Source organism: Balaenoptera physalus (genome assembly GCF_965194825.1).
Source record: "Balaenoptera physalus genome assembly, chromosome: 5".
Classification (NCBI taxonomy): Eukaryota; Metazoa; Chordata; class Mammalia; order Artiodactyla; family Balaenopteridae; genus Balaenoptera; species Balaenoptera physalus.
The window spans coordinates 47,844,400-47,988,578 of NC_138884.1; the positions used below are offsets into that span (position 1 = coordinate 47,844,400).

Below are 144,179 nucleotides of genomic sequence, written 5' to 3' on the forward strand. Positions count from 1 at the left end.
ACTGCGGCATAGAGATGACAGATGACTTGCTTAGGTTCCAAAACCTAGTTAGTGCCTGAGAGAGGATAAAACTCAGCTTCTATGTTTCCCACCCATACTTTTCCCACCAAGCTTGTGGTTCTGACTTTTTTCTGTATGAGGTCTCTGCTGTGTTAAAAAGTTTAAGAACCCTTATATGCGACTTCCCTGGTGGTCCACTGGTTAAGACTACATGCTTCCACTGCAGGGGGCATGGGTTTGATCCCTGGTCTGGTAACTAAGATCCTGCATCCCGCATGCCGCATGGTGCAGCCAAAAAAAAACCAAACAAACAAGCAAACAAAACCAAAAAAACCCTCAAACAACGACAACAACAAAAACCTTATATGATGGTAGCTATATACATATATTTTTCCAATTTTTAAATTGTGCTAAAGTACACATAACATAAAATTTAGCATCTTAACCTTTTTGAAGTGTACAGTTCCATGGTATTAAATACATTCATAATATTGTGCAGCCATCACCACCATCCATCTCCAGAACTTTTTTTTTCATCTTGTAAAACTGAAATTCTATACTCATTAAGCAATACTCCTCATTCCTCCATCCCCTCAGCTCCTTGTAATCACCATTCTACTTTTTGTCTCTATGAATATGACTATTCTAAGTACCTTGTATAAGTGGAATCTTATGATATTTGTCTTTTTGAGACTGGTTTATTTCACTTAGCATAATGTCTTCAAGTTTCATCCATGTTGCAGCATATGTCATAATTTTCTTCCTTTTTAGGACTGTATAATATTCCACTGTATGTATATACCACATTTTGCTTATTCATTCATCTGATGTTGGACACTTGGGTTGCTTCCAGTAGCTATATTTTTAGTATCTATTAATTGGGAAAATCCAAGATAGAGTAATAGAACTTTATAGCGACACTGTAGCCTCTTGGGGTGCACAGGATGAAAAATCATTGCATAAGAGATTTTTATATTAAAATACTTTTTAGTGAACTCTGACCTGGATGGCAGCACAATGCAATGATCTTATAAACAAGATGTTTGATTGGGAAGCTCCCTATCACACAGGAATTAGCAGTAGGTGGTGAGAAATGGAAAGGTTGGGGGTTTAGTGAAGGTCCCTTTCAAGAGGAGATGACTTGCTAACGAACATGTTTTCTAGAGGTTCAACTTTTTATGAAGAATGGCACCACATGCCAAATCTAACTGTAATATATCCCATCACCCATCCTGAAATGGTAGAACTGAAATGCTTATACCAGGCAGACAAGATTCTACATTATTACTCAAATGATAAACGCTTGTGACGTTGTGATTTTATTTTTGCCACTATTCTATTGCTGTCATTCCTGATAAGTATGTCTCTATACTTGTCAGGTTGAATTTGCTGTCAACTGTAATACATAAAACGCATACCTGCGTATGTACACATTTTTTTCATTTTCTAAAACGAACATCATAAAAAAGACAGAAACGTGACCTCAAAAGGCAGGACACAGACTCAAAATATTGTACAGCAGCTTCATCTTTTTATTAGATTTTCTGTGTTTTCTCCCCACTAGTTGCTGGATAAAATCCATACAAATGAAATACTGGCTCACTCAGTAAATAATAATGAAAAGGTAAATTCATTTTACAGAGAAGCCAGTACATGTAAGACATCATCTTGAATGACTGTGATTTTCTTGAACTGATCACCAGGCTATTATAGTCTCTCAAAAATAATATCTGGCTTTTAGGCTCTCGAATTGTGCCTGCGACCTCTCCTTAACCCTTTGGCTCTTAAGAAAAATTGATTTTTTTTAACCATGTGCAGAGTATGCTGCTAAAATTACACAGGTGTCATTTAGTTCACATCACATTGGTGTTCAAAGAGATGACAGTATACGTTGAGGGTCTTCTTTCTGCCATCATTTCTCCCTCAACTACACCCTCAATATTTCATCCTCAACTAAAATACCCAACTATTGTATCTTCAATAGTTATGATATAATACATATAATTATTTCTTTAAAAGAAGTAGAAAATAAGTATCTTTAGGGCTAAAATCATGTTTTCTTTTAAAGTTTATCTTGTAGCTAATTATGGGGCTACACCTATGTTAGGTTCCATTTTATGTTTTTTGGAAAAGCCCAGATGTGTTTGTATGATAATTTTGTTCTTTCCTCGGAGTGTTCCCTCCGGCTGGCGGGAGGAATGACATTTAAGTAGATGTACATATGTCAGAGAGGATGATAGGGTGACCAGCCATCCCGGTTTGCCTAAAACCAAGGGAGTTCCTAGGACATATAACCTTCAATGCCAAACCCAGGAAAGTCTGGCAAACCTGGATGAGTTGGTGAAGCTAGAGAACGGGTTTTCTCTGGACTTTGTTTCTGGATTAGAGAAAGGTAAAATTCAACTCAACAACAATTTTTTGAGCAATCCCTATGTAAAGGACTTCTAAGGACAGATGATTAGCAAAACAAATCTGCTCTCAATGAGCCTTCTACCTGGAGGAGCTGGAGTCATGTGTCCAGATAGCGGCAGTCACACCTGTGCAAACCAAGTGCCGAAGGAGCACGTACACAGGCTGCGAGCGTCCAAGGAGGGAATGGTCCCCTCGGAATAGAGGTGGTCTGTGCTCAGATAGTCCTCTTCTAATTAGAAATAAAGTACTTATAGCTCAGAAATGCCATGCAAATAACTCAGTGTTTACTGAGAAGATAAAAATGGGCCAGTAAAGTCCTTGAGTAAGAAAGAGTTTGTGCTCAATTCAAGATGAGACTTAGGCATTCTTAAAAGCTTTAGTGGGCTTTATTGAAAACTTTGAAGATGGAAATAAGTTGGGAACTTTTATGTATTTGTCTCTAATATCAGGTGAGTAGCATCCTGAGGAAACACACCTGTAACCTCTGAGAAGTGTGTCCGAATTGAAGTGGTCTTGAATTTGAGGGAAGGGCACTGTGAGCTTGGTCTGATAGGCATCCTACCTGCAGAGAAGCCAGGTTGGCGGGGTGAGGGTCTTCAGACAGGAGGAGTCAGAGGATGGGCAGGCCCTGGCACAGATTATAGTTACTATTAGAAGGAGGAGAAAGCACGGCTGAGTGCAGGATGTTTATCCTGGTTTTTGAAGGTGTGAAAAATGGCCGATGGCCAATGAGGAGAGCCTAAGGGCAGAGTCAGACAGTCCTTTATCGGAAGCCCTTTCCCCACGGCTTTCTAGTTGTGTAACCTGGGGCAATCAACTCAATCCCTGCAAACCTCCATCTTATTTGTGAACAGGGGCACAATTCCTTCAAGATAGTTTAGTCATTATGATTAAATAAGGTAATGTAAGAAATTTAGCTCAATTCCTGGTACATAGTTAGTTCCCAATAAATAGTAGCTATGAACATTGTCGTTGTTAATAGTAGGGCAGCCATCTCATTCACTTGCCATGAGGAAATAACACTTGGTACTTCTTTCTCTTATCATTGTATACAATCTTTTTTTCTTCCTGAACTAAAATCATCCTTTCATTGATATGCACTGTAATTCTGAGAACAGTTTTCTAGCTGAAAGCATAAAGTATCCATTTGATAAATTCCTTAGGATTAAAGTTTGACCTGTGTGACAAGCCAGCTGATCCGGGATTTCATCAGAACTAATAAGTTTCTTCCTGGGACTCCTCTGGGATATAGATTATTCTCTCCTCCAATGGCTGTCTGCTCTCCTCTGCTGACCACCGGGATGGGAAGTAGAAGGCAGACCCTGTAGATAGCTGTCAGCGCAGCACATACATGTGACCGACAGTGGGAACAGCCTCACCTGTGCAAACCCACACCACCCAGGGTGCTCTGCTCTGCTCTTAGTGCAGCGGTTCCACTGACTTTCCGTGCCAGGGAAAGTCATCTTAGGGTCAAAGATGAATCCTCCTCAAGTGTCTAGCAGATATGAGAGCAGGAAGCAGATACAACGAAGGCCAGGTTTGTGCTCAAGGAGAAGAGAGACACTTTGAAGTACCTACCTTGGCCAGCAAAGCAAATTTATGTCATATCCTCCTTATTGGGAAACTGGAAACTGTACACAGGCCAGATAGTAAATGTGCTGAATTCACCCTCACATGGTTGAATTCTGCCACTAAGATGATTCATTTGGTTTCAAAGGGAACTAGGAATTCAGTCTTTTTAAAATTACAGCTACAGGGACTTCCCTGGTGGTCCAGTGGTAAAGAATCCGCCTTCCAAGGCAGGGGACGCGGGTTTGATCCCTGGTTGGGGAACTAAGATCCCACATGCCGCGGGGCAACTAAGCCTGCGCGCCACAACTACTGAGCTCGCGTGCTTCAATGAGAGAGCCCAAAGAGAGAGCCCGCGCACTACAACTAGAGAGGAGCCTGCATGCCGCAACAAAGACCCGGCGCGGCCAAAAAAAAAAAAAAAAAAAATACAGCTACAGACTGGGTTGAATGAGACTATTCTCTGCTTAGAAGGTGAATATTTATGCTCACCTCCTACCAGTAAACACCATTAAGCAGTTGACGGTGAAGCCCATGGACTGGGCAAGCGACGTGAGCATCAGCTGTGTCGGCAGCTGGGTTTCAGCGGGGCTGACAGACGTCAATGTGTCTAAAGTGCTGGAGAGCCACGTGGGAGAGGACTCCGCCCTAGGAGAGGTAGGCGCCAGGCTTCATGAGCCCAGCCCCTCACCGAGCCCAGAGTAAGGTTTTGGGACGAATACTCTTTGAACATATTCTACCTCATGGAAGAGTAATGAAAAAAAAAAAAGCTATAAGGCAGAAGCTGATAGAGTCATGATGCTAAAATTCTTACACTAGGTTTGTAAGCAGACCGGAAGTGCTTCAACGATAGAGCGTACCTAAGAGGGACAGAACTCCTGGGATATAAGGCCATGCTGCTGATGGGGAAGTACAGAAGCTGGGGGGTGCCCACTGTGTCGAGTTGAGATGGGTGTCTGTGAAGAGAGCAGTTTTGACATGCAGCAAATGTGGAACTTAAATCTACAGAAGGGATGTTGCAGGTTGGATTCCTGGAAAGATGACTTTAAATCAGAGGTTAGCATGCGAGGAGTTTATTAGGGCAAGCTCTTGGGATCATCACCTGTTGGGGAGGGATTGGACAGAAGGAGGACTTGGGTGGTGATGTGGCTGACCCCACGGCGAGCTCCACGTCTGCAACAGACCTTTGGAGTTGACCCCAGTTGGGGCTTGGAGGCTGGATTTTCATGTCCCTGCCTCAACCTGTCATCGAATGCAGGTTGACCCTGGGAAGAGGGTAAGACTTTGGTTGAGGTGGTTGCATTCAGCCAGCTTGAGGGCAATTCCCAAGGGCTGAGAGCTGAGGGTTGTTGGAGGGCAGCATGCCCAGGAGTTGGGGGGAAAATTCCTTCAGTCCTGCAGTTGAGATTTAGGTAATATAACAGAGTCTATTTCAAAGGGACTTAATTTTTCAGGGGCCAATGGAATGTACTTCTGGTTTGGGGAGATAGAAGTCAGTGCGGACTATCAAAGCAAACTGTGGTAACCCTCAGATCTGGGAATCAGGGACTGACTGTGTCTTCAAACTAAGCTTTAAAGCAACTCAGATCGAAATGAATGAGCTCCAATCTGCTCCTGTGGCCTTCTCATTCTGAGAAGAGCATACCCTAAGGTTTTCTCATACTCTAGTCAATAGTAAGTACTCTGTGTACTTCTAATGTTGCGTGGTGCTACAGAAATCATAGCAGCAATGAAAACAACAATCACAGCTAACACAAATTGAGTGTTACTATGTGCCAGCGCTCTTCTAAGTGCGTTATTTACAATCTTCTATTTGATCCTTACGATAACCCCATAAGGTAGGCAGTTTTATTATGCTCACTTGAAGGATGAAGAAATCGAGGCTCAGAGAGTTTAAATAGCTTGCCCAAGGTTACGTAGCTGATAAGTAGCAGTGATGGGCTGCAAACTCAGGCAGGAAGAGCAACACTGAAAAGGTCAGAACCAAAGCAAGGTGGTCTTCAAAAGAGATGGTCCCTGATGCTTTGAGAGCTGGTCACACGCAGCTTCCTGAGCAGTGGCAGTGGCACGACTGGCCACTTTTGTTTCAAGAAGTGAGTGTGCTGTGTCTGACCTGTCCACAGCTGCATCTCCCACGTTAGCGCATGGAGGGTGTGGCCCCCTGGGAAGCACGGCCAATTTGTGGCGTTCAAAAGAGATTTATTCAGTGATGGATGGAATGAATGTACTGGAAGGATTATTGTTTTTAGAGTTAAACAGAGTTAAAACCCTGGACAATTTCCTTATTCTCTCTGTGCCTCAGTTTTTCATCAATAGAAAGGAAATGATGTCTCGGGCTGATACGAGGTTTGGAAGTAATCATTGATCTAGCATAGAGTCTTGCACAGCATACACACTCACCAAGTGGGAACAATTATTATTATTATTATTAATGATTTTGCTCCACATGCTGGAAGGTGCTGTTTGATTTAAAAACTACGAAGAAGAACTAAATGCCTCTCTTTTTCAGCTTTGGAAGGCTTGACTACATTATCTTTAGTGTTCTGTTTTAAAACGAAGTATGGAATCCTAGATTTTCATGTTTCTCAGGTGCAAAGTTTTTAAACAAATAATTCTTACTGAAGTAAAAATGGAGTTTCTCCGTTCCATCCGGCCCCACCCAGCCCCTTTCCGACGTTTTCAAGGCACGTCTTGTTTTTATTACCCTTGCATTAACAGATCCACTTCAAGGAGCTTACCATGACCCAGGAAATGGAGGCGGACTAAAAACGGAGGAGGAGAGAGGGCAAGGAGACATAAAAGGGATTTTATGTTCTTTTTTAAGAGTCATTAAAGTAGTATAAAAGAAAAAAATCCTTAAAATGCCACACAAAGTAGTGTTTAGATAAGACTCAGAGAACGTTTTCTATCGACAGGTGGAAAAAGCAAGGCTATGTGCTTTTGGCTGAGTTAATTCCTGGGTGGAGTTATGGTAAGGGGCTCTATCAGTCAGGGCTTGGTTGGATGTCAGAGAAACCTCTTCAGCTATTTTAAGCAGAAGGAAATTTCACACAGGGAGTAAGTGTGCTTACAAAATCATGGGAAGGATTGGAGGAGCAGGCACTAGCTGGTCCTTCGGGAGCTGCTATCAAAAGGACAATGCACACGGGCCCGGCAAAGGAACAAAGACTTCAGCACAATCGGGAAGTTGGTCCGCTGTTAGTTCTGGGGTCATGTTACCTTAGCTGTGAGTCTGGGGTCAGGGTGCCACCACCTCGACTGTCAGTTCAGAAACACATCACCTGGGCCAAAATCTAGGGGTCAGGAAGCTGGCTCCATCATTGTTGGCTCTGGAGCCCTGATCTTCTGATAAATCTGAACCAGCAAAATGAGTATCTCCCTCCCTACTTGACTCAGGTTGGAATCCAATTCTTGCCCAAATTAATCTTCAAACGAGTCAGGGAAATGGAGTTTTTGTCTTTTCAGCTTTGGCAGTGCAGGAAGGCATGGTAGACACAGGTTGGGATGAATGTTGAGCAAATCCATCCACGGTGGTTTACACGGTGGAAAATTGGGAAGGCTTCAGTTTTCTCTTCTCCTTTAAGCTTGTTTTTGCATGTGTATGCAAAGAATGGCACGCGAGCCTTTGGAAACTTAGAACACACACTGTTATCTTATCTTGATCCCATGACTGATTTCAGTGAACTCTAACACAAACCTGAATTATTTGGAGTTCGGCACTTTGCTAACACCAAATAGGTTTAGAGAGAAAAGACAATTTAAATATCATTGGAAAAAGCAGTCCCCGTCCTTTAAAACTATTTTAAAAAACCCATACCCATTAAAATCTCATTAAGAAATAATTAACAACTCCAATTTTCACTCACAGACAAGCATATTTAATAATGATGAATTTCATGGAGCTGTTTATTTTGTAATACACTTGGAAAACCATGGCTTCTCCAGTGGCTGTGACGAAATAAGTACCCAGATTGTTTTTCTCCAGACCCTTTAGCCATGCCTAGATGCTTGGATCATAATCAAGTCTCTTTTTAACGAGATCACCATAGAGCAGTAGTGCTTGGAGCCTAATTGATGAACACAATGGCTTGTAATCTCTATTTTGTTTTATTTATTTATTTACTTATTTATGGCTTGTAATCTCTATGAGGTCAGGAACCACATCTTTCAACCCCCTCACCATCTGCCTCCCACCTCTGTTGATGGTATTTCCCAGGACTATGGACATAGCAAGTGTGTAAGTATTTGTTGACCATTTCTTAACTGAAGGGTGGAAAGCAGGAACGAATAATTGCTAAAGAGATCACATCTTGGTTTCAAATAGTGGTGAACATTGGGAAACATAATAGAGATTTTCTGATTTGGCAAAGTAGTTTTGATTCCGGAATAGACACAATGATAAATGAAATTCACATGGTGATTATGCTTTGAGCTTTTCATTCCCTGGAAGATACAGCTGTGGACACGGACACAAGAGAAGGAACACGTTCTCCCAGTAGCATCCTTACTCTAGCCTTCTTTTCAGTACTTTGCATGCTTCTCACGCTTTCCTAGATTTCATAATTCACCCCAGAATGACTATGTCCTCAGCATTTTTCCCCACTCTGTACCCTAATCAATGCTGTCCCATTTGACCTTTGCAAAGAGCAGTGGGCAAAGCAAAATTTTCCTCTGTGGATAAATTGCAAATTATTTTCCCCAGAGAGACTGCAATGAATGACTCAGAATAGTGTTCCACAATAGACATTTTCAAGCTGCATTATCATTATAAAGTCAAATACTTTTCTTTTGTATGAAATTTCTGATAGGAGCAAAGACATGAGTTCTAAGCAATATGCTCTCATCATGGTGTTTAATTTGTGTGTCTGAAGGAATGTGATAAATTACCAGGTAAAAAGGTCAGAAATTATTTCATCATTAACCATCCCCAAATTATTTTTGAGTACTTGCTCTATGTATGCCAGGTACTGTTTTAGTTGCTAGAAATACAGCAAAGAACAAAATGAACAAAATTCCTGCCTACACAAAACTTACATTCTAGTAAGGTGACATGTTAAACACACATACGCACATATAATAAATATGATGTCAGGTAGTGGTCATTGGAATGAAGAAAAATAAAGCAGGTCAAGATGAATGTAATAAGGGCTATTGTTTAAGCAGAAAATGATGTGAAGGGAAAGAGTGTTCCAGGCAGGGGACAGTAAGTGCAAAGGCCCTGGTACCAAAATGAGCAGGAAGGAGGGTGGTCAGGGGTCAGATGATGGAAGGCTTTCTAGGCCATGATGAAGAGTTTGGATTTTATTTTGGGTGTGAAGGGATGCCGCTGGAAAACTAAGAGCAAAGGATCAATCAACATGATGGATTTATATTTTAAAAGATGCCTCTGCTACTGTATGGAGAATAGACCATAGGTGGGATAAGGATGGCAGCAGGCCAATAATCAGGGGCCACTGCAGTTATCTGGGTGGTGTGAACTAACGTATTGGCAGTGTGAGTGTTGAGAAGTTGTCACAGAACATTAATAAATAGAATTTGGGATTATATTGTTACTGAATTGGTCGAAAGGACCCCCCCACTTGGGCCCTAGCCTGGCCCAAGCTGCCTGCCTTGGTGCGGAAGGTTGTTTTTCGTTTGGATTCGCACAGCCAATAGCAAAACCAATGCTGAACAGCACAAGTTTTATTCAACGGCCAGAGAACAGAGAAGCGGTAACATAGTTTGCAAATCAAATTCTCAACGCTACTCGGGCTGAGACACCATATATACATATAGGAGGGTCGAGATAAAAGGGAGGGAATTGAGTAAAGAGACGGAGGAATTTTTTTTTTTTTTTTAAGTTTCAGCCCTTTTTTTTTTAAATTTTTCAATTTTTTAAATCAGTCATCAATTTTATACACATCAGTGTATACATGTCAATCCCAATCGCCCAATTCAGCACACCACCATCCCCACCCCACTGCGGTTTTCCCGAGAGGAAGGAATATTCATGTCTTATCTGAAACAGCTGTGTGGTTTGCTCAGAACTGAGGCAAACACTCCGCTTCAGTCCTTGTATGGCCTCTTCTGGTTATTGTCATGGTAATTGTCAGCAGTCATGGCGCTGGTGGGCGTGTCACTTAGCATGCTAATGTATTACAAAGAGCATATAATGAGGCTCAGGGTCTCCTGAAGGGCAGGTCGTCCGCCATCTTGGATTTGTCCGGTTCTAACCAGTTCTGGTGGGCTCTTGTTTTTCTCTTCAGGTGGTTTCCTGTAGGACAAGGGTAACACTTCTCGGCAGCTTACATTCCCTCAAGGAAGGAGGAGGGTTAGAGCTCGAGGCTAACAGCCATGGTAACAATATTAAGAATAGTAACAATGTAGTTTTCATTCCTACTGTGCTGTGGACATTATCGGAGGAAATGTGCTCAGATGGTAAGTAAAGAAATTTAGTTTAAGAGCAGAAAAAAAGAGTGTCAAGGACAAATTTTGGATCGGGTAAACGGAGCTATGTGGAATATCTTTCTTGGAGATATTTTAGAAAAGTGAAGTACTGAGGATTTAAAGGAAGAAAATATTTAAAATAAAGTGACCATGTCTATTTCAGTGTTGAAAAAAATCCCAGCAACAGCATGTTTTCTTAAGAAACTTTCTGCTTACTTGGGCTCCTTCCTTTCATCTCTATTTCAACTAATTAAACATTTTGTAAAATACATTGTCAGAACTTTGTCAAGGACGAGAGGGAGAGCAGGTTTACATACATGTCTAAAAGAGTTGGGAAGATTAAAAAAAATCTAATTGATTTATCAAAGCATTACAGAAGCTTCCGAAACAGAAAAAAATTTTAGAGAAAGCTGAACCTTCAAGGACAAATACCTGTAGAGAGGTTCGTAGAAGTAAGGTAAGAATTACTAAAGCAGGAAATGAAATGCAGCTTCCAAAATTGAAATAGAACATTCTTTTTTTTTTTTTTTTTAACTCCATCAGGAGCAAAAGACTAAAGCAGAGTGTTGTTCTTTAATTAGATAGGAAAGTAAGTGACTCAATGATGACATCAAAGGGCCACGGGGCATTCAATGTCTTTTTAAAAGACCTTTCCGCATGATCAAGTGAATGGGGCTCTGGAAATAGGTAATGCACACTTTAGGGGAATGAAAAGTGAAAAAGAAGACTTGGAGGAAGATCATTTAAATAAGTGAGATCTGTATCTAAATGTGCAGATCCTGGTGATTTGCATCCAAGGATACTAAAAGAATTGGCTGAAGTATTGTGGACCATAAATTGAGTATGAGTCAGCAATCTGTAATGCTATTATTTAAAAAAGGGAACACGACTGAGAGATGTATTAGCAGGAGTATGACATGAAAAGGGCAAGGATACACTTGGCATTGATCAACCATTATTTAGAATATAATTACCAATCTTGGTCACTGTATATTAAAAGATGAAAAGGTTCAAGGAAAGAAACACAAAATGATGAACGGAATAAGAAATAAGTGAGAAAAACCAATGGTGGGGGTAAATGGTTAAATTCTCCACTCTGACATCATTTTGGTTAAGAGTACCAGCTTCCAGGTCACACTGACTTGGAACACCCAGCCTTTGCATCTTAAGTGATGGATATCTCAGTAGCCATATCTCAGGTTAAAGGAAGTGGGTTGTTTTGTTTAGAAAAGAGACAGCTAATGTATAAGAAGGATTATCGTGAAAACCATTCTGGCTAATTGTTCTTATTTTCCAGAGGAGAGTATGAGAGAGTTGGGATATACTGGTATTACGAGAGCCAGACCAAAAAAAACCCTAAACTAACAGTATTATGTACCAGAATGGAGGGCTCCTTTTCCCACAAATCCTTAGCATAATAATCCATGGTCCTTAAGCATATGCAGTGGTCCCTGGGTAACTGAGGGGGATTTGTTCCAGGACCCCCCACCTTAGACACCAAAATCTGTGGATGCTCAAGTCCCTTGTATGAAATGGTGTATTTGCATACAACCTGTGCACATCCTTCTGTATACTTTGTCATCTCTAGATTACTTGTAATACTAGTACAATGTAAATGTCATGTAAATAGTTGCCGATGTATGGCATATTCAAGTTTCGTTTTTTGGACCTTTCTGGAATTTTTTGTTTTTTTTTCCAGAATATTTTTGGATCCACGGTTGGCTGAATCTGTGAATGTGGAACTTGGGATACAGAGGGCTGACTGCACTGCTTTCTTGTGTTGTCATAGCACCCTCTGTTCCTTGATTCAGTGGAAGAGCAATGATCTGACAAGAGTCATCGATAAACAGGTACCTATTTCAATGGGAATTCTGGTATGATGCCGAAATTGCTAAACTGGCAAGATTTGCTTCTTATTCCTCCCAATTACTCGTTAATTGTCCCTTTTTTCCATGGACACATCCTAGAACATCTCTTTCCCAGATGCCCAGGGCATTTAAATTGCCCCTCTCTGCCAGTTCAGTACCCTTCTCCTCACTCACATCAGTATTTTCCCTTGGACTGGTGTCTCTGTGATGGCCCTTCACGTCTTGGGCTTCTTCTTCCCCACATACTTGTCAAAACTTCCCTCTCCTTTGTCCCATTATCTAGAATCCTCTACTTGGCTTTCCAAACTGACAGTTTATTAACACTGATAACTCTTTCTAGAGGGGTTAATGGCGGTTCCTCAGTGTCCCTTAACGAGTGGCGTGTAGGACTAATGGTACAAGGGAGAACATTTTAAGTGGCATATGAATGTGACACTATATAACATTGAATCGCATAGAGTGAAAAGTATTCCCTTTTCAATTTCTTCTCAAATCTTTCTAATTAAGGCAAGGGGAAAGTTTCATTTTGGTGGTTTTAACAAACTTTTAACAAAGTTTATCTTTTAACAATTGCTAATCTCCCCTTTTGACAAAGCAAGTATGGTCTTCAGGCTAAAAGCCGTGGGAGGTAAATTATTTCTTAGACTTTTTTTTTTTTTTTGTATTGAGAGCGCCGAATCCTAACCACTAGACCACCAGGGAGCATCTTATTTTTGTATTGATTATAATATATACACTAGACAGGAGAGTAAGTAAAAACTGTACACCTTGATTAATTATATTACCTCCAATTTAAAATTATTTTTAAAATTATCATTGTATTTGTCTACACATTTCCATTTTATTTATGTTAGTGATACCAGTTTTCTAAGGCCGTGAAAACAAAGTTTTTTTCTTTTTAAAGCAACTTATTAAGTAAAAATTGATTTAGGGAAAAAAATCACGTTATTTCATAGATTCTGAAGATTCACATTTCCCCCCAATTTTTTTAACCTCTCTGAAATCATGATACATTACACAATTGGTGTCATCTTATGATGCCTGTGGACCAGGTCAGGCAGTGCACTCAGAGTGGTGTAAACCTTCAGGTGACACCTGTGGTCGAATCAAGAAAGATCAACATCAGAGCATTTTAGATTCAGTGAAATATGGTAAATAAATATGATTTGGAAAGAAAGGAGATTTGGTGAAGAAATACCGGAAATATAGGAAACAGTAGCTTAGTGACCTACTCTTTCCATCTGGTGCCTTTGTATTTTAATAGGAGCTCTCTAAGGTGCAAAGCGTTAGCCCTAAGAGTGATAACAATGGTAGAAATGTCAGCCCTGTGGCTGGGTTGTGGTGGGTGTCAAGGAAATCCTGGGGAGCAAGGTAGCCTTCTCTTACATCCCTTCCATACTCTGTTCTTATCAACGCTGTGTCTGTCCCTGAGGCTTGCCTGGTCCTTTGTGACATATATGTTATCCTCGCTTAGAAATTTTGGGGCATTGCATAATCAGGTTGCAAGCTTATGAATTATAAGGACATCAGCTTTCATATGCAGAATGCCGTTATACTAGAATATAGATCCATACCCTTGAATGTTGGGGTATCTGCTTAGACTTGCTCCCTGTACCCTGATGACTTGCTATGAATACTTATTTGTTAAAGGAACAAATGAAGGATGCTTACCCTTGGTCTCCCACTTACAGACTTCAGGTATAGCTGTACTGTGTGGCCTGAGTAGCTAGGGGCCAGCAGCAGCCCACCGTTGGCTTCCCCAGCCTCCTCTGAGGCTCTGGAGGCAATGGCTGGGAATTTGTATGGCACACCATTTGCATACTCTAACGAGATGGGCTGTAATTGGTCTTCATTGATTTTGTTTTCATTGAGCTAAAATAGAGTCAGAGCTTCTTAGGCTAGAAGAACTGATTGATTTGTGGTAGAATTCAGGACTATTCAGTTGAAGAAATAATTAATTATGTTCTTATTTAGTAATCATCAGGGCTCAGCCTGTTTCTTAGCAGGAGAATGTGCTCAACAGAATTGGACTTTGCTAAGGCAGGAATGCTTTAACATAGGTACTTCAGCTAGGCAAATGGATACCATACATAATACTTCTTATTTTTAAAGAAATCTCTGTGCAGATTGGAGACAACAGTGTGTATACATGTATACAGAGAATGAGACATGTATAATATTTTTCCATTCATCATCTTACTCCTCATGTGAGCATATTATCCATTTCTTTCCTCTCTCTCCATCTATCCACCATTCATCTGTACTTCTACCTATCCATGCATTTTGAATCCATCCACCTATCTTCCAGTGTTTTGTAAGTTCTTTGTGAGTTAATTAAATCTGAATGAATGATGTCTTCCACCTTTGTCTTTCATTTCTTGAGACCTGGCAGTTGGTCCAGATTGGCCACAACCCTAGGGAAACAGACAAGGGAATTTCAGTCTAATTTGGTTACCCTAGAGCTTGGGACAGTAAAGTGAGTAGAGGTGTTTGACAGGCCATCCTGTGTAGATAGAGTAGCTTGGAATTTTGAACTGATTATAACTAAAAGCTTTCTAAATGTTTAGTTCCATGTCAATCTCTCCTTTTTAAAATTTCTTTTGAAATTATTGTATATAATTTTTGGTTATCATCAGTCCTTATTAGGATGAGTTCTAGCCTCTAAATTGAGACCTTATATCCTTTGAGGAACAAGGTATAGATATAAACAGCCACATCCTCCTTTTGCTCAAGATTTATTGAGGTGCTCAGTGTGTAAGGTATTATGGTGAGTACTGTAAGGGATACAAACATGCATAAAACACTATAGCTGCTCTGAAGCATCTTACAAGTTAGTATAGCAATACTGGTCAGAAATTCTTTTGTAAGTCAGTTATTTGGAACCATATAGACAATATTATACATGTTTCATAGACTAGACCACAAAAATCTATTAAAGTGTTAGATTAAATCATGAAATTGCCAATGTTTCACCACTTTTTGCCCTACAAAAGAGGCCACTTCATATGGTTCAACCTAATATTACAAGTAAAGCAATATACCTTACTAAAGTGTAAAACCAAGAGTGACTCATGACCATGAATTGTAGTGATTACGTGCAGAAAATGTTTCCAGAAACCTATCTCCTCCAATAGAAGGCCTAGAAATGAAACAAGGGACCCCTACACGGATGTTTCCATTTTGGGGGACAATTGAAATAGGAGTTTGCCTTGCTGCTTGCCTTGGGCAAGAATCCTAACAAAACTGGTGAAATAGTGGGAATAAGAAGGGGAACAGAGGGCTTCCCTGGTGGCGCAGTGGTTGAGAATCTGCCTGCCAATGCAGGGGACACGGGTTCGAGCCCTGGTCTGGGAAGATCCCACATGCTGCGGAGCGACTAGGCCCGTGAGCCACAACTACTGAGCCTGCGCGTCTGGAGCCTGTGCTCCGCAACAAGAGAGGCCGCGATAGTAAGAGGCCCGCGCACCGTGATGAAGAGTGGCCCCCGCTTGCCACAACTAGAGAAAGCCCTCGCACAGAAACGAAGACCCAACACAGCCATTAATTAATTAATTAATTAATTAAGAAGGGGAACAGGGAAGAGGTGAGGAAAGTGGTTCAGTGAGGGAGGCGGGGATCTTCTGCAGGTCTAACTGGTGATGAAGCCCAATGCTTGGGTTGTCACTGCTACTGTCTCTTGTACCAGAACTGTGTTGAACTCGCTATGATTCACACCAGCAAAATAGTGCCCATGCCCTCCCTCTTAAGTCCCATAAAGCTAGTGACAGGGCCCTTGCTAATGCAGCTATGGAAAAACCAAATCCAATAACACCAATGATGACGTAGCTCACGTTAACAAAAATATGGATGTAACGTGATTGGCTGTCATCCTCTACCCACCCCTGTGTGAGAATAGAAGTGCGCTAAAGTCCTCATTCTCTCTTGGGGCAGGTAGGGATGAGGGGATGGTAAGGCCAGGCAGGGAAATCCAGGCAATGCTCTCTTGAGAATGTGGGGATTACAGGGATAACCCCTGCGTCTTCCGTATTCTTCCTAACCCAATTTCTCTGGATGGAGATGACAAAGATGAATACTAACTAATCAGGAAATTTCTGAAATTGCTGCTACTGTCTTGGAAGTATCATTGATATTAAAGCTGGAAAAACAATTGTCATTGTTGATGTTAAGCTTGAGGTGGGACAGCCAAATTTTAGTTGTGCAGCTAGAACCTCAGAACTTCCCAGCTATGTGGGCTTGCTCTACTCACTACATTCATCTTGTAATAACAGCAGCTTGCATGATTGAAAAATTTGGACCCACTTTTCACATTATGGGGAATTTTGCTGAACCTCTATGATGTGCTTATCTGCAGAAGAAAGCAAAAGCTGAGTTTCCACTTACTTCCACCATCCAGATATTGCACAAGTTCATTGGATGGATCAAACTAAAATTTCATCTAGAACTCTAGTTGTTTGTCAACTGTGCTTTTTCAGCTTTTCAGGCTTTGCAGTGTAGGAAGACACATTAGGAGGAGGGTGGAATGAATGTTGAGTGCCTATCCATCATATCTACTACAGAGCTATTTCAGTTTTCTAAGGATTTTTAATCCCAGCAACAAGAAGAAATAGACGGAGGGTACAAAACCTATCTATGACCATGACCCTCATCAGTTCGTTCACTTCTCATTTCCAGTAGGAAAAGGCAGCAAATATAGGAGCTGACAATGATTCTTCAGATATACGAAAAAAACCTGAAGATTTTTTTATGCCCCAGAGGAAAATCCAGACTCAGCAAATCTCCTCAGCACTCTGTCCCTCCAAGTAGGACAAGATGGTGACTCTGGGGAGTGGGGTGGGAACAGGACAGGGACTGCGCATGCAGCCTGTGAAGAGGAGGAGCCTTGGTGTTCAGGCTTTCCCTTTGTCTCTCCTTCCCCTTGCTGCATCAGGTAGTGTATATATATGTCCATGACACTCTTTCACTTCATCGCAGCTTACCCTTCCCCCTCCTCGTGTCCTCAAGTCTATTCTCTACGTCTGCGTCTTTATTCCTGTCCTGTCCCTAGGTTCTTCAGAACTATTTTTTTTTTTTTTTAGATTCCATATATATGTGTTAGCATATGGTATTTGTTTTTCTATTTCTGACTTACTTCACTCTGTATGACAGACTCTAGGTCCATCCACCTCACTACAAATAACTCAATTTCGTTTCTTTTTATGGTTGAGTAATATTCCTTGTATATATGTGCCACATCTTCTTTATCCATTCATCTGTTGATGGATACTTAGGTTGCTTCCATGTCCTGGCTATTGTAAATAGTGCTGCAGTGAACATTGTGGTACATGACTCTTTTTGAATTATGGCTTTCTCAGGGTATATGCCCAGTAGTGGGATTGCTGGGTCGTATGGTAGTTCTACTTTTAGTATTTTAAGTAACATCCATACTGTTCTCCACAGTGGCTGTATCAATTTACATTCTCACCAACAGTGCAAGAGGGTTGCACTTTCTCCACACCCTCTCCAGCATTTATTGTTTGTAGATTTTTTGATGATGGCCATTCTGCCTGCTGTGAGGTGATACCTCATTGTAGTTTTGATTTGCATTTCTCTAATGATTAGGGATGTTGAGCATCCTTTCATGTGTTTGTTGGCAATCTGTATATCTTCTTTGGAGAAATGTCTATTTAGGTCTTCTGCCCATTTTTGGATTGGGTTGTTTGTTTTTTTGATATTGAGCTGCATGAACTGCCTGTATATTTTGGAGATTAATCCTTTGCCCATTGCTTCATTTGCAAATATTTTATCCCATTCTGAGGCTTGTCTTTTCGTCTTGTTTATGGTTTCCTTTGCTGTGCAAAAGCTTTGAAGTTTCATTAGGTCCCATTTGTTTAGTTTTGTTTTTATTTCCATTTCTCTAGGAAGTGGGTCAAAAAGGATCTTGCTGTGATTTATGTCATAGAGTGTTCTGCCTATGTTTTCCTCTAAGAGTTTCATAGTGTCTGGCCTTACATTTAGGTCTTTAATCCATTTTGAGTTTATTTTTGTGTGTGATGTTAGGGAGTGTTCTAATTTCATTCTTTTACATGTAGCTGTCCAGTTTTCCCAGGACCACTTATTGAAGAGGCTATCTTTTCTCCATTGTATATTCTTGCCTCCTTTATCAAAAATAAGGTGACCATATGTGTGTGGGTTTATCTCTGGGCTTTCTATCCTGTTCCATTGATCTATATTTCTGTTTTTGTGCCAGTACCATACTGTCTTGATTACTGTAGCTTTGTAGAATAGTCTGCAGTCCAGGACCCTGATTCCTCCAATTCCATTTCTCTTTCTCAAGATTGCTTTGGCTATTCGGGGTCTTCTGTGTTTCCATACAAATTGTGAATTTTTTTGTTCTAGTTCTGTGAAAAATGTCATTGGTAGTTTGATAGGGATTGCATTGAATCTGTAGATTGCTTTGGGTAGTATAGTCATTTTCACAATGTTGATTATTCCAATCCAAGAACATGGTATATCTCCCCATCTGTTTGTATCATCTTTAATTTCTTTCATCAGTGTCTTATAGTTTTCTGCCTACAGGTCTTTTGTCTCCTTAGGTAGGTGTATTCCTAGGTGTTTTATTCTTTTTGTTGCAATGGTAAATGGGAGTGTTTCCTTAATTTCTCTTTCAGATTTTTCATCATTAGTGTATAGGAATGCAAGAGATTACTGTGCATTCATTTTGTATCCTGCTACTTTACCAAATTCATTGATTAGCTCTAGTAGTTTTCAGGTAGCATCTTTAGGATTCTCTATGTATAATATCATGTCATCTGCAAACAGGGACAGTTTTACTTCTTCTTTTCCAATTTGTATTCCTTTTATTTCTTTTTCTTCACTTATTGCTATGGCTAAAACTTCCAAAACTATGTTGAATAATAGTGGTGAGAGTGGACAACCTTGTCTTATTCCTGATCTTAGAGGAAATGGTTTCAGTTTTTCACCATTTAGAATGATGTTGGCTGTGCGTTTGTCATATATGGCCTTTATTATGTTGAAGTATGTTCTCTCTATGCTTACTTTCTGGAGGGTTTTTATCATAAATGGGTGTTGAATTTTGTCAAAAGCTTTTTCTGCATCTATTGAGATGATGATATGGTTTTTATCCTTCAATTTGTTAATATGGTGTATCACATTTATTGGTTTGCGTATATTGAAGAATCCTTGTATTCCAGGGATAAACCCCACTTGATCATGGTGTATGATCCTTTTAATGTGCTGTTGGATTCTGTTTGCTAGTATTTTATTGCGGATTTTTGCATCTATGTTCATCAGTGATATTGGCCTGTAGTTTTCTTTCTTTGTGACATCTTTGTGTGGTTTTGGTGTCAGGGTGATGGTGGCCTCGTAGAATGAGTTTGGGAGTGTTATTCCCTCTGCTATATTTTGGAAGAGTTTGAGAAGGATAGGTGTTAGCTCTTCTCTAAATGTTTGATAGAATTCGCCTGTAAAGCTATCTCGTCCTGGGCTTTTGTTTGTGGAATATTTTTAAACACAGTTTCAATTTCAGTGCTTGTGATTGGTCTGTTTATATTTTCTATTTCTTCCTGGTTCAGTCTCGGAAGGTTGTGCTTTTTTAAGAATGTGTCCATTTCTTCCAGGCTGTCTATTTTATTGGCATATAGTTGCTTGTAGTAAGGTCTCATGATCCTTTGTATTTCTGCAGTGTCAGTTGTTACCTCTCCTTTTTCATTTCTAATCTTATTGATTTGAGTCTTCTCCCTTTTTTTCTTGATGAGTCTGGCTAATGGTTTATCAATTTTGTTTATCTTCTCAAAGAACCAGCTTTTAGTTTTATTGATCTTTGCTATTGTTTCCTTTAGTTCTTTTTCATTTATTTCTGATCTGATCTTTATGGTTTCTTTCCTTCTGCTAACATTGGGTTTTTTTTGTTCTTCTTTCTCTAATTGCTTTAGATGTAAGGTTAGGTTGTTTATTTGAGCTGTTTCTTGTTTTTTGAGGTAGGATTGTATTGCTATAAAGTTCCCTCTTAGAACTGCTTTTGCTGCATCCCATAGGTTTTGGGTCATCTTGTTTTCATTGTCATTTGTTTCTAGGTATTTTTTGATTTCCTCTTTGATTTCTTCAGTGATATATTGGTATTTAGTAGTGTATTGTTTAGCCTCCATGTGTTTGTATTTTTCATATATTTTTTCTTGTAATTGATATCTAGTCTCATAGCGTTGTGGTCAGGAAAGATACTTGATATGATTTCAATTTTCTTAAATTTACCAAGGCTTGATCTGTGACCCAAGATATGATCTATCCTGGAGAATGTTCCATGAGCACTTGAGAAGAAAGTGTATTCTGTTTTTTTGAATGGAATGTCCTATAAATATCAATTAAGTCCATCTTGTTTAATGTGTCATTTAAAGCTTGTGTTTCCTTATTTATTTTCATTTTGGATGATCTGTCCATTGGTGAAAGTGGGGTGTTAAAGTCCCCTACTACTGTTGTGTTACTGTGCATTTCCCCTTTTATGGCTGTTAGCATTTGCCTTATGTATTGAGGTGCTCCTATGTTGGGTGCATAAATGTTTACAATTGTTATATCTTCTTCTTGGATTGATCCCTTGATCATTATGTAGTGTCCTTCTTTGTCCCTTGTAATGGTCTTTATTTTAAAGTCTATTTTGTCTGATATGAGAATTGCCACTCCAGCTTTCTTTTGATTTCCATTCGAATGGAATATTTTTTCCATCCCCTCACTTTCAGTCTGTATGTGTCCCTAAGTCTGAAGTGGGTCTTTTGTAGACAGCATATATATGGGTCTTTTTTTTGTATCCATTCAGCCTGCTCCACTCAACAACCAGCAAGCTACAGTGCTGGACACCCTATGCCAAACAACTAGCAAGACAGGAATACAAACCCACCCATTAGCAGAGAGGCTGCCTAAAATCATAATAAGGTCACAGACACCGCAGAACACACCACTGGATGCCGTCCTGCCCACAAGAAAGACAAGATCCAGCCTCATCCACCAGAAAACAGGCACCAGTCCCCTCCACCAGGAAGCCTACACAACCCACTGAACCAACCTCACCCACTGGGGGCAGACACCAAAAACAACTGGAACTATGAACCTGTAGCTCGTGAAAAGGAGACTCCAAGCACAGTAAGTTAAGTAAAATGAGAAGACTGAGAAACACAGAACAGATGAAGGAACAAGGTAAAAACCCACCAGACCAAACAAATGAAGAGGAAATGGGCAGTCTATCTGAAAAAGAATTCGGAGTAATGATAGTAAAGATGTTCCAAAATCTTGGAAATAGAATGGAGAAAATGCAAGAAACATTTAACAAGGACGTTTAAGAACTAAAGAGCAAACAAACAGTGATGAACAACACAATAAATGAAATTAAAAATTCTCTCGAAGGAATCAATAGCAGAATAACTGAGGTAGAAGAATGGATAAGTGACCTGGAAGATAAAATAGTGGAAATAACTACTGCAGAGCAGAATAAAGAAAAAAGAATGAAAAGAATTGAGGACAGTCTCAGAGGCCTCTGGGACAACATTAAATGAACCAACATTCGAATTATAGGGGTTCCAGAAGAAGATGAGAAAAAGAAAGGATCTGAGAAAATATTTGAAGGGATTATAGGTGAAAACTTCCCTAATATGGGAAAGGAAATGGTCAATCAAGTCCAGGAAGCACAGCGAGTCCCATACAGGATAATTCCAAGGAGAAACATGCCAAGACACATATTAATCAAACTATCAAAAATTAAATTCAAAGAAAAAATGTTAAAAGTAGCAAGGGAAAAGCAACAAATAACATACAAGGGAATCCCCATAAAGTTAACAGCTGATCTTTCAGCAGAAACTCTGCAAGCCAGAAGGGAGTGGCAGGACATATTAAAATGATGAAAGAGGTAAACCTACAACCAAGATTACTCTACCCAGCAAGGATCTCATTCAGATTCAATGGAGAAATTAAAACCTTTACAGGCAAGCAAAAGCTAATAGAAGTCAGCACCACTAAACCAGCTTTACAACAAATGCTAAAGGAACTTCTCTAGGCAGGAAACACAGGAGAAGAAAAGACCTACAATAACAAGCCCAAAATAATTAAGAAAATGGTAATAGGAACATACATATTGATACCTACCTTAAATGTAAATGGATTAAATGCTCCAACCAAAAGAAATAACTATTTTTTATACCAAATTCAAGTTCAATAGTTGCTTGAGATGTATCATAATAACAACCCACATCTGACAGTAAGCATACTTTTCAATAGCTTCTAGTTCCTTTACAACAATCTTTTAAGGCATGTGGGGCATGGGTTGCTGTCCCCATTCTACAGACAAGAAAACTCTGGCTCCTAAAGTTGAAGAGACTGCTTAAGGTTTCATCGAAGAAATTAATGTCAGAATTGTTCTCTTATCTCATGATCTATACATAACACCATATGTATCATTATTTAAGATAAGAATGCCAATTTCTGGGCCTGTTGTATTGCACTGACATCACTGTCACAGATAATTTTCTGAGGACATTTTTTGTCTTTTCCACTTAGAAGAGGGTACTTGAAATTTTTGATGGGGAGAAACACTTCAGTTAAAATTGAAAAAACTTCAGTTTCTGGAATTTCCCCTAGTATTCCAACGACTAATTCTTCTGCAGGAGATTTTATATATATATAATTATATCTCCTGAGATACACACACACACACACACACACACACACGGAAACACTGGAGCTGCAGCCTTAAGCCAAATCATGGGTTGTTGGCTTTGGGTGAACTTGGAGTGGCTTCTCTGTGCCCTGTCCTCTTATTGGTATGGTGGTACCAGGAGGGGAAATCATGCTTCTGCCAGAGGGAGTCTCCCTACTTTGTAATACACCCAATCGATCACCAAGATCTACTTCTATCCTGGGTTTCTACTGGCAATAAGGGAGAATACCTTAAGCCTTTTAAGTCTGAGTTGGGTCAGAGGGTAGAGGTTAAGGGCCCAGTACCCAATAAGACTGCATTCACTTCAGATAGCAACCACAAGTTTGGGGGTCCCTGGGCCACCTGAACTTTTGACCAACTGCCTATGAATTTGGGGGTTCTTATGACCCCTTCAGGTTTGAGAATTCACCAGAATGACTCAAAGAACTCAGGAAAGTGCTGTACTTATAATTAGTTTTATTATGAAGGATACATAGGGTGAGGTCGGGGAGGTTTCCAAACTGTCCTTGACACATAGAATCAGGACACATCACTCTCTGAGCATATCAATGTGTTCACCAACCAGGAAGCTAACACAAACATCAGTATCCAGAATTTTCATTGGAGTATTATTGATTGAATTATTGGCCATGTGGCTGAACTTAATCTCCAACCACCCTTTTCTTTGTGGATGTTGGGCTGATATCACCTAGCTCGAAGCCCCAAACTTCTTGTCCTATCGTTGGTTTTTCTGGCATGACCAGCCCCTATCCTGAGTCATTTCCTTAGCCTAAAGCCAGATACGATCCAAGGACCCATGATGAATAATAAAGACACTCCTATCACTCAAGGAATTACAGGTGTTTTGAAGCTCTCTCCCAGGAATCTGGGACAAAGACAAATTCTTCACTACAACAATACTTCATATAGGTCAAGAATCAATAAATGCTTGTTAAATGAACACATGGAGGAATGAATAAGGAAATGAATGAATTTGATGGCCTTTCTGAGAGATATGAACCAGGCCCTCTAAGGTGTTTTCTAGGGTAATGAACGTGGGAGCCGCTGAAATTGCTGCATCCTTGAAGTGTCCTGAGTCTACCAGTCCAAATCCACACGCCTATAGTGGTCATGCGTCTTGGATTCAGGGTCTTAGTTGGCCCTTCACCTGCGAGTGGTAGTGATGATGGTGATGGTGTGCCCAGGGTACAGCATACCTTGCATGTGCCACACCACACCACAAAATTTTCACTGATTCAACAAATATTTAATGAATGCCTCCCATATCCTAGGCACTGTTCTAGGTGCTAAGGATACAGTGGTGAGCAAAGTAGACAAAAATCCCTGCCATTTGGGAGCTTTCATTCTACCTGGGAGAGACAGACAACGAGCACATAACAATATGATAATCAAGTGGTGATAAATGCTTTGGAAAAAAAAAAGATTAATGCCCAGAACCTGTTGCTGTTCCTCTGCAGGCTGGGCAGGTGAGGGCTGGACAAGGATCCAACTATGGGGCAACGTTGGTAATTTGTTGTTGCTGCTGCATGCCCTCTGGCTTAGAAAAAAATATGTCCCTGAATGTTTAGCGAGGCGGCTTGGCCTTTTGATTATGCAGTGATTAAATGCCAGGCTATTGGGAATTAGTTTTATTCTAATTCAAGGTTAAATGTAGACAAGACCTCCCTTTTCTCCCTCTATCAAAATTTAACTATGGATCTTTTAAGGGTGTCAGCCCCTCTTTTGAAGCCTCCTCTGACCTCCCATCCCCCAATTGCATTTAATCCCTCCTTTTTCTTCTATCACGGCATTTAATTTATAGCTGTCTTGTATCACATTTCATTCTGCCTTATATGGAATTACATGCTTATTGGCTCTGTTTTTCCAATAAAATTTGTAATTTCTTTCGAGGCAAAGAGGTTCTTTTTACTCTCTTCTTCACAGTACTCATCTCCTCTCTCCATCCCAGAGAACTTTAGAATTCCTGGTACGTGGTTGCTGTTCAGTTAATTACTGATTGAAAGAAAGACACCTTACAGCGTGCTCACCTGACATGCAAACGTGTGCGTTTCTTATCTAATTTCTGTTAACATCTGGATGAATGGGGTTTTCACTAGTTTCCTTAGGACATTCCTTGTGACTGTTTCTTAGGAAAGTGTTCCAAACTTAAGACTTTGGAAGGGAATAGCAGTAGGCACTGAGAACAAAAATAACAGCCATAAAAAATATATTTTTTCTCATTGTAAGAGAATACATCCTCAGTGGAGAAAATATAAATGAGCATAAACAAGAAGATAAAAATCACTTTCATTCACTCAAAATATATCTGTTGAGCTCTTATGAGTCTCTAGGTACATGCAAAGCACTGGGAATATAAGAGTAAATAAGGGGGAGCCTTCAAGATGGCGGAGGAGTAAGACGTAGAGATCACCTTCCTCCCCACAAATGCATCAAAACTATATCTACATGCAGAACAGCTCCTACAGAACACCTACTGAACGCTGGCAGAAGACGTCAGACCTCCCAAAAGGCAAGAAACTCCCCACGTACCTGGGCAGGGCAAGAGAAAAAAGAAAAAACAGAGACAAAAGAATAGGGACGGGACCTGCAGCAGTGGGAGGGAGCTGTGAAGGAGGAAAGGTTTCCACACACTAGGAAGCCCCTTCGTGGGCGGAGACTGCAGGTGGCGGAGAGGGGGTGCTTTGCAGCCACGGAGGAGAGCGCAGCCACAGGGGTGAGGAGGGCAAAGCGGAGAAATTCCCGCACTGAGGATCGGTGCCAACCAGCACTCACCAGCTTGTCTGCTCACCCGCCAGGGCGGGCAGGGCTGGGAGCTGAGGCTCGGGCTTTGGTCGGATCCCAGGGAGAGGACTGGGGTTGGCGGCGTGAACACAGCCTGAAGGGGTTAGCGCACCACAACTGGCTGGGAGGGAGTCCGGGAAAAGTCTGGAGCTGCCGAAGAGGCAGGAGACTTTTTCTTGCCTCTTTGTTTCCTGGTGCGCAAGGAGAGGGGATTCAGAGCGCCGCCTAAACGAGCTCCAGAGACGGGCGCGAGCCGTGGCGATCAGCGCGGATCCCAGAGACGGGCATGAGACGCTAAGGCTGCTGCTTCCGCCACCAAGAAGCCTGTGTGCGAGCACAGGTCACTCTCCACACCGCCCCTCCTGGGAGCCTGTGCAGCCCGCCACTGCCAGGGTCCCGTGATCCAGGGACAACTTCCCCGGGAGAACACATGGCACACCTCAGGCTGTTACAATGACATGTTGGCTTCTGCCGCTGCAGGCTCGCCCTGCGTTCCAACTATGACTACCGTACCCCACCTCCCCCCGGCCTGAGTGAGCAAGAGTGCCCTAATCAGCTGCTGCTTTAATCCCCTCTTGTCTGAGAGAAGAACTGACGCCCTCAGGCGACCTACACGCAGAGGCAGGGCCAAATCCAAAGCTGAACCCCAGGAGCTGTGCAAACAAAGAAGAGAAAGGGAAATCTCTCCCAGCAGCCTCAGGAGCGGTGGATTAAATCTCCACAGTCAACTTGATGTACCCTGCATCTGTGGAATACCTGAATAGACAACGAATCATCCCAAATTGACGTGGTGGATTTTGGGAGCAACTGTAGACTTGGGGTTTGCTGTCTAATTTTTATGTTTATCTTAGCTTAGTTTTTAGCACTTGTTACATTGGTGGATTTGTTTATTGGTTTGGTTGCTCTCTGCTTTTTTTTTTAATTAAAACAATTTTCTTTAATAATTTTTTAAAAATTAAAAAAATTCTTATTACTATTATTTTTTCTTTCTTTTTTTCTACCTTGTCTTATGAGCCGTGTGGCTGACAGGGTCTTGGTGCTCTGCCTGGGTGTCAGGCCTGAGCCTCCAAGGTGGGAGAGCTGAGTCCAGTACATTGGACAACCAGAGGCCTCCCAGCCCCACATAATATCGATGAGTGAGAGCTCTCCCAGAGATCTACATCTCAACCCTAAGACCGAGCTGCACCCAATGGCCAGCAAGCTCCAGGGCCGGATGCCCCATGCCAAACAACTAGCAAGACAGGAACACAACACCACCCATTAGCAGAGAGGCTGCCTAAAATCATACTAAGTTCACAGACACCCCAAAACACACCACCCATTAGCAGAGAGGCTGCCTAAAATCATACTAAGTTCACAGACACCCCAAAACACACCACTGGACGTGGCTTTGCCCACCAGAAAGACAAGATCCAGCCCTACCCAACATAACACAGGCACCAGTCCCCTCCACCAGGAAGCCTACACAAGTCACTGAAACAACTTCACCCACTGAGGGCAGACAAAAGAAACAACAGGAATTACAAACCTGCAGCCTGCAAAAAGGAGGCCTCAAGCAGAGTAAGTTAAACAAAATGAGAAGACAGGGAAATATGCAGCAGATGAAAGAGCAAGGTATAAACCCAACAGACCAAACAAATGAAGAGGAATTGGCAGTCTACCTGAAAAAGAATTCGGAGTAATGATAGTAAAGATAATCCAAAATCTTGGAAATAGAATGGAGAAAATACAAGAAGCATTTAAAAAGGACCTAGAAGAAGAGCAAACAAACAATGATGAACAACACAATAAATGAAATTAAAAATTCTCTAGAAGACAGCAATAGCAGAATAACTGAGGCAGAAGAATGGATAAGTGACCTGGAAGATAAAATAGTGGAAAAAATTACCACAGAGCAGAATAAAGAAAAAAGAATGAAAAGAATTGAGGACAGTCTCAGAGACCTCTGAGACAACATTAAATGCATGAACATTCGAATTATAGGGCTTCCAGAAGAAGAAGAGAAAAAGAAAGGATCTGAGAAAATATTTGAAGAAAATATAGTTGAAAACTTCCCTAATATGGGAAAGGAAATAGTCAATTAAGTCCAGGAAGTGCAGAGATTCCCACACAGGATAAATCCAAGGAGAAACACATCAAGACACATATTAATCAAACTATCAAAAATTAAATTCAAAGAAAAAATGTTAAAAGCAGCAAGGGAAAGACAACAAATAACATACAAGGGAATCCCCATAAATTTAACAGCTGATCTTTCAGCAGAAACTCTGCAAGCCAGAAGGGAGTGGCAGGACATATTTAAAGCGATGAAAGGGAAAAACCTACAACCAAGATTACTCTACTCAGCAAGGATCTCATTCAGATTCGACGGAGAAATTAAAACCTTTACAGACAAGCAAAAGTTAAGAAAATTCAGCACCACCAAACCAGCTTTACAGCAAATGCTACAGGAACTTCTTTAGGCAGGAAACACAAGAGAAGGAAAAGACCTATGAAAACAAACCCAAAACAATTAAGAAAAAGTTAATAGGAACATACATATTGATAATTACCTTAAATGTAAATAGATTAAATGCTCCAACCAAAAGACATAGACTGGCTGAAGGGATACAAAAACAAAACCCATATACATGCTATCTACAAGAGACCCACTTCAGACTTAGGGACACATACAGACTGAAAGTGAGGGGATGGAAAAAGATATTCCATGCAAATGGAAATCAAAAGAAAACTCGAGTGGCAATTCTCATATCAGACAAAATAGACTTTAAAATAAAGACTATTACAAGAGAAAAAGGAGGACACTACATAATGATCAAGGGATAAATCCAAGAAGAAGATATAACAATTGTAAATATTTATGCACCCAACATAGGAGCACCTCAATACATAAGGCAAATGCTAACAGCCATAAAAGGGGAAATCCACAGTAACACAACAGTAGTAGGGGATTTTACCACCCCACTTTCATCAATGGACAGATCATCCAAAATGAAAGTAAATAAAGAAACACAAGCTTTGAAAGACACATTAGACAAGGTGGACTTAATTGATATTTATAGGACATTCTATCCAAAACACAACAGAATACACTTTCTTCTCAAGTGCTTGTGGAGCATTCTCCAGGATAGATCATATCTTGGGTCACAGATCAACCTTGGTAAATTTAAGAAAATTGAAATCATATCAAGTATCTTTCCCGACCACAACGCCATGAGACTAGGTATTAATTACAGAAAAAACATGTGAAAAATACAAATACATGGAGGCTAAACAGTAACACTACTAAATACCAAGAAATCACTGAAGAAATCAAAGAGGAAATCAAAAAATACCTAGAAACAAATGACAATGAAAACACGACCACCCAAAACCTATGGGGTGCAGCAAAAGCAGTTTAAAGAGGGAAGTTTATAGCAACACAATCCTACCTCAAGAAAGAAGAAACATCTCAAATAAACAACCTAGCCTTACACCTAAATCAATTAGAGAAAGAAGAACAAAAAAACCCCAACGTTAGCAGAAGGAAAGACATCATAAAGATCAGATCAGAAAAAAATGAAAAGGAACTGAAGGAAACAATAACAACGATTAATTAAAAAAAGCTGATTCTTTGAGAAGATAAACAAAATTGACAAACCATTAGCCAGACTCATCAAGAAAAAAAGGGAGAAGACTCAAATCAACAGAATTAGAAATGAAAACGCAGAAGTAACAACTGACACTGCAGAAATACAAAGGATCATGAGAGATTACTACAAGCAACTATATGCCAATAAAATGGACAACCTGGAAGAAATGGACACATTCTTAGAAAAGCACAACCTTCCAAGACTGAACCAGGAAGAAATAGAAAATATAAACAGACCAATCACAAGCACTGAAATCGAAACTGTGATTAAAAATTTTCCAACAAACAAAAGTCCAGGACCAGATGGCTTCACAGGTGAATTCTATCAAACATTTAGAGAAGAGCTAACACCTACCCTTCTCAACTCTTCCGAAATATAGCAGAGGGAATAACACTCCCAAACTCATTCTATGAGGCCACCATCACCCTGAAACCAAAACCAGACAAAGATGTCCCAAAAAAAGAAAACTACAGACCAATATCACTGATGAACACAGATGCAAAAATCCTCAACAAAATAGTAGCAAACAAAATCCAACAACACATTAAAAGGATCATACACCATGATCAAGTGGGGTTTATCCCTAGAATACAAGGATTCTTCAATATACACAAATCAATCAATGTGACACACCATATTAGCAAATTGACAGAGAAAAATCATATGATCATCTCAATAGATGAAGAAAAAACTTTTGACAAAGTTCAACACCTATTTATGATAAAAACTGTCCAGAAAGTAGGCATAGAGGGAACCTACCTCAACATAATAAAGGCCATATATGACCAACCCACAGCCAACATTGTTCTCAATGGTGAAAAACTGAAACCATTTCCTCTAATGTCAGGAACAAGACAAGGTTGCCCACTCTCACAACTACTATTCAATGTATTTTGGAAGTTTTAGCCACAGCAATCAGAGAAGAAAAAGAAATAAAAGGAATCCAAATTGCAAAACAAGTAAAACTGTCCCTGTTTGCAGATGACATGATACTATACATAGACAATCCTAAAGATGCTATCTGGAAACTACTAGAGCTAATCAATGAATTTGGTAAAGTAGCAGGATACAAAATGAATGCACAGAAATCTCTTGCATTCCTCTACACTAATGATGAAAAATCTGAAAGAGAAATTAAGGAAACACTCCCATTTACCATTGCAACAAAAAGAATAAAATACCTAGGAATACACCTACCTAAGGAGACAAAAGACCTGTAGGCAGAAAACTATAAGACACTGATGAAAGAAATTAAAGATGATACAAACAGATGGGGAGATATACCATGTTCTTGGATTGGAAGAATCAACATTGTGAAAATGACTATACTACCCAAAGCATTCTACAGATTCAATGCAATCCCTATCAAACTACCAATGACATTTTTCACAGAAGTAGAACAAAAAATCACACAATTTGTATGGAAACACAAAAGACCCCGAATTGCCAAAGCAATCTTGAGAATGAAAAACAGAGTTGGAGGAATCAGGCTCCCTGACTTCAGACTATTCTACAAAGCTATAATAATCAAGACAGTATGTTCCTGGCACAAAAACAGAAATATAGATCAATGGAACAGGATAGAAAGCCCAGAGATAAACCCACACAGATATGGTCACCTTATCCTTGAGAAAGGAGGCAAGAATGTACAATGGAGAAAAGACATCCCCTTCAGTAAGTGGTGCTGGGAAAACTGGACAGCTACATGTAAAAGAGTGAAATTAGAACTCTTCCTAACACCATACACAAAAATAAACTCAAAATAGATTAAAGACCTAAATGTAAGGCCAGACACTATAAAACATAGGCAGAACACTCCATAGCATAAATCACAGCAAGATCCTTTTTGACCCACCTCCTAGAGAAACAGAAATAAAAACAAAAATAAAGAAATGGGGCCTAATGAAACTTAAAAGCTTTTGCACAGCAAGGGAAACCATAAACAAGATGAAACGACAGCCCTCAGAATGGGAGAAAATATTTGCAAACGAAGCAATGGACAAAGGATTAATCTCCAAAATATATCAGCAGCTCATGCAGCTCAATATAAAAAAACCAAACAACCCAATCCACAAATGGGCAGAAGACCTAAACAGACATTTCTCCAAAGAAGATATACAGATTGCCAACAAACACATGAAAGGATGCTCAACATCCCTAATCATTAGAGAAATGCAAATCAAAACTACAGTGAGGTATCACCTCACACCAGTCAGGTCATCTGACTGGTGTGGCCATCATCAAAAAATCTACAAACAATAAATGATGGAGAAGGTGTGGGGATAAGGCAACCCTCTTGCACTGTTGGTGGGAATGTAAATTGATACAGCCACTATGGAGAACCAGTATGGAAGTACCTTTAAAAACTAAAAATAGAACTACCATATGATCCAGCAATCCCACTACTGGGCATATACCCTGAGAAAACCGTAATTCAAAAAGAGTCATGTACCACAATGTTCATTGCAGCTCTCTTTACAATAGCCAGGACATGGAAGCAACCTAAATGTCCATCAACAGATGAATGGATAAAGAAGATGTGGCACATACATACAATGGAATGTTACTCAGCCATAAAAAGAAACGAAATTGAGTTATTTGTAGTGAGGTGAATGGATCTAGAGTCTGTCATACAGAGTGAAGTAAGTCAGAAAGAGAAAAACAAATACCGTATGCTAACACATATATATGCAATCTAAAAAAAAAAAAGGAGAAAATGTTTCTGAAGAACCTAGGTGCAGGACAGGAATAAAGACGCAAATGTAGAGAATGGACTTGAGGACATGGGATAGGGGAAGGGTAAGCTGGGACGAAGTGAGAGAGTGGCATGGACATATATACACTACCAAATGTAAAATAGATAGCTAGTGGGAAGCAGCCACATAGCACACGGAGATCAGCTTGGTGCTTTGTGACCACCTAGAGGGGTGGGATGGGGAGGGTGGGAGGGAGACAAAAGAGGGAGGAGATATGGGGATATATGTATATGTATAGCTGATTCACTTTGTTATAAAGGAGAAACTAACAGCATTGTAAAGCAATTATACTCCAATAAAGATGTTAAAAAATAAAATCTCTTTCACAATGTATAATTGTATATTTTAAATAGCTTTTGTTTTTATTTTTTAAAGTGAATTTGACTAAAGCAGTCGTTCACATAGACACCATTCAGTAATGTGTTTACTTATGGTATGAGAAAAATAAATTTTTCTACGTCACCTCAGACTTCCTATAAGAAACCATATATTCCATCTTTATTATTCACAATGGCCCTATACCAGTATGACATTCCTTTCCTTAAAGTACACCATAATAGGTGATGCATTAGTATTGAACCAATTTTCCAGTCAAATGAGTAAGCTTAGAAGAGAGCTAATAGAAGTCTCAGTAATAATAACACAGACAATTCATAGTATAGAAGGGCATATTAGTCTGTAGCATTGTGGTTTTGATATATTTAACTACTAACCTTCAAATTAATTTGTGGTTCCTCTTATATTACCGTATTCTAAATCAGGCTAGATTCATTGATGCTAAAAATGTATTATGATTTAATACAAAACAATGTAATAGTCAACATTGTATTTTCAGTTGCATTCATATAGAGTGAGATTAAAACCATAATTAATATTCATGAAATAAACAAGCTCTCATATAGTTATAAATATATGGCATTAGGGTATTTCTGTAAAATGTATCTGCTTTCACTGAAAGTTCATAGTCATACTTGAGGACACGGGGAGGGGGAAGGGTAAGCTGGGACGAAGTAAGAGAGTGGCATGGACACATATACACTACCAAATGTAAAACAGATAGCTAGTGGGAAGCAGCTGCATAGCACAGGGAGATCAGCTTGGTGCTTTGTGACCACCTAGAGGGGTGGGATAAGGAGAGAGTGGGAAGGAGATGCAAGAGGGAGGGTATATGGGGATATATGTATACATATAGCTGATTCACTTTGTTATACAGCAGAAACTAACACAACATTGTAAAGCAATTATACTCCAATAAAGATGTTAAAAAAAGAAGAGATACAAACTACTATGTATAAAATAGCTAAGCAACAAGGATATGTTTTATAGCACAGGGAATTATAGCCATTATTGTGTAATAACTTTTAATGGAGTATAACCTGTAGAAATACTGAATCACTAAACTGTATACCTGAAACTAATATAATAAATGAAATATGCTTCAGTGGAAAAATTTAATAAAAAATAAATAACTGCATAGGAAAAAAACCCAGAGTTAATAAGACAGGCCAAGTCCTGCTTTCAGAATTTCATAGAAGAGAGAAATTAAATAGATGGTTATAATTTACACAGTTAATTAATGAATTATAATTTCCATAACTGGACTTCCCTGGCAGTCCAGTGGTTAAGACTCTGAGCTTCCCATGCAGGGGTTGCGGGTTTGATCCTCAGTCAGGGAACTGAGATCCCACATGCCACATGGCGTGGCCAAAAAAAAAAAAAAAAAAAAATATATATATATATATATACACACACACATATATATATAATATTTCATAGTTCTTACACATGAAGATAGTTAATGGCAACATTTTTTAATTAAAAATTTTTTTTTATCACAGTATAGTTGCTTTACGATGTTGTGTTAGTTTCTGCTGTACAGCAAAGTGAATCAGCCGCACGTATGCATATATCCCTTCTTCCTTGGATTTAATGGTAATGTTTTAGTATATGTTTATTCAAGCTATTTATAAAAGCAATATATTCATAAAAATTAAAAAAATTAACTAATACCGTGATACTGTTTTCTAATCTGCCTTTTTAACATTATAAATTTTGTGACTATTTCTTCAGGTCTTTTAACATTATTCTACAATAACATTTTAAATAGCTGCTCATATTTTGTTTTAGCAATGTTCCAAACTTTCAAACTGTGATATACATTATTTACTTGGAAACAATGACTGGGATTGGAATTTTTCTATCAGAGTCTGCAAAAATTTACAGCTGTTGATGAGTATGACTCGACTGGCTCCTCACTCAGCTTGTCTACTGACAGCGCGCACTTTTACTAGCGGTGTGCGAGAGGATCAGCATCAGCATGTTTTTGGGCATTTAAAGAGAAATTAACCTTGTCTGTGTGTTTTTGTTTGTGAGTGTGTTATCATTTCTTGTGCATTGATCTCTAACGAGATCGGCTTCAATGCGTAATGAATGAAATTTGTAATCAGTGTTCAGGCAGAGAAGCATTTGCCAAGGCGGTTGTCAGGACTGTTGGATGGTTGCAGCCCTTAAACCATAAGGCAAGAGAATGACTAATAGGCCTTATTCTTTATATTTACGTTAACTGATTCTTCAGTTTGGCCATCATCTTGCCGCCACATGGAGAGAGGGCATTTAAGAATTAACCTGGGCTAGAATGTCGGCAACACAAGGAGAGAGCTGGGGCAGACGGTGCCAGTGTCGCTAATGAGATTGCAGAGGAGAAGCAGACCAGGTGCCCATGAGAAGCAGTGCAAAGAGCAGCTGGTCAGTCAAGAAGAACTTTTCCCGGGCAGGAAATCAAAGTGTGAGGCTAGAGGCCACATGCCCACCTGAAACAAAGTGTCCCACAAGAGGACAATAGAAGGGTTGTATCTCCTCTCTGATGGTATCGTTGTGGCACTTGGCTTAAAAAGTGCTGTGAGATTGCTACTTCATAGGAATATTATGGTCTAGGCTCTAAAGAGATTCTATTTTTCTTTCTAAAATGTACCAGATTTTTTCATATAAAAGAGAAAGCAACTGGTATCAAACAGGGACCAGGCTTGTGAGTTTTCTCTGATGTGGAAAGGGATGCAGATCAGGTGAGAAACAATGCTGGAATGCCAATCAATGGGCTTGTCTTATAGTCACATTCTACTGCCACCTACTTCCATGATGTTGGCCAAGTCCCTTTTAACTTCTCATGGCTTCAGTCTCCTCATTTCTTTTTTTTTTAAATTTACTTATTTATTATTTATTTATTTTTGGCTATGTTGGGTCTTCGTTTCTGTGCGAGGGCTTTCTCTAGTTGTGGCGAGCGGGGGCCACTCTTCATCGCGGTGCGCGGGCCTCTCACTATCGCGGCCTCTCTTGTTGCGGAGCACAGGCTCCAGACGCGCAGGCTCAGCAATTGTGGCTCACGGGCCTAGTTGCTCCGCGGCATCTGGGATCTTCCCAGACCAGGGCTCGAACCCGTGTCCCCTGCATTAGCAGGCAGATTCTCAACCACTGCGCCACCAGGGAAGCCCAGTCTCCTCATTTTTAAAGCAAGGGATTTGAGCAAAATGGCTTTAAGTTTTCTTCTGACTTTAACTGTTCTTTGACACTTTGTCCCCTAAACCAAAGCTTGTGTAGGTTCAGATGGAGGCTCATCTTATTTCCCCTGCTCAGATATGGGGAATGATATGTGATTTCAGCAGTGTATAGACTGTCATCTGTCCTATGAGATTCTCTTTGGAGTTACACTAGAAAGAGAGGGTTTTGGGATTTGTAGCTTAATTTAGTACCTACAAATCTAGTACCCACGATTTCTTCTTTATATTTCTGTCCTCGTCTTTGCAGTTACCATCCAGGCCTAGACTCATATTAATAATAGTAGTAGTAGTAATAACAATAATAATAATAATAAAATGATAATAATGGAGGAATGCTTACCATTCCTCCTTGCTTTTTTTCTCCACTCTGCAATTAATTTTCTTAACTTCCTATCTCACCTCATAGAACAATGAACACTTTCCAATTTATTGAAACCGTTATTCTGTAGAAGACCAGCATGCTGCAGTGACTCTCAGCGTTGTTATATCCTCATCACCCCCAGAAAGAAGAGCGTGCTGGTGCGTGTCTGTGTGGGTGCACGAGCATCCGCGCAGGGCTGAGAAACATGAGTTAGGCAGGGGAATGATTAGGTGGATGGGCTTCAAAGAGAACATTTGTAGATTCTATCTGGAACACATTTTATTAAAATTGCAACAAACTTTATAAAATCAGATGTATGGTTCATTAAGGGAACATTACCTTACAATTATGATTAATTAGATTAAACTTATGAAAGTGTGTTATTTGTTCAAATCAAAAGTGTGGGGGAAGATGATGGATGATGAAAGAGTGTGATAAATGAAGAAAGCAGCTGAACTAAATTGAATGTGTATTCATCCGTTTTCACTTCATAACTAATGATAAATTGAGCATGTCACATTTAACAATACATGTCTGGGCTTAAGCACACGGTTTCAGCTCCTGTTCGCTAATGCTTTGTGATAGGTGGTTGAGACCAAAGAATTGAAATTTTAGCTCTTGGACTTTTGTCTGCTTATATTTTTCCTTGGAAAACACAATGGATACTTACTAACTGAATTAAAATAATTAACAGAATTTATGTTTTACATAATAAAAAATTGTACTTCCTTAGGTCATGTAGTCATGGTATTTAAAATTAGGAGATTTATCTTACTTTCCCCCAAAATGGATGTTTCCCCCATTTGCAGGCCTAATCAGGTGGCAGAGGTGGAAAACACCCAGAATTGTAGAAATATCTTTCCCCTCTTTCCCTCCCTCCAATGTAGCCGTGTTTACCTTGGCAAGTGATTGGAAGAAACACCCTGAGAAGCTCATTAGACAGTCTGGGAAATTTGAAAGTGAGGGGTAAACATTAAACAGTTTACATCAGTTTCCTGAAACCTCAAGTTTTCCGATATTTAAAAATCACATTGTAGTCTCTCAAGGACCATATGAGATTTACGAAGCTGGTGTTGGGTTCAGGGAGGAAGTGTGCAGAAAATTATTTCCAGTCAGACTGGAAGTGGACAAGTTTGCCACATCGAGCTGGGAATGGTTTATAGAAAGAATCCACTTTTGCTAGAAATGTTTAGGAGGGTTATGATATAGGGTCTGACACACAGGGAGTGTTTTCCTGCTCTGTAATTCTTACTGAAATTGGGTTAAGATGGTTTGATTTCTGAAAACTTTTTTTTTTTTTTTAGTTTTCTAAAAGGATTTTGGCAAGATTCCTTTTGAGTTGTGGTGAAGGTTTCTAGTCAGTTTTGATTTTTATCTATATCTCTTCCATAAGCCCCACCTCAAAATCTATTTAAGCATTCCTAGCTTAATATTTTCAGGGATGATGAGACTTTTAAGGGAATGAGTGTCCTTTAGACACTTTTCAGAATATTTCATGCTTGGGTATACACATAGATGAGACTTTTGGACAAGAATTACCCTATTCCTTGGAGCAGGGGAGGTGTTCTAAAAGATAGAAGGTGAGACAAACTGTGGCCATTTAGGCATTTTGAAAAGGTTGGATGGTGGTGTTGTCAGAAGTAGTTTTGTGGTGTGAGTTGCGTGGCTAGAAAAAAGATGTAGGGCTGTGGTTCTTAACCGGGTGGTGGTGGTGGCGAGTCTGCCTGCAGGGGACATTCGGTGATGACTGGAGACATCTGTGGTTGGGAAGGGGCGCTGCTGGCATCTAGTGGGTACAAGACCAAGGATGCCACTAAACATCCGACACTGCACATCACAACCCCTTACAGCAAAGAATTATCCGAATTATCCCGTTCAAAATGCCATTAGAGATGAGGTTGAACAACTCTGGTCTAGGATGAGGCATGAATCTAAGAATGGCAAATTAGTGAACTTGGTGAACAAGTGAAGATGAAATTTAAGGTGAATTACAAGGCTGCCATATAAAAATAAGTCTAAATTGTATTCTTAAAGAGACACGACAAACACATCAGTCAATATTCTGCCAAATGAACACTAAACAACTTGACTGTATCACTAATAACTTTAAGTAGAATATACTGTAAATTGGGTTAGTTTTGGGTTAGTCTTGGGAGTCTTGGATCCCAAAGCAATTTAATTTTGAAGTACCAAAATAATTTTGCTCAGTTAAAATCATTTTCATAATGTATTCCCTCAAGAGTTGATTCGTTAAATTACAGTGAGGTTTTTAGGAGGTGTTATGATCGCTACTTTTCCATAGAGGGGAATTGGAGGGGTAAGCTTTGGTCTTATGTTTAAATTAGAAACAGAACCTGAACCAGAATTCAGCTTCCCCAAGTGTGTTGCTTGATTCTCCCAATTAAACCACCTCTGTTTTTCAGGCTGGGACACTGCTCCCTCTCCTGTGAGGAGATGGTCTCTATTAATGGCAAACAGTCTTGGAAAAGAATATCTTGAAGGTGAAGGAAGGTGGTAGAGCCTTGAGTCATATTAAACTATTCAAAAGAGGAGCTTAGGGGAAGAAACTGTCACACTTGTCTGAGTTCTGATGTGAAAATACATTTCGGGGCCAAGACAATTCATCTGTCAGGCTTCCTGTTTGAAGAATATTTACTCAGCTGTGAGAAGAGAGCTTCAGTGAACATCCAAGGTAATGAAAGTTTGATAATACTCAGTATTCTGGAAATAACCCTGAATCGAGTAGGCTCTTAGTGTCAGGATGCAAGATGATAAAGAACCTTGAGAAAACTTGCTGGGGAGCAGGAAGCAACAAAATCCACATCAACAGAGTTTTCTGACTGGGAAGTAAGGGTCCTGCCTTTGTCAGGAGGGAGAAAGAATATGCTCAGTTCACATCTTTTTTTTTTGTTTCAACCCTTTAAAAATATTGTGGTAATATATATATAATATGAAGCTTACCATTTTAAGTGTACAATTTAGTAGCATTAAGTACATTCACAACATGTGTAACCATCACCACTGTCTGTTTCCAAAATTTTTCCACACCTGAAACAGAGACTCTGTAACCATTAAGCCGTAACTCTCCATTCCCTCTCCCCTCAGCCCCTGGTAACCTCTATTCTACTTTCTGTTGCTATGAATTTGCCTGTTCTAGATACCTTCTATAAGTGGACTCATACAATATTTGTTCTTTTGTGTCTGGCTACAGTTCACTTTTGCATTCTCAGTGCCTAGTTAATGCCAGGCCCAAAAAGGTACTGGATAAATATAAACGGAATAAATGAAAGTCTTAGTTGGAGGATGGGAGTAGCAAGCACCTTTGGGATTTCACACATTGATATATATATATATTTTTTTTGCTTAGTAATAATAATAACATGGCCTTGTATTTGAGTAGTGCTGGATGTTTCTTCAAAGAGCTTTAACATTTTATCTCATTTGATGCTTGATTATTTTGGGAAAAAATGCCACTCTTTTAAGATTAGATGTAAGTAAAATGTGTATCTACCATCATGTTAATATTTTGGTTTTTTTGTTAGCTTAATTGTACTAGAAACATTTTAATTTGCTACTCTTGGGAATAACTCCATGTGATAGGTTGCTCTAGGAGTGTGAATGAAATCTTGCTTCATAATCATTTATCAGTAAGGTTCAGGCCCACCTCTCCTGGGAGGGAAATTGAAGCTCTAAGATATTAAGTGCATCCTTTCAACATCTCACAGGAAATTAGCAGCAGAGCCAGAATTAGAATTCACAGCCTTCAGGTCCCCAAGGCTCCACTGCCCCCAGCTGCCCACCAAATACAACTTTCTTTTCCCAGTGATCTCTAATGGTGCCTACAAAGCATGAAGCAAAAGTAACTATTCTTCCATGAATTTTCCCACCAGCACAAACAGTGCAAATTGTTTTCTTTTGGGGTCAAAGCTTTGACACCTGCCATTTCGGACTCTGCGGAAGGCTGAAATACATCATTTGAGAGGTTATACGCTTTATCTCACCCGTTACTGACCAGTCCTGACTTCTCCCTGGGAGATCAGCTCCCTCTCTTGCCTGACCTCACCTGCAGGGTCCTGGTTCTCCCGTTAAGCACCAGGTGCCTTCAGGAGATCGGAGGGACATTTTGCTCCATTTATAGATGCAGTTGAAAGGAAAGGTTAAGCAATTAAACAAATGCCCTCTTCGTTGCCAACTTTATTTGTCCCTTTTCTATGATCCCATTTTTTTTTTTCTTTTTGTGCTGCCTGTGGTTTGACAGAGCCTGATTGCACTTCCCCTCTGATATTGTCTCATAAAACTCTCTGTCAGTAATATAATTGCTGGACCAGCTTTCCAGGTTATGTGTTTTTTTTCCCTCTCGAAGCACACCGGTAGAGAAAGCATTTAAGCTTGACACTGTGACTTTCCTGAGCTAAGTTCCGTCCTTTTATCACAGAAAGGCTTTCAAGTATGCACTACAGTGCACTTACTTTTTTCTCAATATAACTTCCTACCCACCTTCCTCATCTGTGTGCCAAAGGAAGAAAATAGACTTGTCTGCTTGGAATAATCAAATGAGACTGTGATAGGAAAAATAGGTCAGGGAATAGTAAGTAGCTAATTTACTGGGGACAATACATTCATTCCAACTCAGAGTTTTTTAATCGACAGGCTTGAGAAAAACAAGTTTTAACAGTCATGGTTATATTTCAGTGACAAGATTTGGGCCTTAGTAGGGACACTGATTTGGAGTTGGAGCGGAGAAGCAGGAGAAAGGATGGAGGTGTGAATGAAGCGGTGTTAGCTAGGGCAGGGTGATGCTTCTTTGAACATACAAATGTAAATCTTTCGTATATCCTATTAGAATTTAGGTGATAGTTTAGGGATATCATGTTGATGGCCTGGCCCCTCTGGTCTTCCTTTGGGTCCTAAGAGGCCCTTCTGCTGTATCTCCTGGGACTCACACAAGAGGATCCTGCATCAACTACACTCCTCACAAAACCCTGCCAATTCTAATTTAGAATTGTGTCTTTAGTCCAGCATCTTTTTATCTTCAATGCTACTATGTTAACTGGACTATCACTGGGTCTCTTCGAACATCAGTGGTTCCCAAATCAGGCTCATCTTCAGAATTAGCTGGAGAGTAACACACACACACACACACACACACATACATTACACCACACACGTATACACAAGCATATATAGATCCCCCAAGTCCACCCTTGTTGATTTTGACTCATTTGGGTGGGGCTTAAGAAGGCATATTTAAAAATATTCCTCCAGATCTTTCTAATGTTTGTCATCTTCCAGGGTTATTATCCTAAAATGATCATGTTGCCAAAATTTGGCCTCTGTACATCGGTCCCTGATTAAATCTCGGAGACAGAGTTTTGGGTGAAGTAGAAAGGAATAGCTTTATTGCTTTGCCAGACAAAGGGGGCCACAGTGGGCTAATGCCCTCAAGACTGTGTGTCCCGCCCTGGAGGGGAATAGTGAGGAGTCTTAGAGTGTTCAAGGAGCAGGGCGTGATCAGCTCGTGGACGTTCTTCTGATTGGCTGGTGGTGAGGTAATTGGGAGTCAGCATCATTAAACTTCTGGTTCCAATCAGTCTGGGGTCTGCGTGCTTGTGGGCAGCACCCAGTTAACTTCTTCCACCTGGTGGGGCTTCAGTATCTGCAAAACAGCTCAAGGGACATGGCTCAGAAGATTATCTATAGTCTTTGAGAAAGAACTTAAGGTCCTTGACTTTGTTTAATGGTTAAAGTATTATTATTTTGTCTTGCTTGACTGTTTTCCTTTCTTCGTTTTCTCACTTCTCTAATTAAATTTATTCTTTGACTAAAGTTTTTCTACAGACAAAAGGCAGGCGGAAGACACAGTTGGGGGTCTATTCTGGGAAGGCCTCATAGGGTCCTGCTCAGTTACAATCAAATCACAATACTCCATACAGCTGTTTTTTTTTTTTTTTTAAATTTTATTTATTTATTTATTTATGGCTGTGTTGGGTCTTCGTTTCTTCATTTCTGTGCGAGGGCTTTCTCTAGTTGCGGCAAGTGGGGGCCACTCTTCATCGCGGTGCGCGGGCCTCTCACTGTCGCGGCTTATTTTGTTGCGGAGCACAGGCTCCAGACGCGCAGGCTCAGTAATTGTGGCTCACGGGCCCAGTTGCTCCGCGGCATGTGGGATCTTCCCGGACCAGGGCTCGAACCCGTGTCCCCTACATTGGCAGGCAGACTCTCAATCAGTGTGCCACCAGGGAAGCCCCATACAGCTGTTTAAAAACGTGTTTTCCCCCGCTCTTGTTCCAAGGATAAAATTCAGACTTCTTGGATTAGTATGCTGGGATCTCTCCAATGCCGTTCCTGCTCATTTCCCCAGCTTCCTCCCCTATTATTCTCATTATGAACTTCTCCACGCTGAACTTCGCACTGGCCCCGGGACTTCTGCACGTTTGAATCCAAATCCCTCACAAATTCCTTTGCTTGGAATGTTCTGCCTGCTCCTTCTTCACCTTGAGGCAACATTTCCCCCAAAGGGCACCTCCTGCATGAAGCCTTCCTTAACTGGGCCAGACACCATCAGTCGCTCTGTGATTCTGCAGCACCTTGTTCATGCCACTAAAACGGTATTCAACAAATTGTGTGGTAATTAGTCTTTTCTAGATTGCAGGCTACTTGATGTAGAGGACTATTTTATATAGCCTGTTGTTTCCAAACCTAGCATAGTGTCTAGAAATTAATAGTTGAGAATTGGGTATGGAATGAGTGAATGAAATAACACTTCTTTTACAGTGTGATAGTTTAGAGCCTGGACTCTGGTCCCAGATTAACTGGGTTTGGTTCTTGCCTCCGCCACTTATTAGCTGGGTGACTTTTGCCAAATCATTTCTCTTTCTGTGCCTCAATTTCCTAACCTAGCACAGTGTTAGCTATTATTATTATTACTGTCAATATTATTATTTTTAAATGCTGGAGGAGGATTAACGGGATATTCTCAGAGGGTTTTGGTGGAAACAATAGGATACAAGTTCTCCTTTGTGACCTTGGGCAAGTCACATGACTGCTATATAAAATGGTGATTTAAAACCCTGTTTGCATCACAGATATGTAGTACGAATCAGAAATAACAATATTTACCACTTATTGAGTACTTATTATGTGCCAGGGACTTTTCTAAGCACTTATAACTATTACCTCATTTAATTCTTATAACACCCATCTGAGGCAGATATCCTTATATCTCCCTTTTACTGACCAGGAAATTGAATCACGTGCCCACAGTTACAAAGCTAGCATGTCACAGGGCCAGGACTTGGACCCAGGCCTGTCTAGCTCCAAAATTGCACGTAGAACTATTGTGCTTATGCACAATAAGCACACACATCCCAAATAAGATAACAGTGCGCATGAGAGTGTACTGATCACGTGGTGTGAAATAACTGGTCGTATTACTTTTGCTTAATGCTTGGTTTGAATGTCATACTTGAAGACAGGGAGAGCTTTCATTTGGACGTGCCTTTGGGAGAGGAAGGAGAAGATGAGAGTATTGCAGGGAAGCACTGGAGGGTGGGGTCCACAGTGGGATGGCAGAAGTGGTAGGGAAATGGAAATATGTGGGAAGGAGCTATATCTTGTGTACCACATTTTTGGGGGGACGGCTAGCACTGACCTTTGCTTAGAAACTAGCTAGGAAACAGAAGCTTTCATTCAAGATGAATTATCTTTAGGGTATAAGGCAGAGGAGCACCTCTTGGCTCTGTCTTCCTATTGATCTGTCCTGGATAGTCTGAAATAAACAGTAAGTGGAAGAGGCAAGAGCTGGCCTCAGTGACTTAGAACATGGGCATCTCAATGATCAGACGTTGCCTCTCTGGGCTTGGGAAAGAAGCCCTCTCTGTGGATCTGGGAGTAAACTTCCTCCCGTTCAATTTCTAGACAGATGCTGACAGAACGGACTTGGGGGGACAAATGATATCTATGCTTTAAATTCTAGGGACTGTGTAGGAGCTACTGGCGGCCAGCACTCAGGCTGGGTCTGCATGACACCAAAACCAACCATCAGTTCAGCACGTCCCTTGGGCTGGGCAACTGGCGATTGACTAAGTTGCAACCTCTCACAATGTGACTTTGGTGCTGTGTAGTAGAACACAAAAATGGAAGTGAGATGATCTCTCGAAGTATCTAATGGAGGAAAGAAAAAAGTGTGGTGTATAGGGAGCATTCCAGACTGGAAGTCTGGAGACAGGGTGTGTGTTCAGGCTCTGGTGGGTTGTGCGGCCCTGGGCAGAGGGAACCTCTCTCTCCTTGGATCTCAACCGGGAAGTGAGATGCCTTGTAGGCATCACATTTTATAGTTATGTTTAAAGATATTTAGGTCAGATGGTTTGTTAGTGTTCTTTTTCTTTAAAAGAAGTGTCAGGATGTATTGAGGGTTTTTTTCCCCCTGAATTTCTCATTATTTATGTATTGTTACAGAGGCCCTGAAGGTATTTTTTTTTTAATTCTTAATTTTGTTTTAGAGCAGTTTTAGGTTCACAGCAAAATGAAGAGGAAGGTACAGAGATTTTCTGTATACCACCGCCCCACTGCTGCCAAACATGTGCAACCTCCCCCATTATTAACATCCCTCACTGAGTGGTACTTTTGTTACAATTGGTGAACCTACAGTTGACACGTCATTATCACCCAGAGTCCATAGTTCACATTAGGGTTCATTCTAGCTGTTGTATATTCCATGAGTCTGGACAAATGTATCCATCATTATGGTATCATACAGAGTGGTTTCACTGGCCTGAAAATGCTCTGCTCCACCTGTTCATTCCTTCCCCCAATCCCCTTCCAACCACTGATCTTTTTACTGTCTCCATAGTTTTGCCTTTTCCAGAATGTCATATAATTGGAATCATACAGTAAGTAGCCTTTTCAGACTGGCTTCCTGAAAGTGTTTTTAAAGAACGCCCTATTACAGATGCAAACAGCATCCGAGCTCCCCTTGCTTTCCACGGGGGCACAGAAAAGGAGAGACTCTCATTTCAGTTATTCACGGTCTCCACCCCCAGCGGTGTTCTCTGCTGCTGGGAATTCCTCGTGTGTTCCTCCAGGCTGCTCTCTCCCACCCCTCACCCTTTAAAACCTCCCACCTCTCTCTTCTGAGGCGAGTTTTTATGTGTTCTCTGCATCTTGCCCCTACCTCTGCTTTAGGGAACCTAGTTTATTGGTTTTCCCCTTTCTCTTCTCAGTTTTTGACCTGTCTTCATCTGTTCCTTCCTATAAGTGTTTCAAAATGTTCTTATTTTTAAAAAATGGGAGTGTAAGTAAAAGGTACTTGCCTTGCAGTTAACTTCTGCCCTCAGTTTTGGCATAGATATCGCTACTTTCAGAAAGTGTCCTCTGATCCCACAGACCAAGGTAGTGCTTCTCCTACATGCTTCTTTATTATTCTGCATTTCCCCACTCATAGAAGGAATCTCACAATAGTGTAATTTTGTGTTGTCTGCCTTCCCCACTAGGCTGTGAGCTCCATGAGCACAGGGATTTTATCTTTTTAGTTATTCTTTGTTGTATTTTCAGCCCCCAGAAGAAATCCTGACACATAGAAGAACTTATGAATTAACAAATAGATTAAGTGAAGAGGAAGAGATACAGACTTTTTCTCTAGTAATGCTTACATGTTTTACCCTGTGGTACTCTTCTATCCTACTCCCGCCTCCACCCCAAAGGAATTACATTTGCATGTTCAATCTGATTGCTTTGACTGGGAAAATATAATGGTGGGTGCTTTAATTTAAGTGACATCAGGTGGGAGAGGAAGGTACCGCTAACTTTTTTTTTTGAAAGGGAAATATCCATTGTAGGTTGCAAACATCTTTTTATAAAGATCAGTCATTTAAAAAAGATAAAAATTCAAAGAGATGAGATTTAGATTCAATAACTGTCCACAAGTTATCTAAAACTGGTGCCTTATCTAAAACTTTTCGAAGCAGAAATCAGACCAATTTCACAGGTGATTTTGTTAGAATTTTTTCTGGTGTTTTCTACTTCTGGTTCAGTGAGAATCTTGACAGTGATTGTTTACCTGGAGACATCTTATGCTTCTCAGTAGAACTATGTAAAGAAATACTATATGGAAAGTAAGGGATTTTCAGTGTGAAAATCATATAAGAGATTTTATTTATGGTTTCAAACTTCTGGTGGCCCCTTATTTTGTACTTGTCCTCTGATAAAGGATATTGATGAGAGAGAAATTAAATTCTTATGATGGCAATGTTAACAAGGACATAAGTAATGGAGTTAACTTTCATCGAAAATTTGTAGTATGCCAGGCATTGTTCAAAGCTTTCTACATACATCAGCTCATTTAATCATACAACATTTTGAGGTAGGTACTATTATTATACCAGTTTTACAGATGAGGAATTGAGGCAGAAGTGAGGTGGCATGACTTCTCACACAGGCACTAAGTGGCATAGTCCAGGTCCAGAGTCTCGCTTATAACCACGACACCACTACATTCTACCTACTTCAGTACAGACGGGGGCTGAAAACAGATTACAAATTTAATATGTAAAGTGCCTCTATCCCACATGTAGATTTTAGTAAAATAGTAAATTTAAGTGATAAAAGGCATGTAAGATGTGTACATTAAGATTCTGTTTCTCCAGACTGGATACATTTTGAGTATTTGAGGTATTGCTGTATTTTAGACAACTGAGCATCGTCTTTGGGCAGTGTAGTTTTTTAACATTTTATTTTGAAATAGTTGTAGATCCACAGGAAGTTGCACAGAAATGTACAAGGAGGTCCTGTGCACCCTTCACCAAGCATCCTCCAATGTTAATGTCTTACATGAGACATTATAGTACAATATTGAAACTAGAAAATTGACACTGTACAATTCCGTTGTCACCAGTTACACATGTGTTCATTGTGTGTATGTGTGTGTGTGTGTGTAACTCTATGCAGTAACCACCACCATAATTAGCTACTTTACCATCTGTCCCTTTATAGCCAAACCCCCATCCCTAATACCAGGCAGCCCCTAATCTGTTCTTCACCTTATAACTATGTTGTTTCACAGACGTCATAAGAATGGAATTATATACTGTGTAACGTCTGGCTTTTCCCCTTCAGCATAAGTCCTCGGAGATGCATCCAAGTTGTTGCATCTGTCAGCAATCTGTTCCTTTTTCCTGTGGAGCAGTATATTCCACAGTATGTATTGAAGGATATTTGGTCGTTTCCAGCTTTTGGCTATCATGAATAAGGCTACTATGAACGTTTGTGTACAGGATTTTACGTAAACATAAGTTTTCTTTTCTTTGGAATAAATGCCAAAGAATGCAATTGCTGGTTTATACAGTAATTTCACGGTTAGTTTTTTTGAGAAATTGTCAGCCTGCCTTCCAGAATGACTGAACCATTGTACATTCCCACCAGTGATGTATGAGTGATCCAATTTCTCTGCATCCTTGCCAGCATTTGGTGTTATCGCTATTTTTAATTTTAAGCATTCTGATAGAAGTATAGTGATATGTTATTGTGGTTTTAATTTGCATCTTCTTGATTTCAAACTATGTTAAACATCTTTTCATGTGCTCATTTGCCATCTCATATCCTCTTCAATGAAATGTAGCTTTGTGTCTTCTGCCCATCTTTTAATTGGATTGTTTGAATTTTTTACTGTTCAATTTTGTTAGTTCTTTATTTTAGATTCTAGGCCTTTGATAGATATGTGGTTTGCAAACATTTTCTCCCAGTCTGTAGCTTGGCTTTTCATTCTCCCACATAGGCTTTAACAAAGCAGAAGTTTTACATTTTCATGAGATCAAATTCACCATTTTTTCCCTTTTATGGGATGATTTTGGTGTCAAGTCTAACAACTCTTTGCTTAGTCTTAGGTCCTGAAGGTTTTCTATGATTTTTTTTCTGGGAGTTTTATAGTTTTATGTTTTACATTTTAGTCTATGATCTACTTGAGTTAATCATTGTAGAAGGTGTGAGGTTTAGGTCAAGTTTCCTTATTTTATTTTATTTTTTTGCCTATGGATATTCAACTGGTCCAGCACCATTTGTTGAAAAGATTATTTCTCCTCTATTGAATTGATTTTGCGCCTTTGTGAAAAAATAATTGGGCATATTTGTGTGGGTCTATTTCTGGGTTCATAGTTCTGTTCCACTGCTCCATTGTCTATCCCTCTACCAATCCTATATAGTCTTGATTATTGTAGCTATATAGTAAGTCTTAATAGTGGGAAAAATGATTCCTCCTACTTTATTCTTTTTAAAAATTGTTTTGGATGTTCTGGGACCTTTCTCTTTCCATACAAATTTTAGCATAAGCTTGTTGATGTCCACAAAAATCCTTGCTGAGATTTTTGTAGGAATTGCATTATATCTATAGATTCAATTTAAGGAGAATTGACATCTTTAATATGTTGCGACTTCCAATCCATGAACACAGTTATTTTTCCATGTATTTTTTAGATCTTTGATTTCTTTCATCAGCAGTTTATGATTTTCATCATACAGATACTGCTTTTGTTAGATTTATACCTAAGTATTGTTTTGCTAGATTGATACCTATTTCATTTTCTTTAGAAAATTTGTAAATGGTTTTGAGTTTCAGATTTCAGTTTCCACTTATTTGTTGTCAGTATACAGAAGCACAGTTGATTTCTGTGTGTTGATATTGTGTCCTGTGACCTCACTGAAATCATTTATTAGTTCTAGGAGTTATTCTTGTAGATTCTTTAGGATTTTCTACATAGACAATTATGTCATTTGCAAATAGAGACAGTCTTATTTATTTTTTTCCAATCTGTATGCCTTTTATTTCTTTTTCTTGCCTTATTGCAATGACTAGAACATCTGGCACAATTTTAAATACAATTATTTTGAATTGAATATTTTGGTGAGAGTGGACATTCTTGCCCTGTCCCCAGTCTTAGAAGAAAAGCATTTAGTCTTTCACCATTAGGTATGATGTTAGCTGTTGGTCTTTTGGAGATGCTCTTTGTGAGCAATGGTCAGAGTGTAAGAGTTGCTTCCCTGAATCTAGCATGGGGTCGAGAGACATGATTCAATCTGTGTGGAATAGAAAAAGTTTCTGTCTATTCGGGGTGTGCCTATTTTTTTTTTTTAAATCATGATGAGTGTTGACTTTTGTTAAATATTTTTTCTCTGTCAATAGATATGATCGTGTGATTTTTCCTCTTTAGCCCATTGATATGTTAGGTTTCACTGATTTATTTTTGGATATTGAATCAGCCTGCATACCTAGAATAAATCTCACTTGTTCACTGTGTATTATTCTTTTGACATATTGTTGGATTTACTTTATGTTTGGCTCTCCATATCCTCAGGTTCTGCATCTGCAGATAAAACCAACCATGGGTCAAAAATAGTTTTTAAAATTTCCAGCAAGTTCCTAAAAGCAAAACTAGATTTTGCCACTTGGTGGCAACTATTTTCATAGCATTTACATTGTATTAGGTATTACAAGTAATGATTTAAAGTGTACTGGAGGATGTGCATAGATTATACGCAAATACTATGTCATTTTATATAAGGAACTTGAAAATCGAGGAGTTTGGTGTCCTCAGGGCGTCCTGGAATCAATCCCCTGTAAATGCTGAGGGACAACTGTACTAATAGCTTAGTAGGATTTTGGTGTCCAAGTTCATGAGAGATATTGGTCTGTAGTTTTCTTTTTAAGTTGTATTGTTGTCTTGTTTTGGTATCAGGGTAATAAATGGCTTCATAAAATAAGTTGGAAAGTGTTCTCTCTTCAATTTTCTGAAGGAGACTGTGTTAAATTGGTGTTATTTCTTTAAATGTTTGATAAAATTCTAAGAGAAACCATTGTAACCTGGAGATTTCTTTTTCAGGAGTTTAAAGATTTTGAGTCCAAGTTCTTTTTAGTGATTATAGGACTATTCTTGTTCCCTATTTCATATTGGGTCTTTTTGGTAGTTTGTGGTTTTTGAAGAATTGGTCCATTTCTTTCAAATTGTCAAATTTATGAGAATAAAGTTGTTCATAGTACTTTTTTTTCCATAAATTTATTTATTTATTTATTTTTGGCTGGTCGGGTCTTCGTTGCTGCGCGCGGGCTTTCTCTAGTTGCAGCGAGCGGGGGCTACTCTTCGTTGCGATGCGGGCTTCTCATTTCAATGGCTTCTCTTTGTTGCAGAGCACGGACTCTAGGCGCACGGGCTTTAGTAGTTGCGGTGTGTGAGCTCAGTAGTTGTGGCTCGCGGGCTGTCGAGCGCAGGCTCAGTAGTTGTGGTGCATGGGCCTAGTTGCTCCGCGGCATGTGGGATCTTCCCGGACCAGGGCTCGAACCTGTGTCCCCTGCATTGGCAGGCAGATTCTTAACCACTGCACCACCAGGGAAGTCCCCATAGTACTTTTAATGACTTTAAAAATACTTTTAATAGTATGCTTTTAATGGCTGCAAGATTGGCTGTGATATTCCCTGTTTCATTTCTATGTTTCTTCTCTCTTCTCATTGAAAAGTCTTGACCCCTGAGCAGCATCTTTGGGCAGTTGGGGCAGTTTTTTTTTTTTTTTCTCCCCACATAGGCCTTAATTCAAAGTGGACACTTGATTTTTTAAAATTGGTAAAAGGCAGCTCCTGGGATTAAAATAAGAGAAAAAGGTTGGGAGTCTTAATTACTGACTCCTCTATCCCACATCCACCTTCCCTTACCGAGTGCGGTTTGAAAACCATTGCCACAGGACATGCATTACATATTGTTTGTACTATAAGATTCAGACCAAGAGAATACTCAGTGTCACTGAAACTATGCTGAGCAAGATTAAATTCCTTTTCATGAAACACTGACAGACTTCAGGATAGTGTTATATCACAGGATGATTACAGTGAACAATTATTACTGTGTTTTATAAAGAGGAGAAAGTATAGAAGATTTGACAAACTCTACTGCCTCTGCTCTATAGTTACTATATTACCTAGTTACCATCTGCAGCAGTCTTGCCCTTCGCCACTATAATTGGCTTGTGGCCCCAGTCAATGCCATTGCCTGTGAAAGTTCAAAGCTCTTTTCTGATATCTGCTAATTTCTAGTTTTTGTACTTTTTGTGGTCTGGACCTTGCATCAAAAAGTTATGCTTTACCCCACCTAAATTTTCTTGTTAAGGAAAGCTGTTCAAAATTTGGAAACAAGGCAAAGAGTGGGCAGCATGTCCTTTTAATGTCCTAGTGGAGTATTTTTTACAGGTCTTCTCAGTAATTTATTTAATCATCTAGGGCAGAGGTTAGCAAACTTTTCCTTAAAGGGTCAGACAGTAAATATTTTAAACTTGCAGTCCATATAATCTCTGTTACAACTACTCAACTCTGCTGTTGTAGCTTGAAAGCAGCCATAGAAAATATTTAAACAAATGAACATGGCTGTGTTCCGAAAGATTTTTATAGGCATACCTTGTTTTATTGTGCTTCACTTTATTATGCTTTGCAGATATTGTGTTTTTACAAATTGAAGGTTTGTGGCAATCCTACGTTGAGCAGGTCTATCAGCACCATTTTTCCAACAACATTTGCTCACTATTCTCACGATATTTCAAATTCTCACAATATTTCAAGCTTTTTATTATTATTATATTTGTTATGGTGGTCTGTCATCAGTGATTTTTTTTCTTTTTTTTTAAGATTTATTGGGCTTCTCTGGTGGTGCAGTGGTTAAGAATCTGCCTGTCAATGCAGGGGACACGGGTTCGAGCCCTGTCCGGGAAGATCCCACATGTCACAGAGGAACTAAGCCCGTGTGCCACAACTACTGAGCCTGTGCTCTAGAGCCCCGTGCTCCACAACAAGAGAAGCCACCGCAATGAGAAGCCTGCGCACCGCAACAAGGAGTCGCCCCACTCGCTGCAACTAGAGAAAGCCCGAGTGCAGCAACGAAAACCCAATGCAGCCAAAAATAAAATAAATAAATTTATTTTTAAAAAGATTTATTTATTATTTATTTATTTTTGGCTGCATTGGGTCTCAGTTGTGGCACGTGGGATCTTTGTCGAGGCGTGCGGGATCTTTCGTTGCTGTGCGCCGGCTCTTCGTTGTGGTGTGCGGGCTTCTCTCTAGTTGTGGAGTGCGGGTTTTCTCTCCTCTAGTTGTGGCGCGGGCTCCAGAGGGAGTGGGCTCTGTAGTTTGCAGCATGCGGGCTCTAGTTGAGGCGCGCGAGCTCAGTAGCTGTGGCACGTGAGCTTAGTTGTCCCGCGGCGTGTGGGATCTTAGTTCCCTGACCAGGGATGGAACCCGTGTCCTTGCATTGGAAGGCGGATTCTTTACCACTGGACCACCAGGGAAGTTCCCTATCATCAGTGATCTTTGATGTTACTATTACAAAAAGATTACGACTTGCTGAAGGCTCAGAAGATGACTAGCATTTTTTAGCAATAAAGTATTTTAAAATTAATATATGTACATTGCTTTTCAGACATAATGCTATTGGACACTTAACAGACCACAGTATAGTGTTAACATAAGTTTTATGTGCACTGGGAAACCAAAAAAATTCACGAGACTTGTTTTATTGCCATATTCACTTTATTGCAGTGTTCTGGAACCAAATCCACAACATCTCAGAGGTTTGCCTGTATTTATAAAACCAGGTGGCTAGCCTGCAAGCCATAGTTTTGTCAACCCTCCAAAAGGGGAATACATTTTTTGACCTATTATTTGCTATGATTCAGAGACCAGACTGAAATTAATGTTAGCCTCTGAATTTTTTTTTCTAGTAGAAGTGCAAATGATTTATATCCTTAGGTTATGCTTTTATTGTCCTGTAGGATACAACTAGTTTTGTATCTAATCTAAAAATGTTATTCTAACATTCTCTTTCACATGGTATATGACACCCAACTCCCCCAATGCTCCTGGAACCAGCTCTCCATCTTGCTGGTCCCCTCATCAATGAGTTGAATAAGTCATTGACTTGTGTTTTATGAGAATTAAAAAAAGTTTTTGAAAAGAATACTTTCACATCCCATACACAAGATTCACCCTATTAAAGTGATTTTCTCTTCCCCTATAAGGTGACAGGCAACAGAGGTCTAATAAATTTTATCAGCATTTGCTAAATATTTGAGGAGATGTTTCAAGATGGGAAGTTACTGCAGAGCATGTGGTCTCTTATCTGTTCTTTTCTCCCTCTCTCCCTCTATCTCTCATTTCTCTTTCTCATTTCCTCCATCTTGGAATACTGACCTCTTCTTTCCTCTTTCTGATATAAATTCTCTCTTTTCTACAGAGTAGCTCAGTTGAATGAAGGCCTTTAAACTAACATGATCTTTCCTAATTATAGAGCTGTGAGGTTATAATATTTTTCTCCTGCTGCATAAAGAAATTGCTTTTTGAAATAAACTCTTGATTAATTTGTATGCTTTTAATTTGTCTCTTTCATAACAGAAGCGTTTCAATGAACAGGTATTTGGGAGCAGAACACAGCTTTAGCTGCTAATATAATTATTCTAGCAGCAGTCAAAACAGTTTATTTTCAGCTTAAAAGTTATTGTTTTCTAAAACTTTCTTCAGTATTTTTTTGTTGTTCCTATACCAGTTATACAATGACCCACTCAATCTCTTTTCCTGGTCAGTGGTCTCATCTGTAAGATTTACATCCATAATGTTAATTTAGTGAGAAGGAGTATTCACCATTTCTGGAATTCTACTCACTATGCACATGCGTGAGTATTCAGAAGCATGCAGACTCTGCTTTAGTGAGTACATTTCTTTGGATACAATACCAGATCTTTTTTTTTTCAGGCTTTCAATGACAGTTCTTAAAAAAAATTATTCCAGGAACAAGGAATCTCTAAACTGGTATTTTTATGCCTTAAGAAGTTTGAAAGTCCCTAGTTATGCCTGCTTGCATGAATACCAACTGTTTAGTGAAAACTCAAATGCAATAATGTTCTATATTAAGGAAAAGGCCTTAATAAGGACAGATTTTTAGTCTATGGATTTATTTATTTCAACAATTGTTTCTTGGGCACCTATAATGTGCTAAGCATAGCATTAGGGATTGGAGTCAAAGCTGAATCAAGGAAATAATGTTGGTAGCTAGAAGATATTTATTACAGGTTTTTGGATATTGATTTGTTTCATGAGACTATTTTATTTTTATCATTTCTAATATTATGATAGCTTTGTTATCTTCAGTTAAGCCTGTGTTTCTCTGATATTCTTTCCAGTGCTTTTGGTGGTAGTGGGGATGTAAAAAATAAAAACAAAAACAAAAACAAAAGCAAAAAGAAAAAAGAAATTGATCCAGATGTTAACTCTAGTCACCTTGTCTATGAGATAAATAACATAGACTTCCCAATATTCTGTAAGAAGCTCAGCACTTGGTCATGATTTCAGCAAATTCCTATAAGTTTATAGGTTTCACTCCATTGACTGTTTCCTTTGCTGTGAAAAAGCTTTTTATTTTGATACAATCCCACTTGTCTATTTTTGCTTTTGTTGCTATGCTTTGGGGGTCACATCCAAAAAATTCATTGCCTAAGCCAGACTCAAGAAACATTTTTTCCTATGTTGTCTTCCAATAGTTTTACTGTTTCAGGTCTTATGTTCAATTCTTTAATCCATTTTGAGTTGATTTTTATATGTGTTGTGAGATAAGAATACAATACAATTTCATTCTTTTGCACTTGGATATCTAGTTTTCCCAACACCATCTATTGAACATTTATTCCTCCTTGTGTGTTTTTGGTAACCTTGTTGAAGATCAAGAATTTATCTCTGGGTGTGGATTTATTTCTGAGCTCTCCCTTCTGTTCTGTTGGTCTATGCTATGGTCTGAATGTTTGTGTCCCCCGCTAAATCCATATGTTGAAATCCTAACGCACAAAGAAGATGGTATTAGGAGATAACACCTTTGGAAGGTGCTAAACACTAATCCCATGATGGTGGAGCCCTCATCATGGGATTAGTGATTTATAAAAGAGGCTCCATGGAGATGCCCAAGCCCCTTTTACCACGTGAGGACACAATGAAAAGGTACTGGCTATGAACAAGGAAGAGAGACTTCACCAAAGAATGACCATGCTGGCCATAAAAATATTTATATTTCTCTTAAAATGTTTTGAATTATTTTAGGGGCTTATGGAATGCCTTAATTTCTTTTAAGAAAAACAGAAGAAATATTTTAATATACAATATTAATATATGAATATGTTCGTCTTTGTACCAACACAGTCATAAACTATAACTTATACAAGGCAAAAGTACCTCAGGCCCACCAAAGTCATACTGTGGTCCTGCTTAAAAGCACTCTAATTACAACGGGCTTTTTACCCTCAAAAGTAATCACCGTCTTAATTTTTATTGTAATCGCTCATTGCATTCCTTTACAGTTTTATCACTCCAGTGTGAATCCCTAAATACTAGTTTTATCTTGTTTTTAAACATTTTGGATTTATATTTCTTTTCTTCTATAGGTCATTATTTCATCCCTTTCTTTGCCTTAAGATCTGTTGAAGAACATGAGTCCTGGGACCTGTATTTTCCACTTTCTGGCTCTTGCTGATTGTATCTCAAGGGGCAGTTTAGTTTTCCTTTGTCCTCTATATTTTCTGCAAATGGTCCTTGAATCCAGAGACTCGATCATACTCAAGTTTAATCCTTTAGCAATGTTATATATGTGGTGTGGCGTTCCTTCCTCGGGAAGCACGTCACGTCAGGTTGTCTTCCCTTTCGTAATTTTAGAAGACACTGGTGCTCAATTCTGCCAACTCTTATGTTAATATTTCTCTAGTTAATTTGGTTTTCTGCAGCTCATTATCCGTAGATTCCTCAGGAAGGACTCATGGGCATATTGTTCTCTGAGTTCCTGATGTTAACATTTTGTCTGTGCCTTTTTATACTTGGAAAGCAGTTTTTCTGGATATAAAATTCCTAGTTCACGTATTTTTTTCCTCAAGTATTGTGGTGGTTAATTTAAGTGTCAATTTAGCTGAGCCGTGGTGCCCATGTATATTGTCAAACATTATTCTGGATGATTTACATCAGTGGACTTTGAATAAAGCAGATTATTCTCGATAATGTGGGTAGAACTCACCCAATCAGTTGAAGGCTTGAATAGAACAAGACTGACATCCTCCAAGCAAGAGGAAATTCTCCACTACTTGAATGATAGCACTGTCTCTTCCCTTTTCTCCAGACTAATAGCTTTTGGATTTGAACTGCAAATCGACTCTTCCCTGTTTTCCAACCTGAAGTCCAGAGTTTGGACTTGTCAGCCTCCATAATTGCAAGAGCCATTTCCTTAAAATACACTCTCTTTCTCCCTCTCTCTCTCTCTCCAAATCCTATTGGTTCTGTTTCTCTGGAGAAGTCTGACTAATACAAGTATCTTAAATATGTTACTCCAATTTATTTTAGAATAAAGTTTGTTGTTGAAATGTCTGATGAAAGTCTAATTTTTTTCCCTTATTAGTAATTTTCTCCTTTTCCCAGATGCTCAAGGGAATTTCTTTTCTTTAAAGTCTAGGACTCAGGTCTTGTACATGTTTCGTTAGATTTATACATAAGTATTTAATTTTGGGGAGCAATTGTAAATGGTATTGCTTTAAAATTTTATTTTCCAATTGTAAATTGCTAATATATGGAAATATAATTTTTGTTTGTTGACCTTGTATGCTATACCATGTTAAACTCTTTCATTTTAGGAGTTTTTTTTTTGTTCATTTGTTTTTGGTATATTCTTTAGAATTTTCTACACAGACAATCATAGTGTTTGTAAATAGAGAGAGTTTTATTTCTTCCTTTTTTAATCTGTATGACTTTCATTTCTTATTGTTTCATTTTTTGCACTAGGTAGAACTTCCAGTTTGATGTTCAGTAGGAGTGGTGAGACTGGACATCATTGCCTTGCTCCCAATCTCATGGGAAAGCATTCAGTCTCTTACCATTAAGTATGATGTTAGCTGTAGGTTTTTATTTTGGTAGATGCTCCTTTACAGATTGAGGATATTCTTTTCTATATACTAGTTTGCTGCAATTTTTTTCATAAATGGTTGTTGAGTTTTGTCAAATGTTTTCTGCATCAGTTGATAAGATCATATGGTTTTCTTTTTCTTAAACTGTTAATATGGTGATTACATTGATTGATTTTCAAATATTGAACAATTCTTGCAACAGTGTGATAAACTCTGAATGGTTTTGGTGTATGATTCTTTTTTAAAAAGATTAATTAATTAATTTTTTGGGGCTGCACTGGGTCTTTGTTGCTGTCCGTGGGCTTTCTCTTGTTGCCACGAGTGGAAGCTACTCTTTGTTGTGGTGCACGGGCTTCTCACTGCGGTGGCTTCTCTTGTTGCAGAGCATGGGTTCTAGGTGCGCGGGCTTCAGTAGTTGTGGCGCACAGGCGTAGTTGCTCCGTGGCATGTGGGAATCTTCCCCGACCAGGGCTCGAACCCATGTCCCCTGCATTGGCAGGTGGATTCTTAACCACTGTGCCACCAGGGAAGTCCTGATTCTTTTTATGTATTGTAGGGTTCAATTTACTTTTTCTTTTTCTTTTTTTGAGAAATTTGTGTCTATGTTCATGAGATATCTGGTTTTGTAGTTTTATTTTTGTATTCTCCTTCTCTGGTTTTGGTATTAAAGGTTTTAATTTACTTTTATTTTATTAGAAAATATAAGATAGCAATCATGTCAGTTACTTATTTAAATATCTACGATAGATTTCCATTGTCTAGGAAACTAAGCCTGCAGTACCTTTGACAATATTCTACCTTACATCAAAATTTAAAATGTATATGCTTTGCTTTGTAAACTTTCCTATTCTTATCGCTTGCTGTACCCTTTCTCCTGCTCGCTCCCATCCTATCATATTACTGATATCCTGCTTGCAGTTCTCCAAGCATGCCAGGCTGTGATAGTCTTTTAGTTTCTTCACTAGCCATTTTCCTATCACCAGGAATATCCTACTTAAATTCCATATGTATAGTATCTTCTACTTTTTCTGTTCATATCACCTTCTTATAATGAATTTCCTGAAACTCCAGGTGTTGCTGGTTAGTCCTGCCCTCATGCCTCTAATCCTCTCTACATCAATGCCTACTGTAGCACTTATTTTCCTCCCTGTACTGGTTAGTGAGTACTTTGAGGGCAGAGATTTAACAAAGCATTAACAAAGCCTGGTGCATAAGTGGTATCCACTATTTGCTGGTTAGATAAATGAATAAATATAACTCTCAGTGTCCTCTGAGCTCATTGGGAGAATGCATTATGCTTTTGTATTCCTTGCTTACTAAGGCGCTTTGCAAATAATATATCTTCTGGTGTGGTGAAAAATTTTAATTTTGATCATTCAGATATTACATTATGGTCTTTATCTTGAACATTTTCAATATAATTTTTCGATATATAATTATGGATATAAGCTTTGAAGAGTAAATTTAATTTATGATAATTTTAGAACTCTGGTTACTAGACTAAGATCCTTGAGCTCTAATGGGCTCAAATGTAATAATGGGCATCAGTGAATTATTTTCACTACTGTAAAAAAATATAACAGAAATTATATATTAACCCCAACGAAGTTGTCCAGATTAACTGACATACTAGATTCTTTGCTTTTGACCATAATTTTGTTAAATGGTAAATTAGAAACTCAGAATGATAACTAAATCATTGACTAATAAATATTAAATAATATTTAATAATTACAACTTTGAACACAAAATCGTTCAAAACACAGTACACGTGGGAGGGCTATATAACAGGTTAATATCGGTGGAAAGGAAATTATTTTTATGAATAAATTTTGTTACATTTTTATATTCCTAAGATTTATTTTTTCCTGTCTTGCAAGTTTAGTATTGGGAAATGTCTCGATAACTGAAGGTTCTGCTGAGCTGGTTTCCAGTGAATTATTTGAGATTACATGGTTAAACTTCCCAGGAGGATACCAACTTCTCCAATTAAGTTTCTTTAAAATATACAAACTTTCTCTGTAACTTCATGGTAATTGATGTTTTCTGTGAATTACTTTGACTTTCTGAAGAATTTAATGCATGAAGTTCATCCTTCGGCAGCTCACATTACAAAGATGAGTCAATGGCATTTCCTCTCAAGAAATTTCTGCCTTGTCTCTGAAAAAGACCAAAAAGATGGATATTCTGATTGTTTCTCATTTAAATTAGTACTCTATTTTTGTTTTAGGCTGATATGGAAAAGTTGTGTGTGCAGCTTTATGTAAAGCTAAATTAGCAAATAATTTGAATAACAATCATTTGGATGCATTTATCCAGAATATGCAGACTATTTTAGAAAGTTTGAAAATATAGGCTTTCCAAAAAATGTAATGACTTATATACTAAAGACTCATGATCCATGACCAAGCAACCTCTGCCACAGAAAGCCATTTTTTTTCCCCTAAACATTTCATTGACTAGGGCTGCAGTATAGGGTCATCATGATGGTGTATTCTAGAAGGTGAGCATTATACAGCCTGTTAAATTGTATGCACAACCCTGCTCTAGTCTCTTTATCTCTCTAGTCTCCTGAAGACTTCTTGCCAGTATTCCAGGATATTTTTTATTTGCTTTAATTTTATTTGTGAAAACATTCAGTTATTTAAACTGTTTAATTTGTTCATGATCTTGATAATTAAATTCTACGTTATAAGAACATGGTGAGCACATATAAAAGAAGAACTCCTTTCCTTTAGGAAATCCTCTTCCATTCAGTCCTCAAGTTTACAGCCATTATCGCCATGTATTAGTACAATATAACTCTATCTCCAACTTGGTTTATTAGTCCAAGAGTTGGAATCTGGCCCAAGATGGGCCAATCAGAGCATTCTCTTTGGTGGCTGACAATCCTAGTGACCTTGTTTGCTGCTATATTGACCAGAAAATAGAAAAAGTGAGTCTAGGGAGAGGGCAAGTGATAAATACAGCAAATGCAAAGCAGATCACATAGATGAGATGGAGAGAGACAACTGAAAGTGTTGTGAACCTCTGGTTCCAGGTGCTTCTTGATGGCTGATGCATTTCTTTTCTCTGGAGTTCTGTGGGATATCCTAGAAACCTTATGATAAAACACGATTTTTACTTGTTTAAGGGGAATCCTGAAGTTCTGTGCTTTGACCTAGCCATGAGGGCCCCTCGCAAAGGCCTCACACTGTAGAAGGCTTTTCTCCAGCTATACCCCCCTCAATGGGGTGAAGAGTCTGCAGAATCAGTAGGTATGCCCACAAAGAGCCATGCTTTGTCTTTTAGACCATGCACCAGGTACAGGAAATCCTGGGGTTCCTGCCCAAAAAGTCTCTAACCTACTTCCAGGATTTCTGTTTGTCTCTTCTCTGGCCCGTTTTCCTGTAGGCAGACCACACAGCCGGAGTACCTTCCCCTAGTCCCCAAGAGTGGCTACAGGATGGCTATTTAAGGTGGGGTGTGAAATAAGTTTGGACTTACAAGTATATTGCTGTGTAATAAATTACCCTAAATTGACAGCTTAAAATAACAAACATTTATTACCTCACAGTTTCTGAGTCAGGAATCCAGGAGCAGCTAAACTGGGTCGTGCTAGTTCAGTCAAGATATCAGCCAGGCTGCAGTTTTGTTGGGCTTGACTGGTACTGAAAGATCCGTTTCCAAGCTTACTCACATATTATTGGTAGGCGTTAATTCTTTGGCACATGGGCCTCTCCATAGGTTGCCTGGGTGATCTCATGAGATGACATTCCACCAGAGTGAATGATCTGAGAGAGAGAGAGAGAGATGGAGGCTGCAGTTTTTATAACCTAACCTTAGTAATGACATACCGTCATTTCTGCTGTATACCATTGATGATACAGGCTGACTCTGGTACAGTGTGGGAGCGGACTGTAGATAGGTATGAATGCCAGAGGCAGGGATCATTGGGGGCTATACCCCAGAACTCCTTACTCAGTCTCTCCAGCCCACTAGCTTGCTTTTAGTTCTTGAACCCACCAATTCTGTCCCACCTCAGGGCCTCTGCACCCATGGCTTCTCCTTGGTGTGCTTTGCCTGTTGATCTCTCTTGGCTGACCCTCTCTTTTTTTTGATCTCAGCTTAAATGTTACCACTCTAGAGAGACCTTCACTGATCACTCAATATACAGCAGTTTTCTTATTCTCTATTCTATCACGTTATTTTACTTCTAGGTGCCTGGCACTTAAATATATGTTGAATGAACAAGTCTTAGTAATTATATGAACTTAAGGAAAAGATAAGCTCTCTAAACCTCAATAGCTTTATCTGTGATTAATGATCCTCTACCCACACCCACTATACAGGCTTTTGCGAGATGTTAGAATTTTCTGTAACAAGTGATGAGATTATTATTGTTGGTTAACTTTTTTTTTTCCCCTTTTTTCCTCTGGGGCAGAAGAATTGCCCAGGAATGTATTTTCCCATTTTACTTTTCAGGTTTCTTTTATCTACCTGCGCTGTAGGACTGCTTTGTTCATTTTTTTTTTCATGTAGCTATTCACTAGACTCATATTTACTGTCCTGTAAATGTTTCAGAGGATTTATTTTGAATTAAAGTTATGATTTCATGTGTGAAAAGTATTCAACTGGGAGCAAGTTTAGTAAGGTTTATTCAAAATGTAAAATGACATTGTGGTTTTGGATCATAACTAATCGTAGCATTCGTTGAACGTGGAAGGTAGTGTGTGTGCTTTTTAGAAGCTAGTGATGCACAAAAGAGCAAATACCCAAGCATCAAAGCAAACTTTTAATAATGCCCAATTGGAGTTCTGGTCATGTTTGAGCCATTCAGAGTCTAATCAGTAAAAGCCCCTTGAGTCCATAATTGCCTTCTCCTTGAATCATTGCAGGTATCTATTATGCTGCACATTATCCACATGGAAGCGAACATATGGTTATTGAATACATAACGAAACAGACTGTGTTGGAGAATGTTTCCTTTAGGATGCCTTAAAACATTCTTGAGCAGAATATTATGTAGGCTGCCAGTATCCCTTCTGCTCCTGGGGTTATAGGAGGGAAGTTGCCAGTCCTTTGTGCTAAGGGCAGCAAATGAGCACACTGTAAGAAGTTGAAAAATTCAGAATTTATTTATTTATTTAGAGAGAACTATAGTTATCTTCCATGATGAAAACAGCAATAGATGGAGTTTCTTTTTATTTATTTATTTATTTATTTATTTATTTATTTATTTATTTTCGGCTGTGTTGGGTCTTCGTTGCTGCGCGGGCTTTCTCTAGTTGCAGCGTCTACCCTTTGTTGTGGCGCGTGGGCTTCTCATTGCGCAGTGGCTTCCCTTGTTGTGGAGCACGGGCTCTAGGCACGCGGTCTTCAGTAGTTGTGGCACGCGGGCTCAGTAGTTGTGGCTCATGGGTTCTAAAGCACTGTGGCGCATGGGCTTAGTTGCTCCGCGGCATGTGGGATCTTCCCGGACCAGGGCTCGAACCCGTGTCCCCTGCATTGGCAGGCGGATTCTTAACCACTGCGCCACCAGGGAGGTCCTAGATGGAGTTTCTTAAAAGTTAGGAAAATATTTTTTCTCTCTTGTATAACATTTCAGGGAACTCAAATGCTAGGGAGAGGCTTTCTTCAGAGTGGATCAGACCATGATCTGAAGTTTGTTGCTGCCTTCGTAACAACGACAACAACAATAACAAAAATACATTTGATATGTTTAGAAAAAGAAGGGAGGAAGAGTTTTAAAAAAGACTTGTAGAGCAAAACCTATGTTAACTTGAATCTGGCTCATTTCTTCTCTGAATTAACTGGATTTTCTCAGTTATACTCAACTTAAAAAGAAACAGATGAATCGAAAGCTTATATGAGAAGTCACTTTATTTGCATCAAATAATTTAAATAATTGTAACATCTTATATTTTAACAACTGTGTTCAAAATGATGAGAATTTTCAAATTAGCCTGAATGCCCATTGCCTAAACATTCTGTAAGACTAGAGTATAAATATAACAAATAATTTTATTTATATCTATGACACATGCACACATTCATGAATGCACATACACAACCATATAAATGTATAAAATGATGTTAAAATATGAGTTTCAACCAAGACTCTAAATTGAAAGATATCAAAGTGACTAGTGAAAAAACAAATAAACCAATTAAATGGTTATTAAAGAACCATTTTTATTATTATTAAATAACTTTAACTAAAAAAAAGTGACTGATAAAAGCAACCATCCTGTAGGAGTTACAAAAATAAGGCTGAAAGTTGGATGATTCTTAAACCTCTGTATACCTCGAGGATATACAGAATTCAGGAGTGAGAAAACTGAAGGTGGATTTATGAAGAGGATATTTGGGGAGACCTACTGATGTGCTAAGTTCCCCTCCTTTCCTCTAGAATGGGGGTTGTGGGGTACCGGCCCTTACCTTGAGTGTGGTGAGAGGGGTTTCAGTAGGGCCACTGGAAAGTACGGTGTGTGTGGCCTGCAAGTGGGGGCCAGGTGGACTGATGTCTGACTTCCATCTGAGAAATAGAAAGGGTGGGAGATAGTTTCTAGCAAAACCAAAGGAAAGGCTGTTGCTTTGGTTGCCCTCGGTCCTAGAGTTGGTGGGTAGAAGATCCATATGTATTTCCCATGAACTGAATACAGGCCATGCATAAGAGAGAAAGACAGAAAGACAGATGTGCATGCACACACACACACAGATCGAGCACTTAGAGCCTGCCCAAGAACACTTGGAGGAACAGTCAAACCACAGCATTGAGAAATTGCAGGTATAGCTGGATTCCTGGGGCTGAGAAGGAAGTCACGACCAGCAGGAAGAGAGATGAATTCACCAACATTAAGGGAACAACAGATGAGAGAGCCACGACAATATAGGTGGAAGGGGGACCAGTTTTAGATTCCTGAAGGCCCGGAAGCCCAAAGTCGGCGGACAACAATAAACAATTAAGAGATGTCCATCTCCCTTCTCCTGACACAGTAACCCTTGAGAGATCAGAAGATGCAGTTTAGAAGGATGAGTGGAAATACGACTGGTGAAAGAGAGAAGAAATCAATCATACTCTCTTCCCCAGATAACAGCTGTTCTACCTGAGGCTAGTCTGAGGCAGCATCCACGTATCCGCAGGAGAGAAGCTGAACTTCACGTCAAGAATGAAGTTTTGATTATTACCTTGCTTAGACACATTAAATACATATTTGAGCCTTTGTTTGTTAGGAGCTTAAAGTGACCATAGGTGTGGCTGTTATCTAAGAGACACTTGAGTTTTCACTCAAGACGTACTGGTTGCATTTACTTGTAAAAGTGTAGAAAAATGTCTGGAAGGACAAACATCCAACTGTTCAAACAGGTTACCTTTTAGAGGCAGAATTGGAGACATGGGAAATGGAGGCACTTTTCCTATTTTACTATGGGTATTTTCCCCCCCAGAATGGTAGAATTTGAATTAATTTTACTATTTTACATTTTCATTTTCAAAATCGAACACATTTTAAGTTCTTATGCATGTATATTTATTTAAACAAACAAACAATCATTGTCTGTACACATAATGAGTGAGTGTGTGTGATTTCAGAGCTAAAGGAGTTCTATTCCTTGGTCTGCGTAATTACTATTGAAAGCCTTATTTGTTTAAAAAAAAGTAGTTGGTGTGAGCAGTGCTGAAATTTCCACAGTTGGCACTTGTACTGGTGACCTCTGTTCAGGCACTCCTCCTGCTTTATGTGCTGGCATCTCTAGTTTGTACTAGAAGGACACACTATGTCTGGTTTCACTATGAAATTCACGGAGCTCTCTGCTTGAAATAAGATAAAAGACCTTTATTATTCAACCTGGGCATTCATCTATGCAACCACATCTCCTTAGGGAAATGCTGGAAAATGGAATTTTCGTGGCCTTCTCTCCCATTTGACTTTTCTTCCCCACCACCACCCTCCTTTCCCCCATCCTCGTCCAGGTATCTATTAGTTATCTCTTTCAATAATGCTGTTCTGGCTGCATTGAAAGTGCTTTTTAATGTAGGAGATGTACTCCAGGCATAACACCAGGTCACTTACTGAGTAACATTTTATGGGATTGATTAAACTTTAGCACCGTAACTGTTGACTTTACAGGCCAGAAAAGAGACTCAGAGTGCTCTGCTCTGTATAATTTGTGCCTCACAATTTTGAAAAATCAAATAGAGATAAGGGTTTAACAATGTGTTTGAAAAAAGAAGCTGTCATCTATTTTTGAGTCTTCTGTATTTAAAAGACCTCAACATTTAACATGAAATAATATCTTTTAAACTAATGAAGTTACATTACAGTAAATAACTGTATATAAAAGAAGATAGACTTTTTAATTGTAGGGTAAAGATGAACATTTAAACTGACTTCCTCACTACTCCAATCCTAACTGCTGAATTTCTCCTCTTTTGCTGTGGGTATGTGAAGGTGCATTTGCTTTTGGTAGAGTTTGCAAGGTTGTGAGATGATGCATAGCTAATCGTTTTTATTAGAGAAACATCTTTTGGGCTAAAATGCAGTGGAATCATGAACCAAAAACAAAATGTTTTCTTTTTTTTCACCTGTTTTGGAACTTGGAAATCCAACTCATTGACTTTATCTGCACACGAAGGCCTAATGCCAAGTGGCTCAGTGATGTGGTTCACAGTTAGCAGAAACGTATCATAGAAAGGAAAGAAAAATCTCATTTCAAAAGGTGGGTTTTGCACTGTGTCAACTTAGCTAGGATGGAGCTATGGCTCCCAGAATTTCCTTCCCTCTGTGGTTCTAGATCAGGGTTGACCAGTAGAAAGGGCTGGGTGAGAGCTGGCAGGCACTGCACTTGGCAAGTCAGCTAGTGTTGCTGGTGTGCTGGAAGGACCTGTGGAGAAGACTGATCTGCTGGCTCACGTCCTTGGCGGGGGCAGCACCTGGACCCCCAGTTCCGACAGCTCTGTCCATATCAACAATTCTGCTTCTCTGAACTGTAGGCCAGGCCCCTGTGCAGCTCAAAGGCAGACAGTAAGTCACCTTCATTATTGGGTTAGGTGATGTGAGAGGCAGGTACACGTTCCAATTTGCCCCTGCTTTCCCCCAATTTGCATCCAGCTTTTCTTCTTGACTGTCTATCCTACTGACCTTCAGCAACTTCAGATTCCCCACCAGATACAGAGTGTACAGCCTTCCAGAAGCCTCTTTGCCTTATAGAATGAATGTTGTTAATCTTGAATTATTTGTATGAAACAAATTGCCATCTCAATTAACTTAATTTTTCAGCTCTTAGTTAAAAAAACATTCACTTACCCCACTAGAATTTAAGAGAATATGGCATAAAAACACTGGTGAATGATTTTTTCTAATATATACTATCTGATTAAACTTTGCAATAAGAGTAGAGCAATCTGAATTTGGTATATTAAATGATTTGCAATTGCAATGTGCTGCACTTTTCAGGTACATGTGTAAGTAAAATAAATCAACTTCTGTCTTATCAGCATTGGGGGAATTATTCATGTGTGATCACTGTATGTTAAAGTCAGTAATATACACACTGTCTTTTTCAATAAAGATGACATTACTAACTTTTCTTCAGTAGGTCTCATGCCTGAGTTGTTGTGATAGAGCTTTGTGTAAACCACATTTCCCAGTATAGAAGGAAACATTTACTAAATGGTAGCTATTATTATTACAATTATAGAATTTAAAAAGTCTAAAAATTTTTTCAATTGGCTTAAAAAAACTCCCTTAGTATTACTGTTTTTTTTGGGAGTATGATATACCTAGTCATAGACAGAGTAGTGAGATTGCTATTGGACAGATGATTTTTGAAGTAAGTGCTGCCTTCATTAATTGAAGCAATGTAGGTTTGTTTATGTTTGTTTGTGCACATGCACAACACCCATATACCACTTGTAGATTTAATCATTGTGCAATTTACTTTGTGTTCATCTCTTAAATGCAAGTTGAAGTTCTAACCCTGGCAAGTTGTTTTCAAACATATACTAATGATGGGAAAATATATGGTAAGGTCAAGGCATGGTGTGAAGGTAGATGTCCTACAAACAGCAAACTGCTAACATTTTTGTTTATTTGTATAGCAAGTACAAACTTTATGTATGTTTGTGTATATACACAAATGCATATATATATTTATATACAAGCAGTTGTATAATGTGTACAAATACATACATAGAAAATATTTAGTCTGCAATCAACAGATCAATATCAACCAGAGTATCTTACAGCCTTATCCCATCCTGTGATCTTTCTATGAAGCTTACTTTCCCTTGATTTTCATAAGGGAGTGATAAGCCATCTTTTTCTGTCCTTGTCTCTGATTCTATATACTCAGGGACTCAATGACAACATCCTTTATTCTTCTCTTCCCTTCCTCTACATTCTAGTCCCCCTTTCCCTGATCTCAATATTCCTATCACACAATTATGCATTTAGGTAAATGAAAAATTAGTTGTCTAAGAGACCCCTGCCATAAATTATATATATATATATATATATATATATATATATATATATATACAGATTTTCTGAAGCAAGCCCTCTTACTCCACTGCACTTGCAGATTTACCAAATACTGTTTTGATAATACTAGGTGATTTATTTTACATAAGGATGCATCTGAAGGGTGCAACACATTGAGATTTGCAAACCATTTAACTTGCTAAGATCAGATTGTTCTGCTTTATCTGCAAAGTTCACCCACAAGGAATTTAATATAAAGGCTTTTATTCTTGTTGTTTCATGTATTGTACTTTCCTGAGATCTGATGGATTAGTTTGAAATGGGTGTGTGGGGGAGGAAAGAAGGAAATTAGCCACTCTGCATCTTCTGTGGAAATGCAACTCCTAACTCTCCATTTCCCACAAGACCATTGAGAGTATTCAAGGACTCCTAGGAAAATGACAGCACGGTCTCATAGGGAGACGTTATTACTCAGATGTAGGGTGAATAGGCATGAACCCAGGGAACGATCAATCAGAATGTTGTCTCTCTAGCTTGTTTTATTACCTTGAAACTCAATAAGTGACTGGGTGCCAGCACCATTGCTAAGAGTAAAGAAGAGACTCAGTTTGTTCCCCTCTCCCCTCCTCTTCTCTGCAGACATTCATTGCATGGTGGTATTGTGCCAGGCAGTTGTAAGACCAAGGCTGGTATCCTTGCTTTGTCACTAACTTGTGTGGTTTTGGGCAAATTGCTTTAATTTTTTGGATCCCTCATGTGTAAAGTGGGTAGAGGTATCAGCATGATTTCTGAAGCCTTTACAACTCTCAAAATTTAAGACTGTCTTAAATATCAGCTCCCTTTATTTTCCTTAATCTTCCTTCCTTCCTGAACTATGATTTTCTTTCCCTTATATCCTTTTATGATAGCATCTTATTAAAAAAAATGTACTTTATTCTGGCAGATGGATCATTTTCATTCCATTTATACATTTAAGTATTTATTGAGCTCTTACAATATGCCAAGTCCTAGGATGTAAATACTGAACAAGACAATAAAGGAGGCATCCCTTCAAGGAAGAGGGGATGCAGACAAAAAAATTAAAATATTTACTCATGTAGTGTGATGTTCAAAGAATGGGGAAATATAGGGTGCCATGGGGTCAAATAGGTAAAGGGATGAGCATCTGCCTCCTGGAGACCGGGAAAGAAAACCTGGGGATGTGGCATTTAAGTAGAGGCTTCAAAGTCAAGTAGGAGATAAATAAACAGATGGAGATATTTAGGAGGTCAATAGGCAAGGCTTGGTGGTTGATAGGATATTGGGGGTGGTAACCCATCAAGTTACCGATGGGTTTATGGCTAGTAGATGAGTTTGGGAAAACATAAGGAGGAGAGGGAGAGGCAGTGAACAGGTTGAAAGTGTTTAGCAGAGGCTGATTCAATTAGAAAGCCATTGGTAATGATAACAATATTTTATATTTGGGTAGTGCTTTTCAGAGCAAAGCACTTCCATGTACGTTTTCTTATGTCTCATAACAACTGGAAGGTAGACATTATTATTCATAATAATCAGATGTGAAGAAAAATTTTCAAAATTTGGAGCTAGGCAAAAAGCTGACCACATGTCCTTTTCACGTCAAAGTGTTTAACAGGATTATCTAATTCACCTGGGGTAGGATGGTAACTTTACCATCCTGCTGGTTCCCCCATTAATGAGTTAAAAAATCTTTGACATGTATTCATTATATATTTGCATGAGAGTCATGTTTTTAGCTTTTTGAAAATAATACTTTGAAAGAGTTGAAGCAAAAGAAGGTCTTGAGAGATTAACTGATTTGCTTAAAATCACGGTGTTAGAGACAGAGCAGGAATTTGAACTCAGATCTTACGGCACTAAATCTGGTATATTTTGTGGTACATATGATGTCAAAGGGGAATTCTGAACAGTTCCTAGTTGTTGCTATGTTTTTATTTTAAATAAGAATATTTCAGAAACACAGCAAGCAGAAAAGCTCATTTCATTTCATTAATTTTTTAAGTTCACCAACATTTCTGAGTTCTGTGAGGCTACATCCTTCCATTACTTTCTCAAGCATCATAGATATTATGATACTGGATATAAAAATACTAAAACTAATTATTAGCCTCAATTTTCCCGGAAACAGAGGCACTTTGTGTACTCAGAAAGAATATTGAATATGTTGGTAGACCTAGTATCCTTAGTCTCACTGCAAAAAGATTGTATAGGTTATTTGTCAAACCTTCATCCCATTTTGGAATTCCCCTGTGATGGTTAACTTAATTGGGCCATGAGGTGCCCTGATATTTGGTCAAACATTATTCTAGGTGTTTTTGTGAGGGTTTTAGGGGGTAAGATTAACATTTAAATCAACGGACTGATTAAAGAAGTTTGCCCTCCCTCTTCAAACTGGGACATCAGCTCTTCTTACCTTTGGACAAGAACTGAAGCATTGGCTCTTCCTGGACTAGAGCTATGCCATCAACTCTTCTGGGTCTCCAGCTTGTCAACTCATTCTGCAGATCTTGGAACTTGCCAGCCTCCATAATTATGTGAGTCAAGTCTTTATAATAAATCTCTCTCTCTCCACATATTGTTTCTGTTTCTTTGGGGAACACTGAATAATGTACCTTCTTTCAACATTTCCAAACATGGTAATTGCAGCCTCACTTATTTGGAATGCTCTGTTAGTTGATTCTTCCTGATATTGAACCATGATCTGTCTCCCCATAATTTTCACTCACTGGTTCTAGGTTTACTCAGTGTAATGATCTCATATTTGAAGATGGCTTTCACATGCAACAACCTTTCCTCCCTGATTTCAGGAGCAATATAAGTTCGCTGTAGAGAATTTGAAAATTAGGTAAAGTATAAAGAAGAATAAAAATATTGACTCATAATTCTACCACTCAGAGGCAACAACCATTGTCATTTTGGTATATGTTTCCCTTCAGTCTTTTGTGTAGGAAAATTTTCAAACGTAGTTGAGATCCTAACGTATATATAAGTGTATATTCTTTTTTCACAGTTCTGGAGGCTGAAAATCGAAGATCAAGGTACTGGCAGGGTTGGTTTCTTCTCAGGCCTCTCTCTTTGGCTTTTTAAGGCTGCCTTCAATTTAGAAGCAACTGACAACTCTCATCAGCACCATTTATTTAAAAAGCTGTCTTTTGTTCCTGATTGATGAAGCAGTCCGCATTACGTGTCATAGCTTTATTATTTTCAGTTGATCTAACAACTCTCAAGTCAGTACCATACTGATTTATTTATTATAGCTTTACAATTTTTTTTTTAATATTTGGTGGGACTACTATTGCTTCATGATGCTTATTTTTAAAATGAGATTTTCCTCCTCCTTTGTTCTTCCACATTAATTTAGACTTTTAAAGTTCAAAAACATCTGATTGAGATTTTAATTAGAATTTCATTAACATTCAGAAATGTCATATCTCTTTACTTATTCAAATCTTTTGAAAAACTCTTTGTAAAATTTTACTAGATTTTTTTCATATGGATCCTGCCATTTATTTTTGGTTTTCCCTAGATAGTTTATTTTTACCTTTTTTCACAATTGTTCATGAGGTTTTAAAATACTTCTATTTTCAAAGTGGTTTTTTTAGACATAAAGGAAACATGCAATTTCTGTAACTTCATCTTGTACTACCACTTTCATTGGTTTTTAAAACTAATTCTAATAGTTTGACTCTCTTGGACTTTCTGAATAGCAATCTTTTATCTCTCCTTGTACTTTATTCTTTATTAATAATGCATTATTAAGTTGACTGGAACTTTGTTAAATATGAAATGATAGTTATGTTACTCTTGCATTTAATGGGACTTCTTTTATTAGGTCACTGATTAGCTTAAGGTTGGTGTTTGGGCCACAACCATTGGAATGTAGATGTCGGGGTTGACATTTATATCTAATACATTTTTTTTAAACGTTTTATTGGAGTATAATTGCTTTACAATGGTGTGTTAGTTTCTGCTTTATAACGAAGTGAATCAGTTATACATATACATATATCCCCATATCTCTTCCCTCTTGCGTCTCCCTCCCTCCCACCCTCCCTATCCCACCCTTCTGCTGGTCACAAAGCACTGACCTGATCTCCCTGTGCTATGCGACTCCTTCGCACTAGCTATCTATTTTACATTTGGTAGTGTATATATGTACATATATACACTACAACTCTCTCACTTTGTCCCAGCTTACCCTTCCCCCTCCCCATGTCCTCAAGTCCATTTTCTAGTAGGTCTGTGTCTTTATTCCTGTCTTGCCCCTAGGTTCTTCATGACAAATTTTAAATTTTTTTTAGATTCCATATATATGTGTTAGCATATGGTATTTCTTTTTCTCTTTCTGACTTATTTCGCCTGTATGACAGACTCTAGGTCCATCCACCACACTGCAAATAACTCAATTTCATGCCTTTTTATGGCTGAGTAATATTCCACTGTATGTATGTGCCACATCTTCTTTATCCATTCATCTGTTGATGGACACTTAGGTTGCTTCCATGTCCTGGCTATTGTAAAGAGAGCGGCAATGAACATTGTGGTACGTGACTCTTTTTGAACTATGATTTTCTCAGGGTATATCCCCAGTAGTGGGATTGCTGGGTCATATGGTAGTTCTATTTAGTTTTTTAAGGAACCTCCATACTGTTCTTCATAGTGCTGTATCAATTTACATTCCCACCAACAGTGTATGAGGGTTCCCTTTTCTCCACACCCTCTCCAGCATTTATTGTTTGTAGATTTTTTGATGATGGCCGTTCTGACCAGTGTGAGGTGATATCTCATTGTAGTTTTGATTTGCATTTCTCTAATGATTAATGATGTTGAGCATTCTTTCATGTGTTTGTTGGCAATCTGTGTATCTTCTTTGGAGAAATGTCTATTTAGGTCTTCTGCCCATTTTTGGATTGGGTTGTTTGTTTTTTCATATTGAGCTGCATAAGTAGCTTGTAAATTTTGGAGATTAATCCTCTGTCAGTTGCTTCATTTGCAAATATTTTATCCCATTCTGAGGACTGTCTCTTCGTCTTGTTTATGGTTTCCTTTGCTGTGCAAAAGCTTTTAAGTTTCATTAGGTCCCGTTTGTTTATTTATGTTTTTATTTCCATTTCTCTAGGAGGTGGGTCAAAAAGGATCTTGCTGTGATTTATGTCATAGAGTGTTCTGCCTATGTTTTCCTCTAAGAGTTTGATAGTGTCTGACCTTACATTTAGGTATTCAATCCATTTTGAGTTTATTTTTGTGTATGGTGTTAGGGAGTGTTCTAATTTCATTCTTTTATATATAGCTGTACAGTTTCCCCAGCACCACTTATTGAAGACGCTGTCTTTTCTCCATTGCATATTCTTGGCTCCTTTATCAAAGATAAGGTGACCATATGTGTGTGGGTTTACCTCTGGGCTTTCTATTCTGTTCCATTGATCTATATTTCTGTTTTTGTGCCAGTACCATACAGTCTTGATTACTGTAGCTTTGTAGTATAGTCTGAAGTCCAGGAGCCTGATTCCTCCACCTCCGTTTTTCTTTCTCAAGATTGCTTTGGCTATTCGGGGTCTTTTGTGTTTCCATACAAATTGTGAAATTTTTTGTTCTAGTTCTGTGACAAATGCCATTGGTAGTTTGATAGGGATTGCATTGAATATGTAGATTAGTTTGGATAGTAGAGTCATTTTCCCATTGTTGATTTTTCCAATCCAAGAACATGGTATATGTTTCCATCTATTTGTGTCACCTTTAATTTCTTTCATCAGTGTCTTATAATTTTCTACACACAGGTTTTTTGCCTCCTTAGGTAGGTTTCTTCCTAGATATTTTATTCTTTTTGTTGCAATAGCAAATGGGAGTGTTTTCTTAATTTCACTTTCAGACTTTTCATCATTAGTGTATAGGAATACAAGAGACTTCTGTGCATTATTTTTGTATCCTGCTACTTTACCAAATTCATTGATTAGCTGTAGCAGTTTTCTGGTGGCATCTTTAGGATTCTCTACGTATAGTATCATGTCATCTGCAAACAGTGACAGCTTTACTTCTTCTCTTCTGATTTAGATTCCTTTTATTTCTTTTTCTTCTCTGATTGCTGTGGCTAAAACTTCCAAAACTGTGTTGAATAATAGTGGTGAGAATGGGCAACCTTGTCTTGTTCCTGATCTTAGTGGAAATGGTTTCACCTTTTCACCATTGAGGACAATGTTGTCTGTGGGTTTGTCATATATGGCCTTTGTTATGTTGAGGTAAGTTCCCTCTATGCTTACTTTCTGGAGGGTTTTTATCATAAATGGGCGTTGAATTTTGTCAAAAGCTTTCTCTGCATCTATTGAGATGATCATATGGTTTTTCTCCTTCAAATTGTTAATATGGTGTATCATATTGATTGATTTGCCTATATTGAAGAATCCTTCCATTCCTGGGATAAACCCCACTTGATCATGGTGTATGATCCTTTTAATGTGCCGTTGGATTCTCTTTGCTAGTATTTTGTTGAGGATTTTTGCATCTATGTTCATCAGTGATATTGGCCTGTAGTTTTCTTCCTTTGTGACATCTTTGTCTGGTTTTGGTATCAGGGTGATGGTGGCCTCGTAGAATGAGTTTGGGAGTGTTCTTCCCTCTGTTATATTTTGGAAGAGTTTTAGAAGGATAGGTGTTAGCTCTTCTCTAAATGTTTGATAGAATTTGCCTGTGAAGCTATCTTGTCCTGGGCTTTTTTTTGTTGGAAGATTTTTAATCACAGTTTCAATGTCAGTGCTTGTGATTGGTCTGTTTATATTTTCTATTTCTTCCTGGTTCAATCTTGGAAGGTTGTGCTTTTCTCAGAATGTGTCTATTTCTTCCAGGTTGTCCATTTTATTGGCATATAGTTGCTTGTAGTAATCTCTCATGATTGTTTGTATTTCTGCAGCGTCAGTTGTTACTTCTCCTTTTTCATTTCTAATTTTATTGATTTGAGTCTTCTCCCTTTTTTTTCTTGATGAGTCTGGCTAATGGTTTAACAATTCTGTTTATCTTCTCAAGAATCAGCTTTTAGTTTTATTGATCTTTGCTATTGTTTCCTTCATTTCTTTTCCATTTATTTCTGATCTGATTTTTATGATTTCTTTCCTTCTGCTAACTTTGAGGGATTTTTGTTCTTCTTTCTCTAATTGCTATAGGTGTAAGGTTAGGTTCTTTATTTGTGATGTTTCTTGTTTCTTAAGGTAGGACTGTATTGCCATAGGTTTTGGGTCATCGTGTTTTCATTGTCATTTGTTTCTAGGTATTTTTTGATTTGCTCTTTGATTTCTTCAGTGATCCCTTGGTTATTAAGTAGTGCATTGTTTAGCCTCCATGTGTTTGTATTTTTTACAGATTTTTTCCTGTAATTGATATCTAGTCTCATAGTGCTCTGGTTAGAAAAGATACTTGATACAATTTCAATTTTCTTAAATTTACCAAGGCTTGACTTGTGACCCAAGACATGATCAATCCTGGGGAATGTTCCATGAGCACTTGAAAAGAAAGTGTGTTCTGCAGTTTTGGATGGAATGTTCTATAAACATGAATTAAGTCCATCTTGTTTAATGTATCTTTTAAAGTTTGAGTTTCCTTATTTATTTTCATTTTGGATGATCTGTCCATTGGTGAAAGTGGGGTGTTAAAGCCCCCTTCTATGATTGTATTACTGTCGATTTCCCCTTTTATGGATGTTAGTATTTGCCTTATGTAGTGAGGTGCTCCTATGTTGGCTGCATATATATTTATAATTGTTATATCTTCTTCTTGGATTGATCCCTTGATCATTATGTAGTGTCCTTCTTTGGTTCTTGTAATAGTCTTTGTTTTAAAGTCTATTTTGTCTGATATGAGAATTGCTACTCCAGCTTTCTTTTGATTTCCATTTGCATGGAATATCTTTTTCCATCCCCTCATTTTCAGTCTGTATGTGTCCCTAGGTCTGAAGTGGGTCTCTTGTAGACAGCATATATACAGGTCTTGTTTTTGTATCCATTCAGCCATCTATGTCTTTTGGTTGGAGCATTTAATCTATTTACATTTAAGTTAATTGTCGATATGTATGTTCCTATTACCATTTTCTTAATTCTTTTGGGTTTGCTATTGTAGCTCTTTACCTTGTCTTGTGTTTCCTACCTAGAGAAGTTCTTTTAGCATTTGTTGTAAAGCTGGTTTGCTTGTGCTGAATTCTCTTAGCTTTTGCTTGAATGTAAAGATTTTAATTTCTCCATCAAATCTGAATGAGATCCTTGATGGACAGAGTAATCTTGGTGGTAGGTTTTTCCTTTTCATCACTTTAAATATGTCCTGCCACTCCCTTCTGGCTTGCAGAGTTTCTTCTGAAAGATCAGCTGTTAACTTTATGGGGATTTCCTAGTATGTTATTTATTGTTTTTTCCTTGCTGCTTTTAATATTTTTTCTTTGAATTTAATTTTTGATAGTTTGATTAATATGTGCCTTGGCATGTTTCTCCTTGGATTTATCCTGTATGGGACTCTCTCTGCTTCCTGGACTTGATTAACTATTTCCTTACCCATATTAGGGAAGTTTTCAACTATAATCTCTTCAAATATTTTCTCACTTCCTTTCTTTTTCTCTTCTTCTTCTGGGACCCCTATAAATCGAATATTGGTGCATTTAATATTGTCCCAGAGGTCTCTGAGACTGTCCTTAATTCTTTTCATTCTTTTTTCTTTATTCTGCTCTGCAGTAGTTATTTCCACTATTTTATCTTCCAGGTCACTTATCTGTTCTTCTGACTCAGTTATTCTGCTATTGATGTCTTCTAGAGAATTTTTTATTTCATTTATTGTGTTGTTCATGAGTGTTTGTTTGCTCTTTAGTTCTTCTAGGTCCTTGTTAAATGTTTCTTGCCTTTTGTCTATTCTATTTCCAAGATTTTGGATCATCTTTACTATCATTATTCTGAATTCTTTTTCAAGTAGACTGCCTACTTCTTCATTTGTTATGTCTAGTGGGTTTTTACCTTGCTCCTTTATCTGCTGTGTGTTTCTCTGTCTTCTCATTTTGCTTAACTTACTGTGTTTTTGGTTCTCCTTTTTACAGGCTGCAGGTCTGTAACTCCCGTTGTTTTTGGTGTCTGCCCCCAGTGGCTGCGGTTGGTTCAGTGGGTTGTGTAGGCTTCCTGGTGGAGGGGACTAGTGCCTGTGTTCTGGTGGATTAAGCTGGATCTTTTCTTTCTGGTGGGCAGGTCTACGTCTGGTGGTGTATTTCGGGATGTCTGTGTCCTTATTATGATTTTAGGCAGCCTCTCTGTTAATGGGTGGGGTTTGTTCCTGTCTTGCTAGTTTTTTGGCATAGGGTGTCCAGCAGTGTAGCTTGCTGGTTGTTTAGCGGAGCTGGGTCTTGGTGTTGAGATGGAGATCTCTGGGAGATTTTTGCCATTTGATATTACGTGGAGCTGTGAGGTCTCTGGTGGGCCAATGTCCTGAACTTGGCTCTACCACCTCAGAGGCACAGCCCTGACACCTGGCTGGAGCACCAAGAGCCTGTCATCCACATGGCTCAGAATAAAAGGGAGAAAAAAGGAAAGAAGGATAGGAAAAGATAAAATTAAATTAAATTAAATTAAAAAGTTATTAAAATAAAAAACAAAAAATAATTATTAAAAAAATTTTTTAAAGTAATTAAAAAAGAAAGAAAGAGCAACCATACCAAAAAACAAATCCACCAACGATAACAAGCGCTGAAAACTATACTAAAAAAAACCCAAAACGGACAGACAGAACCCTAGGACAAATGGTAAAAGCAAAGCTATACAGACAAAATCACACATAGAAGCATACAATACACGCTCCCAAAAAGAGAAAAAGGGAAAAAAAATATATATCATTGATCCCAAAGTCCACCTCCTCAATTTGGGATGATTCGTTGTCTATTCAGGTATTCCACAGATGCAGGGTACACCAAGTTGATTGTGGAGATTTAATCCGCTGCTTCTGAGGCTGCTGGGAGAGATTTCCCTTTCTCTTCTCTGTTTGCACAGCTCCCGGGATTCAGCTTTGGATTTGGACCCGCCTCTGCATGTAGGTCGCCTGAGGGCGTCTGTTCCCCGCCCAGACAGAACGGGATTAAAGGAGCAGCTGCTTCGGGGGCTATGGCTCACTCAGGCCGGGGGGAGGGAGGGGTACGGATGCGGGGCGAGCCTGCGGCGGCAGAGGCCGGCGTGACATTGCACCAGCCTGAGGCGCGCCGTGCGTTCTCCCGGGGAAGTTGTCCCCGGATCACGGGACCCTGGCAGTGGCGGGCTGCACAGGCTTCCGGGAGAGGTGTTGTGGAGAGTGACCTGTGCTTGCACACAGGCTTCTTGGTGGCAGCAGCGGCAGACTTAGCATCTCATGCCCATCTCTGGGGCCCGCGCTGATCACCGCGGCTCGTGCCCGTCTCTGGAGCTCGTTTAGGCGGCGCTCTGAATCCCCTCTCCTCGCGCACCAGGAAACAAAGAGGCAAGAAAAAGTCTCTTGCCTCTTTGGCAGTTCCAGACTTTTTCCCGGACTCCCTCCCGGCTAGCTGTGGTGCGCTAACCCCTTCAGGCTGTGTTCACGCCGCCAGCCCCAGTCCTCTCCCTGCGATCCGACCGAAACCCGAGCCTCAGCTCCCAGCCCCCGCCCGCCCCGGCGGGTGAGCAGACAAGCCTCTCAGGCTGGTGAGTGCTGCTCAGTGCCGATCCTCTGTGCGGGAATCTCTCCACTTTGCCCTCCGCACCCCTGTTGCTGTGCTCTCCTCCGTGGCTCCGAAGCTCCCCCCTCTGCCCCCTGCAGTCTCCGCCTGGGAAGGGGCTTCCTAGTGTGTGGAAACCTTTCCTCCTTCACAGCTCCCTCCCACTGGTGCAAGTCCCGTCCCTATTCTTTTGTCTCTGTTTTTTCTTTTTTCTTTTGCCCTACCCAGGTACGTAGGGAGTTTCTTGCCTTTTGGGAGGTCTGAGGTATTCTGCCAGCGTTCAGTAGGTGTTCTGTCAGAGCTGTTCCACATGTAGATGTATTTCTGATGCATTTGTGGGGAGGAAGGTGATCTCCACGTCTTACTCTTTCGCCATCTTGAAGCTCCTCCCCTATATCTAATACATTTTATCTTATTACTTTTGACCCATGAACCAGCTCTTATGTAAATGTGACGAGGCAGGTAGCCTCATGCGGTGCTAGCCCCTCTTCTCTCTCTGGACCACCTGCAGCTCAAGAGATAGGTCTTCTTTCAAGAAGATAATATTGCACACAGATTCCTGTCCCTGCACTCCTCATACCAGCTTCCTTCTGTTACTTCATTAACACTGTTCAACAGATATGGATCCTGCATATTCTAGTTCATTCAGCCCATATTTCTCTATCTTGAATACAAAGATCTGAGACATTTTATTAAATGCTCTGATGCAATCAAGATAGAATAAACCTCTGGCACCCACCTGCTTATCAGTCTAGTAATCCGAGAGGAAATGAGGCTAGTTCAGTTTATCAGTTTATTTTCACTTTCTAATGCTTGCACACCAATTATCCTGAGGTTCAATATAAAATGTTTCCTGAATTCAATTTCATTTTCTTTAGACATATAGACAGTTGTTCCCATCTGGTTCCTGGAACTCTATCCTATTCTCAAAATTTCTCAAGTTTTGACCATGGGTGTGGGATCACTACTGTGGTCTTTTCAATATAACTATTTTGGGTCCTGAAACTTGAATTTATTTAAAACTGCTAGCTGTGTCCTTACTGTCCTTCACTTTTCTTGGGCTTTAATTCTTCTTAAACCACATTGGCACTTTCCTTTCCAGAGTGAAGGTCATGCTCTGATAGAGAAGACTGAAACTAAATAAGGGTTGAATAACTCTGACTTCACACAGTGAGTTGGCCATGATGCTTTCTTTGTTCTTGTGACAATAAACACAGCTTAAACAAGCACATTTTGTCTACAGAATTTTTCCCAATCCTCAATTAGTTCTGGATTTTAGCTTTCAAAACAATATTCCTTCAGCTTTGTGTAATTAGAAAAATTCCTTCTAGGTTATATGTCCTCTTTCTATTTTCATTTTTTGTACATGATGTTTTAAACCTAAGTTTATTAGTGTACACTTATTCAGCTAACTTTTCTTTTTCATCAGAATAATTTTTCATTGCATTGTCAGCTTTTGGTTGAAAGTCCTGCATCCTTCCGGAACGATTTTCCCTCATAGAGTTTCTGTTTACATACATTCAGGAAGTAAGTGCTGAAGAGACATGTGCTATGGAAAATTATGTGATGAGAATTGAGTATAAATATTCAGATATCTATCTAGCTATCTATATAGAGTTGTTTATGTATATTTATATATTATATGTAATGTGTTTTTCAAGTTATATGTGTATATATAAATTATTAGATATAACTTTATATATTTGTGTATATGTTGTATATAAATATATGTTTACATATGTATAAAACTTTAAAAATTATATTAAACAACTCTCTATTATATATAAATATATATAAACCTTAAACTTAATTAAGTATGTTTACTGAGGAGATTTAAAAGTTCTTTCACCGAAAGGCACAAAGCCCTTCCAAAATTTCCAAAAATATTTTTACACTGGAAAACAAAAGAAAAAAGGTTCATTTAAAAATATTGGAGTACCTTACTGTACTATGAGTGTATCCTGGGATATGTGTTCTGCTGAACGCTACCTGTCAGGCTAGGAGTCACTTCTATGTTGAAGTTATTGTGCTGTGACAGATCAGCACATCTCATGCTGTGGTTTGAGACTCACTGACACAGCAACTTGAACTTTCCCTTTGACCTTTGTAAAACTCAAGTTTTGGCTTGCATTGAAATCTGTGTTTCATTGACTGTGAAATTCGGAGAATTTCCAACGAGTAAAAAATGATTAGCTTTCACTTTTGGATGAAAACATGCCAAGGACAAACATTGATTTTGAGATCCTTTATAGAGCATTGCACCTTATGAAACCTCACTCTGAGGCAGATCAGTGCTATGGTACTGGCGCCAACATCTCACCTTCCAGGTCATTGCCTCTCAGCTTTCTTTTTTTTGGGTGACTTTATAAGTCAATTTGTTTATGACCTTGAATAGTAGTGTTTTTAGATACGATTACCAATCACCAGATGATCTTTACTAATGGTGGGTATTCAAATACCCTCTATTTCTCAGGATTGTGTTGAATTGACACCTTCTTTCTTCTACTCTCCCCAGCAGAGCAGTTGTATTTTCTGTGTAACCATAGCACTTCATTTATGCTTCTATTATATCACTTATCATCTGTATTTTAGTTATTTGTTTATATGCTTTCCCTTTGGACTGCAAGCTGCTTAAAGGCAGGATTTCCCTTTAACGAGTCAGTGGACTTCTGGCATATTGCACAGGACTTGGAATATAGTGCTCAACGAAATGTTGACTGTATGGACTCATTATTTTAAAGATTTAAAACCTAAGTATTATAAGGGTGGCTCGGTGGAATGCAGTGGGTGTGAGTGGGGGGGTAATATATTATTTATATTTTATTTGCAAATTAATGTATTTGGAGACCTGCGCTGTGTATGAAGGCCTATGTAGATCAGATGACTCCAAGGACTCCCTTTTTCTCTTCCTCTATGTAATTATATTCAAATATCCATAACCCAGTCCTGAAATGGGTAATTTCCTGTAGATAGAGTTCCAAAGTACTAGGAGGCCCTTTCACTTCTGAGAGCAAGCCCTGAGCTTAGCATAATGCTGAGGGAGGTTCAAAGAAAATATCCATTTTTTTGTCTAGGTAAATTTTATTCCTTCAGACAAATGTTTAAACAACTGTTTTAAAGAAACAAAATGCCCACTGCCTTGGAAAAGGCAGCTATTGCTTTGGTATTCATTTTATGCTTTTCCCTTGAAGCCAAAGAGTCATCTTGTTTCTGTGAAATAACTTTCCCTCTTTAGTTGTTCAATTTGATTCAACGATTTTTGATTAAGTATTCAGGGGTCATGAATAAATGAGAACCTGCAGTGTGGTAATTGGGATATCACTACTATCTAGTAGCACGTTTAATACTCAGCCTAGCTGTGCTGCATCACCTTTTCCTCCCATCTTCCTCGTGCTATTACTCCCCCTCTCCAACCACTTCCAAAAAAGGCAGTAATGTCATTGCAAGCTTCAGAAGGTAGCATTAAAATGAATACTTTTTAATTTCTTTGGATGAGATGGGGCTCTGGGCTCTGGGACAATGCTGATGGATGATGTTTTAATGCAGCTGAAATGTTATTTTTACTGAACCAGGGAAAACTATAAATTTTGCTTCATTGCCACTGATGGCTCTATGCATGAAACTATGGTGGCGCCCTCGGCCGTGAATAATCACCTCGGCACGGCAGATGTTACTTTGCGGGGAAAGCAATTCTTATGCCGAAGAATTGTGGAAAGATTAATTGTCTACAGCTGTTTCATGGCCCACAGCAATCTTGATACATTTATGATAAGTTTAAGAGCTCACTAGAGGCAGCTCCTATTCCCTGTTGTGAGAAGGGGGGCGGGGGACAAAGCCAGCGGCTTTATTTTGACACCTGGATTCATAGAATCTGTCAGCTCCATTACAGCCTTCATAGAAATCTGGCCGCTGGCAGTTCTGAAATGATTGTGAGTGAGGTAAGATGCAGGAATTATCCATACGTAGATAAAGAAAAGGAGACTGAGAAGAATTATTCAAATTTGTGCAAATGAATTGCTTCCATTTTTCCTCCCTCTGCCAAGTGGAAATTGAACGTGACCCGCTCTGACCTTTCTCTATTAAGTGCTGCAAATTGCAGTAAATGCACAGTTCTGAGTGCCCTAATGAGACAGAGCCCCAGCAATGCCTCATTAATAAGGGGAGTTTGACCTTGCTGGTCAGCCCTTCATTCGATATTGAAAAGAAATAAGAAAAAGGAAGAGATGACCCACTGTAAATTTTGAACAATACATTTGATTTAGTTTGTATATACTCCCAGACAGATGGTGCTCAACCTTTTTCCCTCTCTGGTTTCCCTTCAGCCACAGGCTAGAAGGAGTGGTACTTACCTTTCAGGCGCCAGTGGAACGTGGAGACAGAGACGGGGAGTCTTGGCAAAGCCAGCGCCAGGCTGTACCCTGGTGGAAAGGGCATTCATCTCCTCCCCATCTTGTCCCTCGTAAACTGGGGCCATGAGTTCCTGTCTTTTATTTCATTTCTTTCCTTCCTTCTTTCCTTCTCCCTCCCTCCCTTCCTTTTTCCTTTAAAATAAAGGAAATTGAAATAAATTTCAATTTTGAATTGTGCATGTGTGTATTTAAAAGAGGGATTGGCCCTCTGATCTTTATTGTGCAGACTCAGGCTGAGATACTTTCTCCTTGTCTTGTGTAAGAAAATCAAGGGCAAGAGGAGAGTCATGCTGCTTGTTTTTGGAGAATTATTTAACCTTATTAAGCATGGAGGGTAGTTGATAGATGTGGAACTGGGACCCAGGACTCCTGGGTCCTCTTCTTAAATGCCTCACTAGTTACAAATTTAGCTTTAGGCTTCCTTTAAACCAATGCTAATAACACCTCTAATTGTATTCAGGGAATTTCCTAAATATAAGGAGGCCCTATGATCAAGTTCTTAAATGTATTTAAGTAATAACTCCTTACACGTAGAGATGCACTTAAACTTTAAGGAGGTAATTTCAAGATGCATGGACATACCAGCCTGTGGAATCTTAAAGTTTAAAGGGGTCCTAGAATTTATTCCCTCCAAACTTCTAGCAAGGCAAGGATCTGTTCTATAATATCCCTGATATTGAAGGTAGGCTAATACCTCAGAATCAGACTGTTTCATCACTGGCAGCTCTGGCTCGTGCCAAGTTCTTTCATATATAATATTAATGCAAAATATTGTTATCATGTACTGACCATATTATTACAAAGTCCAGTTTGAATGGAGCATCTGAAACCACCAAAATGAGAAGATTAACCCGTGGGACAACTGCTTTACCAGGTTGTACTTTTGGGTTATGCTTTTGACTTGCCTAAAGGGATGTTCTAAGGATCTGCAGCCTGAAAGTCTCTGTTGAAGTTATTTGGGAATATTGTTGAAAATTTTCCCTATGCAATGTTCTTTTCACAGGGAAATTTCTTTTTAAATTTTATTTTAAACCAGGAAGCACTTGGCTTGTCCTTGGGAGCTAGTTTGATTTTATCTTAATAGATGTGTCACTTAAACCTGATCATCTTTCCCTCATTTCTTTGGCTATCAGGATGCTCAGAACCAAACTTGTAGACCCCTTACTGCAAATATGCAGAATCTTATGGCATACATTAAAAGGTACTTTTGAAATTTGGTACCAGAATCTGACTCTGGTACCAAAGTAAAAAATATAAAAACAGTATACAGTGAAAAGTAAGTCCCTCTCTTGTCCCATTCCTCCAGTCAACAAGTTGTCCTTTTAGAAGGAACCACTGTTACTAGTTTCTGAATATTCTCTGTGTTTATAACATAAACTGAGATGATATAGGTTATGCTCTGTGCTAAAGGTGACAAAAAACCATCGAATGGTTTGAAGAGGGAGATCAAATAGATCAACTCGTGGTACTGCTGAAATTGTGTTGACTGGAGGCACAGAGGGACACCTGGGAGGCTGCGTTTGTATTCCAGGCAGGCACTAATAAAAGGGGATGGACATAAGGTAGAGTTAAAATCAGCAGGGTGTGGTAATTCAATAGGTGCTGAGGATTAGACAGGGAGAATTCAAAGACTGACTAATTTCTAGCTTCAGAGACTCTATGGATTCTGTAACCACCCTCAGGGGTAGACAATTTGGGAGAAGATGAGTTACATTTAGGTATGATGAACTGCAGTAGCCTGGGGAGCTGAACACCCAGTATGTGGGCAAATGCAGAAGTCTGGTGCTGAAAGAAGGTATCTGAATAAAAGGATTTTGGAATCATAAGCCTACAGGTCACAGGAAAAGACTGAAAGTACAGGTTATCACCTACGGAGAATGAGTAGTGTTGAAATGCGACAGGTTTAGAAATACTTAAAGGTTTTGCCTTTTGTTGTCTTTTCTCCAACCTACTTCCATTGCTTGGTGCCATCTCTGGCCCACAGTTGGTGTGTAGTGAATAATGCACTATTTAATCACTAGCTGAATGAGTTTGCAGAACCCTTCTCCAGTTTCATTTCTAAATTATCAGTGTGCTGTCAAAAATATCATGTTTGGTTGCAGTACTCTACATGAAGTATAGTCTTGGCAGAGTATAATAAGATTGAATTGCATAGTATTTTAAAGATTAATGTAATGTAAGTAACAGTTGTTGTTTTGTTTTGTTTTGTTTTAGCTGCTATATAATTCTAAGGGCACATATTAAGTCTGTGAGAAGTTAAGACCCCGGAAGTAGTTTTACATAAATCACTGCCTAGCCTTTTTACCTAAGGATGTATTTTTTAAATGCATTTAAAAATATAAAATGAATTTATAGTTAAAAATGAAATATGTCCAATTTTAGTAGATAATGCCAGACTATTTTTCTAAGTGACTGTACCAATTACACCCCAAGATTATATGAGTTTTGTGTTGTTTCATGTCTTTATCAACACTTGATCTTGTCAGCCTTTTCATTTTGGCCTTTCTCCTGGGTGTGTGGTGGTATCTCATCGTGGCTTAAATTTACATTTCCTGGGTGATTAATGAGGTTGAGAATCTTTTCATGTTTTTTGATTATTCAAATATCCTTTTAAAAAAAGTGTCTCAAGACTGTTTTCTATTTGGTTATTGCTATTTTTATTATGTTGCATACTCTACTATTTTATATAAAAGGCCCTTTGTCAGTTATGTATTACAATTTTCAAATATTTATCAATAGTAGAATATTTAAATAAATTGTGGTATATTCATATAATGGAATACTATCTAGTAATGAAAATAAATGAACTCGAGTTACATGTAGCAACAGGGGTGAATCCAGAAACAAAAGAGTACGTATTTCATGCCTCCATTTATATAAATCCCCAAACAAGTAAACCTCATGTATGGTGTTAGAAGTTAGGGCAGTGGTTACTTTTGGAGACAGGGTGGGCAATGATTAGGAAGGAACATAAGAGGGCTTCTGAAATGCTGCTAATCTTCAATTTCTTGACCTGGGTAGTAGCTACAGGGGTTTATTAATTTTTGATAATTAATTAAGCTGTATGCTTTTGATTTATACACTTCTCCATATTAAATAAGATATCCATAAAAAGTTAAAAATGGTTTTGGACTGTGTAGTTTGATGAAATGTATTTGATGATGAATTTTCCAAAACTGGATTATAATCTGTTTCTAAAGAACAATACAAGTTAGACGAATATGCAAATTTCCCTGCTTAAAAACAGGAATGGCATTGAGGATGAGAGTTGGGAGTGGTGAGAGGTTAGAAGTGAATAAAATCTAGCATTTTCTAAGAGAAGTGGTCCTTCATCCTATATACCAAGTCCTTCATGAGACAGTATTTTGAGTGTCCCTGTCAGAGTTAACTTAGGGCCTGGATATAGGCAGGATGTAGTGGATGGAAAGACCTAGCTGGGGACCAAATACAGACTGGCTGCCTCTGAACCAACTGTGTATAAAATCCCTGAAGATAAGCACAGAAATACCAGCAGCTTTGAAAAGACAAAATATTCAACAATTTCAAGATGCAAAGATACTGTGTTTTTTGTTGTTGCTGTTGATATTTTTTTCTCATGGGATGAATCAGGAAACAGTTCCTCAGATAGGTTTTACATAATTAAAGATGTCTCTCTGCCTAAAGGAAACCAACCAAATCAGAGAGTGGAGTCTGGAGCAAATTTCCTGATTTTTGATTCAATGTAAGGATTACATTGGGATCTGATTCTAATTATACAAACCTTTTTTTTGGTGGTTAATAGTATGGCCTCTGCAGTCAGACTGCCTGGGTTCACATTTGGATTCAGCCTTTACAAACTGTGTGACTGGGCACATTATTTAATCTCTGCAAAGTGGGGATAGATATAGTATACACCCGCGATGAAGAGTGGCCCCTGCTTGCCGCAACTAGAGAAAGCCCTCGCACAGAAACGAAGACCCAACACAGCCAAAAATAAAAATATAAAAATAAATAAATAAATTAAAAAAAAAAAAGAATGAGGAAGAAGGTGGTCTTTAAAAAAAAAAAAAAGAAATAGTATACACCTCATAGGGCTCTTTTTTTAGAACTGAGTAACATGCAAGCCAGATGCTTATCACAGTGGATGCCACCTTGATCATTATTAGCTATTATTGTTAATAACATTAATATTGATCACAGTGTAATCCTCTGATTACCTTAAGGAGAGGGTCTCAGGTTGAGACTAGCATGGATGTAACACTTGTCAGTTGACCATTTATTTCAAGGCCCTGAGTTTCTCCACGCTCTAGAAATACACTTCCCTCCTCATGCCTTTCAGGCTTGCGGGAGGTAATGGAGTCCATTGTTGCTGATATCTGGAGCCCTCACCATGTTTTGTGGGTTTCTTTAACTCTCTTAACTACTTCAAAATCTCTCTTAGGTCAAGCCTTTCAAGCCCACCATCTGTTTTGTGCTGAAACCCTCACTGATACGTCTATTGTTACCTTTAAATAACTCTGAAATCCGAAAGGGGACTGGTATACTTTCGTTTTATTTTTAATTAAATTAGATTAAAATAAAAATCTAATTTTACAGGGAATCCATAGAATATTCTAGTGCACAAACATGAAACCATTATAGGTTAAAATGTACCATCTGGTTAATCCCAATTTTATATTTTTTGGTACTATCACAGTCATCACCAAGAAGAAATGCTTTTTCCCCTAAGGTGAATTGGTGAATACTGCCTAAGAAGATCATCCAATTACAGAAAATGATTGAGCCAAAGTTCAAACAAGCTAACCAGACTTTAGGATTCCTGCTTAGACCTAGACTGGACCAGGGTCAGTCATTTGTTTTTAATTTCTTGCCTGTGCTAATTTTTAGAAACCTAGTGACTTTATGTTAACTATCTGTTTGGGGGCTGGTAGTCACTGTCCTTTCACACACAGACCACTGACTATCTTTTTCTAGAAAGGGTGTTGGCCTCCCAGGATGAGAAAGTGAGGAGATACCTCATCTGCTTTTCTGGTGGAGATTATTTTAGTTTGGTATTTTGAGCAGGTCTTTGTTCAAGTGTGCATCTTGTTATTCCCAGGTCTTGCGACATTCTCTCCCATCTCTCTGATTGCTTCCTCCAGAGAGTCTAGGTCTAGGGCTAGGCTGCACCTGTCAACACTGTGAGCCCCTCTAGTGTGGGAAAGATGAAGACAAGATCTAACTAGATGTACAGACTCACAGTTCCCTGCGTCTTTCTGTGCCAACTCTGAGCCCAGGCTACTCTTTCTGGATGCTCTTCCACCTGCCCAGTCCTGCCTGAATAAAAAAATTATTTCTAAATGCACAGGAAACATTTATTAAGGTATTCTGTAGCCTGGACCACAAAACAGATCTCAGTAAATTTAAGAGGCTTCAAGTCATACAAAGTACCTTCTCTAATCACAGTAGAAATGAATTAGAAATCAAACAAAGATATCTGAAAAATTTCTAAATACTTGGTAACAAAATAACATATTTCTAAATGACCCATGGGTCAAAGAATAAATAAAAAGGAAACTAGAAAGTGTTTTGAACTGAATGAAAATAAAGTCACAACATATAAAAATTTTTGAGTTGCTGCTAAAGCAGCACTTAGGAATTGATAAAAACAAAAGTCTATCTTAAGAAAGAAAAAAAGTCCCAAATCAATAATTTCAGTTTCTACTTTAAGAAACTAGAAGTAGATCATTAATTTGGTTTAAAATTTCAAAGTAAACAGAAGAAAGGAAAGTACAAAGACAAAGTATTCCAGAGAAACAGAGCCAAAGCTGATGGTGTAATTCTGTGTCAGCATTCAAAGGCCTGAGAATCAGGGGAACTGGTGGTGTTAGTCCCAGTTCGAGTCTGAAGGCCTGAGAACCATGAGTGCTGTTGTCCAAGGGCAGGAGAAGATGGAAGTTTCAGCTCAACTAGAGAGAGCAGACTTGTCCTTCTACCTTTGTTCTCTCTTCAGGCCCTCAACAGATTGGTGATGTCCATTCACGTTGGTGAAGGTGGTCTTCTTTACTCTATCTACCAATTCAAATGCTAATCTTTTCCAGAAAAACCCTCACAGATAGAATCAGTAGTTATATTATAAATAATTATATAAATAACAACACTAGCTATCTGGGTGTATCTTAGCCCAGTGAAGCTGACACATAAAATTAACCATCACAAAGACCAAGTGGAGATCAAAAAAACAGAAAAATGATAGAGACGATCAGTGGAAATAGGGATTTTTTTTTGAGAAGATAAATAAAAATGATAAACCTTTAGCCAGAATGATAAAGGAAACAATGAGAGAAGACACAAATTGCCAAGATTGGGAATGAGAAAGATGATATTATACTACAGATACTGCAGATATTAAAAGAAAACAACATAATATTATGAAAAACTTTTTCCAACAGGTTCAACAACTTAGATGAAATGGATAACTTCCTTGAAAGACTTGGGTTGCCTAAGTTCACTCAAGTTGAAACAGAATAGCTGAATAACTCTGTACCTGTTAATGAAATTGAATTTGTAGTGAAAAACCTTCTACCAAAGAAAACCCCAGTCATAGAAGGCTTTACTGGTGAATTCTTCCAAACATTTAAGGAAAATAAATAATACCAATTGTACAAAATTGAAGAGGAGGAAATACTTTCATTATATGAGTCCAGAATTACTCTGATATTAAAATCAGACAAAGACATTATAAACAATAGAAAACTAGAGACCAATTTCCTCATTAAAATAGATACGAAAATTCTTAAAATTTTAGCAAGTTGAATGTGATGATATGTAAACATATAACACATCATGATCAACTGGAGTTTATCCCAAGAATGCAAGGTGGAAATTACATTTGAAAATTAATTAATGGGGAATTCCCTGGCAGTCCAGTAGCTAAGACTCCATGCTTCCAATGCAGGGGACATGGGTTCCATCCCTGGCTGGGGAGCTAAGATCCCATATGCTGTGTGGTGTGGCCAAAAAAAAAAAAAAGAAATTAATTAATGGAATTCGCCATATTAATAGACTAAAAAAGGAAAATCATGTGATCATCTCAATAGATGCAGAAAAAGCATTAGATGAAATCCAAATTCCATTCCTGATAAAAACTCAAAACAAACAGTAATAGAAAGAGACTTCTTCAACCTGATAAAGGGCACCCATGAAAAACCTACAGTTGAAATCATGCATAATGGTTAAAGGCTAGATGATTTCACACTATGATCAAGAACAAGACAAAGATGTCCACTTTTTCCACTTCTAGTTATATTATACTAGGGATTCTAGCCATTGCTGTCAGGTAGGAAAAAGAAACAAAGCAACCAGATTACAAAAGAAGTAGTAAAAATGTCTTCAGTCACAAACAATGTAGTTATCTATGTAGACAGTCCTAGGGAACTACTGAAAACTCCTAGAACGAATAAATGAGTTTAACAGGGTTTTGGGATACAAGATCATTGTACAAAGTCAATTGTATTTCTATATGTTAGCAAGGAACACATGGAAATTCAATTTAAAAAACAATATCACTGAGGACAGACAGCAGAAGCAAGAAGAACTACAATCCTGCAACCGGTGGAACAAAAAGCACATTCACAGAAAGATAGACAAGAAGAAAAGGCAGAGGGCTATGTACCAGATGAAGGAACAAGATAAAACCACAGAAAAACAACTAAATGAAGTGGAGATAGGCAACCTTCCAGAAAAAGAATTCAGAATAATGATAGTGAAGATGATCCAGGACTCGGAAAAAGAATGGAGGCAAAGATCGAGAAGATGCAAGAAATGCTTAACAAAGACCTAGAAGAGTTAAAGAACAAACAAACAGAGATGAACAATACAATAACTGAAATGAAAACTACACTAGAAGGAATCAATAGCAGAATAACTGAGGCAGAAGAACGGATAAGTGACCTGGAAGACAGAATGGTGGAATTCACTGCTGTGGAAAAAAATAAAGAAAAAAAGAATGAAAAGAAATGAAGACAGCCTAAGAGACCTCTGGGACAACATTAAACGCAACAACATTTGCATTATAGGGGTCCCAGAGAGAGAAGAGAGAAAGAAAGGACCCCAGAAAATATTTGAAGAGATTATAGTTGAAAACTTCCCTAACATGGGAAAGGAAATAGCCACCCAAGTCCAGGAAGCGCAGAGAGTCCCAGGGAGGTTAAACCCAAGGAGAAACATGCTGAGACACATAGTAATGAAATGGCAAAAATGAAAGACAAAGAAAAATTATTGAAAGCAACAAGGGAAAAATGACAAATAACATACAAGGGAACTCCCATAAGGTTAACAGCTGATTTCTCAGCAGAAACTCTACAAGCCAGAAGGGAGTGGCATGACATATTTAAAGCAGTGAAAGGGAAGAAACTACAACCAAGATTACTCTACCTGGCAAGGATCTCATTCAGATTCGATGGAGAAATCAAAATCTTTACAGACAAGCAAAAGCTGAGAGAATTCAACACCACCAAACCAGCTCTACAACAAATGCTAAAGGAACTTCTCTAAGTGGGAAAAGCAAGAGAAGAAAAGGACCTACAAAAACAAACCCAAAACAATTAAGAAAATGGTCATAGGAACATACATATTGATAATTACCTTAAACGTGAATGGATTAAATGCTCCAACCAAAAGACACAGGCTTGCTGAATGGATACAGAAACAAGACCCATATATATGCTGTCTACAAGAGACCCACTTCAGACCTAGGGACACATACAGACTGAAAGTGAGGGGATGGAAAAAGATATTCCATGCAAATGGAAATCAAAAGAAAGCTGGAGTAGTGATACTCATATCAGATAAAATAGACTTTAAAATAAAGAATGTTACAAGAGACAAGGAAGGACACTACATAATGATCAAGGGATCAATCCAAGAAGAAGATATAACAATTATAAATATATATGCAGCCAACATAGGAACACCTCAATAGATAAGGCAAATGCTAACAGCCATAAAAGGGGAAATCGACAATAACACAATAATAGTGGGGGACTTTAATGCCTCAGTTACACCAATGGACAGATCATCCAAACAGAAAATTAATAAGGAAACACAAGCTTTAAATGACACAATAGACCAGATACATTTAATTGATATTTATAGGACATTCCATCCAAAAACAGCAGATTACACTTTCTTCTCAAGTGCACAAGGAACATTCTCCAAGATAGATCACATCTTGGGTCACAACTCAAGCCTCAGTAAATTTAAGAAAACTGAAATCATATCAAGCATCTTTTCTGACCACAACGCTATGAGATTAGAAATCAATTACAGAAAAGAAAACATAAAAAACACAAACACCTGGAGGCTAAACAATACATTACTAAATAACCAAGAGATCACTGAAGAAATCAAAGAGGAAATCAAAAAATGCCTAGAAACAAATGACAATGAAAACACGACGATCCAAAATCTATGGGATGCAGTAAAAGCAGTTCTAACAGGGAAGTTTACAGCAATACAATCCTACCTGAAGAAACAAGAAATGTCTCAAGTTAACAATCTAACCTTACACCTAAAAGAACTAGAAAAAGAAGAACAAACAAAACTCAAAGTTAGTAGAAGGAAAGAAATCATAAAGATCAGAGAAGAAATAAATGAAATAGAAACAAAGAAAACAATAGCAAAGATAAATAAAACTAAAAGCTGGTTCTTTGAGAAGATAAACAAAATTGATAACCATTAGTCAGACTCATCAAGAAAAAGAGGGAGAGGACTCAAATCAATAAAATTAGAAATGAAAAAGGAGAAGTTACAGTGGACACCATAGAAATACAAAGGATCATGAGAGATTACTACAAGCAACTCTATGCAAATAAAATGGACAACCTGGAAGAAATGGACACATTTTTAGAAAGGTATAACCTTCCAAGACTGAACCAGGAAGAAATAGAAAATATGAACAGACCAATCACAAGTAATGAAATTGAAACTGGGATTAAAAATCTTCCAACAAACAAAAGTCCAGGACCAGATGGCTTCACAGGTGAATTTTATCAAACATTTAGAGAAGAGCTAACACCCATCCTTCTCAAACTCTTCCAAAAAATTGTAGAGGAAGGAACCTTCCCAAACTCATTCTATGAGGCCACCATCACCCTGATACCAAAACCAGACAAAGATACTACAAAAAAAGAAAACTACAGACCAATATCACTGATGAATATAGATGCAAAAATCCTCAACAAAATACTAGCAAACAGAATCCAATAGCACATTACAAGTATCATACACAATGATCAAGTGGGATTTATCACAGGGATGCAAGGATTCTTCAATATATGTAAATCGATCAATGTGATACACCATATTAACAAATTGAAAAATAAAAACCATATGCTCATCTCAATAGATGCAGAAACAGCTTTTGACAAAATTCAAAACCCATTTATGATAAAAACTCTCCAGAAAGTGGGCATAGAGGGAACCTACCTCAACATAATAAAGGCCATATACGAAAAACCCATAGCAAACATTATTCTCAATGGTGAAAAACTGAAAGCGTTTCCTCTAAGATCAGGAAGAAGACAAGGATGTCTGCTCTCACCACTATAATTCAACATAGTTTTGGAAGTCCTAGCCACGGCAATCAGAGAAGAAAAAGAAATAAAAGGAATACAAACTGGAAAAGAAGAAGTAAAACTGTCCCTGTTTGCAGATGACATGATACTATACATAGAGAATCCTAAAGATGCCACCAGAAAATTACTAGAGGTAATCAATGAATTTGGTAAAGTTGCAGGATACAAAATTAATGCACAGAAATCTCTTGCATTCCTATACACTAATGATGAAAAATCTGAAAGAGAAATTAAGGAAACACTCCCATTTACCATTGCAACAAAAAGAATAAAATACCTAGGAATAAACCTACCTAAGGAGACAAAAGACCTGTTTACAGGAAACTATAAGACACTGATGAAAGAAATCAAAGATGATACAAACAGATGGAGAGATATACTATGTTCTTGGATTGGAAGAATCAATACTGTGAAAATGACTATACTACCCAAAGCAATCTACAGATTCAATGCAATCCCTATCAAATTACCAATGGCCTTTTTTACAGAACTAGAACAAAAAATCTTAAAATTTGTATGGAGACACAAAAGACACTGAGTAGCCAAAGCAGTCTTGAGGGAGAAGAATGGAGCTGGAGGAATCAGACTCCCTGACTTCAGACTATACTACAAAGCTACAGTAATCAAGACAATATGGTACTGGCACAAAAACAGATATATAGATCAATAGAATAGGATAGAAAGCCCAGAGATAAACCCACGCACTTATAGTCAACTAATCACTGACAAAGGAGGCAAGGATATACAATGGAGAAAAGACAGTCTCTTCAATAAGTAGTGCTGGGAGAACTGGACAGCTACGTGTAAAAGAATGAAATTAGAACACTCCCTAACACCATATACAAAAGTAAACTCAAAATGGATTAGAGACCTAAATGTAAGACCGGACACTATAAAACTCTTAGAGGAAAACATAGGAAGAACACTCTTTTACATAAACCACAGCAAGATCTTTTTTTGATCCACCTCCTAGAGTAATGGAAATAAGCACAAAAATAAACAAATGGGACCTAATGAAACTTAAAAGTTTTTGCACAGCAAAGGAAACTACAAACAAGACGAAAAGACAACCCTCAGAATGGGAGGAAATACTTGCAAACAAATCAACGGACAAAGGATTAATCTTCAATATATATAAACTGGTTATGCACCTCAATATTAAAAAACCAAACAACCCAATCCAAAAATGGGCAGAAGACTTAAATAGACATTTCTCCAAAGAAGACATACAGATGGCCAAGAAGCACATGAAAAGCTGCTCAACATCACTAATTATTAGAGAAATACAAATCAAAACTCCGAGGTAGGGGGCTTCCCTGGTGGTGCAGTGGTTGAGAATCTGCCTGCCAATGCGGGGGACACGGGTTCGAGCCCTGGTCTGGGAGGACCCCACATGCCACGGAACGACTGGGCCCGTGAGCCACAATTACTGAGCCTGCGCGTCTGGAGCCTGTGCTCTGCAACAAGGGAGGCCATGATAGTGAGAGGCCCGCACGCTGCGATGAGGGGTGGCCCCCGCTTGCCGCAACTGGAGAAAGCCCTCACACAGAAACGAAGACCCAACACAGCCATAAATAAATAAATAAAATTAAAACAAAACAAACAAACAAAAAAACCTATGAGGTATCACCTCACACCCGTTAGAATGGGCATCATCAGAAAATCTACAAACAACAAATGCTGGCGAGGGTGTGGAGAAAAGGGAACCATCTTGCACTGTTGGTGGGAATATAAATTGATACAGCCACTATGGAGAACAGTATGGAGGTTCCTTAAAAAACTAAAAATAGAATTACCATATGACCCAGCAATCCCACTACTGGGCATATACCCAGAGGAAACCATAATTCAAAAAGACACATGCACCCTGATTTTCATTGCAACACTGTTCACAATTGCCAGGACACGGAAGCAACCTAAATGCCCATTGACAGATGAATGGATAAAGAAGATGTGGTACACGTATACAATGGAATATTATTCAGCCTTAAAAGGGAATGAAATTGGGTCATTTGTAGAGATGTGGATGGATCTAGAGACTGTCATATAGAGTGAAGTAAGTCAGAAAGAGAAAAACAAATATCATATATTAACGCATATATGTGGAATCTAGAAAAATGGTACAGATGAACCAGTTTGCAGGGCAGAAATTGAGACACAGATGTAGAGAACAAATGTATGGACACCAAGGTGGGAAAGTGGCAAGGGGTGGGGTGGTGGTGGTGTGATCAATTGGGAGATTGGGATTGACATGTATACACTGATGTGTATAAAATGGATAACTAATAAGAACCTGCTGTATAAAAAAAAAAATTAAATTAAAAAAATATCACTTAAAACAGCATACAATATATGACATATTTAGGGATAAATCTGACAAAATCTGTATACTAAAACTGTATATCATTGCTGAGAAATTTTGAAAATCCATAAATATATTGCAATATAGAATCTATTTATTAATCAGAAGATTCAATATTACGATATTTATTGTCCCCAAATTGATGAATACATTCAACACAACTCCATTCAAAATCCCAGTAAGCAAATTGTAGAAACTTGACAAGTAGATTCTAAAATCCATATGGAGGGAGGGTGGGAGGGAGGGAGATGCAAGAGGGAAGAGAAATGGGAACATATTGTATATGTATAACTGATTCACTTTGTTATAAAGCAGAAGCTAACACACCATTGTAAGGCAATTATACTTCAATAAAGATGTTAAAAAATAAATAAATAAATAAATAAAATCCATATGGAAATGTAGAGGCCCTAGATAGACTCTCCATAATAATATTGAAAAAGAATAAAATTGGAGGACTTACCCTACCTCACTCGAAGTCTTATTATAAAGCTACATTAATCAAGGAAGTGTGGTATTGGTGTGAATATAGACATATAAATCAATGGAGAAGAGCAGAGAGTTCAGAAATCAACCCATCATGGTTAATTGATTTTCTCTAAATTGAAAAGATAATTTAGTGGAAAAAAGATAGTCTTTTTCAACAAATGTTGCTGGAAAAAGTGGATATCCATATGCAAAATAATGGACTTAGATATATACCTTGTGCTATAAACCAAAATTGACTTAAAATAAATCCTAGACCTAAATATAAAACCTAAAACTATAAAACTTATAGAAGAAAAATAGAAAAATCATAGTGACTGGGAGTTAGGCAAATATTCCTTAAAAACAACACAAAGACATGATCCATAAAAGAAAAAAATTTAAATTAAAAACTTCTTCTCATCACAAAACACTGTTAAGAGAATAAAATGACATCACAGATGGGGAGAAAATATTTGCAAGTTGAATATTTGATAAAGACATATCTAAAATATACAAAGAACTCTAAAAACTCTTAATAATAATAATAACAATATAATAGTAATAAAATTCAATACAAAGAATGGGCAAAAAAGATTTAAACAGAAATCTGAGTTTTGAACAGAAATACCTTGAGTTTTTCACCAAGGAATATACATAGATGGCAAATAAAAATATGAGAAGATGCTCAACATCATTAGTGATTAGGGAAATGCAAATTAAAACCCCATCGAGGTATCATTACACACATATTAAAATGTCTAAAATTAAAGCCTGACCATGTCAAATGTTGGTGAGAATGTGGAGCAACTCTTATACTCTGCTGGTAGAAATGTAAACTGGTACAATCATTTCAGAAAAGTTTGGCATTTTCTTAAAAATTTAAACATACCATTACCATATCACCCATCCATTCCATTCTTAGGTATTTATCCAAAAGAAATGGAAGCAATGTCCATGCAAAGACTTGTACACAAGCTCATGCCAGCTTTATTTGTAATAGTCCCAAACTGGAACAACCCAAATATCCATCAGACTGTGTATGGATAAAGAAAACTGCTTAGCAACAGAAAGGAATGAATATGCAACATTGGATGGAATTGCAAAGGTCTTATGCTGAGAAGCCAGTAAAAAATAGTGAATATTATATGATAACATTAATATAAAGTTCTAGGAAATACAAACTTCTCTATAGTGACAGAGAGCAGATCAGTGAACTGCCTGTGGAAGGGAGAGTTGGGAAGGGGTGAGAAGAAGAGATTACAAAGGGCATGAGGAAACTTTTGGGAGTGATGGATGTGTTTATTATCTTGACTTTGGTTATGGTTCTATGGGTGTATGTTTATGTCAACTTAAGAAATTGTACATTTTAAATATGGGCAGTGTGTTGTGCATCAATCATATCAATAAAAGTGTTGAAAACTCCTACCACGTATTTAAAAACACAGACTCTGTAGATAGCTAGGCCTCAGTATGAATATCTCTATTCTATGGTCCACGTGGTTTTCATTAAGTTATTAAATCTCTTTCATCTCCAGTTCCTACATGTGCAACATAACCTCATAGGGTTGATGTCAGAAACAAGTGATGTAATTAAAACAACAACAAAAATCACTAAGCAAATACACCCAAAATTGCCATGTCTAAATAATAATACTATTATTGATTTCATATGAGTTATTACTACTGATAGTTTGCTATTAATATAGAGGGAACAAAAAGAACAGAAACAGTTGTATGGGTTATTTAGAAGTCCATCATTAATCTGTAATGATGGCAATAAACTTGTCTTAAAATCTTTGGGCTTTGTTTAAGTATTACAAAAATTCTTGTTTGTTTTTTATGAGATGACCCACATCTAATACCAATAAACAAAGTTTCTATTATATAATCTCTTATAGGTAATATAATGATGTGCTGGCTTATTTCCATTTCAGTCCATTCTATACGCTGCTGTTGAAGTTCTCAAAAAAAAAGTTGTTCTACTCCCTTGCTCAGTTACCATTGGATTGCCATTTCTTACAGAATTAAATCCAGTCTCCTCAGACTGGCATTGAGAGTACTCCAAAACTTGACCATTTTTTGCTTTCCCTAGACAGTTTAGTGTAGAGGTTAAGAATATGAACCTTGGGATAGGACCACCTGACTCTATTCTCCCTATGCCTCAGTTTCATTCCTTGAAAATAGGAATAATAATAATGTCTACTTTACAGGGCTATTGTGAGGATTAAATGAATTTATGCAAGTCAAGCTCTTAGAATAGTGACTGGTTTATAATAAGAGTTCAAGAAGTTTTTGGGGTTTTTTGCCTTTTATTTTACCTACCTCCGCCTCTATGCCTCCCCATGTATTATTTATTTCCATAACATTACTTGTTATTCATCATGGGCTGAATTGTGTTCCCCTTCCTGGAATTCATATGTTGAAGTCCTAACCCCCAGTACCTCAGAATGTGACTGTATTTTGGAGATAAGGCCTTTAAAGAGGTGACTAAGTTAAAATGAGGTCTTAATCCAATATGACTTGTGTTTTTATAAGAAGAGGAAGTTTGAATACACAAGGAGACCCCAGGGATGCTGTGCACAGAGGAAAGACCACGTGAGGACACAGTGAGAAAGTGGCCGTCTGCAAGCCAAGGAGAGAGGCCTTAGAAGAAACTAAACCTGCTGACTCCTTGATCTTGGACTTCCAGCCTCCGCAACTGTGAGAAATAAATTTCTGTTTCTTAAGCCACCCAGTATGTGGTATTTCAATATGATACCCCTTTGCAAATGAATGCATTCTTCCCAAATATACTCTGCATTCTTCTGTTTGCATATCTTTACTTTCTGTTTCCACATCTAGCTGTCCTATCTCCTCAAGTACTCTTTCCTCAAAAGCTGCCTTTTTGTAAAGCTTCATCTAAATCATACCTCCTCTAAAATGACTTTTCGTACTGTCAGTTAGAATTAATTTCCCTTCTCTATACTTTCATAAGCATACTGTTTGGTCCTCTAGTAAAGAATATTCACTTTTGACTCATCCTTACCATAAATTTGTGAGCTCCCGAAGGGTAGGAACTGATGCATTAAAAAAAAAAAAAAAATCAGCCAATCAGTGTTTTGTACATAGCAGCGTCTCAATAAATATTCATTGACGTGAATTGTTGATCCATATGCTGTGATGGCTAATAATTGGGAGTCTCAATAATGTTTTCTCTTCACTCTGACTTCAACAGAAAATTGATTTTTTCCCCAAACTGTCAGCATTGATAGATGTATGGGCTAAAGTAAATCAGGAACAGGGCTTATCTCATAGGAAGAAGTACACTTATCTGGTTACCTGAGGCTTCTGGAATCATGGGATTTTGCTCAGGTACTTGCTAAAAGTTTTCTGTGCATTCACTAACTCAATACTCACAATATCCAAATGACTTAGGCAATATTAGTGACAATATTACAGGTGATAAAATGTAAACATAGAGAAAATCAATAAATTGTGCAGAATTGTACAACTAAGATGCCATAGAGGCAGAAAAAGAACTGAGAACTTTCCAGTTCCAGAGTCCATGCCAGAAAGATTGGACCTCTATGATTCTGTGTTCAAGGATTGAATCATTGTTCCACTTCTGATTCGTATTGGCGTTTTCTATGACTTTTCTGTAGCTGTGATGCTCACATTTGTCCCCTGGGAGCACAGAGATTCCTCAGTTTCCCTTCTTATTATGGAGAAAAGAAAAAGATGTTACATTAAGGATGACTACTGAGATAGAAGCAACATTTTCAAGTCCAAGGATCTTTAGCTGCCAGGGGAACATTTGGCAGAACCATATAGAAAAAAATCCTATCAAGGCTATATTCTTCATGAGATATTGCTTACCTGGTACTGTCCATTCTAGATACCTGATTCATGGCGTGGAGAGATCGTCTCCATTCAGATATTTATGTGTCACAATGTCTTGAAGGAATTCTTTTATTAGCTAGTTAAAAAATTAAAGTTGTTATTTATGGTAAAAACCAATACCATAAATATAATACTATGAAGTAAAAAGTATAAGTCTCTCTCCCAGTCCCCCTAATTCTTCTAGAGAGATTATATACATTTATGAACATTTAAGAGAATAAATGAAATACACTATACATATATTTACTTTCTTCTTTTTAATGACCATATACACTTCTGTTGTGTAACCAGGCGGAGAACACCCATATATATTTATCTTTGTACTTGTGGGAGTATGCCTATAAGGTAAGTTTCCCAGACTGGAATACTGGGTAGAATGGGTTCTTTATCTTGTGGCTTTATAAAAAAAGGCAAACCAGCCTGTCGAGAATGACTAAATGAACACCGTACAATGAAAACTACAAGTAATTAAATATATTTATACATAACAATTTACAAAGAATACGTAGAGAGTGATACCCAGTAATACTCTCCAATCATTCTTACCACAGAACTGATGGTAGCTGTTAGCTGGGCCACACTGGATTACTCAAGGCTTTGGCATATTATGTCAGAGAATGTGGGTGTCTGTGGGTCCCATATATCCATTCACTTCCCTGTTGTTTTAAGAAGTCTGCTTCTGGCATTAAGAAATTTGATATTAAACTCTGAGTCTTTCCTTATGCACTACTCAAAATGTGATCTTTAGATACTAAATTGTTACAAATTAATTTTTCTGGGAAGTTTTACTTCTCTCAAACATGATTTGAACAGTAGTCACTACCTGCTTTATGCATCAACCCCAGGAAAAGGCACATGATGCTCTATTTCTCTGTCTCTCATCTATTCCTTGTGCTTCTGGATTTGTTTCGTAGTTTGTTCTCTCTGCCATTATCAGTGTTTTGCTGAGAGCAGTGGTGTTGGGAAGGGCATTCAATATTGCTTTTTGCAGAGTCATTTTCTCTTTCAAGTTTAAGTTGAAAAACAAAACCCCATTGTGCCACCATGACACTTCCTGTGCAATGCCAATAAAACATCCCTTCCTTTCATCTCATCTCTTGGTAACTTATGGGCATTGCTGTTTGATATTTTATGTTCAGTGTCATGAGGACTGCAGCATATGCAACCTATTATTACTCAGGTGAATCAATTGCAAGGACTTTATGGAAGTTTGGATCTTTATGGGATACATAGTTGGAACAGAAATCTTTCATTATTAAGGAACAAAGGAAAAGACACTGGCAGAGGCTACTGTTGTCTCCAGTATTTGTTCTCTCTTTCTAATAGAATACATACAATAATAGATGTGCACCTGAGCATATGGCTACCTAGCTAAAATAATCCCAGCATCCTTTGTAGCTAATTTTGGCCATGTAACTAAGTTCTGACTAATAGAAAATGAGTAGAAGTGACGGGTACAATTTCCACATTATGCCATAAAAGGAAAGAAGTGAAACCTGCCCAAAGGAATGTTTCTGTCTCCGGCTGGCTGGAATGTGAACTTGATGTCATCTGGAGCATTAATCTTGGACTAAGAGGTGTTGATGATGGTAGCATGGAAGATGAAAGGAGCTGGGTCCCTGATGACTGTGGAATTATATCAGGCCTGGGTCTTTTCAATCCTTTTGTTATAACAGAAGTACATACATACACAGCACAAGTAAATAGATATATACACACACATATAGGAACACCCACACCCACACAATTGTAGCTAATAAACTATCCAAACCAGAACAACCAACTTTGTAAAGTGGAGGTGTCTTAGATTAAAAATATGTCAACATACAGCGGAAACTAACACAACACTGTAAAGCAATTATGCTCCAATAAAGATGTAAAAAAAATATGTCAACATATTTCAACTTATATTTTTTCCTGTTTTTATAATCAACATTGTCTTTTTGGCACCCTCAATAAAATGTTGCATTAGTTAAATGTGGAATGATGAATAGGGACAGTTAACAAGGCATAACTCAATCAGATTTTCTGATGAGGTCGTAAGCTATGGTAACAGTCTTTTGCAGAGTAAATTCTCAAGTGCTTGACGTAACTTGAAATTTATAAATGTTTCCAAGCTAAGTATAATTTTTAGGTTGGATGTAAAAAGAGTATTTGAAGTCAGAGACTAAATGGAAATAATACAATAAGAACAATAGCTCTACACTTATTTCTCTCTACTTGAGAACATGTTCCCAAGATCTTTCATCATAAATTTAACCAAATTGTACATTATATCAATTTTTTTCATAAAATATAACCAACCAATCATTTGTACCACCTCCTGAAAAAATCTTAAAAATGACAGGATTGATTGTTTACAGGTTAATCTTTTATTCTCAGGGAGTTTGCAGAAGGGATGGGTGGGGAGGGGTGAGCTGTTGGAGATGGGATGGGACTAATGAGCATGTAGAAGAGGAAAAGCAAGTGGTCCCGAATATTCATCAATTCGTTTTCAAATATTTATTTAGTGCCTATTATATTTCATGTATTATTCTGGGTGCTGAGGGTTCAAAGCCTAATAATATTTCATTTCTATCCTAAAGATGCTTATAATATAGTTGGAGAGGCAAACAAGTAAACTGACTATAAAACAAAATAAAGTTGTTGGTTCTTCATTTCATTAATTTTCATTAATTTCTAGAGGTAATTCATTCAGAGTATTGCATATTCCTGGACACAGGAATTGTTTCAGGGATGTGCAATTAACTACAGCCATTTAGAGACTTTCCTGAGATTTAATATGTAGAAGCTGGGAAAAAGGATCTCTTTTCATTTGGATTATTAGTTTCTGTCACTTGTAACCACAAGTTTCCTGTTGCTACCTCTGTATGAATTTCCTGGGAGATTTTAGATGTTTGATAATTTTTAAAAAATGAATGAATAAGTGGATGATTGATTTTTTTGTATCATCTATAACCTATATGATGTCTGCTATCACATTTGGCCTTTGTTTTTACCCTTCCACACCTCCATCTTCCCCCCGCCCCCGCCATACCCACTACCCTCTAAGCAAGATTCAGTATTTTCTTTGCATTCCTCGAGATGAAAATAGACTCCACAGGCATTGGTGAGCAAATAGGAGACAGAGGAGAAAGTACATTATATATATAGCACGTAGCTTTGTGCTGCAGAGCCCCTTTAGTCGTCTCCTTCTAAGTCTCTGCTTGGCTCTCAGATGCTGGTCTTCCGGTTTTTTTTTTTTTTTAGCTTCAATCACTTTATTTTTCTTATAGAAAACTATGTGGTGGCTACAGCTGGAGCCTGGGTCCTCTGCGTGGAAACTCTGGTGTGGGTCTTCACAAGATGGTCAGTGAATTCCTGATATGGAGACTTGGTGAACACCGTCTCTTTCCAGAGATCAGGAGTGAGATAACTGTAGGTCTTGGAAATAGCATCAAAAGTGGCCTTGGCGAAGTTGCCCAGCGTGGCAGTGCAGCCCGTGGCAGAGGTGTAGCCGTCGTCAATTCCAGCCATCATCAGTAGCTTCTTGGGCACAGAGGCTAAGATGATGCCAGTGTCCCTGGGGGCAGGGATGAGGCGCACCAGCACAGAGCCACAGCGTCCAGTCACTTTGCAAGGGACGGTATGGGGCTTGCCGATCTTGTTCCCCCAGTAGCCTCGTTGCATGGGGACGATGGAGAGCTTGGCCAGAATGATGGCCCCACAGATGGCAGTGGCTACCTCCTTAGAGCACTTCACACCCAAACCAACATGTCCGTTGTAATCCCCAATGGCGACAAACACCTTGAACCTGGTCCGCTGGCCAGCACGGGTCTGCTTTTGCACAGGCATGATCTTCAAAACCTCGTTCTTGAGAGATGCCCCCAAGAAAAAGTCAATATCTCTTCTCTTTCCCCCATAGTCTCTACATCTTCCAATTCTGGTTCCTGAGTCCTGGATCTTTCTTACTCAGAATAATTTAGCTCTGCCCCAGCTCTTCCAAACCTACATTTCTTCACTTATCACTCCATTCAACAGACAAAAGATACCCCAGATACTAAAATTTACCTTCCTTAGAATATAGCAGAGAGAATATAAATCACCAAAATTCTGAGTCACTTGTAAAAACTGACCAAAAATATGTCTGAATATGAGATTATTTAAATTAAAGATGTAAAATCTTCTTGGATAAATGTGGGCTAGAGCAGAGTGTTTAGGGATAGAAAGATAGACTCTAATTTGGAAATTTATCTTCCCTGGATATAATCAAGTTGGTGTTTTCATAAAGACTCAGTGTGAATGTGTATTTTTACCAGAAGATATTTGACCTGATGAACACTTTACTGATAAACATTTAACTTCAGAGGTGGGTGGGTAGGTGGCAGGCAAAGAAGTTGCTGTATCATGTATTCAGCTTCCTGGATGGAGTTTCCAAATGAGAAAATGGGCATTCACTACTATTTCACTGTCTCCATACGTCTCTCTTTTCTTCTGTCCTTTTTTTTTTTTTTTTTCGAATTCTAACTTTTTCAGGATCTAAGTTTCAGGAGGGAGTTCTTTATGGAAAATTGGAAATGCCGAGATGTACTGGGTCTCTGGTTGGGTACACTGATCATTGTTTTTTAAAGTCAGAATTTCTTCTTCACCTGAAATGATGGCTTGGCATGCTCATGGGTATATTTCAAATCCTGAAACAAAGGGAGGATGTAAATGTTTATAAATTTAGAACTGTTGAGCAGGAGTCCACAGTTCAGTTTTCCTGGAACTGGACAACACATCGTTCTGATTCTTTCTCATATCCAAAGGCACTTTGTCCCATTTTTATTTTGTATTGCTAGTAGTTTAAGTGTATCCTTGTAAGGTCTTTAAAGCTATCTGGCAGTTAGGCAGAGTATAAATTACCTTTGTTTTTATTATCATTGTATGTAGCATTCACTCTGTTTCACTGCCATTAATAAACCATTCAAGCAATGTTGTTGCAATGTATAATATTAGCAGAAGACTCCCTGGGGAGACATATAAGCGGGTGTTTAATATTCTGCTTGTTCCTCAGTCCATCTCCCTGCAGGCAGAGATGTTAGAGCATGTTCAAAGTTCAGTTGAAAAGAAAAGATCTATGAGATTAAAAAACAATACTAAACATGTTACTGTAATTCAGAGAATTGCTTTGCTGTAGCATTTTTGTTAAATTAGAAAATCATAAATTAACAAAGTTAATATGCTCTTGAAATTTTTATTCCTACTGATATTTTCAATTAAACATACAAAATAATTCCCACAGACCTATATATCAGAAGGTCAAACTAATATAGATAAACTTAGAAGCTGAGTTAGTTTTCCACTCAAATACTCAATTATGAACTAGTTTTTGAACAGAGTTAGCTTGTACTTTGTTTTTTTTTCTCACAATACCTCATTGATGTCTTCATAGAGCTCAGATTCAGTCTTGAAATTTAAATCCACTAAGAGTATATAGTAAAGTGTGGAACCATTCGCGTGTTAAGAAGATGTGAAGTAGTGCATACAAATGAATTTTATGCAACAAAGTGCTGTTGTGAAGTGTGGCCCTGAAGATTTTCAGAAAAATGTTGGATTCTCAAGATCTGCTTAGATTTGAAAACTAACCACAACAGCATGTTGCTGTTGCCTGTTAGGTCCACGGAGCTTTAAAATAATTTTATCTTCATTGCATTGTATTCCAAAGATTTGGTTTCTTGTTCTGGCACTACTACTAATCACTGTGTGACATGAGACAACTCACTGGCCTTTGGGTTGCTAAGTCTTCAAATCTTAAATTGAGGTCTTGTTTTTAGGACTAAGATTTTTTTCCCAGGTCATATATTTGGCTTATATTGGCTCTTAATTCTTCATCCCACTTTAGATAAACTCGGTGTTTCCCAGATTACATTCTCTGGAGCCCTCCTTATCCCTGAGGTGCTAACATGGTAAGGGAACACTGGTGAGATACTATCTTTTGGAAATTCACCAGCACTCTTACCTCTCAAAGGACTAAGATATTTTGAGGTTTCAAATGAATGCCTTTTCTTACATGATACTGAAGGATGTAGAAGAAAATAAAAAATCATAGAACCATAGAACTCATTGAGTCCAACGCCTTATTCTTATTAATGGGAAAAATGAGGCCCAGAGAGAACTAGTTAAGGCCCTAGAGCAAGCAAGGCTAGAAACTAGGTCTCTCTGGCTGCCAGTCTACTGACTTTTCCTCTACTCCAGGGTGTTTTGTCAACAAGGAACTTGTGTATTTCCAAGAGTGATTAGCAACCTCACACATAAAATTCAGTTAATTAACTCAAAGTTTTACTTTCCATTAAAGGTTCTTGGTATGCTATAGCTATACAATCTTGAGAGATATTTACAAGTGCTTCTTGGGCAAGTAAGGTAGTTAGCAGTGATAGCATTTGAGGCTAATCTTGGCAGGATTCACTCAAGAATCTGTGGTCAGCTAGCTAGAGACCATCCTAAAAACAAAATATTTTGTCACGATAAGTCAAAAAAATGCTCACTGTGCTTTCTGACATTCACTCCTCCGTCATTATGCCAGATGCTGTTTCTGACCTCTGCTGGGTCAGGCTCAGGATTGGAAAGGTGTGAGGGGGCGGGGACAAGGATGAGGAGCACATATGTCTGGTCCTCTTGTCATCTGGCACTGGGAGCTCTTTACATAGCAAGTGCACACTTACTGGCTCTTGTTCTCATGGGGACCTTTTGGTGCGTTCATCAGAATTCTGCACAGGGGACCTCTGACTATAGGTTCCTACCACTTTGTTGAGGTCACATCACACCGTGGGGTAGTCCTCTTTGGTGAGAAGTTCAGCCTTCTCCTTGCAGGGTCATTTGTCTTTCCTCTTAGCTGCAGTCTAATCTAGCCATATTCTTTCAACTTCAGATCTATTCTCTTAAGAGTCAGGCACCAGTCTCTGTGTCCACCAAATTCCTGCGGTCATCTACCAAGTTTTGGTTGCGTCTCTCACTGGGGAGAAAGTGCCCCATTCTTCTCCCCCATGAGGTGGGGAGGGGCACACTGCAGCTCAGGAACAATGTTCTCTAGCACTGACATCCTCCCTCCCCAATATCCTCAACGCATATATGAATTCTTTGTCTTCTCTCATGTAGCTTGAAAGTGGGAACCATGCATTACATTTGCATGCTTTCCCAGTTTCTCAGCACACCCAACATATATAGTTTAACCTCTCATTTTAGGATGTGGGGCGCCTAGGGCACTCACTGGATTATTTTCAGCCCTTGATTCTTGCTGAAAAAAGTACATAAGAAGCGTAACTTCAGTTTCTTCATCTGAAACATTTTGAAGTTGGACTTCTTGATCTTTGGATGTTGCTTTGGACTGAATTGTGTCTCCTCTCTGCTCCTCAACACCTCCAGATTCATATGTTGAGGTCTTAACTCCCAATGTGACTGTATTTGGAGATAGGGATTTTATAAGGTAATTAAGATTAAATGAAGTGATAAGGATGGGACCCTAATCCTATAGGATTGTAGGCCTTAAAAGAAGAGGAAGAGGGAGAGGAAGAGGGAGAAGGAGAGAGAGGGGTAGGGGGCGAGATAGAGAGGGAGGGGGGGAAGAGAGAGAGAGAGAGAGAGAGAGAGAGAGAGAGAATGTCCCTCTCTTTCTCTCTCCACATGCAAGCAATGAAAAATGACCATATAAGAACACAGTAAGAAGGTACCTTTCTATGAGCCAGGAAAAGAGCTCTCACCAGAAACCATGCCGAACCACGATCTTGGACTTTCCAGCCTCTAGAACTGTGAGAAAATAAATTTCTGCTCTTTAAGCCATACAGTCTGTCATATTTTGTTATGGCAACCCAAGCAGACTAATGTAGATGTCTTCACTTCTAAAACTCTGAAAAAACCTCTCAAACGTCTCATGGCCTATGAAAGTTCCCATATCTTTAGGAAAGAGTTCACCTCACTCCTCCAATGGCATTTAGACTCAGGGAAGCCTCTCCTTGACTGCTGAGGCTGTTGGTCTGCCTTTACCCATCATTTCCAAACTGAAATCCAGCCATGGCACCCACACTGTTAATGTTATCTCAACAACAAATAAGCTCCACCCCTCACCCCCCAACTACTCATTTTCTCAGATTTCTAGAACTTGGCTATCTCATGTACTGATTTCCTCATCCATGACATCAATAGTATAGCAATTTCCTGTAAACTATGTTTTGATCATACTGAAATATATTAACTGCGGTGAGTGATGAAATTGCCAGCGCTGTTATTGTGTGAGCCACCCTTTGGGAACAGTGACAACAGTGAGAGATTGCATTCATGACTTGAAATTTGTGATCTCCTCTGAAGCCAGAAAAATGACATTTATTTGGAAGGAGGAAGTGGAGGACAAAGAACAGTTATTTTAAAATCATCTTATCTACACATTAAGCTATTTGTCTCTTAGTATCGGAATCATGCTTGCATCCACAGCAACAGTTTGGGAATAAGGAAAACGGAAAGCTAAATTTGGGGGGTTCAAAAGATGTCTCTCTCTTCTCTCAACTCCTAGAGCACCTTTTGTTGATACCAACCATTGACATTTAAATTTTAAGCTCTTTGGATATAGGGAATGTGTTTTATCATCCATGCATCTCTGCAAGCTCCTAACAGAATCCTTAGCAGGAAAATAATCCAGATAAAAATCTGAGCATAGAGCCTATCTCATAATAAGCACTCACTAAATATTAGCTGTCATTATTATTAATTCAAAGAAGGTGCTCATTAGTTGCTGATGGATTGATATCTCTTTTGCAACTACTCTCTGTGTCATCCATTCGGTGGAAAGTTATGTGAACCTGTAAAACCTTATTCTATTTTATGTTAGGGTTAGGGATCGAATAACCATGGGGAAGTATAAATGTTTTTTGACCTATACCTTCAATTAAAATTCAGTAATTTTGAGCATGTTTTGTACGTATATGTTTGTGTACACCGAAATTTAATCACATAGAAGGACAAGTAGAGGTTGCTTTGTTTGAAATTACTCTCTTAAATGATTACAAGTAATGCTTGAGTCCTGGTTAAAAAAACTGCCAAGTCTTCTTGCATCAAAGTCCCAATTTGCATATCACTTTACATATTGAGTCCCAAAGGCTTCCATTCAAAGAATGGAAAATAAAATTAAATGAATCAATTAGTGTATCTTATTGCAATTGTATTCAAACCCAATATTAAGGGCATTACATACAAATTACATAACAGATTTAGAAAGCAATTCAATTTAATCACATTTTAGATTAGGAGGAACAGGAACCCAGTCAAGAGCATGAGAGAAATGCCAGTCAGCTGTTGTACTGGGGAGCTTGGGAGGGGAGTTCTTGTCTGTCCTTGTTGGAATAGCTCTGGGTATTGCCAGAACAAGCTCATTGCTGCAACCCCCACCCTAGGCTGGGATTTCCAGGAGGGGCCTTGGTCTTTCATAACAAGTGATTCTGTTTAGTCTGTCGCTTTTTTGACCATTCGATTCTGGTAATGTTAGAATTTTAAACCTGATGCTGAATAGCCACTAATTTTGTACAATATCTTTGTGCTGGGGAACTTTTTGGAATGTTCAACTGCTCTGTGCATATACTTTGCCCCTCCAGCTGTTTAAAAGTGTTCCTTCCACCTTATTTTCTGAGGCTCTTTCACCCAGCACAGTGTGGGTATCTAGACCTGCACTGTCCAATAGAGGACCCCCTAGTCACGTGACTAGCATAACTAAAGAATTGAACGCAGAATTTTATTTCATTTAAATTAGTTTAAATTTAAAAAACCCTGATACCTGATTCAGTTATTGCAAGACTTTTCATTATGCTTGGGCCAACTTGCATAGTTGGCTTGGGCCAACTGTATGAATCTTTTCAACTCTACATTTTATGAAATTTAAAAACCAATCAAGTATTTAGCATCTGTTTCGAGATGTGTTGTAGGTGTAAAATACACATCAGATTTGTTAGTATGAAATAAGGATTAAAAATATCTCATTAATCATTTTTAGGTTGATTATATGCTAAAATGATAATTCTTTAGATACATTTCATTAAACAAATTATATTATTAAAATTTAACTTGATTTATTTCTTTTTACTTTTTTAATGTGGCCATTGGAAAATTTAAAATTACATGGACGCCTTGATTTGTATTTCTATTGGACAGTGCTGGGCTAGACAGAATGAAACCAGGGAATAAAGATGCTAATATTTGCTTTTTAAATTCAGATGCCACAGTTCACTAATAAGGTAGGCTATTTAGAACAATACATGCTTTCTTTCTTTCTGCTTCCTCCAGACAAGGTAAAGATTTCTCAGTTGGAGAGAATAAGACGAAAAGGAGCAGATGGGCATCTAAAGACTCACCAGTATCCCTCTGGGAGTCACAGTCTCCTGCCTGTGCTGAGGACCCATGTGAGCTGTCCTCTCGGCCAGGCAGTGCAGATCAGGTACCACTCATAGCCAGCGCTCTGAAGCAGGCTGGCCTGTGCCCCATGACTCTGTTCAGCTCTCACCCAGCCTACCCTGAGGGGCAACTCCACTTTCCACCTGCGCTATTTTCCTTTCCTCAATGCCCTCTCTTACTGCTCCTGGCTACTTATAAGTGGAGAATGGAGTACTGGACACTGGAGGAGTGGGGATATTGCACAAATGAAGCCATTGCCCCTGGCCTAGGGGGAACAAGTCAGACCAGCTCAAGATCTGTTAAGGCCTGGGCAGAAGTTGGAGACAGCCTTCCACCCCTGCTGACTAACTGGTTTCACCTTTTATAGGACTATGTGGTCTTTTGAGATTTCAAAAGAAATCTTTACAATATGGCTGTACATTGTGTTTCTGTTTTTCACAGTATTTGCTCAATTTCAGGGCAGTATTTGCCTTGTGGCTCGTGATTCACACTTTGTTTCCCTCTCTGAGCTCTGCTTCCCAGATCAGGTTATGAGTCATTTCTATGAGTTCACACAGTGGGGCAGATTGTATTGCCCCAGATGGTTACAGCAGTATCTCCAGTCTCATATGCTCTTCACAACCTTGCCATTCTCATCAAAAAATGGAGTCTATTTCCCTCTCCTTGTGTTACCTGCCCTCCCGAAATGGTCCCCAAAAAGGGTTTTTCTGCCTGGTGTCATTCGAGCCAATAGAAAAAACCGAGTTCAGTTCAGAAGCAAAGGAAAGCTTTATTCTTTGGTCAGAGAATGGAGAGGTGTGAGCACACGCTCTCCGGGACAGGCCATGGGTGGGGCTGCTTTATAGGGTCTGGTTAGCAGGGAGGGGGCAGAGTTCTTGCGGGGTGGGCGCTGCTGCACTGGGCTGAGCTTCTGCACATGGCCCACCCCCACCCAGCTGAGATGTTGGCACAGCCATTTCGCACTAGGAACTCTGATCTGAATAGCTGGGTGCGAGGCCTCTGCACACGGCCCCCTATGAACAAGTGAAGCTGGACTGAGCACATTCACAAAAGGTTAGACTTTATTTTATTACCCAGATTCAATTCTTATTTCCTGGAAATTGTCGGTGAGCTTTGCTGGTGACAGACTCCTACTCTGTCCTTTGTCCCGCTCCTCATTCTTGAGGGGTGCCAAGGGGCACAGGTCTGTCTTCTGTAACTGCTTCCTGCTGATTTGGGCATTGTCATAACCCCAGGTGGATGAGCAGAGCTTCTCCCCAGCTGCCTGTAGATGTGTTTGATTGTCCCCAGGCCTCAGGCTTGACTATTGGCATCCCTGAGTGACCACCTTTTGAGACAAAGGACATCAGACAATTTAGGATGCATGGCCCAAATGTTATCAAGAGAACAATGATCACATGTCAAATTTTCCTAAAAATGAAGGTATCTAGATCTTTTGCCTGTAGGCACAAGTGTGTCCTGATGTTGAGGCTCACTGCTGGGGCCTGATTATTCCTGGTCACACTTTTGTTGTTTTTTGGAAGAGAAGATTCAGGCCAGAGAGAGGTTCGCACGAGTAGTCTAGGGGTCCGTTCCCCTTAGGAGTGAGCTGATTTTCTGGCTGCCAGTTTTCCAGGTTTCTAGGTTCACTTGGTCTCCTGGCTGGAAGTGGTGGAGGGCCAGGTCGGTGGGTGCGGGCAGCACCTGGTCACCATATTCCCTGAGAGCTTTCATGGTTTCTCCTACCTGGAGGGTAAATTGAGTTGTTCCATTTCAAGGGGTTAAGGGGTCTCTTTTTTAGGGCTTGGGGAATGGGTCTACCATACAAGAGGTCAAGTGCACTTAACTTTAATTTATCCCTTTGGTCTAACTGCATTCGAAGCAGGACAATCGGAAGCAACTTAATCCAATTTTCTCAAGTTTCCTGACATAGCTTGGCTAAGGCCTGTTTCAAGGTCGGATTAGATCTCCCTACTTTCTTCAATGATTGAGGTCTCCAGGTTGAGTGCAAGGTCTATTTTATGCCAAGGGCACTCATTATTTCCTTCATCACTTTTTGAGACACAAATGCTGGAACACTGTTGCTTTGTAGGGATCTTGGGAGCCCAAACCTTGGGATTGTTTCTTTGAGTAATGATTTAGCCATTCGGCTGCCATTTCAGTTCTAGTAGGGAATGCTTCTATCCACCCAGGAAATGTCTATTAGCACCAAGAGATACCCGAAATTGCCCGGTATTCTCGGCATGACAGTGAAATCAATCTGCCAATCTCCTCCAGCACATGTTCCTCTGGTCTAAATGGGCCTTATCTTGGGGCCTTTGGTGGTGGTGGGGGTCTGGTGTTGGGGTTGTTCATTGTGCAGATGGCGCAGGTCTCAACTATCTGACTGATTATCCTTTACATGCCAGGAGTTACCATGACCTCAACTAAACAATTACATAGGGCTTCCTTCCTATAGTGAGTTCCTTGATGGGACTCCCTAATGGCTTGACAAGCTGCAGTTTGGGGAAAGAAGTACTGCCCATGTTACTATTCTAGGGCTACCCTTTTGGCAGTTGTGTCTGTCTTGTTTTTTCCCTTTATTACCTCTGCATCCTCCTTTTGGTGGCTGCGGCAATGAATCACTGCCACTTATTTTGGAACCTGTACTGCTTCTAAGTTATTCTCTGCAGTAATCCTACCTTTTTCTTTCCAAATAGAACAGGGACAATGCCCAATAGGGCCTCCCGATGGAGAGGGTACTGTTTTCTATTGGCCACGTATGTCTGGGTTTTAGATGGACTCTCACGGGACTGGTTCCTATAGCTCATCCCACCCGTCCCTGGGCCCAGACCTCAGGATTTACTCCAGGGAGGTCAACTTGCTCTGTCCCGGGAGGTGTGTCCTCAGACATAAACATTATCATCTTTGCTCTTTGTCTAAGGGGACTCCAATCTCCAGTTTGTCTCCCATTACGTGGATAGTAACCCCCAATTTTTTTTTTTTTTTTAGTAACCCCCAATTTATATAAGATACCTCTTCCTAGCAGGGGTACAGCGCATTCAGGGACATAAAGGAAGGAGCGGGCGAGTGTGTGTTTGTCCAATTTACATTCTAATGGCTCTATGAATGCCCATCCTTGGGCCTTCCCTGATACCCCCATAATTTTACAATTCTTGTGACGCAGTTTGCCTGATCTGGTGTTCAGAACTGAGTAAGTAGCACCGGTGTTGTACGGACCTTCCTGAGTTGGTCCCCAACAAGGGTCCTTCTGCCTGGTGTTTTCTGAGCTAATAGAATGAGACTGAGTTTGGTTCAGAAGCAAAGGAAAGCTTTATTCTTTGATCAGAGAATGTAGAGATGCGAGGTCTTGCTCTAGAGTACACAGTCCCCCTGAAAGGTCCTCAGTGGGGCTGCTTTATAGAGTACTGGGGGTGAGGGGTGATTCTTGTGGGTCGGGCACAGCTCTGCCGTTCACAGCGCTCCAGATCCTAGTGCCAGGTGCAGCATCTCTGCAAACGGCTTGCCACTGCCATCTTGAATTGCAGTGCTGTGGGCAGCACTTCTATACACAGCCCGCTGAGCTGAAGTGTTGGGTGCAGACATTTTGCACTAGGAACCCTGGTCTGAAGTGCGAGGCCTCTGCGTGTGGTATCCTATGAGCAAGTGAAACTAGACTAAGCGCGAAGGAAAAAAAGATTAGACTTTATTTTACTACCCATATTCCATTTTTATTTTCCGGTAATTTTTAATGGGCTTTGTTGGTGACACTTGAAACTGATTGGGACTTTATAACTGTCTTTTTTTTCCTTCCATTTTTATTGAGTTATAATTGACATACAGCACTGTATAAATTTAAGGTGTACAGCATAATGATTTGATTTACACACGTCATGAAACGATTATCACAATAAGCTTAGTGAACATCCATCATATTATCCGGAGACAAAATAAAAGAAAAAGAAAAAAATATTTTTCCTTGTGATAAGCACTCTTTGAATTTACTCTCTTTAATAACTTCATACATAACATACAGCAGTGTTAATTGTATTAATCACGTTGTACATTATGTTACATAACATTATATTACATCACATCCCTAGTACTTATTTATCTTATAACTGGAACTTTGTACATTTGGACCGCCTTCATCCAACCCCTCACCCCCCAACCGCCTGCCTCTGGTAACCGCAAGTTTGTAACCGTCTTGATGAGTAAAGTGTGGCAGAAGTGAAACTACTGTATGTGACTTCTAAGCTAGCTCCTAGAAGATGGTATGGCTTCCACCTGGTGCTTCCACCTTTGCTCTCTCTCTCTCTCTCTCTGCTCATCTTTGGAACTTAGCTACTTTGCTCTAAGAAAGCTCAAACTATCCCATGTTGAAGACCACACAGACCATGTAGAGAGGAACTTGATTACACCCAGCATCAAACGTCTTCAGATTTTCTATCTGAGGTCTCAGATATCATGGAGCAGAGAAAAGATGTATGTATTGTTTCCTCAGTTCCTGATCCAAGCTTTAGGTGACTTCTATGTAGCCACAGTAACTGAAGCATACAGCCACCTGTGCTTACCCATGTTATTTGAGCCATGAGACTATACCCATTATAACTGTCTGATTGCTCCTCTCTCCTTCATAGACTCTAAATTCCTTGTGGACAGATCTAGGTCACATTCATCGGTCTATTCCCTATACCTTGCACAGCACCTACAAAATAAGGACCCAAGAAAGTCTGACTTTTTTAAATGGGTAAGACGTAAACGGTTTTGATTGCTGATGGAGAACAGGAGTTAAGAAGTGAGACGGTAGTGTTATGACAATGATTACTGAGGGGACTATTTACATAGTTCATCTGGATTTCAGTAAGGCATTTGACAGAGCCCCTCATGACATCCTTGCATGGGACAGATTATAATGGTTAGGAGGATTTGCAGTCAATTTTAAATCTAGATCCCAGGAGTTGATGTAGAGTTTATATCAGTCCTCAAGGGCAGTCTCTAGGAAAACATGCCTAGAAATTTAACTTAGCCTTTTTACATTTGAGTAAAGACATTTATAGTGCTTATCAAATTGGGTTAAAATACATTAGCCGAAGAAAAAGTAACTGTACTAGATGAAAGAGTCAGAATTCTAAAAGACTTTGACAATCTAGAATAATGGGCTAAAACAAACAGGGTGAATTTAGCAGAGGTAAATTTAAAGCATATACTTTTTATTAAGAATATCAATTATATGTATAGGCTACTTAGTACAGGTTCATTTGAAGGAAAGGGGGATTTAGATTGACTACCAGCTTACTAGTCAATAGTGTGAGGTGGCTGCTAAAAAGTGTTCATGTAATCTCAGTTCTGTTAATAATTCAGAGAGTTTTTAGATCAAGGAAGATAACAGTCCCATTGTACTGGAGCTTTTTGTCTGGGTATTAGTAGCTAATATTAGAGTTCTCAGTGTGCCTTATACCGTCCAAAGGGCTTTATACAATATATCTCATGGAATCTTCATAGCCACCCTATAGGGACAGGTATTATTATTCCCATTTTATAAAGTGAGGGAATTGAATGAAGAAGCATTAAGTTATTTCCCCATGTTGCACATGTATTTTGTGGCAGGGCTGGGATTTGAACTGACTCCAGAGCATCCTCTCATGATTACCACCCAAGTTCTGGGCACTATAGAGAGACATGGAAGTTACCATGTTTCCAGAAGAGGTGGCCAGGGTTGATAAAAACGTGGCCAAAAATAACAGTAGAAAGTGATTGAAGGAACTGGGACCCTTGAATTGGAGAAAAGATGCACTGAGGGGTTGTATCTGTTTTGAAAATGTATGAAGGGCAGTTTAGACTTGAAATATGGAAGAATCATTTTACCAAATCACTAATAAAAAGACCAGAATGCTGGGAGATAGTAGCAGATGAAGAAGAGCTGCAGAAGTCAGGCTACTACGAAGTGGGTTCTGACAATTGGGGGATGCTGGCATTGTAGGTTCACTTCCATTTCTGAAATTTGAAGATTCTGGTGTGTTCTTTGGTTTTCTCCTTCATTGTCAATGTTCCATAGACTTGAACTAATTTTTCCTGTATGGTCCAGAAACTTTTGTGACAGAACAATTCTTTCTGCAGTATCTTAGGATTTTGTAGATTTGTTTTGAGCTTTGGTTAAATCAGCATAGAAAAGAAAATGTCCCTCTGAGTTTTAAAATATAGCTGAAGAGCATGCTCTAGGGCTTTTATTACGGGGATGTTATTCATAGACCTTAGCCCAGTGTTTGGAACATAGCAGGCATTCAATTAATGTTGGAAAACCTTTGATATTTTCATTGAAATTGTTTGTCTATAGGACTTTAAAAATTTATCAATTCCATAAGTCTATAAGAAATTTATAAGTATAAATGTATAATATATCAATTTTATATCTACAATAAATAAATTTAATACATTAATATAAATATCAACATATTATATTAATATATAACAAATAATATGATATATAATGTTTAATATATTATATGTAATACTCTGTTACACTATAGTATAATATATAATATAATTAATATATGTAGAAATATATAATAAATAATGTATAAGTAAATCTATAACTATGTGTAAGATTTATAAGAAATTTGTGATCTCTGAACTGTGGACTAGTGCTTTCTGGCATGGAAATAATCAGGGGTGATATTCTAAATACTTAACTATGGTGAGGCATGGGCACCAACTGTTCAATATGGATGGTCAGAGGGCTAGGAGAGGGTCTTAGGGGCCTCCTGACGTGTGAGGCAATAAAGTTTTCATTTTGGAATTGTCGGGAGGTTGAAAGGCTGTCTGAAGCGAGGGAGAATGTCAGCTTCAGGTGAGGGGTGGTGAATTTGAGAGGCTGGGGATAAATCTTTCAGAATTTTAATGACTATGTGCAGTTCCCCACAAGCTGGATATCAGTCCTGGATATAGTAAAGGAAGATTTCCCAGGGAGTTCTGAAAAATGAAGATTAGCTGGGAGATCTTCTTGATCCAAGTCTTGTGCTTGTTCCTCAATATCAATTGGTGCCTGTAGTGGGTTCAATGGCGAGCCCTAAAAAGATATGTCCACATCCCAAACCCTGAAACCTGTGAATGTGATCTTATTTTAAAGAAGTGTCTTTGCAGATGTCATTAAGTTAAGGATCTTGAGATGAGGTCATTCTGGATTGCCAGAGTGGTCCTAAATCCAGTGATGAGTGTCCTTATAAGAGATAGAAGAGAAGACACAGACATAGGAAGAAGAGGAGGTTATGTGAACACAGAGGCAGAGACTGGAGTGATGTAGGCAAGGAAGCCAAGGATCCCTGGGAGTCACCAGAAGCTGGAAGAGGTGAGGAAGCATTCTTCTCTAGAGCCTTTGGAGGGATTACGGCCCTGCAGACACTTTGATTTTGGACTTCTGGACTCCAGAACTGTGAAAGAATAAATTTCTGTTGTTTTAAGCCACCAAGTCTGTGGTAATTTGTTACAGCAACCCTGGGAAACTAATACAGTGTCCATATGGAAATGTTCCAGAGGGCCTGAGTGTCATCAGCAAGTTTAATGAACACCTGCATCTCCCAGTGCCCTTTTTTCTATTAGCCAGTATCAATGGAAGTTTGTTAATGAAAGTTTATAGGAGCTAAAGAAGAAAAAAATAGCAGCACACTATTAAGATGTAATGTTATGATAGTTCAATGTCACTAGAGTAAATAACAAGTTAATAAAATCACCTTTGAAAATTGCCTCATGTTGAAGGGTATTAGCCATTTGTATAGTGTGAGTGCTGGTCACAGTAGGTCTTAGGGCAGGGGGGTCACACCAGATAGTCTTAGGCTGGGGTGTGATTTAGGGTGGAGGCATTGAGTCACTTGTATCAGTTGCCCAGGAGGCTGAGATCAGCCATGTACACAACCAATCAATCAATCAATCAATCATGCCTATGTAAGGAAGCTCCAATAAAAACTTTAGACACCAAAGCTCAAATGAGCTACCCTGGTTGGTGATACTGTGCATACTGTTATACATCAATGCCAAGAAGGAATACATCCAAAGGACAATGGAAACTTCATGTTTGGAGCTCTCCCAGACTCTGCCCCATGTGTCTCTTCCCCTGGCTGTTTTTAATTTGTATTGTTTCCCTATAATAAAGCATAACAGTTAGTATAGTAGCTTTCAGTGAATTTGGTGAGTCCTTCTAGAAAATTATCAAACCTGGGAATATTTTTGGGAACTCCTTGAACTTGCAGTTGGTGTCAGAAGTGAGGGTGGATTTGTGAAGGACTATGCCTCAAACCATTCAGCTTGGCTAACTCCAGGTGAAAGTCGTTTGTCAAAGCAGTGGTCCCAGGGTACAGAAAAATAATTGGGGAAACCCTACCAGCAGAGAGGGAAGACAGGAAGTCCCACTCTGGATAAGGGCTCATATCTGAAAATGATATTCCAGACTCCAGACTCTCACTTTGTATGTCACACATACTCAATGGAGGGCATATTCATCACATGCACGCCAGTGTCAGAAGGAGCATCCTCATGGACTGCTTCCCCCTCCACTACACTGCTCCTCAGCGGCTGTGTGGGAGAGTGATGAGGCTCATTATTCTGCCTGCCTAGTTTCATTTCAAAATTGTCAATAATAAGGGAACTAATTATGAAACTACATTAGGGTTTTTGGAATTCAAATTCCACTTGACCCTTGAACAACAGGGGTTTGAACTGTGCAGATCCACTTGTACATGGATTTTTTTAAAATATTATGTTACTATAGTACTACACTATCCGTGCATGGTTGATTGAGTCTGTGGATGTGGAAACAGATATATGGAGGAATCTCATATACGGAGAGTTGACCTTAAGTTATACAAAGATTTTTCGACTGTGCAGATGGTTGGTACCCCTAATCCCCACGGTGTTCAAGGGTCAACTATACAATAGATCAAGAAAAGTGGGAAAATAATGACGCTAACTGCGCTCTATATATTTGAGATTGTGAGAAAAATGGGATATCACAGAAATTGGGTATTTTCTAGAACAACTCCATTTGACATTTCTTAATAACAGCTAGTAAGACATATCTTTGAGTTTTACAGTTGTGTGTGTATATGTGTGTTTGTGTGTGTGCTGTCACTGTATGTTAAAATTAATTTTTGGAATATACATAAGCATAGGAATAGGAATACTAGTTAAATGCGTGCATAAGAAAAACACTCCTGTATTTCTTATTTACTCATACACACAATATTTCACTTCCCTTCACTTCTGACAACAGATGTGTGATTTTTCCACACCAAGCAATTCTGCAACACCAGCTGGGTGTCCTACAATACAATATAATTCACCTTTGAACCTAACCAGAGTTTAGTGCTTACCCCACTGGTTAAGGGCTCAATCTCCTAAGACTGCCCCCTTCCACTCCAGATTTCATATACCAATTTCAAGTCCAAGTTGTCATCTGTATTTCTGACTAACCCTCAGTCAATTAAGGTTTCTGTTCCCCCTTCCTTAGGTTCAATGATTTGCTAGAATGGGTCACAAAACTCAAGGAAAGACTCATGTTTATCACTTTATTATATAAAGATACATATGAATAGCCAGATGAAGAGGTACATCGGTGTGGAGTTGGGGTGCACCACCCTCCCAGCACATGGATGTGTTCACCAGCCCAGAAGCTTCCTGAATCCCATACTTTTGGGATTTTTATGGAGGCTTCATCACGTAAGCATGATTGATCATTAACCCAGTCTTCAGTCCCTCTCCCCTTCTAGAAGACGGGAGTATGTGGTTTCAATTTGGCTTCGTCCTTTTGGTTACCAGCCCCCATCCAGAAGCCCACCCAGGGTCACCTTATTAGAACAAAGACATCCTTATCACCCAGGAAATTCCAAGGGATTTAGGAATTCTGTGTCCGGAACTGGGGTCAAAGACCAAACACTAGAGAAAAAGATGCTCCCAGTGCTCTTATCACTTAAGAAATTATAAGGGTTTCAGGAGCTCTGTAGAAGCTATTTAGTGGCAGAAACTAATATATATGAATGTTTTAAATTTCAGAATGTGTTAATTTTCTTTTAAAATAACAAATGTAGGGGCTTCCCTGGTGGTGCAGTGGTTAAGAATCTGCCTGCCAATGCAGGGGACATGGGTTAGATCCCTGGCCCTGGAAGATCCCACATGATGCAGAGCAACTAAGCCTGTGTGCCATAACTACTGAGCCTGCACTCTAGAGCCCTGGAGCCACAACTACTGAGCTCACATACCACAACTACTGAAGCCCGCATGGCTAGAGCCCATCCTCTGCAACAACAGAAGCCACCACAATGAGAAGCCCACGCACCGCAATGAAGAGTAGTCCCCGCTCGCCACAACTAGAGAAAGCCCGTGCACAACAATGAAGACCCAACACAGCCAAAAAAAAAAAAAAAAAAAAAAAACCAAATAAATTAATTAATTAAAAAAAAAACAAAACAAATGTAGCCAGTAGAAAGCTATCTTGCTTCATGGCCCTTTGTGTAAAGTGTGATACCTTTGCCCTTGTACTCAACCAGAAGGAATTAAGTCTAACAAAAAGAAAGAAAATTGCAAATCATACCAGTTGTTGAATAGACAGTAGGACCCTCAATGTTCATCTTTTTAAGTGGACCTGCCAAAGCAAAAGAGAAGTTTCCCCTCCTCAATGAAAGTCATGGAATTATTGTACCCAAGGCATCTGCTTCTTTAGATGATGATTAGGATTTCTGACAAAAACCTTAATAAAGTTACCTTTCCTGTTAAATCCTATATTCATGTTTTGATCAAGTATTGTGTTAGATGCAGCACTTTGTGTCTACAGAATTAAATAAATTGGAGCAGGTCACTAAGTAAGTAATTATAGCTCAAGAATATGAGTATAATTTTTTTATGTCATTGGTTAAAAATGAGTGAGGTCACCTTTGTTTCGATATTTCGTTTGCATTTGGTATCTGGATATTTATAACAATGATAACCAGATATTCAGGAGAGGTGGGGAGAGGTCATGATAGAGGACCTTGCCATGTTTGGCTAATCTTAGCCTGAGTTTTCCTGAGAAGACTTGAAGCTCCCTTACCCTATGTATTGGGAGAGTGTGTTGGAGAGCACCGTAGGTTCATATGGGACAGTACCTCTTAGATAAATTGAGCTTCTCAATCCTTTTATTGTGAAAATCATCCATCAGAGAAGCAACAGCTGGCACACACACCTCTTTGTGATTTTTACAGAAAGGTATTTGTTATGTTAAAAGAAAATTAACACATTTACTTAATTAGTTGATTTATACTCTTATGCTCTTATGTATAGTCCTGAAATTAGTTTTTAGCACAGAGTGATAGTACACACACACACACACGCACACACACACACACACCACTTCAGGTAGGCTCAGACCACTGGGAAAGAGTCTCAGTTGACAATAAAGCTGTTATTACATTTGTGTATCTATTTTTGGAATTAAACTGCTCATTTTCCTAATAATATATATGTTTTTGAAAAGAAACATAATAGTGTATTTGTTTATCCGTGATTTTTTTGCCTCTGGAGTAACAAGTAAGAGAGACAGTGTTGAAACCCTTCCTCTTACACTAAACAAACGAAAACCTGTAAATCCATTTGTGATGCTTGTTGCCTTTGAAGCATGAAGCTATCTGCTTGCGATCAGTATTTCAAAGCCATCTCTCCATCAGTAATGTCAAATTTCACATCTAGCCTGTGGTTGTATGAACCTGGGGTCTCATTAAAGCTAGACTTGATGGCTTTGTCCAAAAATGCCATTTTGTGCTTTTGTACAACAGTGAAAGGATTCCTTAACCTCCTCCTTGAGAGTGTATTATGAGTCTGTGAAGAGCCTTACTAGAAACTTAAGACTTTTGGATTAAATATAGCAAGAGAGGACATCAAAGTTTTCTGTTAGAAATCTAAATGATTGTTGAAGACTAGAAAATGAACTGGGAAATAAGGAACTATTGAGGTAATTGTGCCATATATTATCTTTAGTGGTATCTTTGCTGCTATCGCTTTTTAGCTTCAAAACTCAGAAAAATAAAGTGCTGTTATCCAGATAACTATTTAATATTTGTCTGGTTACCTAAAAGAGCAGCAATCAAGCAAGTACCTTGAGTTAGAGAAATATGTTAAAAAATTAGGTTTTCATTTATGAATAATTTTTCCATGTATTCCAAGTGAAGCTTGAAATAAGTGTCTCTTGAGTGGCAGTATGGCCTCCACTGTAGGAGAATAATAGAAACCTGAATAGCTTGAGCAAATCCATGGGATATCATCTGTCTTCCAGGCACATAGCTAAAAATGATCTAAGCTAGATTGCCACATAGCTCTCATTCTACAACAGGTTATCCTGTTTTCAGGGCAAGAGGAAAGGGTACAGGAGAAAGAAATGTGGATGGAGCTGTTTGGAGAGATAAAAGATGCATGAAAGTAGCTCATCAAAGTCCACTTTTAGCAGCCACCTGTTGATATCGAAGAGAAGATGAATCACTAGTTTAGGCCCATGACAGCTTTTCTGAAATGAGGAAAAAGGGCCCAGTAAATGCATGCAGCCTGTTCCCATCATCCCTTTAATAACGTGTAATATTGTAGCAGGATATTTTTGTCACACCGAATCTGATTGATGGTCTTGGCTATAAGACATTACAAGTGTAGAGTAAATTGACCGAACACCTAAACATACAAATTATTAAAAGGAGGGGGAGCAGCCATTGGCCTCCTGGGGAAAGCAGGCAGGCTTTAGTTAAGATGATCCTATTTCCAAGTGCAATTTATAGTCTATTGACTCGTGGCAGTGTCTTTTTAGATGTGAGGAAATTGTCATACATTGCAAATGAGAAGCTGTTTTGACACTAGAATCTCAGCGAGTGCCAGGGAGAAATGATATCAGCCGCCTGGTCTGTTAAGGTTAAATGAAGTTGCATTGTTGTCCACAGACAGGCATTCATTTCCTTTTCTTTCCTGGGCTGTCTCTGTGTACAATTACTCTGATTAGGATGGGTAACAATGTGCTTCTGACACCCATTGTATTGACAGTGTGCAGAATTTTCCACTCAAGTGGTGCCAGTCATTACTTAGCCTCTCAGATATTGTGACAGGGCAGATCCATGCCTGCCAGTCAAGTATATCAATGACAAAGAGGGCTTAGACCCTGGCCACACACCTCTAAATTAAAGCAGTCAAAGTCATCTCCACTGGAATACTATGAACCTCTTCTTAGATGTGACTCTGATAGTCTCTCATCCAATTCTAGGTTAGGTTTGCTTATCCTTTTTCTTTTCCAGTGGCCTCTCTTCCTTTCTTTTGGATTGTTCTCAGATTTTCTTTTAGAATTATTTTACAAGATATTCCATTTATTCATCCAACAACCATTTATTGTCTGCTATGTTTACTGCTTAAGGTGAAGAGGATAGAGAAGCAAAAACGACAAGATCCCCTCTCACTTGGAGTCAGATGATTTTAGGTTAGTGTGAGGTCTGGAAAGGCCTCTCAGGGGAGTGGACATTTCAACAAATCTTTGTGTTGAGTGCATATAAGATAGAATCCACAGAACTGTGCACTGAGAAGGTTCGAAGATAAAACATGATCTCTTGCCCTCAGGGTACTTCTAGTTCAGTGATAAAGGGAAAATGTTCATATAAATCAATTCTTAATCAAGACAGATGTGTTGAGCTGCCACCACAGAGGTTCAAGCAAAATGCTATTGGAATTCTCCCTTCTCCACTTATCACATGACTTAGTCCTTTGGGGCTCCTATAACAAAGTACAATCAACCGGGTGGCTTATGAACAACAAATATTTCTCACAGTTTTGGAGGCTTGGAAGTCCAAGACCAAGGTGCTGGCAGATTCAGTGTCTGGTGAAGGCCTGCTTCCATAGAAAGATGTCTTCTCCGTGTGTCTTCACGTGGCAGAAGGGGTGAGAAAGCTCACTGGGGTCTCTTTTATAAGGACACTAATACCATTCATGAGAGTTCCACTCTCGTGACCTAATCACCTCCCAAAGGCCCCACTTCCATATACCATCACACTGGGGGTTAGGATTTCAAAATACGAATTTTGGGGAGATACAAACATTCAGTCTATAGCATTACCCAAATCCCTAATGCTTCCTTTATCAACTTTCTTGGGAATAACTCCTATGGATAACTCTATTGCACTGACTCTTTAAGCTATTTGTTGCAGTAGTCATAATATCCATAGTAAATGCATTAGGAGTTGTAATTATCCCTAGCCCTTTGAATATGGGAAATATCACAGATTCTTTGTCATCCTGAAGACCAACACCTCTGACTGACTTGTTTCTCTGCTTTCCTGCTGGTGTGTAAGCAAAAAAGACACTGAAATGGACATGTATGATTTGACAATGAGGAGTCCCTGGGTAGTTCATGTGGAATGCCAAAGGAGAAGTCCAGGGTCATTCTGGAAGGGTGGGATGTCTTGGGCATACCTGGAACTGTGTCATCAGGCACAGGCTGAGAAAGGATGCTTTCCACATTATCCTCAATTATGATGAGTACAAATGTTGTGGGTGTTATATAGGCACATATAACATTCCCTTTCAATGTGTAACACCATCTTAGAAAATCTAGGATATGAGACATCATGAGAATGAGGCTTTTGCCTTAGATCCCCAAGATTGTTTTTAAAATACTCAGGAAAGGAGAGATCTATGGGAGTTCTGATCTCTTTGTATTTCAGTATCCCATTCATAATGGCTAACGTGTGCAGATCTCAGTCTCGTTCTCTACAGGTGTGTTTATTCACGCATGCCCTACATTCCCTTGCATTCTTACATCTTTCAGAAAGCAGCCTCCACTTCGTGAATCGCTCAACAGAGCTGTCTGTCCCATACTTGCTAAGAATTCTGAGTTTTCTTCTAGTTACTCATATTTCAAAATACGGGACCTTGAGGAAAACATAAGTAATGTAATTATTTTGTGTATCTGTATGCATGTTGGCATTCATGTGCATTTGTATCTATTAATATAAAAGCATTCTGCTTTAAGAAAACACATGCAAATTCACAAGATAGGATAATTACAAGGATGACTAAATTACAAAAACATTTTGCTTTCTAAAAGATTCAAATTGGAGTTCCTTTAAATAGCCTTTAAAATTAAATGTAATTTTAATTTGTACTTAAAAAATATGTTATATAAAATGTAATAATATATTATATAATTCTATCTTTATATAATATAAATATATACTAATATACAATGCTCTATTAATATGTAATACTGATTTTCCTAACTATTTATGATCAGGTCTGTTGAAAAATGAAGTACCCCTTTTACATACTTTGGAAAACAATGCCAGAGCAATAGCCAATATACTGACCTTTGAAACCAGTCATGTACAGCTTATAAGTATTTATTAGGAAACGGTTCTGTTTGAAAAAAAATGTTGAAAATTAGACTTTTAGAAGTGGCAGCTCTCATTTATTTAGCTGGGCTACACAACAAATGGAACCTTAGGGAATGGAACCTGTTTTAGATTCAGTCGCAGGAAACATTTTTTTTTGGAGATATGTCAAATTATATGGGGAAGTTTCTAGCTTAATCTTTCAAAAGAGAGTGTGCCTCGTCCATACCCCAATCACATCACCTCCTACCTTAATCTACTAAAGATAACTTACTCTCTATCAACCACCTATATGTCTTGTGAGTCATATTGATCTCAGACATGTGATGCAGTCCTTGGCTAAGATAAAATTGGTTTAACGGTATCCTTCCCCCCTCCCTGTATTTCTAATGATACTTAAGCATGCAGAGGACACCACAGGCTCCTTTCCCCATCAGGAAAGCGTGTCGAGGCAGCTTACAATAAAGGACAAGTCTCCTCACAGCCTCATCAATACCTTGATAGCTCTGGGCTAATGGAATCTTGTGACTTTCGGTTCTCATTGATAAGAGATCCTGATGCAGACACTGATGAGTGGGGCATTCTCTGTTTGCATACCCTTCTCCTTACAGCTCGCTCACTCCATGGAACATATTTTCAGGAGGGGCTCAAAACTACTACATTTCTGGCTGTGATTCTTCCCCTGATATTGGAGAGAAAACAATTTACTTTGTTTGGTGATCACATGCAGTTTTTTCTTCTTCTCATTCTGCTACAAAATTAGAGGGGATTCCCCAAACCAAGAGAAGGTTTGTGTTCTTAAGTGGAAAATGTTGACATCTGCTCCAGATCCATTCCTTTATAGACTTAAACAGCCTAGATTTTCTTTTAATAATAACAGCTAACACTGGCAAGCAGTTACTGTGTGTGAAGTGCGTTGCTAGGCAGTGTACATACATTACCTTAGTCTTCCCAACAGCCAGATGAGAGCAGTGGGAACTAACATCATCCACATTTTACAGATGTGGGCTGAGCCTCGGGGAGATTAAACATTTGGGTCAAGGTCGTCTGCCTACTAAGTGGTGGATGAGGATTCAGATCCAACTCTGACTGTAATACTTGAGCTGTCACCCTTTCTGAGTGGGCTGATTTTTAGGGCTGTACTGTCTCAGGCTGGTGTTTTAATCCCGATTAACACTGTATTGTGGAAATAATAAGAATTTCTTGACTGATTCTCCTCAGGGGGCTACTCCATTAATGTCAAGAACTCTAATCAGAAAGGATAGCATTAAGCCTTGTTCCAAGCTTGTGCCAACCCCAAAACGGCTCAGTGATGCAACAACCAAGAGATCTGGCAAAACTTGATCTCACAACTCCACTTTGCAATATTCCTAATACAGGGGTTTTGAATAGTAACTCTCATTTCTGATTTTAAAATACCTCTGCCTTTCAGAAAGTTACAGATATTTATCCCTCAAGGGCCGAGGATCACGTGCATTTCTCATTTACAACTATGCTATTCCTCATTTCTGACAGTACTTAATGATTTGACTTCTTTTGGTTGATTTGGCCTACTTGTTTCTCTCACTGGCCAGAAATAGCTGTTAGCTTTCACAGCATGTGATGAGGCACTATGGAGATAGTATTTGGAAAACTGAATGTGGATCTAACAGAGCCCAGTGAAGGTCACTGGAAGGACGTTTGAAAATGAGAGAACTGTGAAAGACCTTTGCAAAATAGTGCCAAGACCTTGGAATATAAACTTTGGCTACTTGGTTTTATGTTACAATTTGCTTTCGCTGTTTCTCTGGGATCCTGTTAATTCCTTTACTTATTAACAGGTTAGGTTCCCAAAGGATGTTCAGAAGTTTAGAGTGACTGTCACTGCCATCTCTTTTTTTTTTTTTTTTTTTTTTTTAGAGATTTTTTTTTTTTAACTTTATTTATTTTATTTATTTATTTATTTTTGGCTGTGTTGGGTCTTCGTTTCTGTGCGTGGGCTTTCTCTAGTTGTGGCAAGCGGGGGCCACTCTTCATCGCAGTGCGCGGGCCTCTCACTATCGCGGCCTCTCTTGTTGCGGAGCACAGGCTCCAGACGCGCAGGCTCAGTAGTTGTGGCTCACGGGCCTAGTTGCTCCGTGGCATGTGGGATCTTCCCAGACCAGGGCTCGAACCCGTGTCCCCTGCATTGGCAGGCAGATTCTCAACCACTGCGCCACCAGGGAAGCCCCACTGCCATCTCTTGGTGGTGGATATTGCTTACTCTTTGTTCCTCCCTGACATGTAGTTTTATTCCTATTTACAAAAGTTCATAAGTGAAGGAGCTTCTGCAGCGACAAGTTTGTGTTGAGAGATATCAATACAGAAGACGTTGGATACTGCTATTTCATGAAGAAGATCCCTCCCACCTTGTCATTTTATAAAAAGAAAAATCTTGGCCCTTTGCTAATGATAGGTTTTCTCTAGGAGCTTCTACACAGTAGATGCTTGGTCAATGGTTAATAAAGATCCTTGAACAACAAAAAAAATGATTTAGATGATAACAAATGGATACCCTTTGGGGATAAAAGCTTTGCTTATAGGAAGTGTGAAAAAAATTCTGGAAGGGAACTTTGAGGGAGACATTGATGGGAAAGGCTCTTTGAGTTAGTTGCCCTTGGGAAACAAGGAGCCACTGTCAAGTCTCATTATTACCACTGGGTGTCACTCCAGGCAGCCCCTTAGCAGCTCTCTAGTCAAGGTTAAAATACTGTAAAGGGAAACAGCCAAACAAACTAAAGGAAAATAGTGAAAGGAACGAAAAGGGTATCTATCTCAACATATATTAGGATTTTTAGTGAGAGGGAAGAAAAGCACGCTGCTAAAACATGACGTCAGGTGGCATTCTGTTTTGGAGTGGTGCTGTTGTCTTTCCCAGCTGGGGACTTTTTAAAATCAGGGGATGTATCATACCAGGCAGTCGGCTGAGGTGAGAGCAGCGTTAGACCACAACCCAACTAGATTTCTAACAACATATTAATATCTTTAAGGATTTTGATTCATACGGGTTAATTGTTTTCCAGAAAGTTCATATCATTTTACACTCATTTGATTTGCATTTCCCCGCATTTGTTTCTTTGCAGTATCAGAAGTATATAGCCTCAGTAAACTTCAAAAGAGCTGTGTACTTGCTTCAGGACCAGGAGCCAGAGAAAGGAAACAGATTGGATACCTTGTTGACTGAGTAGGTTAAGGAAGGTGAGAAAAGCACTGAGGGTAGAGAATTGGGAGGGTCACCTCTTTCGAAGTGAGGGGAAAAAATGAGGTAGTCTTAAAGTTTACTCTAGGTATCATATGGGGTGGATGTGAGTCCCCAGGTAGTTTTTACTGTCAGAAGTCTTCAGTCCTTCAATTTTTTTACTCAAGTTCCTTTGGAACCCATGTGAAAATCTCTTCCTTTTTGCCTCTCTTTACCTCTATCACGCCACTATATTGACATGAAGACCACTGCAAATTTGGAGCTGCAGATGGGGAGAGAGGCTCTGAAAATAGGAATCTTGACCTCCATTGCCCAACAGACAGGAGGAAATAAGGAATCCACAGCTCAACTATGGTAAGGGCCACGGAGATTTCCCAGTTGGCAGTTGTCTCACTTAGAAATGCTTTTGGCTGCATGTAACAGGAAAACAGAATAACACTGACTATGTTGACACAGTCATTCATTAATACATAAAAAGAAGACTGGAGGTATTGGTTGCTGGTGTGGGTTTGGCTGCTTTCCAGTGTTATCACAGGCCCTTGCTCTTTTCATTCTTCTGCTCTGCCATTCTTGGTGGTTATTTTCAGCCTTGTGCTTTTTGTCTCCTGGCCACAAGAAGGTTACCATAGCTCTAAGCATCATGTCTGAAATCAGAACAAGGAGGGGGAAGTGGCAATTGAGAAGCTTTCCTCTCATCTCTTTCTTGGTTAGGAGGAAGAAAAGTTCTCGGAAGACCCAATAGACATGTGCTTACTTATAACTGGCTGGAACCATGTCACATAGTGACCTTTAGCTGGAAGAAAGACTGAGAAAGTATTTAGGTTTTTCACCCTCTGTTATAGAGAGAGGAAAGAGAGAAAGGACTTGTGAATAACTGTTGAGTCAACCAACCATGAGTGTCTGTCATAAAGTTCTGAACACATTTTCTAATAGAAACATTGTTTTGTATGGTGGGAGATTTTTTACAGTATTATAGGAAATAAAATAAGTTAATACATTTAACCCAACTCCTAAGTCCTATGATAAATACACTCTAAATTTCACACTGTTGACACAAACATGTACTGTTGGAAAAAATTTGTTTGTAAGCTGGGGACTATCTGTAGTGTAATACTTTTTATTTAAAGATTTAAAAAAATCCTTCCCTAAGTCCTTTTAAAAATGTTCATTAAAGTTTTATTTTGTCAAAATATTTAAAATATGTATGTTGATGAGTTTTCTGGGTGAATAGGAGTATATGGGATAATGGTATATGAGAAATCTTATTTAGTCGCATTATAGAGAAATTTAAAAAAGCCCAAATGGGACCTTGATTCTTTTACGCTGAAGTACCTGGTACCTAAATAGGACATTTATAAGAAGATGGAGGAAAAACCATGGCTTAAATCACTTGATGGCTTTGGGTTTACAAATCTAGACCTATTCTCTGAAAGATAATATTTCCTCCTGGGTAATTTGGGTAACTTACAATGAGTAATGATGCCTTGGGCTTGAGAGGAGAGGTTCAGGTTTTAGGCTTTCCAGTGTGAAAACTGAATGAACATTTATTAGCATATATCCCAATTCTCATAGGTGTTTTTTAAAAACTAAAAATAGAAGCTTTGATTAAGTAATCATCTTTTTTAACCTACTATGTACAAGAAATATATATATGTATATATAAGTATATATATATGTATATATACTCAAACACACACATATGTGTGATAATTTTCTAAGTGGAGCAAAATTAAATTGAATATAGGAATCTTAGTAATGTCTTGGGCCATTAAATCTTTACTGTTCCCTCATAGCACTCTTAGGAAGTTGGGTCACACACCTTGGGCCTGTGTACATATTCTGGCTTCTGGAAGACTTGATTCATTCAATGAAAATTTGTTGATCCCCTGCTTTGTGTTGGGTACTGTGCTGGGCTACATGGGGTATAAATCAGACCCAGTTCATGCTCTCACCTATGTTTATAGTCTACAGGGAGACAAATATACCAGGATCGAGAGTCAGTGGAATGAGTGTTGGGCTAGGTGAGCATATAGGGTGCCATGTGAGCTCATAGGAGGCTCAAGGGGTGTTGTTAAAGACAGTTTCCTGGAGGAATTTATGTCTAAGAACAATCCTGAAAAAGGAGGGGTGATCTTCAGGTAAATGCTAGACATGGCAGGGGGTAGAAGTGGTGGCCAAAAGTTGTTCTAGGAAGAAGAAACAGCACATGGGAAGGTCTGGTGACAGTAAGACCTTGAAGCTTAGAATAGTGTTAATGTTATCACTTTCTAGTGTAGGCTTTTGGAATGAAACATTTCTTATTTCTTCCTGGCACAATTAATTTTCTTTGAAATGACATTATTGACATTTCTTCACCCACTTTACATCTGGAAGAGTTCTAGACTCCTTTTTAATCTTCTTTTTGTTTCACACTACTTAAGATCCTTTCAATTGCTTTCACCACACAAAATTCCCAGCACATTCTTTTCCTTGTGGCTAGTTTTAAAAAAAGAAAGCTCATGAGATATGCATGTGTCTGGGTCCTCAGGGCTGGTCATTCCAGTTCTGTTAAAACCCCTTGGAGAGCCTATGGTTCTGGATCCTTAGTCATCTCAATTTCTCTCTCCCAATCAATGCTTATTTAATTTAATTTTTAAAGGAGGTATTAGTTAGCTAGTGTGTCATGTTCTAGGAGTTTTTAAAAAAATCTTTATTCATGACTAGTGATTTCTAAAGGACCAAACTTTCTTTTTCCCTGAAGTCCAAACATCTTACACATCAACCGAACAAAACAAGAACACCTTAAAAACATATATGTATAACAGCTGACTTATCTATATCATTGATGGAATTAAATCTTTTCCCTTTATTATCCAGTTTGAAACCTTTTGCAAATTTTGATATTTTGAAAGTGAGGTAGATCTCAGAACATAACTACAAATATCCTGATTTGTTACTTTAGCAGTTTTATCAACTCAAAGCATTAGAAGTAAAAGGAATACAAGACAGGAATAGACTAGTAACTCTGCTATAATAAATGGTCTATTGATGTTTCTAGGACGAACAAAGCATTTGAAGATACTCTTTCCTTAAATAGTGGAATCTTATTGAGCATTTTATAAAATCAGAGTTTCAGAATATAACTTCTAAAAAGTCGAAAGGAAAACACCTCACATTCAATGATTCATGTTCTTAGAAGTCATTAAAAATATTGGGTGCTTTTGGAAATAATATAAAGACCCCAAATAATGGTTGAACAAAAGTCATAGAGTAACCAAATTCACATGGATGTGATTAGCTCTTGCAAGAAAATATTAAATATGACCAAGACTAAGAGATGGAATTAAGCATTATGTAAATGTGCTCGATGGAGTATGAGAGAGGGACAGGATTCTACAAAAGAATCAAAAAAGCAAGTCAGCCTCATTGTGCCCCAACAGGAAGGAGAGGAGAAGGTGGCATTTTGTCATTTTAGGAGAGAGAAGAGAAAAATATTATTTGTGGGTAAATACATTAAAATGCTTATTTGCCATGCAAGAACTGATAAAATCAAATAAATGCAATCAGATTTTGAATAAACTATGCTCAGATTATCTGACAGTGTTATGAAAGAGCTATAGGAAATTCAGTTGCTTGGAGAATGGCCATCCAAAGTGCATCTTATTTTGAATATACCAATATCAGCTTAATAAGAGTTGACTGGAAATGTTTGTCACATGACAAATGGAAATGATTTTCCTTTTTGGAGTGTTGTGATGAGCATCAAGAAAGAAATAGAACAGAATGTTGAATTTTCATACTCTTGAGCCTGGGTGAGTGATGCCACAGCAATGGCCAGCTCTGGGTAAGTGCTTTCAATTAGATTTCAGTTTGTCATGCCTACAAGCCACTTTTGCTTGGGTCTCATAATTTCATATCCCTGGTATTGCTGGGATGTAATGCTATCTGGGTCACATTACTGGCATACAGGATTCCATCATGTTAAGAAGCCGTTAAATGCATGATTACTGGTAACCGTAGCAAAAGTTAGTACATTCATGCCAGCAAGATGTCATATATACCAGTATTTCTCATCAACTTTGAGCATTAGAATCACCTGGGGAGTTTTTAAAAATATAAAGTCTGAGTTCCAGTTTAGACCAGTTAGACAGAATCTCTGGGAATGGGGGCTCCGTCTCAGCATTCTCAAAAATCTTTTAAAGCCATATACTCCTGTATACTACATCTATGGATGCATATATCTCAGCTACCAAAGATTTTTAAGACATGTTTTGTGGGCAAATTGTCTAAACAGTGCATAGTCATATGCAACACACATCCCAGAATCCAAAAAAAATAACGTCGATTATATTTTGCATTCCACACTTCATGCACCACCACTCTGTTGCTGGCAGAGAGGCCCATGGAAACTTGCCACTGTTAACATATCATTCCAACTTGAGTAAAAGGTTGAGGGAAGGAGGTCTCTTCTCTCCAAAACAGGGGACAGTTGAGAGAGTGGTTTCAGGGAACACTGGGGGTAACTGCTGTTTTTCTGCAGGTGTCTGATCTGACTGACGGCCCCTGTCTGAACTTCCTAGTCATTTGCCATTTCATTAGCTGCCTGGTTTTCAATTTCTGCCTCTTGGAAGTTACACCGCTTTGAACAAGTCCCCACAGTAATTGAATTTGCCACAGAAATAGAACACTGGAAAATTTCATTTTCTTCTTCCCTGCATGAAGGCAAGCAAGCAGGCAGGGCATACACATATATTCCTGCTGGGCTGCTCCTCACTGCTCGTTCACCGGCTCAGGTTCCCCTCCCCTCCCCCCATGCATTCACTAATGCTCACTCCCATCCTGCTCCCAAAGTAGGTATACAGTCACACAAAAAAGGCCTGCTTTCAAATCATCTCAGAGTGCATCAGCCTGTCACTTTGTAATTTCCTTCTAAATGCCTTCCACAAATAATGGTTTTCAAAATGAGCATTAACAGGCTTGATTACATGAAATTGTCCTTTTAATTTACACCAGGATTCTATTGATCACACAAGTGCAGATTAAAGTGTTCAATGAAGCCCGTGATGAGGTATTAACCAGCTAAGGGTCCTCCAGGGGCCGCCAGGGAGGCCAGGAATATGCTAGAAGTGTACAGTTATTTCCCCATAATGAAGTGGCACTATGCGAAGGCATGAATCGCTGGCAGGAAGAATAGATCGGAGATGATGAGCTCTTCAAAGTCATTTCTCCCTCACTCATTCAGCCTCATGCCCAGATCCTCTTGCGATTCTTCTGCATTGCTTGTCATGAAATGCCAGGATTTACTTAGCCAGCTGATGCAATTTTTATGACCTTATTGCTTTTTCACCATGGTAATAGTTTTGAATCAATTTATCAATCCAGCGGTGCCATCAGACGTATTGCCCTGAAGATCAAGTCCGGGTCATTCCATCAATTCACTGCGGTTTACGAAGATAGAGAAAAAAGCCAGGCCGTGCGGGCTATCAACTTCAAATGGCTTAGTAAACATGCCTGGGCTGCTTTAACTGCTTCACTTCTGACTCTGGACCTTTGTGCTCATGGACAAGACCACCCAAATCAACCCAACAGATCTTGATCTCGGTAGACACAGCCCCTAAGTAAAGAGGTGTGGTAGAGCAAGAAGCATCTCTGGAACGTTCCCAAGGAGAGTGGCTGGGAAAGAGCTTGGAAGTGTGGCTTGGTCTTGCACCAAGGTTGACTGTGATCTGCTACCCACGTTACAAAGCTTTTGTCTTACCACCCAGAAGACTAGCAGTCGGCAGGGAGAGGGAAGAGGAGCGTGAGGTGTGCTCCCTTTGTAACAGGTTTTGCAGAGGGTTTGGGATTCGTAATCCAATCCATCTTCTCGCTACAGGAGATGCTGGTCAGTGATAATGGTTTCAAAAGATGAAAAACCTGTAAGTCATTTTTCACAAGACGAGATGTCACTGAGGGCCAGACACAAAGAAAGAATAGCACACTTATTGGAAGAGATGATCTCTCAGGAAGAGAATGAACATTTGCCCAGGGGAGAGAAGGTAGGGGTGTGATGGGTGTCAGTCTGGCCGTGGAGTTAAGTTGCTGTTTGCGTGGATAAAACACTAGATGTCTCTTGGGAATTCAGTTTAGTTATTACATCAGCCTTATTCAGAGAATCCTCCTAGTTTATTTGTATATTTCTTGTATTTACACATTATATCAAAATTTGAAATCTTACGGCCCAGATTCTAAGTTGTTTGCAAAAAAAGAAGTGACAATGAATTTAAATATTATTAAAACATGTATTGTTTGTGAGGCCTTAATAGAGATTAAATGCATACTATCAGCTTTGTGCTTTGCTTGGAAGCTGCTATATTTAGCATTTAAAAAGAGATTTGTCAGATCCCAAGCTTATGTCAATTCCATAAAAGTTTAATGATCTACTTCCAGGTCTAGCAGCATTTAGGATTTATTTACAGTCTTTATTATAAAATTTGTCCAAAATATACACATTCCCCAAAGGCTTCTGAGCTCTGAGGCAGAAATATAAATGCACAAAAGTGAAATATAGCAGATGGTAAAATCTCTGTTTGCTAGGCAGTTTTCTCCTCTTTAATCTTTGTTCTCTCATTTTACTTTTCTTTCTCTATTTGGTAAATATGAAGGAGGCAAGAGAGGGCCTTCTGTTCCTAGGGAACCATTTAGGGGAGTCAGTTGAGAAGATTGAATGTAATATATAAAGATCATTGATGTGGAGTTCACCTTTCCCCTGGGTAGTTAGAAAACTTGGAGTTGGAAATCATGATGAGAAGCCAAGAACCATGAAATCATAGACTGTTAGTGGGAAGAAACTTAGAGATCATCTAAAGCAATTCTTTCATTTTACAGTTGAGGAAACAGCAACATTCTGCTGGACTTGGTTGGTTGTATATGATCTCTAATCATAAGACTCAAATGACTCCGAATCCTTTACTATTCAGCTTCTGTGCTGAAGACAAATGAACATTTTGCCTCAACATTCCTTGGCTTCCTCAAGTCCAGGAGTGGTTGTATCTATTTCCACCATCCTCCAAACATGGCAATATTTTATAACTCTTCAGCCAAACTAGGGGTTCTCAAACTTTAAAGTATATCCAAATAACCTGGGGTGCTTGTGAGAAATACAGACTCCTGGGCTTCATCTCCAGAGATTCTTCTTCTGTGAATCCAGAGTGGAGTTCAGTAATCTGCATTTTAACAAGTGCCCCAACTGATTCCGGTGCAGGAGTTCCAGGGTTCACATGGCTTTAAATGCTGACTTTGCCACTTCATTAGTTATATTATCTAGGACAAATGACTAGATGTCTTTAAGCCTCGATTACATGTGTAAAATGGGCCCAAGAGTACCTGTCTTGTAGGATTGCTGTGGCCATTTGTTTGTGATATGATATGAAAAACACTCAGAAGGGAGTACCTTCACTGCTCTTTGCCTGTAATTTAGTTCAATGGACACTTTGCTGTGTGACAGTTGAAAAATATAACATCTACTTTTAAGTTAAATGTAAAATTATCATACTAAAAGTCTAAGATAAATCAGTAGGATTTTCAATAAACATTTAAATATCCCTTTGTGAAGTAAGGCAATTCATAGATTATTGTGAAATAATCACTTTCTCTCTTTTAATAAATCAGTGACTTAAAAAAATAGAAAAACTTTAATAATAAATGACACACTTATGGACTTGTTAGGTACCAAATGGGGGCTAAAATGAAGGAGCCTAATGCCACATGTTGATCCCTCGTCTTTGAACCCCAGTTATATTCTTACACTAAAACATACCTAATCTTCACATGCTTACTGCCTCAGCTTCTACCCCTCTCCTGAAAAATTGGCCATTTACCCTCCCTTCCTCCCTCCCTTCTTTCCCATGGCCTCCTTAGGGTAAGAAGGTAATCTAGAGAAGACCAAGACAAGACTGGCTGATATGATATGAGAATTCTCTACTGACCTCTTAAGATCACTGGCACCATGGAAGCAGGCAATCCACTTCTCAAATTCAGCTCTAAAGAGGAAATTTTGATTATGTTTACGTAGAGCATGCTTTCTCCACAATGCAGCCTTTCAGCCTCTCTCTCCATTGCCATAACAACCCACACCCCATAATCAACAGTATTATTAGGAAAAACAAGTAAAGGAAGCCTGCAGATTCAACCATAGCCTCCATTTTGGAGAGTGATTTTAGGTTGGCTCTGGTGTTCATAACATCTCCTAGTTTGTTTCCGAAATTCTGGAAGAATATCCTGATAGATCCAAGCACATTTTGCAATATGGACAAAGGGATGAAGACTGTTAAGAGATGTAAAATCACACTCCTGAGAGGCAAGGAGAAAAATAAGGTCTAGGTAGGTTTAAAGAATCTGACTTCTATTGACCTCTGTGCTTAGGCTAAAGGTCCAGTAGAATTTCCCCCAATTTCTTTTGAGTGTTGTTCTTTTTTTAAACCTCCCAAATACCATGACCTATGCTCCAGATAATTAAGGCCCAGCACTAGATTTCCAGAAGAAATGCTCAGAGATAGATTGGAACATGTGTGCCAATGGAAACGTTTGTCACAGGCTTTAAACAACATGGTCCATATAGAGCCTTGTGGAAACATGACATTCGTAGAAAGAAAACTGGACATCAGGGAAGGTCTATATTGAGCTAAAAATAATAACACTACCAGCTGACATTTATTGATCACTTACTATGTGCCAGGCCTCATGATATGCTTTTGGTACAAATGGCTTCTATGGGCTAATTTTATAGTTGGGAAAACTGAAGACTAAATAGTTTAATTAACATGTTCAAAATCACACAGCAAGTAAATAGTTGGAGGCAGGATTTGAATTCACTTCTGGTTGACTTCAGTGTCCATAACCTTAACCCTTCTGCTGAAAAAACTCTAGAAGGAAATAGAAAAGCACACAGAAGCATGTGTTGACAGGCTATTTTAAGGGCCATGGAACTGAAACTGTTTGCTGTTACACAATTTCAACCAGCCATGAGACCCTGGCTTACCTAGAAATATTACATCTGCAAGATGTAAAAACTTCTTTCTTGGCTTAGTGTGCCTTTTCACTATGGTGAGCTCAAAAGTAATAGGTTTTTCCAGTCATGACACTTGGAATTTGGCTAGAGAATGTGAACAGCCCTTCCTGGACTACAAGCTCAACAGCTGTTCACATTTTACACGGTAGGTGAAAATTTATATTTAAAAAAATAGTGGCTCATAAGGAAAGAATATGGAACAATGACAACTGCAAAAAAAAAGGAATAATTATATTCATGAAAAATGAACTGGTAAGTGATACATTATTTTTTAAAGCAAAACGTGTTGCAGCATTAAAAAATAGTATCTTTAATTAATTCTGCCTAACATTAAAAGAATAAGGTTGCTCACCAAAAATTGTTGAATGAAGCAAAAACGTGAGAAAGATATACTCTCTGATGTTACTCATAATGAAGAAGTGTTATCTGCTGGTCAATACACCACCATTATTTCTTGGTTAGAGGTATTACGATTGAAAAGAGACAATGGTTATAACAACCTAATGTGATTATTACATAAAATATACTGGATTGGACAGATATTATTCAATCATAAACCAGAGTTGTTTCTATGGAGCAAAAGTGATTACTTCAATAAGATGTTTTTAGAGCTAGAGCTAAAGAACCACCCAAGAGAGTGCCCAGCCCATTTATTTCACCTATGAACAGACTAACATGTATATTTCTTTGGAGTTTATTTTTTTTAATTTTTATTTTTTTATTAATTTTTATTGGAGTATAGTTGCTTTACAATGTTGTGTTAGTTTCTGCTGTACAGCAAAGTGAATCAGCTATACGTATATATATATCCCCTCTTTTTTAGATTTCCTTCTCGCTTAGGTCACCACAGAGACCTGAGTAGAGTTCCCTGTGCTATACAGTACGTTCTCATTAGTTATCTATTTTATGCAAAGTAGTGTATATATGTGAATCCCATTCTCCAAATTCATCCCACCCCGCTTCCCCCCCAGTATCTATATGACTGTTCTTCACGTCTGTGTCTCTATTTCTGCTTTGCAAATAAGTTTATAATTTTTCAGGATTCCGCATATAAGCAATATTATATAGTATTTGATTTTCTCTTTCTGACTTACTTCACTCTGTATGACAGTCTCTAGGTCCATCCATGCCTCTGCAAACGGCACACTTTCATTCCTTTTTATGTTTGAGTAATAGTCCATTGTATATATGTACCACATCTTCTTTATCCATTCATCTGGCAACGGGCATTTACATTGCTTCCATGACTTGGCTATTGTAAATAGTGCTGCAAGGAACGTTGGGGTGCAAATGTCTTTTTGAATTATGGTTTTCTCTGGGTATATGTCCAGTAGTGGAATTGCTGGGTCATATCATAATTCTATTTTTAGTTTTTTAAGGAACCTCCATACTGTTCTCCATAGTGGCTGTAGCAATTTACATTCCCACCAACAGTGCAAGAGGGTTCCCTTTTCTCCAGCCCCTCTCCAGAATTTCTTGTTTGTAGATTTTTTGATGATGCTCATTCTAACTGGTGTGAGGTGATACCTCATTGTAGTTTTGATTTGCATTTCTCTAATAATTAATGATGTTCAGCAGCTTTTCATGTGCTTCTTGGCCATCTGTATGTCTTCTTTGGAGAAATGTCTATTTAAGTCTTCGGCCCATTTTTTGATTGGGTTGTTTGTTTCTTTAATATTGAGCTGCATGAGCTGATTATATATTTTGGAGATTAATCCTTTGTCCATTGATTTGTTTGCAAATATTTTCTCCCATCTGAGGGTTATATTTTCGTCTTGTTTGTAGTTTCCTTTGCTGTGCAAAAACTTTTAAGTTTCATTAGGTCCCATTTGTTTAGTTTTGTTTTTATTTCCATTACTCTAGGAGGTGGATCAAAAAAGATCTTGCTGTGATTTATGTCAAAAAGTGTTCTTCCTATGTTTTCCTCTAAGAGTTTTACAGTGTCCGGTCTTATATTTAGGTCTCTAATCTATTTTGAATTTATTTTCGTGTATGGTGTTAGGGAGTGTTCTAATTTCATTCTTTTACATGTAGCTGTCCAGTTTTCCCAGCACCAATTGTTGAAGAGACTGTCTTTTCTCCATTGTATATCCTTGCCTCCTTTGTCATAGATTAGTTGACCATAGGTGTGTGGGTTTATCTCTGGGCTTTCTATCCTGTGCCATTGATCTATATTTCTTTTTTTTTGCCAGTACCCGATTGTCTAGATTACTGTAGCTTTGTAGTATAGTCTGAAGTCAGGGAGTCTGATTCCTCCAGCTCCATTTTTTTCCCTCAATATTGCTTTGGCTATTCGGCATCTTTTGTGACTTCATACAAATTTTAAGATTTTTTGTTCTAGTTCTGTAAAAAATGCCATTGGTAATTTGATAGGGATTGCATTGAATCTGTAGGTTGCTGGGGGTAGTATAGTCATTTTCACAATATTGATTCCTCCAATCCAAGAACATGGTATATCTCTCCATCTGTTTGTGTCCTCTTTGATTTCTTTAACAGTGTCTTATAGTTTTCTGAGTACAGGTCTTTTACCTCCTTAGGTAGGTTTATTCCTAGGTATTTTATTCTTTTTGTTGCAATGGTGAATGGGATTGTTTCCTTAATTTCTCTTTCTGATCTTTCATTGTCAGTGTATAGAAATGCAAGATATTTCTGTGCATTAATTTTGTATCCTGCAACTTTACCAAATTCATTGATTAGCTCTAGTAGTTTTCTGGTGGCATCTTTAGGATTCTCTATGTATAGTATCATGTCATCTGCAAACAGTGACAGTTTTACTTCTTCATTTCCAATTTGTATTCCTTTTATTTCTTTTTCTTCTCTGATTGCTGTGGCTAGGACTTCCAAAACGATGTTGAATAATAGTGGCGAGAGTGGACATCCTTGTCTTTTGCCTTATCTTAGAGGAAATGCTTTCAGTTTTTCACCATTGAGAATGATGTTTGCTGTGTGTTTGTCGTATATGACCTTTATTATGTTGAGGTAGGTTCCCTCTGTGCCCACTTTCTGGAGAGTTTTTATCATAAATGGGTGTTGAATTTTGTCAAAAGCTTTTTCTGCATCGATTGAGATGATCATATGGTTTTTAATCTTCCATTTGTTCCTATGGTGTATCACATTGATTGATGTGTGTATGTTGAAGAATCCCTGCATCCCTGGGATAAATCCCACTTGGTCATGGTGTATGATACTTTTAATGTGTTGTTGGATCTGTTTGCTAGTATTTTGTTGAGGATTTTTGAATCTATATTCATCAGTGATGTTGGTGTGTAATTTTCTTTTTTTTGTAGTACCTCTGTATGGTTTTGGTATCAGGGTGATGGTGGCCTCGTAGAATCAGTTTAGGAGTGTTCCGTCCGCTGCAATTTTTTTGGAAGGGTTTGAGAGGGATGGGTGTTAGCTCTTCTCTAAATGTTTGATAGAATTCACCTGTGAAGCCATCTGGTCCTAGACTTTTGTTTGTTGGAAGATTTTTAATCACAGTTTCTGGTTAATTACTTGTGATTTGTCTGTTCATATTTTCTATTTCTTCCTGGTTGAGTCTTGGAAGGTTATACCTTTCAAAGAATGTGTCCATTTCTTCCAGGTTGTCCATTTTATTGCATAGAGTTGCTTGTAGTAGTCTCGATGCTTTGTATTTCTGCGGTGTCCGTTGTAACTTCTCCTTTTTCATTTCTAATTTAATTGATTTGAGTCCTCTCCCTCTTTTTCTTGATGAGTCTGGCTAAACGTTTATCAATTTTGTTTATCTTCTCAAAGAACCAGCTTTTAGTTTTATTGATCTTTGCTATTGTTTTCTTTGTTTCTATTTCATTTATTTTTGCTCTGATTTTTATGATTTCTTTCCTTCTACTAACTTTGGGTTTTGTTTGTTCTTCTTTCTTTAGTTCCTTTAGTTGTAAGTTTAGATTGTTTATTTGAGATTTTTCTTTTTTCTTGAGGTAGGATTGTATTGCTATAAACTTCCCTCTTAGAACTGCATTTGCTGCATCCCATAGGTTTTGGATCATCATGTTTTCATTGTCATTTTTCTCTAGGTATTTTTTGATTTTGTCTTTGATTTTTTCAGTGATCTCTTGGTCATTTAGTAGTGTATTGTTTAGCCTCCATGTGTTTGTGTTTTTTACAGATTTTTTTCCTGTAATTGATTTCTAATCTCAAAGCGTTGTGGTTGGAAAAGATGCTTGATATGATTTCAATTTTCTTAAATTTACTGAGGCTTGATTTGTGACCCAAGATGTGATCTATCCTGGAGAATGTTCCATGTGCACTTCGAGAAGAAAATGTAATATGCTGTTTTTGGATGGAATGTCCTATAAATGTCAATTAAACCTATCTGGTCTATTGTGTAATTTAAAGCTTGCTTTTCCTTATTAATTTTCTGTTTGGATGATCTGTCCATTGGTGTAAGTGAGGTGTTAAAGTCCCCCGCTATTACTGCGTTACTGTCGATTTCCTCTTTTATAGGTGTTAGCAGTTGCCTTATGTATTGAGGTGCTCCTATGTTTGGTGCATATATATCAGTAATTTTTATATCTTCTTCTTGGATTGATCCCTTGATCATTATGTAGTGTCCTTCCTTGTCTCTTGTAACATTCTTTATTTTAAAGTCTATATTTTCTGATATGAGTATTGCTACTCCAGCTTTCTTTTGATTTCCATTTGCATGGAATATCTTTTTCCATCCCCTCACTTTCAGTCTGTGTGTGTCCCTGGGTCTGAAGTGGATATCTTGTAGACAGCATATATATGGGTCTTGTTTTTGTATCCATTCAGCAAGCTTGTGTCTTTTGGTTGGAGCATTTAATCCACTCGCATTTAAGGTAATTATAGCTATATCCCTGTTACCATATTCTTAATTGTTTTGGGTTTGTTTTTGTGGTCGTTTTCTTATCTTGTGTTTCCCACTTAGAGAAGTTCCTTTAGCATTTGTTGTAGAGCTGGTTTGGTGGTGCTGAATTCTCTTAGCCTTTGCTTGTCTGTAAAGCTTTTGATTTTTCCATCAAATCTGAATGAGATCCTTGCCGGGTAGAGTAATCTTGGTTGTAGGTTCTTCCCTTTCATCACTTTACATATATTGTGCCACTCCCTTCTGGCTTGTAGAGTTTCTGCTGAAAAATCAGTTGTTAACCTTGCGGGAGTTCCCTTGTATATTATTTGTCGTTTTTCCCTTGTGATTTCAATAATTTTTCTTTGTCTTAAATTTTGTCAGTTTGATTGCAGTGTGTCTCAGCATGTTTCTCCTTGCGTTTATCCTGCCTGGAACTCTCTGCACTTCCTGGTGTTAAGTGGCTATTTGTTTTCCCATGTTAGGGAAGTTTTCGACTATAACCTCTTCAAATATTTTCTCGGGTCCTTTCTCTCTCTCTTCTTCTGGGACCCCTATAATGCGAATATTGGTGCATTTAATGTTGTCCCAGAGGTCTCTTATGCTGTCTTCATTTCTTTTCATTCTTTTTTCTTTATTCTGTTCTGCAGCAGTGAATTCCACCATTCCATCTTTCAGGTCACTTATCTGCTCTTCTGCCTCAGTTATTCTGCTATTGATTCCTTCTAGTGTATTTTTCATTTCAGTTATTTTATTGTTCATCTCTGTTTGTTTGTTCTTTAATTCTTCTAGGTGTTTGTTCTTTAATTCTTCTAGGTCTTTGTTGAACATTTCTTGCATCTTCTCGATCTTTGCCTCCATTCTTTTTCTGAGGTCCTGGATCATCGTCACTATCATTATTCTGAATTCTTTTTCTGGAAGGTTGCCTATCTCTACTTCATTTAGTTGTTTTTCTGGGGTTTTATCTTGTTCCTTCATTATGGCACATAGTCCTCTGCCTTTTCATTTTTCAATCTTTCTCTGAATGTAGTTTTCATTCCACAGGCTGCAGAATTGTAGTTCTTCTTGCTTCTGCTGTCTACCATCTCTAGCACAATGTAGTTTTCATTTTGCATCTCTCTAATACAGTAAGTCTCCTACATATGAACCTTCAATTTGCGATCTTTCAAAGATGCCAACTTTCCCCTGTATGCCAACTGCTGTACGACACTACTGTACTTTTCAAGGTACTGTACTGTAAGATTAAAAATGTTTTCTTTAGTTTTTGTGTTTATTGTTTATGTATTATTTGTGTGAAAAGTATTATAAACCTATTACAGTACAGTACTATATAGCCGATTGTGTTAGTTGGGTACCTAGGCTAACTTTGTTGGACTCATGAACAAATTGGACTTACGAACATGCTCTTGGAATGGAACTCATTCGTATGTAAGGGACTTACTGTAATTAGTGGTGTTGAGCATCTTTTCCTGTGTTTGTTGGCCATCTGTATGTCTTCTTTGGAGAAATGTCTAT

General features: G+C 38.7%; 1 protein-coding gene and 1 pseudogene across 2 annotated transcripts; one reads left to right on the top strand and one right to left on the bottom strand.

Annotated features, from left to right (window-relative positions):
* Positions 1–345: 345 nt before the first annotated feature.
* LOC309661544 (uncharacterized protein) lies at positions 346–102,992 on the top strand. The gene is made up of 4 exons (XM_082463285.1): positions 346–4,638; positions 10,227–10,398; positions 12,107–12,257; positions 98,527–102,992. The coding sequence occupies exons 1-3, from the start codon at positions 4,516–4,518 to the stop codon at positions 12,139–12,141; spliced, it is 330 nt and encodes a 109-aa protein (XP_082319411.1). The 5' UTR covers positions 346–4,515; the 3' UTR covers positions 12,142–12,257; positions 98,527–102,992.
* Positions 102,993–103,102: 110 nt separating this feature from the next.
* LOC309661537 (small ribosomal subunit protein uS5 pseudogene) lies at positions 103,103–103,753 on the bottom strand (annotated as a pseudogene). Its single transcript has one exon. The product of its transcript is annotated as a small ribosomal subunit protein uS5 pseudogene (transcript).
* Between the last annotated feature and the right edge of the window lie 40,426 nt (positions 103,754–144,179).

Excerpts from the sequence above, each read along its gene's own strand:
- LOC309661544 (XM_082463285.1), top strand. The coding sequence starts at position 4,516 with ATGGACTGGGCAAGCGACGTGAGCATCAGCTGTGTCGGCAGCTGGGTT. Across the intron at positions 4,639-10,226 it reads AGGACTCCGCCCTAGGAGAG|GTGGTTTCCTGTAGGACAAG; the intron begins GTAGGCGCCAGG and ends TTTTCTCTTCAG. Across the intron at positions 10,399-12,106 it reads GGAGGAAATGTGCTCAGATG|AATATTTTTGGATCCACGGT; the intron begins GTAAGTAAAGAA and ends TTTTTTTTCCAG.